Below are 119,096 nucleotides of genomic sequence, written 5' to 3' on the forward strand. Positions count from 1 at the left end.
ATTTTTCTCAAATATAAAATAACAGGTGTAATTTGGGTTGCATATGTGAATTGCAACGAAATATAAGAGAAGATGCAATACATGTGAAGGCAATAAGAGAAGTAAGAAAGTAAGTAAGTGGAGAAACAGAGAAATAGAAGAAGGAGTATCAGAGAAGAGAAGAGTAGAAGACAGAAGGAAGAGAACAGAGTAGAGAAGAGAGGAGATGGAAGAAAGAGAGCAGGAGAGGATCAGATTTTTAAATTTTTTGGCACGTGTCGTTATAAGACAGTCACAGGTCGATCTCCCAGAGCGCCTTCGGCGCTCTGGTCGATCGCCCACTGCTTCGATGCGTCCATTGCTCCCGGCCCAACCTACAGCTACGAAGTCTCTGCGCTTCATCCCCGAAATTATCAGGCATATCAACAATTTTTATGGTGGGGGATCACCCCCAGAGAGAGGGAACTCCTTATAAGGACAATCCTTATAAGGTCTTGTAAAAATATTTCTAAGTTTTAAGTCGCCTCAAGAGAGGTGACACTTAAAAATATTCTTACAAGTTCTGACCTGTAGCTGAAATGAAAGAAGGAGTACACAAATCATACAGGTTACCTTAACAATTTTTATAGAGGGGATCATCCCCTGAGAGAGGGAACTCTCTTAGAGACCTGTTCCTGAAATGATAGAAGAGGTTCACAAATCAATATATCTTACTATTCTTTATTAACAATAGAATACAAGTTTATATTTTACAAGTCAACAGAATACATGTCTCCATATTGAAATAGGAGTTATGACCTGCATAGCCGCGCTCATGCCAGCAAGTACTACTTCATAAAGTAGTACGGAATAATGAAATTAGTAAATAGCCAATTTTCTATCCGCACTAATACAAAAATTTCACGGTAAATGGTGACAAAATCACCTTTAAATGCATATTTTCGCGGGTTGCAGGTCGAATTCCTGCAACAAACAAATACCACCCGACGGAGAATTTAATTCCGCATCTTTTGACGTCGCGCTGAAGTTAATGAGCCGTCTAGATTGCGTGCAAACCCGAAATAATACAAAAATTTCACTGTAAATGGTGACAAAATCACCTTTGAATGCATATTTTCGCAGGTTGCAGGTCGAATTCCTGCAACAAACAAATACCACCCGACGGAGAATTTAATTCCGCATCTTTTGACGTCGCGCTGAAGTTAATGAGCCGCCTAGATTGCGTGCAAACCCGAAAAATACAAAAATTTCACGGTAAATGGTGACAAAATCACCTTTAAATGCATATTTTCGCGGGTTACAAGTCGAATTCCTCCTATAAACAAAGACCACCCGACGGAGAATTTAATTCCGCATCTTTTGACGTCGCGCTGAAGTTAAGGAGCAGCATAAGTCGCGTGCAAACCCGAAATAATACAAACATTTCACGGTTAAAGGTGACACACTTTTGAATGCAAATTTTCGCAAGTTGCAGGTTGAAGTCCTGCCACAAACAAAAAGCACCCAACGGAGAATTTAATTCCGCATCTTTCGACGCCGCGATGAAGTTAATGAGCAGCAAAGATCGCGTGCAAACCCGAAATAATACAAACATTTCACGGTTAAAGGTGACACACTTTTGAATGCAAATTTTCGCAAGTTGCAGGTTGAAGTCTTGCAACAAACAAATACCACCCGACGGAGTGCACACCCGAAATAATACAAACATTTCACGGTTAAAGGTGACAAAATCACCTTTGAATTCAAATTTTCGCGAGTTGCAGGTTGAAGTCCTGCAACAAACAATCAGTAACCAACGGAGAATTTAATTCTGCATCTTTTGATGCTGCGCTGAAGTTCATGAGCTAACAAGGTCGCGTGCTAACCCGACAAAAGGTGAAAAAATCACCCTTTTCTGCAAGTTTTTGCGGGTTCATACGGTGCCCTGAATCGCGTCACCTCTACCGCTAGCCTCGTAAGGTGCCCCGAATCGAGTCACTTCTACCACTTGCCTCGTAAGGTGCCCCGAATCGAGACACTTCAACCGCTAGCCTCGTAAGGTGTCTCGAATCGAGTCTCCTCTACCGCTAGCCTCGTAAGGTGCCCTGAATCGAGTCACTTCTACCGCTAGTCTTGTAAGGTACCCTGAATCGAGTCACTTCTACCGCTAACAAATACAACCCGACGAAGAATTTAATTATGCATATTTTAATGCAGCGCTAAAGTTACCGGGCCGCCAAGATCGCGTGCAAATCTGAAAAAGTACAAACATTTCACGGAAAATGCTGAAATACCGATAAATCGCCCATTAATGCTAAATTTCGCGGGTTGCAGGTCGAATTCCTGCAACAAAAAATACAACCCGACGGAGAATTCAATTCTACATCTCTAGATATCACGCGCAAAATGATTAAGAAAATGTATGTATTACAAACACGAGTGTATAAAAAAAGCAAGTAAAGATACCATACCAGTATTTTATGCGTTGCAACACTTCGGCAAGGGCTGACGATGATAATAATCTGCGAAATAAATTACATTGTTAAGGGGAAGTGCGGGAAGGGGTGTTAACATTTATTTAATTTTAAATCGGAGGTCGATCGACGAAGCGAATCAAATTCGCATTCTAATTTAGCTCGTGATTCGGTATTGGAACGCGAAGGCGATTGCTAAAACAGAGAGGAGAACGATAATTAGAACATTGCGTATAAGTCGAGATAAAATAATACAGAGACTAAACATACAATAAAACTGCGAAGTATAAAATATGATATAAATGCGACTGGAAAACTTGTTTATACACAAACAAATACTAATACTAAAAGAGATAGAGAGAAACGGGCGTATTGCAAGGATCAGTGAAACGCAAGTCGGCGTGAGATGCAGCGCGATATATACGAATCATCAAAGCCGACGGAACAGTTTTCGACCGCAAGCAAGCATGTATCACACCGACCGTACAAGGTCGAAACACGGGATGAGATATCGACACAGTGAAGATACAAACAATTCCAATATTCTAAATATTAATTAAATCGCAAAATACTAAAAATGTGCGAAATATTGCCGAAATATTGCTTTGGGGTTTTTTTTTTGAGTACATAGCTTATTGTAGTATTTTTTATGTACATCCTCAAAGACTCACTTAATACAAACACTTTTGTAAAGATTATTTTACACTTACGGGTGTAGGACAGTTAATTTAGTTAGTTAATTTAATTATTAATAAGTAATTATAATAAATAATTAATAAATAATTACTTATTAATAATTAAATTAACTAACTAAAAACAAAAGTAAAAATGAATTACTATAAATTAATACTATATTCATACAGCGAAGAAAAACAAACAACATGTGATGTTGAGTTACTTACACCAGCAATTCACACTCGCGATCACAATAAACAATAAACACCCAAATGAAATAACATTACTACAGTCGCAGTTCAAAATAAAACAGTCGATTGATGATTAAATATAATGTTAATTAAGAAAGTAGAAGACCGAACACACGATACGCGTCGCGAGAAATACGCCTGGGCCAACCAGACACCGGCACGAAACTGGCCGCGAACTGCACACACAAGGACGCGACAGTTTATGATAAGAAAGCAAGAGGTGCGCAAAGCCGGCGCGTCGATGTAACGCGACTTTGTGTGCGAATTGCAATTGGCACGGTACCTGCGATCAAAACTAAACTACGATGCAGCACCATGCGGCGTGAGCGGACGGCAACGACTCATGGGATTGCGATAAGAAAGTGTAAATTGTGTTCAAAACAAACACAATTCTCGTTTCGGATGCTCACGTTTGCCGATAAATACAGAAATAAATAATACAAGTCTGTTTTAGGATTTTTCGTTTATGCTAGTGTCATCTATGAATGATACAGATAATAGTCCCGGAATTTAGATTAAGTACAAAAATTAATGAAAATTAAAAATCAATTTACGCCATTCTGATTTCTTATGCTGACAGATTGTCAGATTTTACATTAAATATTTATGTGATATTTAATTCGAGAATGCATCATTTCTCTTTGGCAAACTACTAAAGCAAATTTTAACAAAATAAAAAGATGAGAATGATGACTGAAACTTCTCCAAATAAAACATCAAAATTTCATTCTTAATTTTCATTTACAAAGCCGAAAATAGTTCTTAAGTTAGTTCGTAGCATGTTGAAATGAATCTGAGTTCCATCGGAACCCAGATTTTATTTAAGATTCCTGTTATTCGCAATAATTATAGGAATGACAATATTTACCTGGTAGCACATTATTCCATAATCATCTCCTGATGATAAAAATAATTTACACAAGTCAATTATTTATTTATTGGCGTTCACAAAATATCACCGGCCGTCGCCCGACGGCAACGGACTCACAAGCACGTGAATAAACTAAACACACAAAAATAAGAATTACGAAGATTACACATGCGATAAATAATTAATAGAAGCCCAAACACGTTTATTAATATTAATTATCGCCTGTGATCACGAAATATAACGCGATTTACCGAATTTACAACAAACAATAACACAAGCCGAAAGTGTGAAACGTGCTCGTCGTTATCGCACCGACTGAACAAAACAAAATTCACTCGCTGGAATATTTCGAATTGAACCAGCATCGTCGCGCCATCTGAGGACGCTTTAAGATATCTCAAGTTTATACAAAGTGCTTGAAACAATGTGACGCGCATGTGAGTCAGTGCAAAATTGTCTATGAGGTAGTGAGTGGTCACGCAGTTAGATAGCAGCGTCCGTGTGACACACGTACACCAAAGTATGCATGCACGACCCAATATAAATGAATAGCAATTTTATGCCGCAATTCAATAAGTCAAACCTAGGTAACGCGTGATATTCTATTTTAAAGCAGCATTTTACATGTTTAATTTCCTTATCTATCTTCTATCTATCTATATATATAAAATTTGCGTGTCACAGTGTTTGTTTCCATACTCCTCCGAAACGGCTTTACCGATTTTTACCAAATTTTATATGCGTATTCAGTAGGTCTGAGAATCGGCTAACATCTATTTTTCATACCCCTAAGTGATAAGGGTTGTTCACCCTTAACTTTTTTTTAAATTTTTGGACAAATTCTTTTGTTTTTATTTTTTTTATAATGTGGAATTAAAAAATACATACAACCCTAAATTTTTAGTTTTTTATCACCAACCCCTATTTCTTTATAGCCATTTTAGTAATTTAATCATTTTTCATCCCGCTCAGAGAAAATTTTTATGTGCGTATTCAGTAGGTCTGAGAATCGGTAACTTCATATCTCTAAGTGATAAGGGTTGTTCACCCTTAATTTTTTTTAAATTTTGGGCGAAATTTTTTGTTTTTATTTTTTTAATGTGGCATTAAAATATACATACAACCCTAAATTTTTGGTTTCTTATCACCAACCCCTATTTTTTATAATAAGTAAGTTACTTTTTGTCTACACTAAAATTTATCTAGAAACTAGAAATAATTTATATGGCAAAACAACGTTTGCCCGGTTAACTAGTATACAATAACATTATATTAGCGTATCTACTGCAACAAATCGAATGCAACCCGGTGCAGAATTTAATTGTGCATCTATTGATAACGTGCTGAAATTTGTATAGCGTCGAGTTTGCTTATAATAACGAAAAAGAGGCAACAAATTAAAACAAAAATGCAAAAACAAATTAAAAATAATAATATATTATATTACAGCATATTTTACATATGCTTAAAAAGAAAAACGCACTTCTGATCGAACTTGTATGACAAAATAAACATTTTCAACCCCATATATACACAAACATTGCAGTCATCACAAACAGAATTTGACAAACACAAATTGATATCAATCAAACAAAAAACTAAACAACACCACATACCATTCTATCGTCGCTTCAAAACCCTGCGAGAATGTATCATCTCCACGATAGAAATCAACTAAAAAAAAAACGTCCATAATAGTTTGTGTATATTTTATGCCCGAATACTATACACAATATTCGTTCACTGTGTGACTAGTCGATTAAATGAACTTGAGGAATATGAGATTGCCAACGCATGGGGCGTTTGAAACTATCACTTGATATGAATGAAGTCTACCCGGATTACCAAGCTCCTATGTGTATTTAATCACTAACACAATATTAAACACGATGTTAACAGTAAATCCGTCAATTACCGATCGAATACAAAGCAAGCAACCGACACAAACACCACGAGACGCGAGCAGGTACTAACTGAAATTTTAAGATAAAGCAGCTGAACCGTGCGCAAAGTGGTGCGCAGAGGAATCTAAGTCAGCTATGCGCAATAATACGCACCTAGTAAAGTTTTCTCTTCCTTGCAAAATTGTACAAAGAATGTAATCCGCTTATTTTATATCAATTTCCTATATCCTTAATTTCTTCCTTCTTAATTTTGGTGCAGAATAACGCAAGCGTACGTTTAAATCACAAAATTTAACTCTATTAGCACTATCCGTGCTAATAACTTTAATAATATTTACGCGGCATGTAAAACAACTCAACACGCAAAACATAAATTATAAACAAGATATAACCTTCGTCAAATAAACATTACAGCATGCTATTGAATTAAATAAAGTGTGAAGATCACAAACATTTGAAAATTACAATAATCAAAAAAAAAACTTCCATATTGCTACAGATTAAATAATGTTTCAATAACAAACCCAATCGCACATTACGTATTTTAAATATCATCAGCTTCAATTATCCGGCGCGATCAAGTACTGCATTCCTGCTAGCTCGCCGATAGTACAAAACATACACGTTTATGTAACGCAGAGACCCGTCGAATGCCATTATAATTACAATCCGGACGAATAGAATGAATCGCCATCGCGCAATGCCGCGTGCCGGGTATTCATCACGTACCGCACATATTTATTACAATGCGACCGGTACACAGCGAAAAAAATGTAATTGAATCTGATGGGCGTACGGCGCACACAAAAAGCTGAACGCGGAACGCGACGAACTTTTCGAAACTCTTCGATTTGATTCAGTCGCATTCGCAGATTCGTGTCGTTGCAATACATTTGGTTCCGTGAAATTATATGCATGAGCATGTTTAGTCAGTTGAGTTTTTGGAGTTTGGCTTTATTGTGTTTCACATTCACTGATAATGTCCACAGCGAATGTGAAAAGAAGACGCAGAAAAGGTACAACTTCGAGACGAAGTTTTCTGTAATTATGACAGTTTAGAACGGCCCGTCGAGGACCACAAGGAAGTCATCAATGTGACGATTCAATTATTGCTGAAAAGCACTGATTACGTGAGTTGAATTTATAAATAAACAAATTTTAAAATAATCATAGAAATATGTCAATGAAGGATGAACATTCAGCCGGGCTTACATTAAATTATTGGACAACATTGACGTGGATCGATGGCATCTTGAATTGGAAACCGGAAGAGCATGACAACATTCAAACTCTCATCGTACATAGCGATTATCTCTGGAAGCCGGATTTATCCGTCTACAATCGGTAAAACTAGAACAAAACAACAAATTAAAATGATTTACAAACATTTTATTCCATGAGTTTAGAGTAGAGCAATCCGGAAGTGCCGCCATACTTGATTCGGACCATTGCATTGTCAAATACACCGGACAAATCTCCTGCGTCTCTCCGAGTAATCATGAAATCCTGTGCCAGCCAAACTTGAAATATTTCCCATTCGATACCCAAATCTGCACGATGGTTATTGGCTCGTGGATCCACGAAGGAGAAGAAGTCAATATTCACACGCCGAAGGTCCCAGTCAGTTTGTCAGATTACAGTGAAACAGGCGAGTGGAAACTGAATACTGTAAACATCACGTACACATCCGGAAAGTACGACTGCTGTCCGAACTCGACTTTCCCCTATGTGGAGTACACTTTCTCAATTGAGAGACAGTCTGGCATTCATGTTTGCGTTGCGATTGTTCCGGCAATTTGTGAGTTACGTAATAATTTCAATAATATTTTATACATAATGATTTCCATAGCCATGTTTGTGATGTCAATCATATCATTCTTCATGGACATCAAAGGACAGGAACGGAATATGATCACAGTGGCCAATATTATAGTCCACCTGTTATTCATCCAGTTCTATGCATGGAGCCTTCCGGTTTCGGGCCCAGACCCGCCATTACTGAGTACAAACCAAATGATTGTAACATGAGTTGAGTAAATAATTGATGCTTGTTTTTGCAGTGACATACTCTAGGGACTCGTTGATAATGGCAACGTTTATGCTTATTTTGACAACAATCCTGCGAAAATTGATACTTTGTAGGATGGATAGTCCCAAGTGGATTGGCACGGCGACCGGATACGCCATGAACAGTCGTGCGGTGCAATTGGTGTTCATGTTTGATGGCAGCCTCAAGGTAAAACAATATTTTCTGATAATCAGTTGCCCAAATATCATAAAAACAAGCCAATCAAAACTGATTGATGAGTTTAACGATTTGTGAAAAGAATTAAATTAGCATTCATTACATCTAAATTGCTTGATGATGTCACTTCGTAGAAAACCGGCTTTTGTTTAGCTTCAATCGATCAATTTCCAGTGTTGACACAAAAGCGCAACAAATTAAACATTGCCCATTTTCCAGGATGTCGCTGAACGTTTGGGTGACGACGATGGCCGCAATATCATCGAAAACGTCCAATCAGCGTCGTCTTCGACCAACAACGATTGGCTCGTCCTGGCGAAATTGTTGGACCGCGTAGCGCTAATCGCATACTTCATTGTGTATTTCATCATGTGCATTGCATTCATACCTTAAAATTACCCAGTAATCGTGTGATATCCAGCAAACCGTTTCGTTTTTGCCACTCACTCGACTGTATGCAATTCCAAGCGACTATCGACGGCTAGAAATTGATTAAATACATTTGGTCTGCTTCATATTATTGGACTTTGATTACTTTTATTAAGCAATTTTACATTAAAGCTGTTTGGAGCCTGTACAATAATGTTTTATTCGTAATTTGTAGAGTTTCAATTTGTTTTATTCGTTCTTCATGTTAAGAGTGTGAGTATGTGTATCTGTGTATGCATTTTGTTCAATAAATCCATGTCATAATAATAAATATCGTTTCAGCCACTCTCTGCTCGGTTTTGTTTCTATTGCGTTCGGATTTTTATGGGGGTATATAATTTAAAATTGCACGGAACGCGTTTCGTTCTTGTACAGACTGCAATAATAAGTTTTAAGTAAAAACATCATCATCATCTCGTTATCGATTTACAACACTCTCATCATCATCATCTCCTGCTTTGTTTTAATTAAGAATAATTATACAAATATACTATCGTCAGACACGTCCCACTAAAACTGAGACAAGTTGGAACGAGTTGCGTTTTACTCCTGTTTGTATTAAAACGAATCGTGTACACGATCGCGACGCTAATGAACAACATTAACGGCGAGAGAGAAAAAAACAAAAAAAAAAAAAATAATATAGAAACGTATCGTGCTTTAAAATCCATCGGACGTAACTAATTTATATATGTATAATATATATATAGCATCTTATTAAAAAAAGAAATTAAAAATAGACATCAAACTGAACGTGTTTGTTTTTTGCGTTCGCGTTTTAAAAATACACTAATAATGTTCCGTCCGCTGTTTTGTTGCATTTTGCATTTTCTCCAAGTTTAGTTTCATATTTATTACAATATCTTCAGTCTACAATACGAATCATCATCTAAAAAGACACTCTCGTCTTTACACTATATACATTAAAAAATTATACAGCGCGTTACTGGAGAATTGGGAAGAGGGGTGGTTTGGGGGGCCCGGGGAGCATTGCAACAACCTATGAACAAATAAAATCGAGTGCCTGTTGCGTTTTTACCATCTGCGGTGTTTGTATATGCTCGCGCGTTTGTTGAACACACACACACCTTCAATCCCGTTTTTCGTCCTTGCGTTCTCATTTCACTAGCGCTGCGATTACGAACGTTAACAGTTAGATTATAACAAGATAGAGAGAGAAAGAGACAAAGAAGCGCTTTAAGTCCCATCCGTCATCAATCGCACTCGTCACTCCACTCCACTTTGTGTCAGTCTGATTACTTTTTTTCACTTTGTCCTCTCCGGTGCGCACTATTTAAACACACATACTTATTGGAATGCTTGTTACAGAGTCTTTGTCGCGTCGCTCCTGCGCTGCGTCCCGACCTCGTCCTTGCCGGCTGGACGCCGGCTGCGTTTGCTCGTTTGCTTGCGCGGGGTCGGGGGCGGAGGCGGCTTACCGCCCCCTCACTTTACGTCTCATTTCGGCGGGTAGGAGTTGATCATCGTGACGGCCGCTTGTTGGCTTGCTAAAACAGCAGCTGGAAATTAAAAAGAAAACACCGAAATTGAATGCACAACGTTCACGTTTTTGGTGGGGTCATGATTCGATTTCGCAGCGCATTCGGCACTCTACTCACCGCCATAGGGAGCAGGATACATCGGATAGCCGAGTCCGACGTGCGTGTGATGATGTGTATGCACATGTCGCTGTGGCGGCGGACTGCGACTATCTTTTCCACCGTCAGCGGGCGTTTGTTTCCCACCAGGGGTTTGATTCTGTGGACCTCCAGGCGGCATACCCGCTTGTGTCGTCAAGGGTTGCGGCACGATCTGGTTAGGTGGTGCGCTGCTTAACGGCGCCGCAGATGGACTACTGGACGCCACTGAAGTCTTCGGCGTGGGGGATTTAATGGCGCGCTCCTGCAGCTCGTGGATTTTGTGTGAGGAATAGTACTGCGCATGATGCTGCAGCATGTCCAGAGCTTTCGTTGGCGGCTGCGCTCGCGACAGGTCCTCGGGGCCATGGTACCTTGGCATTTGCGGGTTGAAATAGGGACTCCCGCTGTAGGGACCAGGTACCATTATGCCACGGTACATAGGGTGGTTGGGGTCAAAATGCAGCGCGCCATAATGTGGCGATTGCATATAACTGGGGTGGATATAGTATTGCTGCGACGTTGGAGGTGGTGGCGGACCTAAAATCAAATAAAAATTAGCTAAACCCAAACCAAAAAGTGTGTTTAAAACATACCCTGTGTCTCCATTGTAGGTTTAACACCTTCCTGTTTAACCTCCTTTTCTTTCTTCTCCTCCTTATTGCTGTCCTTCGAGGAATGTTTCAGACTTGGACTCTGTGGTGGTGGCGCCTTGTTCGGTGTGCCTGTCGTGCTGGTTTTCTCCGGCGGTGGTTCTTTCCGATGCTGGTCAAACACATAATACCGCCGCATATCCTGCTCACGCTGATTGTGATGCTGCGGGTTGGGCCGCGAATAACCATACGAAGACATCTGATTCTTCATCTCGATACTCTCCTTCAGTATTTGATGATTTTCGTTCTTTTGATGATCCGAATCAATAAACACTTGGTTATTCTGCGGCCGTAGATGGTTGGTCTGATGTGGTGACGGCGGTGGTTGCTGTTGTGCGTGGTTAGCCTTGTTCGCTTGATCGTTGTTGTTCTTGACTTTACCGGGCGTCGGAACTTGAATCGGATTCGGGATCGGCGGGTTTCCGGGCTTAGAGGACTGATCGATCGGACTCTGGTTCTCTTTAACGCGCTCCTCTTTGATCTTTTCCTCGGGCATGACAGGCACTGGACCAAACTGTGGGTCCATGTTGTACGCATAGCCCTGTTGCGGCATATAACCGTATGGCGGGTAGTAGTGTTGAGGCATCACTTTTTGCTGATATTCAGTTGGCAGGCTCTCCTTTTTAATTTCCTTCTCTGGTGGTTTCTCACCGATTTTATCCAACTCCTTGGACTTGCTTACATCTTGAGGTTGCTGCTGCGGTTGGACCGACGGCACTAAGTAAGATGGCTGTCCATAGAGATGATACATATCTAAAACAACAATAAAACCAGTAGAAACAAATCTAAACAAAATTTGTGGCGAAAAACTTACTAGCATAAGCCTGTTGCATGTGTTGCATTGGCGGTGCATTATCAGTCTTCTTATCCGACTTGCTCTTATCCTCAGCATCGAGCACAGGCGCCCCATCATCAGAAATATCCGAATAAGCAGGGCTCTGCACCTCGTCCCTTCCGGTCTGAGGTTGCTCCATGCCAAACACAGGCGTTTCATTCTGCGTAGGCGGGTCAGGACTACCAGCCGGCGACTTCCTGTTCTTCTTCTTAAACGATGCAGGTAATGAAGGCTTCACCGGTGTTTTGTTCTTGTCCTCAGGCATAAGCGCCGCGGTGGGTTTAACTTTGAACTGACCCAACGGACTCGGCTTGGGACTCTGTGATGGTGAAGGTATCGACGTTCCATTATTGGCATTCTGTGTTGGAATGAGTAACGTCGGCGGTTGTGAAAACGTCGGCTGTTGCGCCTGCAGCTGATTCGCAAACGACGACTGCGAGGTGGTTATTTGCTCCTGCGGTTTAAACAGCTGCGATGTATTCGCTGGCGGTGGTGGCGCGGGTTCCTCCGTCTTTATCGACGGAATACTCGCATTCGAGTTCTGCGTCTTCCCGGAGAACACGCCGACCGGAAACTCTTCGTTGGCAGTATATCTGAGCACGCCCGGCTTGACTACGTTTTTCGTCTCGGGGACGGGTACGACGCTGGGCGAAACCGCAGGCGCGAGGTCGGTTTGTGGTATAATCGGTGAGGGTGGCGTGTTTGGCTGGCTGGGCACGTCCAAGCCACGCAAAAGAGAAGGTAACTCAACCGTCTCTTTCTTCTGCGGTGTCAGCGGGCTATCCTGGCTCTTTTCCGGTGACTTCACAGGGGTGGCGGGGCTCGGCGCTTCGATGTTACTCTCATCATTTTCCGACATCGATGTCACATCCTTTGTATCTTCATCATCACCAGCATTATGTGCATGCGACTGATGATACTTCAACCCGTTGATGTGCTTGTACTTCTTGGAGCAATTGGGTTCGGGACATTCGAGGAGAACAGGTGATGGTGGCGGCGAAGAGCAAGCACCCGCTGGCGGCGTAGCCGGAACAGCATTCGCAGTCGCCGGATTCACCTTACTCTTCTTACCAGTGGGAATTGCAGGTGGTTCCTCTTCACCCGCACGACTTTTACGCTTGTTCGATGGCTCCGGACGCGGTGGGATAAAGGGCGTCGGCGAGGAAGGTGCCGTCGGAGGTGCTGACCCATTCGCAGCCCCTCGCCGCCCTTTCACAGTACCACCATTCCTCAGTTTACTATGCACTGAAGACCGCGTCTCGGTGAAGTTGCTCAGATCCGTGCTGGGCGTCGCGCCTGCCGCCGACCGGCCGCGCTTTCCTCGCCCTTTGGGGGTTCGTGTGTCTAAGTCACTTGTGGGTGAATCACAGAATCTGCGCAAATATTTACACGTTAGCCCGCTGGGCGTCGAGCGACAACAAAAGTAAAACAACAACAACAAAAAAGGTAAACAAACGTACCTTGGGGGAGCCCAGTCATGGCGGGTGCAGTCAAGCAGGGTGCCGACGTAGGTCTTGCCGCGCCACGTCACATTGACGACGAGCACGCCGCCTTCTGTCTCGTGCCACACGATGCCTTCGAGGGTAACACTCGTGCCGGGTTCGCACGGGCCCAGACAATCCGGCTCGGTGATGGTACCCACACTTGTTCCCACACAAACATCATTTGTGTCCTGCAAAACGGAAATTTCAATAAAATCAATTATAATATTTATTTTATTGAGTGGTCGAGGGACAAAAGTAGATTATTGGTCGCTTATTATATAGGCATTTGTTGGCGAGTTGATGGCGTTAAATTGAGTATTCATGTTATTCAAAACGTAACTAATATGTTCGCGTTGGTCTATCATTTAATTTAAAACCGGCGCGCAGCATTCCGCACGTGTTGGTGTCGTTTGTAATCCGCAATTTTCCCAGCTTCGCTTTTTCTGCGCGCTGTGCAAATCGATTTCTCGCTACACTCGCCAACAACCCTACCGTAAACAAACCCAAAACACGGAAAACAAAAAAATCAGCGCGCATGAAATATTTAGCGTTTCATTGGCGACGCATTAAAAAATAATTCGCCATCACGCAGAGCGACAGACAAAAGCGTTTTGTTGCCATTGTTTCCCGCCCACGCCATGCAAATGTAAAGAATAATTAAATAAACCCAGCGCGCACCAGTGCCGCTTTTATGCACTTTGGACTTTTATTCTTTTTATTAGAGTCTGCGGGCAAACACGGAAACACAAGTGGGTGTCGTCTTGAAGTAATTGCCGTACTTCGAAACAAAACAGAAATAAAAAAAAAACTGTAACCGCAACCCTGGCGTTTGTTTCGACAGTGTTAAATACGACAACACCGGCGGGACTATTAAGGCGCTAATACTCGATAATGATGCGACCATTCAGGTGTGTTAATTAACCCGGCGGCGCGCGGCTTGTTCCTGGCGTTTGGCGTAGAGAGCATCCGGCGTTTCCTTTTACAATTTACACATACTTGCTCGTCGTCCTGCCGCCGCCGCCACCGGCGTTCCAACCCTCCTCCTCCTCCTCTACTCCACCATCTTCTTCTATGGATAGAGATAGAGGTAGTGGGGTTGGGTCGTCGAAAACTCGAACATCTGTGGTTCTTTAATGCCGGCTTTGTACTTGAGCCGACCGCAGTATTGATCGTTGGCGCGTTCTGCCGCCTCTCTCTCTCAGAGCATATACACATGCGTGCGCAGAGCGGGGGCGGTGGCGGCAAATACCGTGGCTAGCCTCCGAGCAGATGTGTCGGAGCGGCACGCAATCTCTTTCGGCGCGCTTCCTGTTTCCACCGCGCGCGCGATCAATCAAACACCCCCGGAATGCCGCCCCGGCGGGCTCATTAATAATCAATTGCCTTACGTGTGCAGCGTCGACCTCTTTCGCAACCCCACCGACTGGCAAAATGCTGGTAAAAACTTGAAAACGACGACATAATAAAATGTTCCTTCCAGTGCGACACCCCCCCGCACGAACTATACATTACCGGAAATTACGTTTTCAGTTTTTCACCCTCACCGCTGCGGGCTGAACACTAGCTGCTTTTTCATTATATAATTATCACAATCACCCTGGGTAAATTACAGGTTTCGTGTTGGGCGAAAGTTTTAATGCACGAAAACTAAATCCGAGCGGGACCGAAATGACTGTAATTGAAAGCGAAACACACAGCACACACAAAGTGAACAACTCCGGACGTCATAATCACCACCCTGAACTTTTTCATTTTCTAATTAAAAAGTATGTTTTGCGCGCGGAGAAAATCTAAAACCGATATGCTTGGGTATCACCCGAAGGAGGAAATATGTAAGGCGGAATTTTACGCCCCGACTCTCGTTTGAATTTAATATAAATGCAAATTTCACCCATCAGTCGGCGAGATCATCCGCACAGCCGCCCCCGCGGCGTCTTAATTACACTCAGCTTTCACTATTATCTCTTCTCCTGCGTTTGTAACTGCACCAGCAAAAATTTCAAGCAAAAAATCAACAAAAAGAACAAAATATCTGAATGCCGAGGGTTGTGCTCAACTTTACCCTCATGTTTCATTTCTCCTCGTCCGCACTTGGCAGAGTAGAATCGAAAATAATGAATTTGTTGGAATGCTGCCAAATAAATGATGGCCGGGGTCACAATAAACCAGCTGTCGACGCGGAGGGAAAAATGCGCCTCGAAACTCTTCGTGCGCATCGCTTCGATGCCATAATAATGCGGCAAACGAGCGCGTAGCAATTGAAAAGCTCGCCGATATAAACGATTCGTAACGAATCGGATCGAATCGAATGGAATGGAGAATAACACCGGTTGCGATACATCGAGTTCGACCCGCCGCCGGAGCAGCAAACGAGAAACGACCTGAAATCCAATATGAGCGCGCCGAGCGAATTGCCCGTTGACACAGACCGCACATTTTATTTTTGCCCACTTTACGGCGACGTTTATGTGCTCCAGCCAACCAACGCCAATACCCTAACCAACTCACGGGCAGCAATAAGTTATTTGTCAATTTTTTTCTTCCTTTTTTCTAGTTTTTCATGGATTAAGACACGAAAAGTGGTATTTTAACCACGGGCATGACTAAAGTACTTTAGTCACGAGTTTGAGTTCGCGCATGCTCAGTTGTTTACTTGTACTACAATTGCTAAACGTTTTAAAATGTTGTTTTGATACTTAATATACTATTAAACACAAATTTCTTACTGTTAAAATTAATTGTTAACTTTACGGTTTGTTTCTTTTCATTTACGCTTGACTGGGAACATGTGTACCTGAAGAGACTACTCGTGTAAATAATGTGCGCCTTTCGCAAAACACAAACAAAGTGCCAACAGAAAGGTTTTAATTTTTTCCGCTATGTTTCAAATCATGATTAATTAAAACAAACATATAGACTTTTCCTGCTCGTTTGCATTTATTTGCCAGCATACAAACGTGAAACCAATTAAGACATCTTGTCTCTTTAGCGTGAGCGCGCGCGCCAAGATTTCTTTCTGCATCGTCTCGAAAACTCAAACAAATAAAACAAAGCGAGTGCGAATAATTCACAAGCAACGCGCGCAGCGGCACAAAGTGCAAATTCAAAAGCTTGCGCCGAGGCGAAATTAGAATTAAAATTAAAAGTACATAAAAGGCAAAAAGAAAATTAATTAAAGCATCCCGCGCGCAGCAAATTTCACCGTACAGCATTCGCTTTTTTATTTTCTGTTTTTTTTTGTGCAAAGAAAAAAACATCGGCGTTTGAAGAGAGTGTATGCATGAGCGACGGAGCAGGCAAAGCGGTTGAAAAGCATTCCGGGAAAGGAATAAAATAAAACAAACAAAAAATCTCGCACGCGTAAAGCGCGACGGGGAAAACCGTGCGATGGCAAAAAGCGAGAGGAAGCAAAAAAACACTCTGTGCGAAAAAACTTCGGTAGCTTGAAAAGCTCCCCGAACAACGTGGCATTCCTGGCTTGGCTGGTGCGCGTTTTGCACGTTATAAAAGAGCGCGCCCGGCTGTAATCTTCTCTTTGGCGCGTCGGACTGGCTGCCGTAGGGAAAAAGCAAAAGCAAATGCACACCGAGCGGGAAAAGCGCATAATGCGAACGCGTGAAACAGAGCGCGCGAATACACGACGAGTACTACATCGAGGTACAAGTATAAGCACAAAGCGCGAATGTTGCGCCAACGCCAAAGAAGAGGAGGAGAGAGAAGTGATCTTATTTTATTGCGCTGCGAGCATTATGAAAATCCCATTTGGAATTATGTTCGGCTTTTGTGCGCCGCGCCGTGCATTAATCATCGACTTGTATGGCGGCGGCGGCAGCGGCGTCGAGTCATCCCCGATCGTCCGGAAGTAATTTCCCGTATGCGATGAAATTTAATTACCTTCCAATTGGTGGTCGCGCCCAACATCTACACACATATGTAAGTGTAAGTATAATGGTGTCGTGTGTCGCGTGTGCGCACGTGGCATAACGATAGCGTCCGGATAAAGCGTTTTGGTGGATGCGCCGGTTGATTAATATTGTAAACGAAAGTTTCAGCGTTTCAGTTACTAATTATCAGCGCCACGCGGAGGGAGCGCACCCTAATAACGGTAGGGTGTAATGCGCGTGTCGTAAAATAAACATCAGCGTCTGTTCGCCGCTGACGAGGGTGAAACAACCAAAAAATCGGAGTAGGGGAGATGAAAAGCTTTACTTGACTTACCTTCGGCTCGGTTTTAAGCTTTTTGGACGGTGGCGGCGACGAGCTGCCATCATCCAGATTCGAGGCAAGCTGCTGCTGCTGCCCGGGTAGGAGAAGAGAAGCAGCAGCAGCAGCAGCGGCGGCGGCTGCAGCCGTCGCTTGTGTCCCCGCCGGCGGCGCGCCAACCGCGATACCCGGCTGTGCAGCAGCGCTATTCGCCGTCACTTTCGCCTGCTCCGGCTTGGCCGCGGCGCCTGTGGCTGCCGCCGGACTCGCAGGCGGCCCCTGTGCACCCCCGCCCCCACTCGCGGGCCCCTGAGGTGGTCCCGGCCCACCGCCGCTCGCCGGAAACACCGGCCGCTGAGTCACTGGCGCTGTCACGCGCAACACACCGTTCACCTCCTGCGCACTGCTATTGTTCACTGGCACTTTGGGGCTCGGCTTCTCGGAGGAATGCTTCTTGTCCCGGCGGTGGCCGCTCGAGCCCCGTTTACTGCTGCCGCCACTGCCACAGCCACCACCACCGCCGCCGCTCGAGCTGCCTCCGTTGGGGTTGTTACTCGACCCGCCGCCACTACCGCTCGAAGATGATGATGACGACGATGACGACGACGACGATGAGGATGAGTTCCCACTGCTGGCGTTCGTCGAAGACGCGTTGGCATTAGCCGCACCGCCACCGGTTGACGGATGTTTACTAGATTTACCACCGCCGCCGCCGTCACCCGGCGTCGTCGTATCGGTGCCGCCATTCTGCTCGTTGCTCTTGACGATTTCGTGCTTCGCCTCCGAGCTCTTGGTGCCCGGCTTCGTGCGCTTGATTTTCATTTTCAGTCCCTTGTCGACGGTCGCCGAATGCTCGACGGCCATTTTGGCGGCTGCGGCCGCCTTCGCCGAGGGGCTCGCATTGGAGGCCATGCCCCCCTCGTCCGTCTTTTCTATGTCCGCATCCAAGTCAATTATTAGATCGCCGATGCCGATGTCCCACTCGTTGTCATCGTACTCGAAGTTGGAGTCCGCCACCCTGGGTCGGTGGCCGGGGTCCTGCGATGAGGTGGGCCTCATTGGGGCCGCCATGGCACCGGGGGCGCTGAGTAGCCGCCGAGACTCTGCCCCGCGGCCACACACCCCTCTCTCCCTACGCACATCTTACACCTCTGTAACAAAAAAAAAAAATGAATCAATCACTAAACATTCATCGACATAATTTAATTTATTTTTTTTTTTCAAATCGTTTTTCCACTTCTCCGCCGGCGTTCGCACGTCAAAAAACAAACGCAATCAATACACCAAAGCGGGAACGATTTTTTAATTGCCTTTTCCGCTTTATTCGCGTTGTGTTGCGCCATTCACAACCACACGCAGCAGCAACCAAGCATCATCGTAAAAGCAAACGAGCGCTACGCTTTCGCGCTTTTAATATTATTTTCATCTCCGTTTTACGAGCGTAATTCGCGATTCGTTTTCATAAATTTATTCGGGGCCGTCATTCGCCGGCGCATCGCTTTTTTCGAAACCTATACGCAGCGATGGCATTTTAATGGACTGCCATAACCAAGCTATAAACGGCGTAAATATAAAATGTGCCCACATACACACACAGAGAAACAGACACACATCGAAATTGCTCGCGCGCTGAAATATTAAATCGAGTCAGCGACGAGCGCGGGGCAAGCCGGGAGGAAAAACAATGAAAACGCGCGTGGAATATCGAGCGCGTCGCTTCAATCGAGAGCTTTTTAATTAATCGCAATATAAATAACTCGTCACGCGCGCGCACACTGCATATTAACAATTGCATCGTGGACCCTGGATGCCACCACCACCACATTTACAATTTGTGTGCATTTATGCATTTATTCAAACGCAATCAAAGCTCATCGGCGCCGCGCAACGTGCAAACAACGCAATTAAAAATAATTAACAATCATTAAAACCGCACCAAAAGCAAACAAAAAATCATACTATCACCGACTGATTCTTAAAACATGTAATGTCAAATCGGTTATCGGATTTTATTACAACCGTTATATAACTAAAACGGATGTCACGGCCAATTAATTAGCATAATAATTACATCAATACAAGTTTATTTCTTTATTCTACAAGACCAGCATTAAATTTTTTTTTAAATTTTTATTTTTAAATTTTTTAGTTAATTCTCAATGAGACAGACGTCTACATGTATAAGTATATGTGCCTATGAGGAATCGGCCTTGATTTAATGCCACATCCGTTCGTTAACACGACGCCATGCATCGCGAGACGAAGGAGGCGAGCACCAGCATTCCACGAGTGTGTTCGACAACGCCACATACGAACCGAACACAGCTCGTATATAATACACAAAGCAAGAAGAACAGAAAACCCTCTCCAGAGGAGGAGGAGAGGAAAAAATATTATCCGAAGCGAAGATGTAGAAGATGTAAAGATGGAAATCTTGTAAGCAGCCGCAGCCAGCGCATAAATATCGAAAATGTCTAAACTTCTACGAAGCCATTCGGAGTGAAAGAGATTGGATGGGAACACGACAAGCCGCAATGAAATCGAAGATATATTCATAATATAAAACGTTTTGTTTCGGCTGGTGGAACAAGCTCCTACGTAATCATATTCTGTAGTTGTGGACGATGACAGACAGCGACACGAAAGCCCCGAATGTAATTTATTACCGAATATTACACGCGATTAAATATTTAATTTATAAAACCACAAACATGAATTTAATTTTTTAAATTTTTGTATAAAACGTGCGAATTTAAACGATTTTTTTTTGGTTTAAGTTCTCTGACGACAGATGTTATTCCATTTTATTAATCGCCCGAGTTGACTTGACTGCGTGCATGAAATGTTCCAACTTGCACTGCTGGCTGCAGCAAGAAGCCAGGGCATACAAAGTCGACGCTACCGAGCGATGCGATGCGCAAGGAGCGATACCGAGCAGCAAGCTATATAAGGAGGGCACGACTCACTCCATATAGCATTGAACATGAATAAGAGATGCCTACATGCACAACATAAATATCTACATTTATATATATACGGGCGGGCCGCGGCCTCCGCCTGCTCGCGCGCATAACATAATCAGATGTATTTAATTCGAGTCCATTCTTTCGCTCCTCGCCGTCGCCATTAGCTCTAGGTGCTTGCGCGCTGTGGCGCGACGCGCAATAGCCAATAAAGATAGTCTTTTATTTGTCGCGCCGGCGGGTTGTCATCGGGCAGATAAATTCCAGTTTCAGGCAAAACTCACCAGCATACCAACATGCAACGCTAAGCGGTTAAGAATGGTCAATTAATACTCTCACAGAGGAATTAAACTTGTTTTTTAACGTTTAAAACCATCCCTATTTTGTATATAACAAATTTAGAGAAAAATAATTCAAATTGGTTGAGTGGTTTTTTAGTTATTGCGTTACAAACATACAAAAATTGATTTTATGTGGTTTTTGAAGGTAGAAAAGAGGTAAGAAGTACTTAAAACGTGATTTTTACTAAATAATTTGAGTTTTTATGCAAAATATTATGAAAAAAACACGCAAAAACACCGAAAAACAGCGTTAAACAATGAAAAATGATCATTTAATGCCCGTGGAGCAGAGTTTTGTCTGCTTTTTTAACTTTTAAACCATCCCTATTTTACTAGCAACAAATTAAAACCAAAATTATTCAAATCCCATCAGCAAAACTTTAGCTATAATGTTACAAACGCAAAAAATACATTTCCACGGTTTTGAGACACGAAAAGTGATTATTTAATCACGTATGGCTAAAGTCGTGACTAAGTACTTTAGTCACGAGGCAGAACATGCGCCTGCGCATATCCCTACTATATTTATACAATTTTAAATGTATTTAAAGCAAATATTAATGTAAAAATGACTAAATACATAATTATTGAATAATAAAATTCAATTTTTAAGCAAAATATCATCGTAACAAAGCCAATAAAGCCTAAAAACCACTTAAATAACTGTTCTCCACAATTGTACACTCCCAAGAACTAATTTCATGATGTCTCTTTATGGTCGTGCAATGATGATCACCAAAAACGGCGTGCGCGCTGAAGCAGAAACGAACAAATCGCTGCAATTGCGCGAGCAAATCGAAACCGACTAAATTGTCCCAAGAGTGCACTCACATAACTCACTCACGCGACTATTATACACATTATCATAACGCCTTAAAAAATATTATACCTTAAATCTTTATAAGCGTCTTCAGAACAGGTTTTCGCTCAGACCGCATTAATTTTTTCCTCATTCAATTAATTACCAAACGTGTTATCACGTCGATTATATTCACAGCGATCGAGGAGTTTATTGGATGCAAATTAGTTAGCTTATAAGTTAATCTAGCTAATAGTAAACTACTTAATGTGGAAATGATCGAAAAAATCGAAATAAAAAGCGCCGTCTGTGCATAATTACGTTGTTTGTATAACAGCCAGCGTGGAATAAATCACATGCTAAACGGCAGCGTGTCTAATTAATACAATTTAACATTTGTTTATTAATCACCTCTATTCACATACACGTACGCGGCGTACAGAAACAGTGAAACAGCGTTCGATTGCGACATGTACGAGTGTACAGCGCACAATGACGGCTGTCGACGATGGTAAAAACTAATGACTGCATAATTAATCGCAATGAATTGAAATACATATGGTTTTCATCGCGAGCGTCGCAATAGCTAATTATCCAGCTATAAACTTAATAATTGTTTACCATTTATCATTTCGTAATTATTTAATATTATGAATTTTTTAAATAATCACCTGTACAACACGTCAGTTATTTTTGTCATGTAATATGACAAGTAGAAATAGGTGAAACTTAATTTAACGACGTAATTTGAACAATTTATTTGGTTTATATTAATTTTTTTCTGGGTAATGACAAAACATATTTTAATTTCTCGCAATTATGAGTTAGAATATTTTTTTAAAGACATGACATCGATGGTAACATTTGAAATATTGTTGGAATTATGATCCCAACATCCCGGCAAATTGCAATGCTAACTTTTATAACTTAAGCACGATTTTCAGCTAATTTGTTGAGGTGCACAAGCAGTTACAACAAAATCATTTGAACATAACTCAAGTGAATACAACAGAGCGGCGCGGAATTCATATTTAGACTTCAGGAAATATTTACCGGCATTTTTACTAAAGTAATTGAGTTTATAATCAGCTTACAAAGATTAAACAGGTGCCAATTCACGTAAAATTTTAATATTTGGTCATATTTTTATTCCTCGATGAAAAGTCACCTTTTTAAACCTCACTATAAAGAGACTACACGGTATTTTGCAATAATTTTGCTAGTAAAACTTGTTAAAAGTTCTTTTACCTACAATAAATAATGAAAAAGTCAAATTTTCATCATTTCTTCAAAAGATGCAGCAGATTTTGTACAAAAAGTGAAATTTAGAAAAGAAAACAATATTTTTCTACGTACTTTATGCATTTTCTAGTCAAAATTCATTTGAATTGTATTTATAATTTAAAAAAATAATCACCTGTCTAATAGTTATTTTTGTCATGTAATGTGACAACTAAAAAAGTGGAACACAATGCAACTCAAACATTACTGACTCGCATTGCCTGGGCTGCTCTGTTAGTACTCGAACGTGTCACGACGTTTAACGTTTTAAGTTTTCTGCTCGGACGTTTACAACTTCAAAGTTGTAATCCAATTTGCCGCACGTTTGTGTGACTTTCTAAATCATCGACTTCGTGCGGTTTCACAAACACATTCATGCACATTACACTCACTTCACACAAAACGTAGTAAAACTCAGCAAAATAAAAGTACGTCTTACTAAACTCAGCGTAATATCGGTAGCTGCTTTGGTTGTTTCAAGCAGTAAAAATAAGAAATACTCGTACATAGTTGATTAGTTGTTACGTTATTGAACAGTTTTTTTTTTGTTTTGTGTTTGTATGTGGTGTGGCGTGTTTAGTTCTCAGCGTTTATTTCTTCATCGGTATGCAGCGCGCGTTTCAATCACGCGCGAGCATAAATTCCCCGGCGATTCCTTGAACTTATTTCCAATCGACGGCGATGATAAATTCTGCCAACAGCTGTTTGCGATTCAATTAACGCGAATGGCAAAATGGCAATCGGCGCAAAAACTTGCGCATGGACGTATTTAGAATTTGTATTTCAAGAAATAATCAAGATATAAAAACGTGGAGTTTAGGAAACACATTTAAATAGATTTTTTTCAATAACTATTCAATTAAACTGTATAAAAATGGCAAAAAATTAAATTCAACTTAAAATTTACATTTTCTTAGTTTTTTTTTTCCTTGAATTTTAGCATTTTTCGTCCAAAAACGCCTAAAAAACATAAAATTCTTAAAATTCTCTTTAAAAACGATTAAAATATCAAATTCCAGCGACATTTTTCGTCTGAATTTGCGTTGTGTTACGTGAGAAGAAGAAAACAATCCTCAAAATTCTAGTTATACGCAATTTACTTAAAATTTGCAACATGTTCTTCTCGGAAAACATTTTAATTAGTCAGCTAATTTATATTCCCAGTAACACCAAAAGTGTGGTGTTGATTAACCCGCTCAATTCCCCGAAAAATGCAAAAGTGTTACCAATGCAATCCCTTCTAATATTATAAATGCGAAAGTCCTGATGTTTGTTACACTTTCACGCAAAAACTACTTAACCGATCATCATGAAAATTTGTACACATATTCTTAGTGGTCCCCGAATGGTTATAGGCTGCTTTTTATTTAATAAAAAAAATATTTTTTTAAATAAAATAAAGAAATTGTTTAGCCAATAATACCTCTGCATCTGGCTATTTGACTACTTTAACGCCATCAAGCATTCCAGCAATGAAGCTCAAACCTAAGTACTATAGTACCATCACACTGTATTATCACACTGTATTACCGACAGCTACGTCAACATCAAATCCAATTGACTACACTCTAGAGACTGTACACTATACTTCCATAGACTATACTTTCAGCCATTTTAAACTTCCCGCCATTCTACTTCATTGTTACTTCTTCTGTGACTACAGACGCGTACAGAAGCAACTTCATTATTTTAGATATTCGCGAGCGAAGCCGCGGGTTAAAGCTAGTCCAAAATAAACTTTTTTCAAGTATCTCTACTCTCTGCCCTCAACATTAACCGGAATTAATTGAAAATATTTTCACAGCGTACTATGCAAATCAAGACACGATTATTCACCATCGTCGCTCGTGTTAATTGAAATCAATTGTAAATTTGCGCGCAGCTAATTCCTCGCATCATAAATATTCGTCAAAACCGATGAATTTATGAATAATATTCCGCCGCTTTTTTTTCGTTTTGTTGTAAGTTTATTAAGTTGTTCATTGCCTCCTCACGCAACATCAACATAAAACATAAAAATAGAAATAAACGCGCATAAATTACATACACGTACATGTATAATTCAAGCATCGGTGGAAATATTTAATACGCCGATAATTACGACGACCGTACGTGGGCATTGCTCGAATGAATACGAGCGCTTATACGGCTAAATATAAAATATACATTAACGTAGATTTCAAGTGTGTAATTATACTTGCTAATGAATTTCACACACATTCATAATGCAGGCACAGCGTCGCGCTGGAAAGCGTCCGCATTGATTTATTAATTTCGCTTGTCAAGTATCTATTACGGAGCGCCGAGCGCGCGCACTCCATAATCCTCATAATTCCCATTTTTCACGTTCGCATCGTGCGCGCGCGAGTTTTACAAATGTAATTTTAACGCTATTTTTCATGCGCGATTTATTCCAATCAAAATATGAAATATGTCAAGTGAGAATTCAATCATGAAATTACACAGCCACAACAAAATATATTAAAAAATTATATATTTATTTAATACAGCAAAAGTGATAAAGCGACACAATGGGCGTTTTGTTTTTATTGTTAAGTGGGAGGACGAAGATTATTTTAATTTAAACCGAAATGTGAAAAACGAAAACATGTAAAACACTTATTAAAAAACAGAAAAATTTAATTGTAACATCAGTGTTTTCATTGAATTTTATTTTCAGAAAATCGTTTCAAAATTGAGTTATGTTTTGTTAACTCAACAATGACGCCACAATCAATACTAAAAGACCAATTTCAAAATTAAATCAACTTAAATGTCACTTTTAACCAACAAAACTAATAATTTCTGCAAAAATACCTAATTGATTGAATCTATCTATATATAAAAATGAATTGCTGTTCGTTTGTCTCGCTAAAACTCGAGAACGGCTGAACGGATTTATCTTATCTTGGTCTTGAATTATTCGTGGAGGTCTAGGGAAGGTTTAAAAGGTGAGAAAAATTCGAATAATTGCCGGGAAAATCTTCAAAACAGCTCTTTTCTATAGAATAAAATTTGACATTGAGATTCAATCATAGTTATAGTTAAATAGTTGAATTCGAGATGGCGCGCTGAAGTGCATTATTGACAAAACTTTATATAATTAGTTTCTTTAAATTAAAATTGCTAATCTTATTGATAGAATTGACTCTTACTACGAGTATGTCTAGAACAAGAGAGTAAAAACGAATTACATTTTTATTACACTGCCGGAACGAAGTCGCGGGTAACAGCTAGTATAATATATATTTCCAAGAGAAATGCGCAGGCGCAAAGTTCACCCCGTGTCTAAAGTACTTTAGTCACGGCTTTAGCCATCCGTGATTAAATTACAACTTTTCGTGTCTCAAAACCGTGAAAAAAACAAATTATTCACAAATACTGATAAATTACGAAGACATTTAATGGTTTCTCGAGAGTAATATACCATTAAATTAATAGATAATTAATTCTTATTTAGTTAATTAATCAATTAACAAAGTTAAACACATTTTAAAGACCACTACACTACAAATCTTTAACTATATCACTTAATATTATTACTAAACTTATTTTAAAGACTTTCAACATCTTAAAAATCATTACTTTTGTCATTTCACTCAAAGCTGGCAGCCATCATCCCGAGATGTAACATTTTAATGTGTGAATAATCGTTAATCGCTACTTATTATGTCGAAACGGATAAAAAACGCATGGAATAACGCGGCAGAGGCGCGCCGAGCCAGCAAAACTTAATAAAATAAACGCTTTTCGAAGCGAAGCAAAACCGACGCGCCTGGCACCTGGTTAGACGAGTTTAAACGCGATCGTTTAAATTTATGCCAACAACCAGCCAGCTCAACATGTTAACAGGTTAACATCTCGACAATCTCGCTTGGAATTCGCCAGACTCACACAAAAAGATATTAGACTAATAATATTATACACCGGGGTCATCAATTCATCTAATAAATTATTAATTAATTTACAGAAATAGACAACTGAAGCAAAATCCCCGGCGGCAGCCGACGACATAAATTTAATTTAATAAATCACGTGCTCACAAACACTCGGCGAGTGTAGGAAGGCATCCAAGTGGCGTTATTAATGTAAATGTTATGCGCGACGTGATTATACCGCTGGTAGCGCAAAGACCGGAAGCGCCGGAAGGATTAATAAATTACACTTTTTAATGCGCCACTATATCATTACACTCGGTGTTTGAATTATGTAAAAGATGATTGAAAAACGGTTAGGTAAATGTTTGCGTGTGTGAATGTGTAGTGTCATTGTTATTAGTTTACGGTAATGATTTGGCGGTGGGCCAACGGCAGGCGCGCACGATTCACTGCACAAGTATTCAATTGATTAATATGCGAACACAACGCGACTAATTTATTACAAGACTTGGCGTGGCGCAATCGGTGATTAAACCATGCGCCTAGGAAAATAGTAAAACTTATTTTTACGTTACAGCGTTATCGTTGGAATAGTTTTGTGCATGGTTTAGGTGGTAATTAACTAAGAAACAAACAAAATGTAACGAAAATATTTAAATATTGGAAATTTTAAAAGACACTCGAGTTGTTTTTTTGATTTTTTCGTTGTATTTTCAAAATATTTCAGGTTTTTTCAAAGGAAATAGTTGTGGAATTAAATTCTCTTTAATATAGAATTTTTTTCAATGTTGTAAAGTTAATATTTTCGGAGATATTTTAGTTTTTGTAAAAATATTTATGCGTTTTATAAAAATTTCTGCAAATTTTTGCAAATTATTATTTTCCACATCCTTCAATTTACTTTTTACCAACAAAAACTAGCCTATGTTATTCTCCTAGGTCCAAACCATCTCCTCACCAAAATTTATAAAAATTCATTGAGTGGTTTTTGCTCCAAAGTGTCACAAACAAACATTTTTCTAATACCAACTCAGCTATTCATACAAAACGATTTGTTTCCAATCCGAATGAATTTGAATCCATTATTGATTCGAGTCTGTATATTAAATAACCAGCGTGTTTGTGTATTAAATTTATTACTATTACAACATCGACGAATATTATCGGCGCACTTTGTCGAGCACACGATCATAAACTCCTCATACCTTTCGAGCGCACATTTAAATCGACATCGTATTAAATATTAAACGTGTGCTCATGCTAGCATGTATAATAAGTCAATTATCGAGCGTAGCAAGTGTAACGTTTGGAAATCGCGCGCTCGCGGCCATTCACAATCGTGCGTTATTATATTATCGAACAAGATCCAATATAATATAAATAACCAACTAAATAAATACAGAAATAAATTACCATGTAACAAGTTGTAACACACACCTAAGCGTTTCATTGTATTTTTTTTAATTCAAACGTAAAAGTAACAATTTAATTCCCACTTGCATTGAATTCGCTATTCGCTGGGAAAAGCCGTAAAGCGTTTTTAAGTTTTCGCAACTTCGCGAAGCAGTTGTTCGCTCGCGTTTTATAACCCAAGCACATAATGAGTGCAAACAGCAAATACAACAACTGCGCGGCGAATGCTTGTAAAACCGAGCATCGTGAGGCGCGCGTTTCATTACGTTTTCATTCCGGCTTACTTATAAATATTGCCGACGCCGCATTAAATCGCGTGTAAATTATCAAAGATGAAAGGTTTCGGAATGGAAATGTTCGTCGCGTGCGTCTACATCTGCTCGCGCCGAGATGTTTATTTTCAACACGTCGTCGGGCACCAACATCCTACAAGTCAATAATAAAAAATAAAGAAAAAAAAAACGTAAAACAGAAAAAACTAAAATTTCAACTTCCGGTTGAGTTTTTTCTTTGTTATTGTGTTGTAAAATTGGTGCTACCCTTTAAGTGCGCTTGTGACATTGCTTAATCTCTTTATAATTCGTCACATTTCCTTTCTGTATAAATAGGTGTATGGAAGAAAATAATCTCGCATGCCTTTGTTTGTTTTACGTCTCTGCGGTGTCCCTCCGACTGTAAATTCCGAGCGCGTAACATTGTCAAACAGACGCGCATCAAACAGTAGCACCAGAGTCACAATGCCTGCGACGACACGTCGTTTATCGCGACTTTTTCATCGTGTTTCCATCTTTTACTGACAAACCGTATAAAATAAACTTGACTAAAGCAGTAAATTTTAAAATCTTATTTTTTTTAGATAAAAAATTGAATTTTTTATTGTTTTGATGTTTAACTGTTTGTAAAACTTAATAAAAATCACGTTTTCGCTAAATTTCCACGTGTTCACGCGCCTGTAATTCAGTTTCTTCGCGGTGAACACGAAGAAGGTCAATGCACGAGCACGCCAGCCGGCCGGCCTAGCTTGGTGGTCATAAAGTAAAGTACGAAGTTGTGTTGTGTGTTGGTAGAGTTGGTGTGTGTGGTGTGTTAGATGTGCGGTGAATTATTTCGCCGACGTATGCTGCGCGGCGCGTCGTTAGCTTGCATTACGCGAAGTTTGCAGCGCGCTTATCCTCGTTATTCTTCGCGAAATCCGCGCGAAACGTCGGGATGTGTGCCGCGCACATATCAATAACACAAAACGTCAATGAAACAATAGATGGGGCGACAAGGCATCAATTTTGAGCAGTAAAACAAAAATTGATTTTTAACTAAAAAATTGAAGAAATTGCTTGATTTTGATGAGAAAATTGAGATTTTCGGTAAAAAAATATGAATATCTCATTGAAAAACGACTTTAAAATATTTTTAACAATATTTTCTTAAAATATCTGTAAACATGAAAATATTCAAGAAAAAAAAAATTGAAATCGGCTCATTTTTGGCAAAGTTATCGACATTTGAAAAATAAAAACTAAGAAAAAATATGAAAAAACGTTTGCAAAAACTAATTTCGATACAAAATAAGTTAAATAAATCCCAAAATTGTTTTATACAAGTTATAAAACAATTGCAATTGAAATATTAAGACATCCCAACGTTTAATACCGTAATAACAATTTAAGATACTGCAACTATCCACCTACACCAATATTCACTTAAATTTACGACAAAATTTAAATTTATTAATCGTACTTTATTACAAGCGCTCAATACCAGCAATAAAAATAGCTAAAACTTCATCGCACGCATAAATTATTTAATCACTTATCGCACACGCGCATAACAAATTCAAACAGCGCAATAATTAATCGCTAACAAGATAGCATCTAACCGTTCGGAATGCAGAAATTATTAATGTATTATCCTCTCGCGCGCGAGCATCGCGCAAAAGTTCAACAAAGTGCATATTAATTATAAACATAAACACGAGCGCGGATTGCATTGCATAAACATCTGAAACTCTTTGCATGGACAATATGATAATTTGTTATTAATTATGTAGCTAACTGCCGGAGTGCAGCATTGTTTCTCGCCTCGCGCTGGCCTAAATTACTTTCAATGCATAATGAAACTAAGTTAATTAACTTGTGCCGTCGTAATTAATATTAATGCGGAGTTGATTGACACCAGCAGCCAGCTGTGTGGTGTCTGCATGCAATAATATTGTATTAAATATAAACGCGTTGTGCAAACATTCCACAATCACAATCTCAACTAAATTAATATTTAAAATGAAATGAGACAGATATGATGGATAAATATTGTACGTAGTAAAATTCGGTTTTGATTTACGTTTACAGATTTACACGCGAGTAATATTTATGTAAATATAAACACACATACATGATGTATACATGTGGATGTGAACAGCGTATTATTTCCGAGCGATAAGCATCGCGATATGAATAGAAATAAATGTGTATTACCTCAGAGGTAAAGTTTTAATGATATAGCGATTGCGGACGAGTTCAGTAACGTCACTCCAACGATTCGTGCAAGAAAGCCGTGTGGAACGACGAAAAATTGCTTTTACCAGTGACGGATATCACGAAACGCAGCTGCACACGCGTCATGACAAGCATCGTTGATCACTAATGGGTTAATTTCAATTTTGACCAACTGACGCATGGTGTATTATTACCGACATTAGACGCAATCATTCACATCATACATATCACGAGAATTATCCCTATAAATATTATAAATGCAAAAGTCCTGATGTTTGTTACACTTTCACGCAAAAACTACTTAACCGATCATCATGAAAATTTGTACACATATTCTTAGTGGTCCCCGAATGGTTATAGGCTACTTTTTATTTAATAAAAAAAATTATTTTTGAAATAAAATAAAGAAATAGTTTAGCCAATAATACCTCTGCATCTGGCTATTTGACTACTTTAACGCCATCTAGCATTCCAGCAATGAAGCACAAACCTAAGTACTATAGTACCATCACACTGTATTATCACACTGTATTACCGACAGCTACGTCAACATCAAATCCAATTGACTACACTATGGAGACTGTACACTGTACTTCCATAGACTATACTTTCAGCCATTTTAAACTTCCCGCCATTCTACTTCACTGTTACTTCTTCTGTGACTACAGACGCGTACGGAAGCAACTTCATTATTTTAGATATTCGCGAGTGAAGCCAAGGGTTAAAGCTAGTATTAAAATAAAAAGCAGAAAATCGATTAGTAAAATTTAAATTTTTGTGTTAGTAAAATTTATCGAGTGCTTGGAATTTCCAGCCTAAAATTCAATTTGAGTTTAAATTTGCATTTTTCTTTCACCCTCGCCCTTTTCTTCAACAAAGCACATTTTCAACCAGGGGTGAAAGACAAGTCTTTTCTTGTGCTCTTTAAAAATCGCATTTTATTCACGTCAAAGCAACACAAACCCCTCCATCTTACTTCCGGCTCGCGTTCTGCTCTCGCCTCCTCCATCAATCGTGCTAAACGTTAAAGAGGGGAATTACCAGGGTGCTAGCGCTGGTATGCAATCATAAAGACAATTCCATACGCGTAGCTAGGTGAACCGGCGAATTACAACAGTACATAAGGCGCACACGCTAATACAATAGCATCTATAATCGTTATCATCAACGTTTATGACGCTCATCAATTCGTAAGCACTTAATACGGTCGAGTATCGGCTTGAAATGAGCTTTGCTTTTTTTCTCTGACACGCAGGAAAATAAATCGAGACGAAATAGAAAACGAAACACAATCGGAATGGTTCATTATCATTAATTCTCTTCATCGTGAGATGCGTATTAAAAGAAGATAAAATTTATATAGGAAGTACTTTAGTCACGCCTTTAGCCATTCGTGACTAAAGTGTCTCAATCAGTAGAAAAGTAAAAAAATTATAAACGAATATTTTTCGAATATAAATTGTAGACAAATGCGCAGACACAAACTCCATCCCGTGACTAAAAAATTTTAATCACTCCTTTAGCCATCCATGACTAAAGTGTCACTTTTCGTGTCTCAATCAATGGAAAAGTAAAAAAAAATGATAAGAAATTATAAACGAATATTTTTTCGAATCCCGTGACTAAAATACTTTAATCACTCCTTTGACCATCTATGATTAAATTACCACTTTTCATGTCTCAAAACCGTATAAAATATAATGCTATTCACTTAACTGTAACTCAAGATATTAACTTGTCATCCAATAAACGAAATAGAGTCATTTTAATCCGGCTTATGATGATGACGATCATCATAGAATAGAATTAGGACTTAAGTTCGACCGCCGAAACGATAGCGATTTTAATTAGCATCGTAATGTGTACACCTTTGCCGCACCCGAGACTGAAATCTATTTAACATTTAACATGATTTCTTTTAACGCTTGATTATAATTTACTTGTTCGCTAATAAATCTTTGCCGAGTAGTGGAGTGGAGTGCAGCCAAAGCTGGAGGATTCCGGCGAGCATAATCTCGGCGCAGCGCCGAGGCCTGCCGCGCGCACGCTTAATTAAGGCCATAAATCTTTCGGGCAATGTAATTTCTCAATCGAATTGTGCACGGCTGTTCTCTTTTCTTCGGCGTCGTGGAAATCTTCGGAGAGAGTGTGCGCGCGCGGCGTTTACGACTTGTCGGCGAATGGAAATGAAGATGCCATCATCATATATAATCATCATAATGCGAATATGGTCAGCGCATATTAAAACGTTTAATTTGTGAAATTAAGAGACATTTTGATATATCTTCAAGAGAAAGAAGCGGTAGCAGGAAATTCGTAAAGAAAAAAAAATCATTTTGGTTTGTGATTTAAAAATTCGCGCGTTTTTCGACATCAGATTGAGTTCTGGTGGGGGAAGTGACGTCATTGTTGAGTAGTTTACTCTAATTTTGCTTTTTATGCACCAAAACTCAATTTTTTTGGTGATTTTCAGTTAAAATCATTTAGAAAATCTCTTAAATCAACAAATTATGTTGTAAAACATAGATTTTCATCAATTTTTCAGTCAAAATTAATGAAAAACCGTAAATTTGTCTTTAAAACTAAACATTTTCGAAAATAAACTAAAATATTTACCGGATACAAACAGCAATGACCTCTGGTGGAGGATGTGACGTCATTGTTGAGTAGTTTACTCTAATTTTACTTTTTGAAACCTCAAAACTTAATTTTTGGGTGATTTTTAGTTAAAATAATTTAGAAAACCTCTTAAATCAACAAAATAGGCTTTAAAAAAGTGATTTTTCGGTCAAAATGAATGAAAAAACAGCAAATTTGTCTTTAAAACTTAAAATTTTTGAAAACAAAATCAAATATTCACTAGATACAAACAGCAATGACCTCTGATAGAGGATATGACGTCATTGTTAAGTATATTTCATGATTTTCAATTAAAATAAAGCAAAAAAACCAACAAAATGTTTAAAAAAACACATTTTATCAGTTTTTCCGTCAAAATAAACGAAAAACCCATGAAAATTCAACTCTACCACTTTACATTTTCGAACATGAAAGAAAATATTCACGTAGGATGTAGATGTAGCCAAGTAATATACATTATTATGTAATTGCGAGTGGCTCGCCGATGACTTGCGTTCCTGTGTGCGCGCGCGCAAAGATCTCTCTCATCGCGGCGGGCATCCATCTATTGCCCGCCGGCGCTCACGGGCTATTAACGCCGCAACACAGGCGCCCATTCACGCACACAAATATCCTCTTCACATCCACATCATCAACATACACGATGTCTGTCTGTTGCCGGCCGCTCAGTTGCTCTGTTTGCGCGCCTCACATCCCGCATTCAATTTAATTGACTCATCACGCTCAATAACAAATTTCTTGTCGTGTTTATTTTAATACGCGCCCGGACACTGATATTAACGTGCATCAAAATCTACCAAGGCTTGGGCGCAATTAATTTAATTACATTGTCGGCTGCTCGGTTGACGAAAATCGTTATAATTAGCAACACAGTGAATTAAAAAACGCGCGCGCCGAATAAATACTACATCATTAGGAAGGCGTGCGCGATCTTTTCGTGTGTTCCACCTCTCATCTCCCACCTTGGAATCATAAAAAAATGAAGGACCCGCCGAGACAAATTAATTAATTTAATTACGGTCATTATCATCGGTTGCGGATTACACAAGCGGTGAAAACTATTGTGTTTCATTAAAAATCACACCACACACACGCACACGTTTTAAGTCACGATGCGTCGTCGATGACTTACTCGAGATATTTATCAAATATTAATTCAGCGTTATCGCGCACTTATTTATTAAGTGCCGTGTCGCTCGATTGTGATTACATACGTTCGCCGGCTCATGCTCCAACGACGCTTCATAAATCATGATTCATGACCCATACACACACACACGGGTGAATATTCTCTACTCGTTTACATCGATTACGGGCGCACGGCTTTCAATAAAATTATTTACAAATAAATATTGCGTTTGCACACATTAACAATGCGTCATAAAGCTATCAGGAGTCAAACCAAGCATTTAGTTTACTACTACTAGACAAGCTTGTCAATATTACAGCATAAACATGTAATATATATTTAACAATGCAATTGCTACAGATGTGATAAGGTTACGCGGTGGAAAAGTTATGTTGCATCGATAATAGAGTATTTCCAGCATAAGCATGGATTTTAAAATGAAATTTTGGTCACGGAGTAAATTTTATTGATTTTTTAAATTTGAAAAACATTTTTTGCTTGTAATTCCAAAACTATTATAGGTTTTTTGAAATTTCAAAGATTATTAGTTGGAGAATTAAATTCTCTTAAATATAGAGTTTTTACCAGTGTTGTAACTTTAATATTTTCGAAGATATTTTAATTTTTGTAAAATTAAAATTTTTAAATTTGAAAAATGTTTTTTGCTTGTAACTCCAAAACTATTACAGGTTTTTTGAAATATCAAAGATTATTAGTTGGAGAATTAAATTCTCTTTATTATAGAGTTTTTGCCAATGCTGTAATTTTAATATTTTCGAAGATATTTTAATTTTTGTAAAATTAAAATTTTTAAACTTGAAAAATGTTTTTTGCTTGTAATTCCAAAACTATTGCAGGTTTTTTGAAATTTCAAAGATTATTAGTTGGAGAATTAAATTCTCTTTAATATAGACGTTTTACCAGTAGTATAACTTTCATATTTTTTGAGATATTTTAGTTTTTGTAAAAAAAAAAACAGTTTTATAAAAATTTCTAGTTTAAAGTTTTATTTTAGCGATAAAAAGTAGCCTATGTTATTCTCCTAGGTCTAAACTATCTCCAAACCAAAAATTCATTGAGTGGTTTTTGCGTAGCAGCATCACAAACATACAAAACTCGAGATTGAAGTGATTATTGCATTATTCTATCACGTAAAGTATGATATTGATCACAAAAATGCGAATTACGGAATGTAATCATCCAAAATAACCACTTATCCCGCCTAATTCCAAAATTCCCAAACACAAGATAAGATTCCCCGATAATAAAAGTAATCACTCATCGTTAATTCAAATTATTTTACTCCAAAACATAAATCAACAAATAAACTCCCCAACCCGCGTCTAATACCATCAATAAATAATGAAAATACGCGTTCGTTGAAGCCTGCGCAGGATTGAATAGAAATTTAATGTCGTTATTAAAGTGCACGAACGCTCCGCTATTACCTCTCGCCGGCAAGCGGAAATATTCCTCGTCGCGCGCGCAAGTGGAAGATGATAGTTATAAAGATAATGGTTATTTTATTGGAAACGAAAAGAGCGAACGTGCAATAAAAGAGTTGATTTCGTTTATCGCGTGTATCGCGCACCGGTGTGCGTCCTGCTCGCATCACGCACACATTAGGCAGTAAACAATAAGTATAAGAATATAAGAAGGCCACGGTTTTAATGGTCATGCGACGTAGAAGCCGTGAGGGTTCGATATTGTGCCGCGACCGGTTACAATCGTGTTTTCCATTCCGTTCGCTTTATGCCTGCGATAAAAACTTAAACTCAAACACATCATCTACGTGTGTGTGTAGGCAACGCTCGAGATAGAGGATCCGCTTCTTCGGCGTAATAATAATAAAAGGGTTTCGGATCGGATTTGTTAGCTGATGACGACAAGGCGGGGGCGGCAAAGCGTAATAGCAGACAGAGAGAGGTCGAAAACAGGCAGCGACTTTGTTCCGCTCGATCAGCGCGCAAACCGAGTGGATAAGCGAGCGCGCGGGTCCTCTCCTCTCGCTGAAAACACGATAATAACTTTAGGATGCCATCAAAAAGTTTCGCGACGCGCCGACACTCCTGATTCGACTTAATGCTGAATTATATAAAGAAACTGACTGCCTGTGTGTGTGTGTGTGTATGTGAGAGACAAAGAACTAAGTAGCAAAGTAGAGGCAAGTGAGGCTCGAGAATCAAGAGAACACGCCGACGAGGTGGGAGCCGAGGGCAAGTCTATTCTATATAAAGAGGTATCGATCCGGGCGGGTGGCGCTTGAACGCCAACAGATGTGCTTCGTGCTTCGTTGCGCGCCCTGCCACCGGAGAGAGAGCCACTAAAGAGCCGCCAACCGGCAGCGCGAGTGCTGCCAACGCGCAATATGTAACTGCAGTGCAAAAGCAAAAGCAAAAAAAAAATACAAAAACGCGGCGTTTCATAGAAAAATATCCGAGACGAAGTTTCCGCCTCGCCTCGTGTTCTCTTCGGTATTCGGCTTATTCCTACAGCAAGCGCAGAATGGAAAAAGAAGATCGGCCATTAAAAATTTCATTAAAGTGCTCGGGCGCTCCGCTTCTAACTTCTTATGTTATTAGCGTTGCTGACGCGCGCATCGGAGACTTTCCAAAGAAGCATCTTCAGCCACGCCAAACTACTTAGAATACTTACGTATTCGCCTTGCTCTTGCGTGGTGTAATTACCGAAAAACGTATTGTTAACGAAGTGCCGGCCGCGTAACAAAGCCACTCCACTCCAGCAGGCATATACCTATAGTTTTAATTAATAATAAAGATACGAACGCGCCATTAAAATATTGTGTAGTATCGCATCCTGTAGGCGTGCGTATAACGTAAACAATGCCGAAGACCCAAACCCAACGACTCTTTTGTGTTTGTGTTTGTATGTTGTGTGTTTATATCGTTAACGCAAACGCGCGTGTGCGCACTATACCAGAGCCGGCAACGTTACGGCTAATTAAATCTTTTAATTGCTTTTATCCCCATGCTTACGACGCACGGGCGAATCAAAGCGCGCGCGCGTTACATAGTATTACGAAAAAAGCAACGCGAGATTAATTAAAAAACGATCGCGATTACAATTTACACAATTCTACATTTTTTTTATAGCAAATTGAAATAAAAAATATCAAAAATTGAAATTTCACGTGAATTGACTTTATATTTTTTTAATATTGAGATTGGGCACTTGTCTAATATGTTTATAACTAAAAATTCACGGTTATTTCTTGTAATTTTAACAATTATCTATGAAATTACGCATTTCTTGAAGATTTTAAATGAATTTTGACTAGAAAATTCATAAAATACGTAGAAAAACATTGTTTTCTTTTGTTAATTTCATTTTTTTTTCAAAATCTGCTGCAATTTTTGAAAAAATGAAGCAAATTTGACTTTTTCATTGATTTCTTGAAGGTAAAAAAACTTTTAACAAGTTTTACTACCAGAATTACAGCAACTACAGTGTCTAATGTGTTTATAACTAAATATTCACGGTTATTTCTTGTAATTTCACCAATTTTCTATGAAATTACTCATTTCTTGAAGATTTTAAATGAATTTTGACTAGAAAATGCATAAAATACGCAGGAAAACATTGTTTTCTTTTGTAAATTTCACTTTTTATACAAAATCTGCGGCATTTTTTGAAAAAATGAAGCAAATTTGTCTTTTTCATTGATTTCTTGAAGGTAAAAAAACTTTTAACAAGTTTTACTGCCAGAATTACTGCAAATGCAGGGTAGCTTCTTTATAATGAGGTTTAAAAAGGTGATGTTTCATCGAGGAACAAAAATATAACCAAATAATAAGATTTTACCTGAATTGGCATCTGATTAATCTTTGTACGCTGGTTATAAACTCAATTACTCTTGTAAAAACGCCAGAAAATATTTCCTGAAGTCTAAATATGAATTCCACGTCGCTCAGTTGTATTCACTTGTGTTATGTTTAAATGATTTTGTAGTAACTACTTGTGCACCCCAACAAATTAGCTGAAAATCGTGCTTAAGTTATAAAAGTTTGCATTGCAATTTGTAGGGATGTTGGGATCATAATTCCAACAATATTTCAAATGTATCCATCGATGTCATGTCTTGGAAAAAATATTCTAGCTCATAATGGCTGGAAATGAAAATATTTTTCGTTGTTACACCAAGGAAATTAATACAAACCAACAAAGTTGTACAAATTTCGCCGTTATACGAAGCTAGACTGTGTTTTGTGTTCGTGATCGCGTTGTCGTTGTCGTTAGCGACATTAAATAGACTCCGCCGGTTTTCGTCCGTTGCTAGAGTATAATCCTCCCTTAATGCGAGTTCCGGGTCTTCCGGTGTGACCTCGAGCGAGGTAGGTACTTCCAATTGGCTGCGCTTCCGATATCTTTCTCTATATGTTTTCAATGATGACATAAACCTCCATTTCAAACTGAAAACTCGTAAAATTCCACACAAAACAAAATTTTTAAACTAAAATCCAACATTTTTTCAACTTCTATGCCTGATTATTATCAAAAAAAGCAAAAAACTAAAAGAAAATATTCACCCCAAAGTCGCCAGTCAACGAATTGACTCCAAAAGTAGTTTATGTGCGTTTGCCCTCGACCGGACACAAATGTAAATGCACACGAAAGTCTCACCAAGAGAAAGGATGAAAGATCGGCTTAACGCGCGTCTAAACGCGCATCACAAGAGCGCCGAGAGGACATCGCTCGCGGAAACTCCGGCGGGAAACCTCCTCGCGCGCCGACATAAAGAAATAAAAATAAAGTGCTCTCGGCGGGTGCCGTGTAATATTCCACGACTCGCTGCGGCCGCAGGCCGTATGATTTATTAATGTAAATACGCGCAACAAAACCACACGACCGACGACCGCGACGCGACCGTCTTGCTATGCCTCGCTGATCGCAAAAAGCCAAACCATTATAAACCTACCTCTACTCCACCTAATGCTGTTTAAAATTTCAAAAACCTAAAATAATTAATTACGCTGTAATTATAAATCGCAAATCCACAGCGCATTGTGCGCTAATTCCTTTTGACGCTGCGCTCGCATAAACCCATTAAGAACAGCGGCCAGCGGCGCACACACAATGAATAATTGTGCGATATTGGTGCTAATGCAATATCGATCTGTCGATTGGCTCGTTTGTCCCCGGTCGTTCAATTTACTCTGCGACACGGAACGAGCGCCGCCCGACGTAATTTAATTTAATTTGCGCGCGCCCACCGCGCCCCCGAAGATAAAATCGATGGCTTCATTTCGCATTCCGTTTGTGGTTATTACCCTACTTATCCCTGGAAAATTAATATCCTAATAGTTTTACATTACACACCACAAAACAAAACAAAAAAATCCCGATGTGAAAATTGCGCTTGTCGTGCGGTATGTGAGCACGAATGAAGGAATTAACGCTTTATACAAACGCCCACGCCTGGCAAGTCTCAATTGCCAGCCGTAGCCGTCTCAACGTGTTAAATCGGCGGAGAATAACACAGCGCGCCGCATTGTGCAAATAATAGATCAACAATGCGCGTACAGGAAAGCAAAAAATTAACACCTCCAGTGCTCTATCCCTACTAATATTATAAATGCGAAAGTCCTGATGTTTGTTACACTTTCACGCAAAAACTACTTAACCGATCATCATGAAAATTTGTACACATATTCTTAGTGGTCCCTGAATGGTAATAGGCTACTTTTTATTTAATAAAAAAAATTATTTTTGAAATAAAATAAAGAAATAGTTTAGCCAATAATACCTCTGCATCTGGCTATTTGACTACTTTAACGCCATCTAGCATTCCAGCAATGAAGCTCAAACCTAAGTACTATAGTACCATCACACTGTATTATCACACTGTATTACCGACAGCTACGTCAACATCAAATCCAATTGACTACACTATGGAGACTGTACACTATACTTCCATAGACTATACTTTCAGCCATTTTAAACTTCCCGCCATTCTACTTCATTGTTACTTCTTCTGTGACTACAGACGCGTACAGAAGCAACTTCATTATTTTAGATATTCGCGAGCGAAGCCAAGGGTTAAAGCTAGTAGTCTATACAAACATGAACGCATGTTTTTTTTATTTACAAAACGCAACGTATTTGATTCCCTATGAAAAAAAAAATTGTGGCAAAAGTTCAAAACACTCATTCATTCCGCTTACGAAACACTCCTCGACTGGTTGGTTGGTTGGTGCTTTCCGGCGGTTTCCTCCGCGCGTGATTTTATTGATGGCGTGTCGTCGAGTGTGGCGTTTGTTAGCACAGCTGTTTAAATGCGTCGGAAAATAGCGGTGTTCGCAACCACTAGAGATACAGCGGCCGAGATTATTTGTTATTTATATACAGGGGTGCCGTACGATTCTCTTACCACCGCTACCGTTTTATATTGCGTGCCCTAGTTTTATTATACAACCCTCTTCTATTTTATTTTATTCCACCCTATTTTTGAATAGGAATATTTCTCTTTTCCTTGTTCAGCTTGTTGATGGTTGAAAGTTTACTTTTCGGGCCTTGGACAAATCCTGTCGATGTGTTTCCATTTCGATTTACTCAACTTACCTCGTCTGCCATAGAGTGGAATAGAAGCAAACAGTGAATGTTGAAATTGTTGGGTTTCTCTCCCAGCTTGGTGAGGAAAGTGGCGAAGAGAAGAGAAGAGGGGAAAGTCATAAGATGCGCGTTATGTGCGGCGTCCGGAGCCAATTTGTAAGTTATTTAATGACCCTTCGCCACATCTCTCGCATGGATATTTTCATTTCAATGGGCACCCGGCCAGCCACCGGCTTGTTTCAGTTAAGAGGGTTTTAGGGGAGTGACACAAAGAAAAAGGGGTGATAATCATAATAGTAGCTTATACCCAGGGAATAATAAATCTGTAATTTCGTCGTGGCATCATATGCATACGAAATTTATAAACCAAAAAATAATTTCTAAAACTTTCAAGAAAAAAAAGTAAAATTCACTTTTTTTTTACTTTTTCGCCTGTGCACAAATATTCACGGTTATTTCTTGTAATTCATTAATTTTCTATGAAATTACGCATTTCTAGAAGATTTTAAGTGAATTTTGACTAGAAAATTCATAAAATACAAAGAAAAATATTGTTTTCTTTACAAAATTCACTTTTTTGTACAAAATTTATTGCATCTTTTGAGGAAATGATACAAATTTTACTTTTTCGTTGATTTCTCATAGGTAAAAACACTTTTAACAAGTTTTACTACCAGAATTACACCAAATGCGGTGTAGCTTCTTTATAACAAGGTTTATAAAGGTGATGTTTCATCGAGGAACAAAAATATAACCAAATATTAAGATTTTACCTGAATTGGCATCTGCTTAATTTTTGTAAGCTGGTTATAAACTCAATTACTCTTGTAAAAATGCCGGTAAATATTTCCTGTGGTCTAAATATGAATTCCACGTTTAAATGATTTTGTTGTAACTTCTTGTGAAATTTATAAACAAAAATAATAAATTTTAAAACTTTCAAGAAAAAAAGTAAAATTCACTTATTTTTCTTACTTTTTTCGCCTGTGCACAAAGTGCATGCCAACTACAAACATTAACTAGAAACGGTTCAATTAATTCGCGCGTTGCTTCTCCCAAAGACGCTCACCTTTCCGCTCGTTTATTCCAGTTACACATGTATCCAGCAAGCAAGCGCGCAAGCGACGGCGTATCAATTTCCTCCGAGTTTTCCCCTCGCCTCTTGCAAGATTTTCCAACGCCGAGGCGCGATCGATATGAACTGCCAACATTGTGCCAACACAAACGAAAAGGACGGAGAGTGCCGGCGCGAAAAAGAAACAGACACGAAGCAAACGCAAAAGCAGCTTGGGATCCGAATACGTCTCGTTTCCAAGCAAACGCAGCTACAACTTGTGCTGTATTTCCTTCTCTTCTACACAACAGCACTGAAAGCAGCGAGAGCGATGGATGTATCGTGTTCAACACGAAAGCGACTTTGTTGGCTTGCCCCGACATATTCAACATGTTCAGCGTGTGCGTGAGGCGCAAACCCGACCGACCAAGGACTCTCCTCGCCGGAGACCCGTAATCGTTCTTGTCATCAAACTAATTGGCCTCCGCGCACACCAACTTTACAACCACTTTCGGAATTGCCGTTGTTGCCCGAGCATGAAACCGCGCGCGGACATTTCGACTACTTATTCCGATGCCATCGAAAATATTCCACCAGAGAAGATGATATATAAAAATAAAAGTCAACCCGTCATTTGTGATGTTAATGTATATAAAACCCGCCCGGAGTCCTTTTATGATACTTTACGATGCGAGGCGTCGCATTTTAATAGATTTATTAAGCGGCGCAATTAAACTGGAATCAATTACGAGTACATACCACCGGACGGTCAATATGCGACTCGAGTCCACGATTAGCCGCCTGGTTTGGTGGAGACGACGGGAAATTACTACACACTCACCTAGAACAAACAAAAAGAGCACATTATAGACCACGCGCTATTAAAATCGGCGTAATGTGAAATTACGCGATCGTTGCGCGCTGCTAATGGAATAAATCAAAGCGTTAATTACGATTTAACACGGGAGCAGAGCAACACTAGAAACAGCAGCGCCAGTACAAGCAGCGCTGGTTCTAATCCTCGGCGTACAAGCAGCGCACCAACGAATCGAATTACATTCGTGTTAAACGAGGCGTAAATAAATGTTCAGATGGAATTTTATGTGTGTACCTACGCAGTAGTCACATTATATATTTAAGTTTATTAATCTTCGAGACTCTTTAAAACGATATACTACATGAAAATAACTAGAAAAATAGCAAATATTATTATTTTACGTAAATTTGCATTTGTTCAATCATTGGAAGGTGGTTATTTGTTGCCTAATATGTTTATAAATAAATATTCACGGTTATTTCTTGGAATTTCATTAATTTTCTATAAAATTTCGCGTTTCTGGAAAGATTTAAATAAATTTTGATGAGAAATTGCAAAAAATACGAAGAAAAACATGGTTTTCTCTTCTAAATTTCACTTTTTGTAGAAAATCTACTGAATCTTTTGAAGAAATGATGCAAATTTTACTTTTTCATTGATTTCTGGTAGGTAAAACCACATTCAACAAGTTTTACTACCAAAATTACTGCAAAATACAGTGTAGTCTCATTATAGCGAGGTGAGGTGTATTTAAATAGGTGAGTTTTCATCAAGGAAAAAAATATAACCAAATATTAAGATTTTACGCAGATTGGCATCTGTTTAATCTTTGTAAGCTGGTTATAAACTCAATTACTCTTGTAAAAATGCCGGAAAATATTTCCTGAAGTCTAAATATGAATTCCGCGTCGCTCAGTTGTATTCACTTGTGTTATGTTTAAATAATTTTGTAGTAACTGCTTGTGCACCCCAACAAATTAGCTGAAAAATCGTGCTTAAGTTATAAAAGTTTGCATTGCAATTTGTAGGGATGTTGGGATCATAATTACAATAATATTTCAAATGTTATCATCGATGTCATGTCTTTAAAAAAATATTCTAGCTCATAATTGCTTGAAATAAAATTATTTTTGGTCGTTACCCAGAAAAAATTAATATAAATCAACTTAATTTTACAAATTTCGACTGTTATATCGAGTTTTAAAATATTGCTATAATAAAATCCCTACAAGACTAATTCCTGATTTTTTGCATTGAAAAAGTATCAAAAATGCTATTAATTGATTGCCGCGCTTTTGTTTAGGAATTTATGTGAAATTTTGTATGTTTTTTTTTTTGGGGAAAATTTCAACTTCAACCCCGTTTGCACTTTGCCTTCTCTCATCGATGGCGGTGGCGCGCCAATGCGCACACGCATCCCGCCTCCATCCCACTCCCAGAGCGGCGGCGGCGGCGGCGGCCTTTTCCGCCAGCACTGCGGAAGCTGTTCGTCTCGCACTCTATCTCTCGCACGCGATACGCCCCGCTAGTAATCGATTATGTTCTCACTGTCATTCGAATGCACAATATCATTTCGCATTATGTGCTCTTGTATATTGCCTGCCTGCCAGCTGAATACAACGTGAATGCGAGAATGTGAATATTCGCCAGCCGGCAATACCGCGCTATATCTATCTGTTTGTTGGTACGTGCCCGCTCTATCAATATCAAACGGAGATAAACACGCCGGCACGCAATGTCATCGCACACACACACCACACATAAACAAAATCACTTTTGATCTCGACGTGTGTTTAGTTTTTATATTGCTGCGAAATTATCGGAAATTTTTGGAATGCGAATAATGCGAGATGAGAGTACACAGGCAATTTGCGACGCTCGAGAAAAAATTATTTTTACAGCTTCACGGCTCACAATAAAATTATCCATTCAGCTCGCACGGCGTTCGAGCAGCGAGCCATGAATATAATAAATTTGTTTTTATACGCTTGTAAATCTGATTAGTGTCAGTTTATGGCGGAATACGAGAATAAAAACCTAGAGCTTCATTTTTTAAAAATCGCTCTGCACAGCGCATCATCTTTTATTTATTTAAATTCAAAATTTAAAAAAAAAATAACAAGTATTGTTATTTTTATCCTGGACTAGCTGTTGCCCGCGACTTCGTTCCGGCAGTGTTTAATAAAAATGTAATTCGTTTTTACTCTCTTGTTCTAGACATACTCGTAGTAAGAATCGATTCTATCAATAAGATTTGCAATTTTAATTTAAAGAAATTATGCATATAAAGTTTTGTCAATAATGCACTTCAGCGCGCCTCTCGAATTCAACTATTTAACTATAACTATGATTGAATCTCAATGTCAAATTTTATTCTATAGAAAAGAGCTGTTTTGAGGATTTTCCCGGCAATTATTCGAATTTTTCTCACCTTTTAAACCTTCCCTAGACCTCCACGAATAATTCAAGACCAAGATAAGATAAATCCATTCAGCCGTTCTCGAGTTTTAGCGAGACTAACGAACAGCAATTCATTTTTATATATATATATAATATAATTATTTCGCAGACAACATTTCGACGCGCGCATTTGTCACATACATTTCAACCATGATCGTTGAGTTTAAAAATGCATCGGTCGACGTTCGCGTAAGTATAATTCAGGCAGCTGTTTACCGAAAAACCAGACGGGTGCACACGCGTCATACAAATGCGTTTTTGCATTGCTAAAAACCAAAAACACACGAGATTCTAGATTTATCTCCACTCCACCCAAACATACTGTATACAAATGCATGTGTAAAAGTAAAAAATGAAAAGCTAAGCAAACGCAGCACAAGCATAAACATCGCGCAGCGCGTAATGGGTCGAAATGGTCGGCACGAAATGAGCTAAGTTTATTTGCGGCGCGCTCGTGTGCGCATTGTACCCACACCATGCCTGTCGGCGGGCGTCGTTCGTCGTCGCGTTACGTTTTCTCAACGGGCACCGCGCGGCCGCGCCGAATCCGTTTATCTTTTTACGACGGTAATGAAAATAAATTATTAGCGGACGTAATCGCAGCCAATAAATATTAATGAGGAAACAATTTCAAAATTTCTGCACAGAGAGCTTCTGAGATGTGTAGGTATGGAAAATAAATTGATTTTCCAATGTCCAGCAAGGCGTTAAACAATACTTCGCGTGCGCCGCATGTGACACGTTAATTAATAACGTTCGTTGGCTTTGTTCTATTTTCTATCAAAAAATCACTAAATTTCTGTGTAAAAATTTATTTTTTCTGGCTTGAGTTGAATGCTGGTAACCCAAGACGCCAACGTCAGCATTAGACAGCCGAGAAGAACTTGGGATCGCTCGTTTCGGCGAACCAACGCAACCCAAACACATTCCCTCTGCGCGACCACAAAACGACTAGAAAATGCTAGGTATATGAGTGCGACAAAGATGAAATATACAGCATATAAATGTATAAGACAAGGATACACTCTTCGATACCTGCAGTTGAAGCAAAATTTAAACAATCTGCGCACATTGACACATCGATAATGCAGTTACCTCTAAAGCGTAAGATGTATGGCTGTTCTCCTGCCGAAGAGCACCGATTAACTCCTTCCGTTGTGCACAATATACCCACACACAAACACAACCTGAAAAAATACCTCAGATGCAAACATTGATAACGTGAGATAATCAATGGATGAATTTTTTTTGTTAGTGAGTTGGTGGTTTACTTACAATGTACTCCGAATGTGTATCGTCGTCCTGCAGCAGTAACTCCCTTACGTAAATGGCATATATCTCCACAAAGCGGCAAACACACTCTCACAGACACACACAGAGGGCACTGAGGTATACACTACACCTACACATACACAACTCTAGACGCAGCACTGTAACGACACCAGCGGCGACATCATAAGCGCCGCGCGAAAAACACGCCGATCCACAACAACGCGCGCGTTCGTTGTGCGTGTTTTCACGCCGCACCGAAGAACAGCATCGCGCACACACTGCGCGGCCGAAAATGTCGAGCGAATATACAATATACACTGACTTACTCACACTCACGCCGCACTGCAAGTCGCTGGCGAGTCCGTCGATCGACACCACATCAAAATCGTTAATCCCACAGGCGTCGGCCCGTTGTTGTTCGCTGTGTGTGCGGAAAGCGCTGTGCTGGGAAATGTTTGGCGATGAGGTCGAACACGGCACTCGGACGCAAACGCACACTGTACGGTGGTGACTGGCGGGCGAAGCCACTCGACTAATGTGGCAGCCATGACAATATTCCGCAGCGCGAGCGGCAGCGATCCACGGCGAGCGGGCACGACGCCGGCGAACGCCCTCTCTCACTCTAACTCATAGAAATTTATATTGTGTTCACACTCACACTACAGCTTGTGGTGATTGCGCGTTGTACAGACGAAAAAGGCGCACGAAGCACGAAGAGAGAAGCGAGGTGCCGGTGAATGCCGCGCCAGCGCGCGGAGTATATACGTGTGTGTTTTGCCTCCATGCATTATTCGTTCAGCTCGTTTGGGCTTGTTGGTCGTCGCCGGTCGTTCGGGGCGCTCGGAAAACACGGCGCAACATAACAAAACACGCGAACTGCAAATCTGCGCGCGAGAGCCGCAGGAGAAGCTTCTTTTGTTCCGCGCGCGCCCGTTTATACATCAATTCATGCGCGTGGAAGAATCTCGCCGAAACAATGCGCACACACAAAATATCAACCATTTTTATTTCAATACTTTGAAATATATCAAGTGACAATATATTAACGCACACACCAGCCGAGTAGGTGTAAAATTTGTAAAAAAAAAATTGTTTTCATGCTGAATGTCAACATGGCTGCCGCGCTGAATGTATGCAACCCAAATTACACATGTGTACGTGTGGTGGCCAGGGCGTGGGTCGCATAATTAGCGATTCCGATCGATTTCGATCAAAATTAATTCGTAATAGAGATTATGCGCGGACTTGCGATATATCCCGTGTCGCGTAATCCAATCTAAGCACGCCGGCGTGCGTCTCTCATTGAGGTAGATTGACACTCGTTAAGGGGACCACGGGGCAGGAGGGATTTTTAGTGCACTGTTTATATGTGTGTGTGTGAGAGAGCGCGCGCGGTAGTCGTTCCTTTTGCGGGTCCCCGTGGCCATAGCGGTATTAGAAAGACTCCGCTTTTCCTCGACGTGTGTTGGTGTGCGTGCGGCGGTTGTAAATGCGCCGATGGAGTTTTACGGGGTGCGGAGGGGCGCGCATCGCATCGCACAGACGAGGGCCCTCCGCGTCGGGCATTGCGCGCGTCCCCGCCCGACGCTGCCGTGCGGAGAACGACCGCGTCGGGTTCTCGAACCGGCGGAACAAGCGACGCGCCGATGCTTGTTCCATCGGACAAAAACTTCAATCCGACCGGCGAGCACGAAACGAGCACGAAACCTCTCCGCGACGCGCGCGTTCCTTTTCCCACCCGTGCGTTTCTTTGCTTCTCGCTCTCGCGCACAGGCGTGTGTTATTTGGTCGAATAAAATATGTAACTTTGTCCGTGTAAAACTGCCTCTCTGCGCCGATGATATTTCACATTTACAGATTATGACGTCACCGCTTATTTTACCAACTTACCAACCCTCACGCTAGTGTTATGCATGTGTGTGTTGTGTGTGATGTTTGACTGAAAAAGGGAAGCGCGCCGATAACAACGATGCTTCTTCGACACACAAGCAAACAACAATCGGGCGACACAACCGACGATAATGATTTGCATACCGTACAGCTGGAGTGTACATCATATTGTTTGACAGTTGCGAATTGAATGCGAATACAGAAATAAAGCGTAGAACACAAAACGGCCGAGTTCCATTATGTAATTGCACACAATCGGATAAAATTTTCACTTTCAACGCCTTTTTTTATTAATTTATCATCATTATCATTAAGTGTAACACTTGTATGGGATTTGGCACGGAAGGTAGAAAGATCTAATGGGGATCGCCATGTGCCATGCTTCGGTACATATTTTGATACCTAGGAGAAAAAGTAGTAGGGATTTGATGCCTTTTTTTGCATATCGACTGTTGAGTATGTCTTTGATGCTATCCAAAATGGCTGCGCCTGTGCCATTTTCTTCTCCGTCACCGTCAGCACCTTCAGCGCCTTCAGCGTTAGCTGCTTCTTCGTCTGTGGGTTCTCCTTCGCGTTTGTCTCTTCCGGCAGGCCCTCCTTGTGATGTGCCTGCTGCGTCTGTATCAGGTTTTGCTTTGATGCCTCCTGGAGTAGGTCTTGGTGGCCCATTTGGGGTTTTGAAGCTTTTTCTGGTTTTGTGTCGGCTTCTGGGCCGGTTCCATCAGTTCCCAGTGGTCTACCTTGATCATCAGTTGTTGGTTTACCATCGGTACCTACAGGTCTTCCTTGGGAATCAGTTGCGGGTTTACCATCCGCACCTAAGATGCTTTTACGTTGAGCATCTGATGGTTTGCCATCAGATCCTATGGGTCTACCTTGAGCATCAGTTGCGGGTTTACCATCAGCATCTATGCTTTTACGTTGAGCATCTGATGGTTTGCCGTCTGATTTTATGGGTTGTCCTGAGGCATCAGTAGTAGGTTTGCCATCAGATCCTAATGGTTTACCTTGAGCATCAGTTGTGGGTTTACCATCGGCCCCTGCAGGTCTACCTTGGCTATCTGTTGTAGGCTTACCATCACCGCTTATTGCACTACCTTGAGCATCAGTTGGTTTCCCATCACCATCTAACGGTTTACCTTGCGCATCAGTTGCAAGTTTACCATCGGTGCCCAAAGGTCTTCCTTGATCATCAGTTGCAGGCTTACCATCAGACCCTAACGATCTACCTTGTGCATCAGTTGCAGGCTTACCATCAGATCCTAAAGGTTTTCCTTGAGTATCAGTAGCAGGTTTGCTATCAGATCCTAATGGTTTACCTTGAGCATCAGTTGTAAGGTTTACCATCGGCGCCTAAAGGTCTACCTTGCGCATCAGTTACAGGTTTACCATCAGACCCTGCAGGTCTGCCTTGGGTATCTGTTGCAGGCTTACCATCACCGGTTTTTGCACTACCTTGAGCATCAGTTGGTTTCCCATCGCCACCTAACGGTCTTCCTTGTGCATCAGTTGCAGGTTTCCCATCAGACCCTAACGGTCTACCTTGAGAATCAGTTATAGGCTTACCATCAGATCCTATTGATCTTCCTTGAGCGTCAGTAACAGGTTTTCCATCGGCTCCCAAGGGTCTACCTTGAGCATCAGTGGAAGGTTTACCATCAGACCCTAACGGTCTACCTTGAGAATCAGTTGTTGGCTTACCATCAGATCCTATTGATCTTCCTTGAGCGTCAGTTACAGGTTTTCCATCGGCCCCCACAGGTCTACCTTGTGAATCAGTTAACGGTTCACCATCATCAATTAGGCTTTTACGTTGAGGACCCGTTGATTTACCATCAGACTCTATTGGTCGACCAGAGGCATCAGTTAATGGTTTACCATCAGCTGCTAAACCTTTGCCTTGTGCATCAGTTAAAGGTTTTTCATCGCCTCCTAAGGATCGCGTTGGAGCATCAGTAGCAGGCTTACCATCAGATCCTAAAGGTTTACCTTGACTATCAGTAACAGGTTTACCATCAGACCCTAAAGATTTGCTTTGTGCATCAGTTGCAGGTTTACCATCACCACCAAGGCTTTTTGTGCCTTGGGCATCCATTGGTTTACTATCAGCATCTACTGGTCTGCCTTGTGCATCCGTTGTAGGTTTACCATCAGACCCTAAAGGTCTACCTTGCGCATCAGTTACAGGTTTACCATCAGCTCCCATGGGTCTACCTTGTGCATCAGAGGAAGGTTTACCATCAGACCCAATCGGTCTACCTTGAGCATCTGTGACAGGTTTGCTATCACCAGCAAGACTTTTTGTGCCTTGGGCATCTGTTGATTTACTATCATCCCCTATTGGTTTACCTTGTGTATCCGCTAGAGGTTTACCATCGCCTCCTAAAGAGCGCCCTTGAGCATCAGTTTGAGGTTTACCATCTGACCCCAATGGCCTACTTTGTGCATCAGTTGCAGGTTTTCCATCAGCTCCCAAGGGTCTACCTTGAGCATCAGAGGAAGGTTTACCATCAGACCCAATCGGTCTACCTTGAGCATCTGTGACAGGTTTGCTATCACCAGCAAGACTTTTTGTGCCTTGGGCATCCATTGGTTTACCATCATATCCTAACGGTCTACCTTGTGCATCGGTCGGAGGTTTACCATCAGTTCCTATTGCTCTGCCCTGTGCATCAATTGTTGGTTTACCATCAGACCCTAAAGGCCTACCTTGGGCATCAATTGCAGGTTTACCATCACCACCAATGCTTTTTCTATCTTCGGCATCCTTCGGTTTACCAGCATCCACTATTGGTTTACCTGGTGTATCCGCTGGAGGTTTACCTTTGGCTCCTAAGGAACCCCCTTGGGCATCAGCGGGTTTACCATCATCACCTATGCTTCTACCTTGGGCATCCATCGGTTTACTATCAGTCTCTATTGCTCTACCGGGAGTATCAGATATTGGTTTACCATCGGCACCTAATGGTCGTCCCTGAGCATCTGTTAATGGTTTCCCATCCGACCCTAAGGGTCTTCCCTGAGCACCGGTTATTGGTTTTCCATCAGCTCCCAACAACCTCCCTTTAGAATCTACTTTCAGGGGTTTTCCATCTGCTCCTATAGGTCTTCCCTGCTCATCGGTTAGGGGTTTACTATCGGCCCCTATGGATCTTCCCTGGGCATCTGTTAATGGTTTCCCATCAGCCCCTAATGGTCTTCCTTGGGCATCCATTAAGGTTTTACCATCATCCCCTAAGGGTCTTCCCTGAGCATCTGTTAATGGTTTCCCATCAGCTCCCAGCAACTTCCCTTTAGAATCAACCTTCAAGGGTTTTCCATCTGCTCCAATAGGTCTGCCCTTCTCATCTGTTAGATGCTTTCCGTCAGCCCCTATCGGCCTGCCCTGTGCATCTGTTATAGGTTTACCATCGGCCCCTAACGGTCTTCCCTGTGCATCTGTCAATGGTTTCCCATCAGCCCCTAATGGCCTTCCTTGTGCATCTGTTAATGGTTTCCCATCAGCTCCCAGCATCTTTCCTTTAGAATCTACCCTCAACGGCTTTCCATCTGCTCCGATGGGCCTGCCCTGCTCATCTGTTAGAGGTTTTCCGTCAGCCCCTAACGGCCTACCCTGTGCATCAGTTATGGGTTTACCATCGGCCCCTAAGGGTCTTCCCTGAGCATCTGTTGATGGTTTCCCATCAGCTCCCAGCAACCTCCCTTTCGAATCAACCTTCAAAGGTTTTCCATCGGCTCCTATAGGTCTGCCCTGTTCATCTGTTGAAGTTTTTCCGTCATCCCCTAACGGCCTGCCTTGTGCATCTGTTATGGGTTTACCATCAGCCCCTAACTGCCTGCCTTGTGCATCTGTTATTGGTTTACCGTCAGCCTTTAAGGGTTTTCCCTGAGCATCTGTTAATGGTTTCCCATCAGCTCCTAGCATCCTCTCTTTAGAATCTACCTTCAAAGATTTTCCATCTGCTTCTATTGGTCTCCCCTTCTCATCTATTAAAAGTTTTCCGTCAGCCCCTAACGGCCTGCCCTGTGCATCTGTTATGGGTTTACCATCGGCCCCTAAGGTTTTTCCCTGGGCATCTGTTATTGGTTTTCCATCAGCCCCTAGGGGCCTTCCCTGTGCATCCGTTATGGGTTTACCATCGGCTCCTAAAGGTCTTCCATGGGCATCTGTTAAAGGTTTTCCATCAACCCCTAAAGATTGTCCTTGTGCATCAGTTAATGGTTTCCCATCAGCTCCTAACAACCTCCCTTTAGAATCCACTTTCAAAGGTTTTCCATCAGTTCCTATAGGTCGGCCATGCTCATCTGTTAGGGGTTTATCGTCAGCCCCTACCGGCCTGCCCTGTGCATCAGTTATTTGTTTCCCATCAGGTCCTAATAACTTCCCTTTAGAATCTACCTGCAAAGGTTTTCCATCTGCTCCTAAAGGTCTTCCTTGTGCATCTGTTAATGGTTTCCCATCAGCTTCTAACAACCTTCCTTTAGAATCTGCCTTCAAAGGTTTTCCATCTGCTCCTATAGGTCTGCCATGCTCATCTATTAGAGGTTTACCGTCAGCCCCTACCGGCCTACCCTGTGCATCTGTTATTGGTTTCCCAGCAGCCCCTAAGGGTTTGCCCTGCTCATCTGTTAAAGGTTTACCGTCAGCCTCCAACGACCTACCCTGAGTATCTGTCATGGGTTTCCCATCAGCCCCTAATGGCCTTCCTTGTGCATCTGTTAATGGTTTCCCATCAGCTCCCAGCATCTTTCCTTTAGAATCTACCCTCAACGGCTTTCCATCTGCTCCGATGGGCCTGCCCTGCTCATCTGTTAGAGGTTTACCGTCAGCCCCTAACGGCCTACCCTGATCATCTGTTAGGGGTTTTCTATCAGCCTCTAAAGGTCTTCCCTGTGCATCTGTTAAAGGTTTCCCATCAGCTCCCAGCAACCTTCCTTTAGAATCTGCTTTCAAAGGCTTTCCATCTGCTCCTATGGGCCTGCCCTGTTCATCTGTTAAAGGTTTACCATCAGCGCCTAAAGGTCTCTCGTGTGCATCAGTTAATGGTTTCCCATCGGCCCCTAATGGTCTTCCCTGTGCATCAGTTATTGGTTTCCCATCAGCACCTAACAACCTTCCTTTAGAATCAACTTTCAAGGGTTTTCCATCTGCTCCTATTGGTCTACCCTGTTCATCTGTTAAAGGTTTTCCGTCAGCCCCTAAATGTCTTCCCTGTGCATCAGTTAATGGTTTCCCATCAGCCCCCAGTAACCTTCCTTTAGAATCAACCTTCAAGGGTTTTCCATCTGCTCCTATGGGTCTGCCCTGTTCATCTGTTAAAGGTTTACCATCAGCCCCCAAAGGTCTTCCCTGTGCATCAGTTAATGGTTTCCCATCAGCACCTAACAACCTCCCTTTAGAATCAACCTTCAAAGGTTTTCCATCAGTTCCTATGGGCCTGCCCTGTGCATCAGTTAAAGGTTTTCCATCTGCTCCTAAAGGTCTGCCCTGTGAATCAGTTAATGGTTTCCCATCAGCACCTAACAACCTTCCTTTAGAATCAACCTTCAAGGGTTTTCCATCTGCTCCAATTGCTCTACCCTGTTCATCTGTTAAAGGTTTTCCGTCAGCCCCTAAAGGTCTTCCCTGTGCATCAGTTAATGGTTTCCCATCAGCACCTAACAACCTTCCTTTAGAATCAACCTTTAAGGGTTTTCCATCTGCTCCTATGGGTCTGCCCTGTTCTTCTGTTAAAGGTTTACCATCAGCCCCAAAGGTCTTCCCTGTGCATCAGTTAATGGTTTCCCATCAGCACCTAACAACCTCCCTTTAGAATCAACCTTTAAAGGTTTTCCATCTGCTCCTATTGGTCTACCCTGTTCATCTGTTAAAGGTTTTCCGTCAGCCCCTAAATGTCTTCCCTGTGCATCAGTTAATGGTTTCCCATCAGCCCCCAGCAACCTTCCTTTAGAATCAACCTTCAAGGGTTTTCCATCTGCTCCTATGGGTCTGCCCTGTTCATCTGTTAAAGGTTTACCATCAGCCCCTAAAGGTCTTCCCTGTGCATCAGTTAATGGTTTCCCATCAGCACCTATCATCCTACCTTTAGAATCTACCTTTAAAGGTTTTCCGTCAGCCCCCAAAGGTCTTCCTTGTGCATCAGTTAATGGTTTCCCATCAGCACCTAACAACCTCCCTTTAGAATCAACCTTTAAAGGTTTTCCATCTGCTCCTATGGGCCTGCCCTGTTCATCTGTTAAAGGTTTACCATCAGCCCCTAAAGGTCTGCCCAGTGCATCAGTTAATGGTTTCCCATCAGCTCCTAATAACCTCCCTTTAGAATCTACTTTCACAGGTTTACCGTCAGCCCCTAACGGCCTGCCTTGTGCATCAGTTATGGGTTTCCCATCGGCCCCTAATGGTCTTCCCTGTGCATCAGTTATTGGTTTCCCATCAGCCCTCAGCAACCTCCCTTTAGAATCAACCTTCAAGGGTTTTCCATCTGCTCCTATTGGTCTACCCTGTTCATCTGTTAAAGGTTTACCATCATCTCCTAAAGGTCTGCCCTGTGCATCAGTTATTGGTTTCCCATCAGCCCCCAGCAACCTCCCTTTAGAATCAACCTTCAAGGGTTTTCCATCTGCTCCTATGGGTCTGCCCTGTTCATCTGTTAAAGGTTTACCATCAGCTCCTAAAGGTCTGCCCTGTGCATCAGTTATTGGTTTCCCATCAGCCCCAGCAACCTCCTTTAGAATCAACCTTCAAGGGTTTTCCATCTGCTCCTATGGGTCTGCCCTGTTCATCTGTTAAAGGTTTACCATCAGCTCCTAAAGGTCTGCCCTGTGCATCAGTTATTGGTTTCCCATCAGCCCCCAGCAACCTCCCTTTAGAATCAACCTTCAAGGGTTTTCCATCTGCTCCTATGGGTCTGCCCTGTTCATCTGTTAAAGGTTTACCATCAGCTCCTAAAGGTCTTCCCTGTGCATCAGTTAATGGTTTCCCATCAGCCCCCAGCAACCTCCCTTTAGAATCAACCTTCAAGGGTTTTCCATCTGCTCCTATGGGTCTGCCCTGTTCATCTGTTAAAGGTTTACCATCAGCTCCTAAAGGTCTGCCCTGTGCATCAGTTAATGGTTTCCATCAGCCCCAGCAACCTCCCTTTAGAATCAACCTTCAAGGGTTTTCCATCTGCTCCTATGGGTCTGCCCTGTTCATCTGTTAAAGGTTTACCATCAGCTCCTAAAGGTCTGCCCTGTGCATCAGTTATTGGTTTCCCATCAGCCCCCAGCAACCTCCCTTTAGAATCAACCTTCAAGGGTTTACCATCAGCTCCTAAAGGTCTGCCCTGTGCATCAGTTAATGGTTTCCCATCAACACCTATCAACCTCCCTTTAGAATCTACCTTTAAAGGTTTTCCGTCAGCCCCTATAGGTCTGCCTTGATCATCTGTCAATGGTTTTCCATCTGCTCCCAACAACCTACCTTTGGAATCAACTTTTAATGGCTTTCCGTCCGTACCAATAGGTCTACCCTGTTCATCTGCTAAAGGTTTACCATCAGCCCCCAAAGGTCTTCCTTGTGTATCTGTTATAGGTTTCCCATCAGCACCCAATAACCTTCCTTTAGAATCTACTTGCAATGGTTTACCATCAACCCCTAGAGGTCTTCCTTGGTCATCTGTTAAAGGTTTACCATCAGCCCCCAAAGGTCTTCCTTGTGCATCTGTCAATGGTTTTCCATCCGCCCCTAACAACCTCCCTTTAGAATCTACCTTCAAGGGTTTTCCATCTGCTCCAATGGGTCTACCTTGATCATCTGTCAATGGTTTTCCATCTGCTCCTAAAGGTCTGCCCTGCGCATCAGTTAATGGTTTCCCATCATCACCTATCATTCTCCCTTTAGAATCTACCTTCAAAGGTTTTCCATCTGCTCCAATGGGTCTACCTTGATCATCTGTCAATGGTTTTCCATCTGCTCCTAAAGGTCTGCCCTGTACATCTGTCAATGGTTTTCCATCTGCTCCTAACAACCTACCTTTGGAATCAACTTTTAATGGCTTTCCGTCCGTACCAATAGGTCTACCCTGTTCATCTGTTAAAGGTTTTCCGTCAGCACCCAAAGGTCTTCCTTGTGCATCTGTTATTGGCTTTCCATCATCACCCAACAACCTCCCTTTAGAATCTACCTTCAATGGTTTACCATCAACCCCTAGAGGTCTTCCTTGGTCATCTGTTAAAGGTTTACCATCAGCCCCCAAAGGTCTTCCTTGTGCATCTGTCAATGGTTTTCCATCCGCCCCCAACAACCTTCCTTTAGAATCTACCTTCAAGGGTTTTCCATCTGCTCCTATGGGTCTGCCTTGATCATCAGTCAATGGTTTTCCATCTGCTCCTAACAACCTTCCTTTCAAATCAACTTTTAATGGTTTGCCGTCCATCCCTATGGGTCTACCCTGTTCATCTGTTAAAGGTTTCCCGTCAGCTCCCAAAGGTCTTCCTTGTGCGTCTGTTATTGGCTTTCCATCATCTCCCAACAACCTTCCTTTGGAATCAACTTTTAATGGTTTTCCGTCCATCCCTATGGGTCTACCTTGTTCATCTGTTAAAGGTTTACCATCAGCCCCCAAAGGTCTTCCTTGTGCATCTGTCAATGGTTTCCCATCTGCTCCTAACAACCTTCCTTTCGAATCAACTTTTAATGGTTTTCCGTCCATCCCTATGGGTCTACCCTGTTCATCTGTTAAAGGTTTACCATCAGCCCCCAAAGGTCTTCCTTGTGCATCTGTCAATGGTTTCCCATCAGCTCCTAATAACCTCCCTTTAGAATCTACCTTCAAGGGTTTTCCATCTGCTCCTATTGGTCTACCCTGTTCATCTGTTAGTGGTTTCCCGTCAGCTCCTAAAGGTCTTCCTTGTGCATCTGTTATAGGTTTTCCATCAGCCCCCAATAACCTCCCTTTAGAGTCTACTTGTAATGGTTTACCATCTGCCCCTAAAGGCCTTCCTTGGTCATCTGTTAATGGTTTTCCATCAGCTCCTAGTAATCTTCCTTGATCATCTGCTATCGGTTTACCATCAGCCCCCAGTAGCCTTCCCTTGGAATCTACCTTTAATGGCTTTCCATCAGCTCCTAAAGGTCTTCCTTGATCATCTGCCAATGGTTTTCCATCCGCTCCCAACAACCTTCCTTTGGAATCAACTTTTAATGGTTTTCCGTCAATGCCTATGGGTCTACCTTGTTCATCTGTTAAAGGTTTACCATCAGCCCCTAAAGGTCTTCCTTGTGCATCTGTTATTGGCTTTCCATCAGCTCCCAACAATCTCCCTTTAGAATCTACTTTTAATGGTTTTCCATCTGCTCCTATGGGTCTACCCTGCTCATCTGTTAAAGGTTTACCATCAGCTCCCAAAGGTCTTCCCTGTGCATCTGTTATTGGCTGTCCATCAGCTCCCAATAACCTACCTTTAGAATCTACTTTCAATGGTTTACCATCAGCGCCAAGGGGTCTTCCCTGGTCATCTGTTATTGGTTTTCCATCAGCTCCTAGTAATCTTCCTTGATCATCTGTTAATGGTTTACCATCAGCCCCAGTAACCTTCCTTTAGAATCTACTTTTAACGGCTTTCCATCTGCCCCTAAAGGTCTTCCTTGATCATCCGTCAATGGTTTTCCATCAGCTCCTAACAACCTCCCTTTAGAATCAAGTTTTAATGGTTTGCCAGCAGCATCTACTAATCTCCCTCTAGAATCCATTAATAAAGGTTTTCCATCTGCTCCCAGACTCTTTGACCTTCGAATTGTTCTACTATCAGAGGCTATAGGTATTTCCTCGTCGCAGCAAAGATCACACACGTCAGGTTGATCAACTTTTTTAGTCTCTGTCTTAATAGTGGTTGGTATCTTCTGTGTTGTTGTTTGCTTTCCTCCTGGTGTAATTTCAGGTGCTGTGGTATCAGGTCCACAGCAAACATCACAAATGTCAGGTGGAGGTTCACTTGCAACAGGTTTAAGTTTTAGAGATGTTCTAGGTTCAATCGGAACAGACTTTTTCATAAACTGACCCGCTTTTCTTTCTCTTTCAAAATCTGATTCTTTTTTATTAAGGTTGAATTCCACGGATGATCGAACTTTACGTTTGGTTCCTGTAGAGGATAACTCACGATCAGTTATAGACCCGCGAGATTCCTGAGGCTTTGATTGTTGCTGGCTGGGTTGAGCAGTTTCATAAATTCCAAGTGGAGCTCTATATTGAGGTTGCTCAGGTGGTGAAGCAAATTCAGCAGGTTGTTCTTGTACTGGCTGACGAATAGGACTAACTTGTGCAGGTAAATTTGGTCTTTCTTCAATGTCATCCTTCATTTCTATTTTATCAGGATCAAAGTGTGGCCTTTCAGAATCCACTGGCAAATCTCCATCTTCAGCTGGTACTGAAACACCCACAGCACCTAATAATGATTCTCTATCTGATTCTAAACTGTGCTTTGAAGAAACAGGTTGTAAACTTTCTTCATCTGGTTCTATTTTAATTTCTTCTAAATCCACTCGTGTGGCATCCACGTCCTCGTCTGGTGCTAAAATTGTTAACGATGCCCTTTCAACTTCATGGACGCTTGGTGTTTTACTCGTATCTGAACTAGCCGTGGATCCTTCTGGATCTTTAACAAGTTTCACTGGCAAACTTTCCAGTTCTCGTTTTTCCTTTTCCATTTCACGAGATAATTTCGAAGGTGAGGCACTACAACAAGCATCACACATTTCGGCATCATCCTCAGGACCTTTTTTATCACTAGGTGGCAATACAAAATCATCGGATGTCACACTGCAACATGCATCACATTGTTCTGTACGATCTGGGGAACGTGTTTTCTTCTTGGTCCTGGTCCTAGTAGTTTTAACAATTCTTTAGATAGTGTTTTGCAGCATACACCGCATGGTTCTGAATGATCCGGGGAACGTGATGGTTTTTCCTTAACTATGGGCTTTGAAGATTTAGTCAATTTAGCACTTTGATCAGATTTCGATGGAGACATAGAAGACGGTGACGGTGATTTTTCCTTAATCTTAGATTGCGAAGATTTATCAGATTTTCCATCCAATTCGGAAGGTGCTTTAGATTCTCCAACTGTACTTGCATCTACACTTTGTTCATCAGGTAATGCTTTACTATCTGGTTCCGTAATTTCTTCACTATCATCAGATTCCGATGATTTTGTATGATCAGATATTTTAGAATCTATCGATAACTGCTTTTCAGTATCGCCTGAGGATTGTCCTTTACTGCTTTGTGTACTACGACCAGAGCTCAACGACTTTTTCTCTAACAATTCATTTGACAACACCTGGCAGCATGCATCGCATGCTTTGGGTTGTCTGCAAACCGTGATGATTTCTTCTTAATCGTAGGTTTAGGCACTTTTAATGTCTCTTTGGATAGTGTCTGGCAACATGCCTCACATGGTTCTGGACGATCGGAAGAAGGTGATGGTTTTCTCTTAACCATGGACTGTGAAGAACCAATCGATTTTTTGTCCACACCAACAGATATTTTAGATTCTCTAGCAGTACCTTCACCTTCAGTTTGATCAGATCGCAATGATTTTGTCTGTGCTGATATTTTAGAATCTTTCGGAGACTGCATCTCCTTTTCGCTAATAGATTGACCATCACCTTTTCGTGAATCACGATCAGCTCCTGAAGACTTACCTGTTTCTAACGATTCTTTAGATAACGCATCGCAACAGACATCGCATTGATCCGGACCGTTTGAAGTTCGTGACACTTTTAGTTTAACCAGAGACTCAGATGACTTTAGCGATTTCCTGTCCAAACCAATTGATGTTTTAGACGTGACTAGTACAGATTTAGTATCTTTACTTTCTTTGGGACTGATCAATGAACGTGATCTTGGTGTTTTAAGCTTTGATTGAGAAGATTTGGCGGATTCCTTATCTGTACCAGCAGATACTTGAGACTCTGCTTTAGATACTGCTGCAGTTTCTACTTTCGAACTCTTAGAATCTTTTGATACAGATTTTTGGTCATCACTTATCCCATCGACTTTATTTTTACTTGTACCTGCAGACAACGCCCCTAGTGTGGATGTTTTAACAGATTCTGATAACATTGATGCAGATTGCGACAATCTTGGTGATTTTCCTTCCACAGGAGTTGATTTCCTTTCAGAACTTATAACTTTACCACTCGAATCATAAATAACTGGTTCTCCATCCGGCGTCATCTGAATTGGAGATCCATCTGGACCCAGCATTCTCCCTTCTGCATCAGTTGCTAGTGGTTGGCCATCAGGTCGTAGTAAACTACCACCTGGACCAAATACTACTAAAGACCCAGCTGAGGTAAATCCACAACAAATTCGACATTCCTTGGTTAACTTTTTAATATTTGCTTGATCACTTGGTGGACTTGCACGAATATTTCCACATGATATCTCCTTTTTATCACTCGGTGGACTTGCACGAATACTTCCACATGATATCATCTTTTTATCACCCTGGTCTGGTCTACGATATTGTGGCAATTTTGAAGGTTTAGCTGCACACCCTGCTTGAACACATATAGAAGCTGGTGTCGATTGAACTGGTCCACCATCTTGTATATTTGAGATTCTTTGAGTTGGACTGCTTTCTCTAAGGAATCTTCTGTTTAAGTCACAGGAAGTAGTACCGGTAGGGGTAATATATTGTCCTGCTCTATCAGAACTGCAAATACGCCCCATCGCAAGTTGCTCAGCACAACTTAATGGTTTGGAAGTTATGACTTTTCTTTAGTTTTTGGAGTGGGTGGCTCTTGTTTCACAGAGAAATCAACACCACAACATTGATCACACTGTTCAACATTACGTGGTTTGTGTACCTTTTAATTTCCGGAAAAACTTTGTTACGACAAACAAAATCAACGTTTTTGTTGCTTTTTCTGGACAAACGCATACATCTTTTGATTTACTTTTACAAATTTTGACCTCAGCTGGTAATTTCGGTGAAGGCAATTTGGTACTTCTATCTGGAGATTTTTTGTCTTCCTGTGATTGAAGTTTTTCTTCAGGCGGTTTTAAGCATTTTGTACAACTACATTTTTCATTCTTCTTATCTTCTTTATTGCTTTTATCATCAGACTCCTTTGGGTTTTACTTGGTTTCCAATCTTTTACCAACCCATCTAAGAACTTCCTACACTTAGAACACCTACACAATTTCTTCAAAGGTTCCGGATCATCTTGTTTCTTCTCTTTTCGTTGCCTCTCATTTCCTTCTTCAATCGGATCCAATCTACGAACTGTTTTCAACTTGACCTGCACAGCTTGAGTATTATCAATTGACGCGATTCTTCTTACATGACGTTTGGAATTTGATGCCTTTTCAGTAGGTTTAAAGCTTTGAAGTGCTGTCGCACCAAACTCTTCTTTAGCCAACAATTCTTCATAACGAGGTATTTTCACCTCGGAATTAATATCTTCAGGTGGTACTTTTAGACCACTAGTAAGAATTACTGAAGAATCAGATTCCAGAGTATCTCCGGATAAGTTAGACCTCAAACTGGGAGAATCCAAATTGGAATTGTTCGAATCCAAATCATGCACTGAATCACCATGGCAAGAATGAAAAGAGCTACTTGTCGAGTCAGTAACATGCGGACAGCAAATTAATCTACTATTGGTACCCACGACTGTCCCCAAATTATTTGAAACAAGAGAAGTGATACCACTGGGTTGTACTTGAGGACTTATAGTACGTTCCAAAAAGTCTTTCTTGATTATAGCTCGTTTGACGCATTGATGATCAAACCGCACTGCTTTTGAAGCAGGTTGTGTTTTGCTGCAGCTTGGTTGAGTGCCAAACTCTTCAGACACCGCAGCACGTATATCCAAACATTGATTATAGATAACATACTTATTGGGGTTGATATTGACCTGAGGAACTTGACTTGCCAAACCTTTACAATTTAAAGAAGCTAATCTGCTCAGGGAACTACTTGTATGCGATGGTAGAGACGTTGAACTTCCATTGGAGTTTGTAGCTGATACGGATGGTGTGATATTGGTAATCTGAGTTGGTTTATCAGACATTTCGAGGTTTAATGAAGAACTGCATAATTTTAATCTAAATTAGCAGTAATATTGTGATTTTTGTGATTTTTAAAATTTTGAATGAAAAAATAAATAATTTTTAAGTAAAAAGAACTTGAATTTGACTTTGATTCGTGTATTATGACATTTTCAAATAAATAGTAGCTATATCAACCAAATTATGAAATTGTTTACATGTTTTACGTAAAATACACTGCGGAGATATTAAATACTAGCTTTAACCCTTGGCTTCGCTCGCGAATATCTAAAATAATGAAGTTGCTTCCGTACGCGTCTGTAGTCACAGAAGAAGTAACAATGAAGTAGAATGGCGGGAAGTTTAAAATGGCTGAAAGTATAGTCTATGGAAGTATAGTGTACAGTCTCCATAGTGTAGTCAATTGGATTTGATGTTGACGTAGCTGTCGGTAATACAGTGTGATAATACAGTGTGATGGTACTATAGTACTTAGGTTTGAGCTTCATTGCTGGAATGCTAGATGGCGTTAAAGTAGTCAAATAGCCAGATGCAGAGGTATTATTGGCTAAATAATTTCTTTATTTTATTTAAAAAATATTTTTTTTATTAAATAAAAAGTAGCCTATAACCATTCGGGGACCACTAAGAATATGTGTATAAATTTTCATGATGATCGGTTAAGTAGTTTTTGCGTGAAAGTGTAACAAACATCAGGACTTTCGCATTTATAGTATTAGTAGGGATCTATATTATCTACATGAAAGCAGCCTGACACGAAGCAAAACTGACTTTTTTCGAAATAAAACCACCATGAATGGAGAACATGAATATGATCGTTACCTTGAAATGACTGCTCTGTGCGAAACGATGTCACAAAACATTAATGCGCTGCCACAAACTACTCCCCGCGTTTTTGCGCAGGCTTTTTTAACAGCCCGGCGTCATTTTCTGCGATCGCTCTACTCCATCATTCTTGCAGCAAAATGGCAAAAAAACAGATTTAACTAGGTGCGCACAGTTCGGACATTCGCTTTTATTTATCTTCTTGTCCACGGACCGCACCGTCATTTATCTAACCGCAAGAAGACAGAATTAACAAACAGAGAATTCTGCCAAAAACAAATTCAAAAGGAAATAATAAATACGTTATAAACGTAAACAAGAACGGAAACGCGGCTGGGACGAGGAATCTACCGAATCAAAGCCGAGCATTCCTCGGACTTTTGTTAATTGTTAAATTAGCGACACATCGCAGCGCAGCAAAACCGGGGCACTCCAACAGGCGTCGAAATTCTGCGAAACGAGTTATATCGAACGCCGCCTCAGCAATACGAGCGTATTATTACGAGGCGCGCTGTTGTTAGCTGGGCACGAAGCGAGCGAAGCACTCAATAAAAAGCGAGCCAGGCATTCCGAGGAGCATAAATTCGAGTCGCACTGAATACAAGCGGGCAAGGCAGCGGCTTCACGAACAACGAAAAGAAAGAGCGTCGAGGCTCGTCGTCGTCATCGTCTACCTCTTGCTTCTTTCCAGTACCCATTTCACGCCTTATAATGAACGCATCGGCTGACTAATTATAGTCTACTCACGAGGCAATGCTAAATACACTTTTATTTGCTCCAAACGCCCGTGTGTACTTAGAAACTTTTCCTTTTCCTTCAACAAGCGGCGCGGCGCCGAGCATCACTCGAACGGCACAAAGCGCAAAGCACAAAATGAACACAATGCGCGTGCAAATAATGAAAAGAAGCGCGAACCAAGCGAAAAGAGAAGTAAACCAAAGCAAGTACACGTCGAGTATCATTCAGATTAATTAATTATCAAATAAAAGACGAAGAATGTAATGTAATGTCAAACGTCGACAACAAAGTATGCAAAACACGTTTTATAGCTAGTGTTGATATTAATGCTCGTTTGTAGCAAAATAAGGTGTTAAAATGCACGCCCGAGTTTAGATCGTATTCATGGCTTGGCATGGTCGATTGATTGTGAACGAAAGTTAATTCGTACGTGACTCCAACGGACTTGATCCGGTGAGTGGCGCGCTCGACATTACCTTTCAACCGTTCACTAATTGTGCTCGGGAACAAGTGAAACGTGTGTGCGAAAGAGATTAGCTCTCGTGACCGTAATTGCGCATAATATTCATTACGGAATGAAAAATTGCCGTGATTAACTAATGTTGGATGTGAAGCACGCCCACGAGTGTCAGTGTCGGAGAAATACGTTTTTAATGTGAAATCTGTGCGTCCAAGCGCGAATGATAATATCACGCCTAGTAAAATATGAAACGGAACTGAATGTTAACTCGATAATTTATTTGCATTGTGTAAATGTGCAAATATAAACATCGCTACTAATATTATAAATGCGAATGTCCTGATGTTTGTTACACTTTCACGCAAAAACTACTTAACCGATCATCATGAAAATTTGTACACATATTCTTAGTGGTCCCCGAATGGTTATAGGCTACTTTTTATTTAATAAAAAAAATTATTTTTAAATAAAATAAAGAAATTGTTTAGCCAATAATACCTCTGCATCTGGCTATTTGACTACTTTAACGCCATCTAGCATTCCAGCAATGAAGCTCAAACCTAAGTACTATAGTACCATCACACTGTATTATCACACTGTATTACCGACAGCTACGTCAACATCAAATCCAATTGACTACACTATGGAGACTGTACACTGTACTTCCATAGACTATACTTTCAGCCATTTTAAACTTCCCGCCATTCTACTTCATTGTTACTTCTTCTGTGACTACAGACGCGTACGGAAGCAACTTCATTATTTTAGATATTCGCGAGCGAAGCCGCGGGTTAAAGCTAGTATATAATAAAAATGAAAAAATCTCTCTCCAGCCGGTGGATTTTAATTTATGCGTGGCTGTCGAGGCTGAGGCTGCGTTCGTGCGGTATGTCAGCGTAATCAATTAGCCGCCGATGTGAATAATTAATTAAATGCGCAGCCGGAGGCCTTTCGACGCGCACATCTGCGTTTTTGCGCAGCGCACGCACTCGCTCTTCATTAAATTCATACATCATCTAATTTACATATGGAGCTGCTTCGAATTGTACGCTTCGCATTTAATTAAACGCAAAATCGTCACGCAGATCGATTCAAAGTAATAAACACGCGAGTGTCATCGTCGCTGAGTATTCAAACACAAAACCGGATCCTAGAATTTACTCACATGGATTGAATTAATAAATACGAACACAAGCATGTGTTGTGCGAGCTGATTGAACGCAACAAATCGAGATCGATTCGAAACATGTAATTGAGATGAAACTAGGCGTGTAATCGTTCTGTTTAAATCCGCACCACGTCAAAACATTTTAATTCCGCAAGGTACCGCAATTAAATTTTAATTTATGTCCAGCGAATGGCGATTTATTGAAATTGGCGCATTGTGGATTAGTATTAGATATTAATACTTATTGCGACACTGAGTTAATTGATTTTGACATAATATTTCAACCGATTTAATAAAATATAAGTTTTTTAATGTTTTATTGCTTAAAATGCATCGTCAATATTCACCCCGAAATAAAATATGAACGTGCTGCAAGCAATAAACATCGTCTGCGGTATACCAAACCCGTACGACCATCCGGCTTCCGGTCTAGGTACAATGACAGCCCACTGCAGCATGAACATCAAAACAGCCGCGAAAACCATAGAAAACGACAAAAGAAACCCGACGAAGAGAAAGAAGCGCAAGCACCAAATTGCAGTGCGCGTCATATACGCGGCATTCAGGTGCATTGACGGTAACTTCGCAATTACGTTGACAATAATAAACGCAGTTGTTGCACCGACACCCGGAAGAATAAACCATGCGTGATTGGAAAACTGCGTCGGGTACACGCAGAGAGCGTCCAAGAAGCACCACCATCCAATGGCAAATAAGGCACCTGAAACATACACCTCGATGGTTAATTTATAGCGGCTTTAAACAAAACAACACGAGAAAAAACACTAATCAAGTGCGGCAGGCAATTACAACTGCAACCGCGGGTTCACTTTGCAATTAACGATTGCTGCGCGCCGCGCGAAAGCAAAGAAACCAATTTGCACAGCTTTATGTGCGCAAGTTCTAAGTTCTAATTAGTCACAGTTAGCGTAAGAGTTGTACGATTACCGCTAATGCTGGCGTAGATGGCATTTAGTTTCTTTGGCGTGAGCTTGTCGGCGCACTCACAGCGGCAGCAATTATGATTGCGCATCCACATGATTTCTTCTGCCTTCCTTGAGAGGAGCTGTGAGTGCGTATATTGATTAATATTTGTGATGGTTGCACGTTAAAATGCAATTGTTGAGTGAATATTAAAAAATACGTTCATTTCAACATCGTGATGACATCTATCTGTCAAGTTGACATGAATAATATTTCGAATTCGAATTTTTATTCAAGAATAAGGTTTTATGATATGCAACCCGTAGAACATGATACAGATTGCCTTATGGAAAAAGTGCATGTGTGTACAAAACACGAGTTTACTTTACCGATCGAGAGGTTAAAAGTTCTCAATGCTAGTTTTAAGAAATATTTCTTTGCGTTCCTTTCCAACCTTAAATAAATTTATTTCTAATAGTAAGTACTACATAAAACAAGCTACAATTAAAAACTATATCTTAATGTTTTACTGCAGATTTGTTTCTGTCAAATTGTTCTCAAACAATGAGCCAACAAGCAGAAATCCAAGTTGAAGAGCCTATAAAAAAGCCAAAATATGATGGTAGAACAAAAAAACGTAAATGGGAAGAACGACGATCTGAAAACACTCAAGATTCTGATGTGAAACGTGAAAAACCTACAGAAGCTGTGGAAAGAATCAGAAGAAGAAAGTTTGCTCTTTTAATGGGATATTCTGGGTCTAATTACTATGGCATGCAAAGGTGAAGACACAATTAATCATCTATAAACTACAATACTTATGTTTTGTGTTCTAGAAATCCACAAACAGCTACAATAGAAGAAGAATTATTCACAGCTTTGTTAAAATCTGAACACATCAATGAAGAAAACTTCAATCAGGTCCAAACAATGCAGTTTCAAAGGGCTGCAAGAACTGACAAAGGTGTTTCAGCTGTCAGGCAAGTTTGTTCAATGAAATTACGTAAGTAAAACACAAAAAAACGATATAAATACTCAATTAATATAATTTTCAGGTGAAACTTTAGATATAGCTAAAATTAATGAACATCTACCTGAGACAATACGAATCTTTGGTGCTCGGCGTGTAACTAAAGGCTTCAACAGTAAATCACAATGTGATGCAAGGACCTACATGTATATGCTACCAACTGCAGCGTTTGCCGATCATGACGAGACTGTTTCGCAGGAAACTTATCGTTTAAATGACGAAAAACTAGCCAAAATAAACGAAATCCTAGCGTTGTTTGTCGGAACTAAAAACTACCATAACTACACGTGTAGAAAACGTTTCAATGACCCAAGCGCCGCGAGATTTATCATGTCTTTTGAATGTGATAAACCTTTTATTACACAGGGAATAGAATTTGCTGTTATGAGAGTAAAAGGCCAGAGTTTCATGATGCATCACATCAGAAAAATGGTCGGGATAACACTATCGTTAGTACGTGGTCACACTGACATGGAAACTTTTAAGAAATCCTTCACAAATGAGAAGGTGAATCTGCCAAAAGCGCCAGGTTTGGGTTTGGTGTTGGATTTTGTGCATTATACACGATATGATCAGCGATATGGTGCTGATCATGATAAACTATTGTGGGAGGAGGAGAATGCTGAGGTTGAGGCGTTCAGAGAGAAATATATTTATCCAACTATTGTTGATACAGAAGTAAAAGAGCTGTCAATGCTCACTTGGGTAAAAGTGTTGGATATTCACGGGTATGATTTGGACGAGGAGGAAAATAACGACGAGAAGGATGGGAATATTTCTGATTGATTTGTATTTATTAGGTGCGACGAGCAATAAACTTTGATACAAACTTTTGATTTGCATTAGAATTTTAAATCAACAAACTAATCACAAATATAGGCAACCAATTGAGCATTTTAGATCAAACATGAATAACTTTCCTATGAACATAATTATTATCAGGATCCTAATTAAGATTACAATTTATAATTATTATAAAACCAGATAAAAGATACATTACCAATCTGTACTATTAAACTCTTATCCCTGCTTGATGATGTAATCAATCAACTTGTCATCCTTCCACTTTCTGTTTGTTGTGATCTGCCGACGTTGATGGAAGCGTCAGCAAATAAAACAAAATATAATCAGTGAAATTCAATTTTCTACAATATTGTACAACATTTTCTATATTCTAGAAATTATTACATAAACAAGGTACATCTATTTTAAACTTTTAGATAGATATTTTTCTATTTATAACCTTCAATATTGCACAATATTTGAAACAGTTTTAAACTTTGTTTAATTTGTATCTTACCATATTCCAGATGGCAAATTTGGATATTCCATGCACAAAATTCTGCAATCGTAAGGAACACGGCGATTTCATCGTGGCTGCCTTAACCAAACGAGCTGTAAATGATATAGAATTATCAGCATTCCTCAACTACACTTGTGTACTCTGTGGTTCTTCAAAAGATGTTTATGGCAGGACATCTCTGCATATGGCTGCATCCTGTGGCAGGACAGATGTTTGCAAATGGTTGGTGTGTCAGAAACAGGCTAAAATAGATGAAAAAGATACTGAATCTGGATATACTGCACTACATAGAAGCATATTTTATGGAAAAATAGACACTGTAGTTGCACTAATCCAATTAGGTACATTATAAACTATTTTTATTAATAGTTATTAATAGATTTGTTATAATTTTGAATATTCCAGGTGGTAATCTCAAATTATTAGATTCTAATGACCTCACACCATTGGACCATGCAATGTTGGACAACCTATCACCTCTGGGAGATGTCTACTCTCCATTTATTTATGTCTGGGGTTCAAACACTAATTATACTTTAGGTCCAAATCAATCCAGGCATCATCCTGAAGCTTTTGACAGTTTTCATAAAACCTACCCACTTGTGGAACCAAAAGAAGTTTACCTTGAGAAGTTCCACACTTTGATTCTAAGTAAAAGTGGTGAAGTTTACTCTTTCGGACATGGACAAGGAGGAAGATTAGGCGTAGCAAGTGAAAAAACAATCCTGGAACCTACAGAAATTAAATTTACTACAAATAATAACGCCATATTGAAAATAATCTCTTGCGCTATAGGAAGAGATCACAGTTTATTCTTAACCGACTCAAATGAGGTGTGGTCATGTGGATCAAACACTCATCATGTATTAGGGATTCATCCACCTCCAGCGCAGTTATTAACACCTCGTCACATCACAAAACTCAAGACGAAGATTGAAGGTATAGCTTGTGGGAGGTATCACTCTGTCGCATGGAACCAGACCAGTATTTTTACATGGGGTTATAACGGTGGGCAACTTGGTCATGATTTGAACACCGAAACAAGTCAAATTGTTCCGAAAAGCGTCAACATTCACTCATCTCAAAACAGTAAGATAATCTCAGTGGCGGCGAGTGTTGGCGCGACAGCAATCGCCACAAATCGCGGAGATGTTTATATTCTACACGAATATCAATGCAGGATGATTGCGTCAAAAATCTTAGATATAATATCAGTTAGTATCTACGGTGGAAAAATAGCTGGACTTGAAGAGAAGCGAGAAGATTTACGAGTTTTAGCACTGACAAAAACCGGGAATATTTTGGTATGGCAGGAAACTGATCCGCAATTATGCAGATGTACGTTTTCTTTGAATAGATTATTAAAAGTGCGACAAGTATGCTTGAACGCATATGGTTTAGTTTTCATAACTGACGAGAGGGAAGTTTTTAATGGAAAATTCAAAGCACGTAAAAAGAAAACAATACAGACTGGAAAGAAACATTTTAATCACTTTTTGGAGCGTACTGCATGTGTAACAGTGCAGATTGAGAAGGTTCCTAGAATTTACGGTGCCAATAGTGTTGTATGCGATGCAGAAGGACATAATTTCGCTGCGATACACCTGAATACTTCCACTATGATAACTGTGATTCCAGAAATATGTCCGTCGACTATGTTTGAAGATTTCGCTAAAATGATTAATAACACAGGTGATGTTGAATCAGATGTGACTTTTAAAGTGGGAAGTCGAATATTTCCTGCACATAGATACATCCTGCGTGCTTCCAGTGATAAATTAAGCAAAATGGAGGCTGGTGGTGACCACGTGGTGATTACAAACGTCGAACCGGAAATCTTCCATGAAATTATACAATATGCTTATACAGGCACATGTAGTATGCTCAAAGAAGGACCAATACCACAAGAATTGGCAAAGTTTAATAAAACGAAGAAGAAAATCAACATAAAAAGCAATGAAAATAATTCTACACAAAAAAATAAAAGTGCTTATGAAGTTTATTCACAAGAAAAGAAGCAAACTAATGTAACAAAAACACAAAATGAAATAAACGACCCGTTGAGATTGTTACAGGAAGCAGCAAAGAAACTAGGCATCAATTCGCTGTACAAAGATCTAAATCTGTTTGAAATATCCGCGGGCAGCATAAAATTGAAAAACGACAAGTTTTGTAGACCCAGAATGTTGAAATACAATCGCGCAGATTTTCCTGAGTTGCATGACGTGCGTATCAAGGCAACCTGCGGAAGTTACGTCGAAGCACACAAGTGTATCCTAGCAGCGCGCAGTGAATTCTTCTCCAATATGTTTTCAATGCGTTGGTTGCAATCCTCCAATCAAAAAACAACGGAAATTGAACTGCCGTCTAACATCGATTGCATTCGACACTTAATAGATTATCTCTACACAGACCAAGTTGACTTAGAACAAGATGAAGCAGATCAAATCTTAAGTCTATTGATTTTAGCGGATCATATTTTACTGGATCGACTAGTTGAAGTTTGTGAATTCGCCGTGAGTAAACTAATAACAATCAAAAATGTTTTACGCTTGATGACAATTGCGGATATGTATAACTCCACGCAGTTGAAAGAAACCTGCATGGAGTACGCATGTTTGAATCTAGCGCTGTTGTTGGAAACGAGACATTTGGAGCAATTAGACGATGAACTGTTGAAGGATCTGACCAAGTTCTATGAGAACTGGAACGCGAAGATGCACCACCGCGTCATCACGCCGTACAGTGACGCAGTGTGCGATAAGATGATCGCGGCGGTGAGTGCAAAGTATCCGGTCAAAATGGACTTCAATGAAATTATCAGCGTGCAAAAGCAGAAGGCGCATCGCCGGCGGAATCGTACACATCGCACGAGCAGCACGAGTGTCAGCGTCAGCGATAGCTCAAATCTTCCATTGGAAGTATCACAGAATGATGAGGTGGACTTTGAACTGAGTAAAAGATTGCAGGAGCAGATGGAGATCGAAAGGAGTGTGCCTGTGAGAATCAAAGCGATATCACGGGCGCATGAGAGGATTAATGATGTGTTTGATGAGGATGATTTTGTTAATTTATCACTGGCGTCGGCGAAAGAGTTTCCTGATTTGAGTTCGTCCATTGGTAGTCCTCCAGTGGATAGGGGGAGTTATCAAAGGACTCCGAAACAAAAGGGGAAGATGACTAGATTGTCACAGAAAGAAAGAAAAAGGTTAACGTCGGAATCATCGCCTGTTATACAAGAAATTGAAGCAGGTAATTAGTTTTTAAAAGAATTTATGAATGTTTTATTGAATATTTTTAATATTTTGTGCGTTAGAGAGTCCAAAAAATCCCTGGAACATGAATTTTGAAACTTCTAGTCCTGTTAGTTCCCACATTGGAAGTATCATCACCGAAGAGAAGAAACAAAGAGAAAATCTTAGTAGAATTAAGAGTAAACTTTTAATTTACACACAGGTATATATTTTATTATTAAATATGAATTCTAATGCGATTTTTATTTAAAAATTTTAATTTAGATCGAAGATAAAGCTCTGGATGATTTGAAGAAATTCTACAACGTTGACAATGTATTCGACGAAGTCATAGAAATCTCCCGGGTGGATTGCGGGCAAATAGCGGCGCCCTTATGGATCCAGAAATAAATTACAAATATAAATTACCTCAATCAAGCTCAAACACAAATAGTTATACAACTAGTACTCCGAAATGTCGTTGACATGTCTCAAGTACACACCACACGCAACGGTCATTAGTTCATGTCGTGCTTGCCGAATTTGTGTCTATTATTTAGTAAGCACACTGAATAAATAAACAGCGCGAGCGGAAACCGAGCGATTTGCGTGCGGGCGCGCAGAAAACATATTTTGATGCCAGTCGGGCGAAAACAAACACCAAGGGAGGATTTGTGTTTGACTGATGATTAGTAGCGGTAAATGTTTGTGCATATTTGCATTGTATGCATGCAGTAAACAATTATGCGTTTGTTTTTGAGTTGGAAGTGAAGTGAGGGTGTTTGTGTGTTGATTTGGAGATGAAAATGGATTGTACAAATTTATTGTGATATATTTATTTGTATCTTGACATAATATAAATAATACAGAGAAAGAAAATGGTATGGGAGAGATTTTTAGATTTTTTTGGGAAGAATTCTTTGTTTAAAAGACAAAAAAGTATCAAAAAGTAACATGAAACATGAAAATCTTTAAAATATTTAGTTTTTACTGAGGTTATGTCATAATTTTCACGCTTTTGTATGTTTGTGTCACTGTTACATGAAAACCACTCAAGCAATTTTGATAAATTTTGGTTTGGAGATATTTTGGACCTTGGAGAATAACATAGGCTACTTTTTGTTGCTAAAATCTAACTTGAAGGGTGTGAAAAATAGTTTTGAAGTTTGTGCAACAAAAAAGATAAATGACGTCGACGCATGCGCAAAAATGTGATGAAAATGCCTATTAAAGATGGCCGCCGGTATTTATTATAATTTTAGCTTTAAAAAACGTTCAATTCTTTCAAAAAACAACTAAAAAACGAAAAATAAAAGCCCAACTCTTAAAAAATTAAAAGTTGCACAAACTTTTTCTAAGTTTAACACATTTTCTATTACTACTAAATCATATCATATGAAAAACTGCAGATCCCAAAGTTTTGAGCTAGTCTAAAACCCGCACTACTATAACTCTCTTATCGCTGATATAATGCTACCACAGTCGTCACGTCACTCTCACTCTCTTGTCGCCCCATCCCATCACACACACGATGTGCCTACTCTGCCTATCCAACACTCGTCACTCGCTTACGTCGCGTATCATCACCCAGCTCGCATCGCAAGAGAAAAAATGACCAAATCGGTATCAGTCCGCGACGCGCCGTGCCGAAAGTAGGTTATTCACGCGCTGCGCAGCGCTAAGCCCGTCCAGCCCGAAACGAGCGAAGATTCCGACTGGCCTCCGGCCGGTATAAGTAGACGCCGCCGCCGAGTTATCGCACTTCCGAAGCGATCTTATGCAACTCCGTCGTGGCTTGCGTTAGATGCCTGCCCAGCTCGCAACCTCATCGTGCCGTTTTGTTAAACTCAACGTGTTGGCCTAGTGGCAATGAATTGTATATATCGTGGGAGGAGCACGACTGAATTCTACTTGGCGTCGGTGTTGTACGATTCCATCGAGGATCTCAACCGAAGGTGAGTGAAGCAAATTTTCAAACTTACAACGACCGTTACAACCGTCAGCGTTGGCATCAGGTGTGCGTGTTGTTTACAAACATAACCTCCGCGTAACTTGACACAACGCCGAAACAAATGAATAACTTTTTATGTTTTCGCTGTAAAACGTTGTAAAACGTTGTAAAACATGATAAAATTAACTAAAATTTAATTATTTATTACATTTTCCATGACTTGTCAGTGGCATTGACTGTTTGTAGAGTCAATAATCGCATTCAAGGAAAATTAATTTAATAAAACGGAAGTGAAACATTTTAATTAGTCAAAATGTCATAAAACCCCAATGCCAACTTTCGCAATTAGTTAAATTCGCAAAAAACAAATCGTCTAATTTGAGGTCAAACGCAAATAAAATGCCACGCGCGATGCGCTTCAGAGAAAAAATATCATTTTATTTATTTTTACTCTAACTCCACGATTAATGTTTATAAATATTTATAAAGTCATTTCAGTTTGACAAATTACATGTCACGCTGTATCGGACGCACGTCGCTTTCTATGTCAAGTTTATTACACACATATTATTAATTTATTAAGTGCTTTTTATTGCGATTAACTTCATTTGCAGACCGAATAATAATAAAAAAAAAGAAAAACATAAAACTTCAATCAATAAATAATTTGTCGAAGATTAATTTAAATGAAATTAAATTCAATATTAACTTAAGATTGTTTGTTCTTCCATTAACAGTTTTTATTAACAATTACTTAGATATATATTTACTGCGCACTTGGGTTTTATTTTATAAGTTTATATTGCTCGTGTTATTATTAACTTTACGAGCCTCGATTGCACGACACATTTTTTCCCGTGCGAGTCATGTCAATACAATAATACGCATGCGAAGAGAAGAGTGATGGTTGTCTCTCGAGACTTCAGTAAACTGATTGTTTACTATTTTGAAGCAAATGTTGTGACTGACTAAACAGCAAACAAATAAGCATTAACATCAATAAATTAACAGCGAGTGATGAATGAACCGCTTGAGATTGAGTTATAGTGTGTTATAAATTATTATCGACAAAGTTAAGTTGATTTTTTTGCGCGTAAATTCAGTTCAATTAGTGAGGTTTCTGAAATTACTACTGAAATTGAAATAATATGCGTAATAATAGTTGTTGTCAGTATTTGTAGTGTTGTGTAAATAACGTTGTTGAATGCGTGTCTTGAATCGATCCTGTTATATCCGGATCGGGAATAAAATCTCTTTTGAAAGCAGTGAGAAGAATATTGTTTTACTATTGGAGCATACGGATCATGAGTTGCAATGTTCTATATTTATCTAAATCGTGTTTTATGCGGCGTATCTTCATTGGTTTCGGCTTGAATATTGTAAATTCATTCAGTTATTTATATTCATTACTAGCTGTTGCCCGCGACTTCGTTCCGGCAGTGTTTAATAAAAATGTAATTCGTTTTTACTCTCTTGTTCTAGACATACTCGTAGTAAGAGTCAATTCTATCAATAAGATTAGCAATTTTAATTTAAAGAAATTATGCATATAAAGTTTTGTCAATAATGCACTTCAGCGCGCCATCTCGAATTCAACTATTTAACTATAACTATGATTGAATCTCAATGTCAAATTTTATTCTATAGAAAAGAGCTGTTTTGAGGATTTTCCCGACAATTATTCGAATTTTTCTCACCTTTTAAACCTTCCCTAGACCTCCACGAATAATTCAAGACCAAGATAAGATAAATCCGTTCAGCCGTTCTCGAGTTTTAGCGAGACTAACGAACAGCAATTCATTTTTATATATATAGATTATATTCAATTCAATAGTTACTATATTAATAGTGAGTTGGTTTTGTAGCGAGATTATTGAGAAATATTAGAAAAATTAAAGATTAAAAATTCATTTCATTATGGATTATGGATTTGATTGAGAAATTAATAAAATTATCCAAAAAATAACTGAGAAATTGCGTTTGTAAGAAGTATCGTTATCATTACTAAAAAGGAACTGTTCCAGTACAGAATGACGAAGAAAAAACTAAAAAAATCCTTTTAGTTTGCGAGATATTGCTTAATTTCATTAAAAAAATACAAAAATTACTGAAAATTAAAGTCTGAATGTGTTTTTCATGTCAAAATTAACCACCTTCATCATTTCTAACGTTGACAAGCAGAATACACTCAAAAACAAATAGAATTTTTAAAAAACTGCGCGAAAATATTGCAAAAAACATAAAATTTCCGTCAAAAATCCCAAAATTTCTCTATTTCAACCTTAACAATGAAAATAAAGGCAATGAAACTCATTTAAACAAGAAAATTTGCTTACAAAATACAAATTTTTACATCTATGATCAATTCTAAGTTAAAATAACTCAAGCAACTTTTTAAAATATAAATTTTTATAAACAAATCAATAAATTGACAATTTCCAATGGTATTTTTGACCCGATAAAAGAATCCAGCATAAAATTACATAACACTTATATAAATGTGGTGCGCTGACGTACGTTGCGCTTTGTTTTGCTCACTGCACGCTAATTAAAAAATAAGCGCGTAATTAAAGCGCGTTTGCGCGCGCAACAAACAATGCAATAAATTAGATACGCGGCGATGTCTGTGCAAAGTGATCGCACCTAAAAAAAGTTCCACGACTTCCACACTTCACTCACAGTACGAGTATTACAATATTATATGTATTGCACTTTCATTGAACAATCGGTCGGTTTTACAATCGGTCATCTTCCGCTATGTAACGTTTATTTATAGTCGGCATGATCCGCAAAGGCAATAAATGAATTATTAACCTTTTTACCAATCAATAAATAATCTCATTCTTTTCTAGAGAAAATAATTTGTAGTTTAAGTTAAAGTATTTCTTAGAATTCATTCATCTAATAAATTTAATGAACCCCTATGATATCAACTCCGAAGTAACGAATAGACGAATTTTATTACATCATATCATCTATAAAAGCCACATTCATTCATGATTCTCTTGAATTACTTCAATGACAGCTCCCAGACGACATTTTATTAACATTTTATTACTCGTCTTATTTTTTATTGAAGCCTCTCTCAAGGTTTCATCCTGTTTTACGAGCGACCTTCCAGCTTCTATATACAATAATCCAAATCATCAATCAATGCATAATCTCTGTTGTTGTTTTCATCGCGTTTACGCTCAATTTCACGCAAATTAATTACAGTTGCCAATGGTGAAGTTTTTCGCCGAAACGTGTGACGCTTTCGGATATTATTCGGTCGCGACGCCGGAGAGGCGCCGAACGCAAATCGCACCAGTTCGAACCAACTCCAAAGCATGATTTCGGATTGGGATTCGTGTGTTGCATTCGACGTTTGTGAAATACGCATTGGAGCACTGGTTCATGGCTATTTTATTTCGACTTCGTTTTTTTCTCTCGCGCGAGCATAATAAAATGCTAAATTTAGCTCGAAATAAATAATATAATATGGCGATTGTAGTGAATATAATACATTGTAGTTAATTACTACAGTTTACTTGTTTATTGTCTTTTAATCAGCGCTGCACAGGATGCGCATTGATCACGCAACACTCCCGACACATTTTATTTAATAAAATGTCATAAAAGTGTTATTTATCAATAATTCGCTAATTATATTTTATTTAAAATCCTCATGCTCATAGCAACGAGTGTTTGTTATTTTCGCACGCAGACATTTTTTTATCAGCGGTGTAATTAGCGCTAGATTTAGAACTTAATGATCATCGATTACGATTTTTCACTCGCAACAAATTGGTCTGGCATTATATGTCAAGATACGAGTGTGACTCGGCGTTACTCACACGCCTCCCCGGCGATTACGACGTAGCGTAGATCGTAGTAAAAAGTGAACTTCAACCTTTCGAAATTACACAGTATTGGCTCAGGTTCTGCTCTGAATTCCGGCATTGTGTACGCGCCGATAACGATTGGCGCCTGCCAGACACCACACTAATCGCGAATGTGCACAAATAATATTAGATAATGAATAAATCGAGAATAAATAATATGAAATTTTCGAGCGATTGGGGCGAATGGGGAACGTGACTTCCGGTCAGTGCGCGCCTCGCAGCTGATGCGATGCAATCAAAAATTTAAACTTTTTGATTTGATTGACTACGCATTGGTCAAAGTCCTCTCTTTGCTTTGCTGATATCGAGGCGTCAATAAACGCCGATAAACGACCGAAATGTGCATTGATATTCTGTACAGATTTATCGAATTTTTAATTAGAAACGTAATTAGTTTAAATTTCTGGGAAACAGGCGCAGAAATTAAGAAAACACGTTGAATTTTATTTATAAACATCGAATAAAAGGTGAAGTCTTTAGAATTTTAGGTTTTTTTTGAAGAAAATCATTGATTTTTATGAGAAAATTCGCATTTTTAAGCGAAAAACTATAAAAGAATGATTGATTTTTAAGAATTAGAGCAATTTACTTAAATATTATACCAGATACTTGCAGTTATTTCGAAGAAAGCTGGAAAAACCTTTAGAATTTAACGTTTTTTGAAGCAAAATAACGATTTTTATGCTCAAATCTGCGTTTTTAGGCCAAAAACAACACAAAAATGCACAATTTTTAATAATTAACGTAATATACTTAAATATTTTTAAGATATCCTCAGTAGTAGACTGAAAACAACCTGAATTGAATAGATAAACATCGAAAAAAGAACTAAAACCATTAGAATTTTACGTTTTTTGTAGCAAAATACCGATTTTTATAAGTTTTTAAGCGAAAAACCTCAGAAAAATACACAATTTTTAATAATTGGCGCAATTTTCTTTAATATTTTACAAAACACTTGCAGTAATTTCGAAAATAACCTGAGGAATCCTTAAAATTTCCCGTTTTTTGAACCAAAACTTCAATTTTTATGCAAAAATTTTAATTTTAACGCAATTATCCTTAATTCCCCGCATAACTAAACAAAAATTCTTCTCTCTTCCAGCGGGGTTTCATCCCTAATCAAAGAAAAACACGCCGATGCCAACATTGTCCTGCCCTTCCGGGGCATCGCGCCCTTCCACCAGGTCGTCGCCAGCGAAGACCGACACTTCGCCATGGAGACGACGCTTCTCATACTGCAGAATGGTGGGGACCCCAACGTCCGATCTGACGAGGGGCTGACCCCGCTGCACATCGCCGCTGCCTGGGGCCGGCGCGACCTGGTACAACTCTTACTCCACTGTGGCGCCGACCCCGACCTGCAGGACAACAGCTACATGACACCCATCCACTACGCTCGCGAGCACGAGCACCACGACATTGTCGAGATGATTCGCACGTTCATCGACGGCGGGATCTCCGCCTACTTTGAACAGGGCAGAGGGAAAGATGCATGCGTTGTAACATTGGATAGAATCTTAATATCCAATGGGCAAGCGGTTGGAGAATATGAAGTGATCAAAACCGAACAAAAAGATGTGGTTAAACATAATCATCATCAAGAACCCATTGATTTGAAGGTGTTACCACAAACGAATCCTAATGAATATGTCAGGGATTGGTGTAATACTCTCGTTGACCAGTTGGAGAATCTATCTCTATCACCCTCGGATAATTCGGAGAATTCTATCATGGAGAGGACTTTTGCTAATGTGACCATGGTTCGACCAGTGAATCGACCAGTGTCATCGTTTTATTCATCCAGCGATAATAGTCACCATGACAACAATATTAACTTGACCACAAACACAGAATTATTAGATTCGTACAAGTCCAGAGAAAGTGGAGTGCATACACTGCCCAATTCTATGTTGGATGATTATGAGCAACCTGTGTCACATCAGTCTAAACCTCCACCTCAAAGGAAATCATCCAAAGACACTTCGAGTGATTATTTTACTTGTACTGATGTTTCGGAGATTCTGGATGATGTCCATAACAATGGTTTTGTTTTTGGTGATTCTGACATAAGTTTTGTTAGTGTTTCCGAAGTCTATAAGTATGTGGACGCTGAAGAAGGTGTTTGCTTGTATGAAAAACGAGTTTTACCTGTTGTTATGCCGTAAGTTGATAAAATTTTCTTATAATTCCATAGTTTTAATGTTTATGTATCGAATAGGAACTTGAACGAGACGGAAAACTTTACTGTGAGTTCAAAATCATCAAAAGTATCCAGTTTACCAGTCAGTTTTGATTATGACACTGATACACTTAGGAAAGAACTGACAAGGGTTGGTTTTGAGCCGGGGCCGATCACCAAAACAACAAAACGTGTTTATCTAAAGAAATTACATCATTTACAGAAGTTTCCACAGGATGTTGTTGTTTCTACAGTGCAAGACATCAAAAAAGGTAAAAATTTTAAAGAATTTTAATTTTTTTTTACTAATTTTTTTTGTTTTTTACTGATAGTTTACTCGAATGAGATCCAGAAGACTTTGAAACACCCCGAATGGTCATCAGATTTAACCCCCTACCGACTCCTAGAAGAACAAGTAGTGAGGCAATTCTCAAACCCAGATCCAACGCGGAAATGGCGCGAAGGAGTGAGCAAAGCTTCCTTTACTTATCTCCTGCTGGATCCGCGTATTACACAAAATTTACCTGGACGAGCGGATGGGTTATCACAGGGTGAACTTTGGGAGGTTTTTCTTTCTTCTATCTTCTACGTTGGTAAAGGAAAACGCTCCAGACCTTATCAACACCTCTACGATGCAATAAACTTACATAAAGACGGAGTTAAACAAACGACTAACAAGAAATTACAACGTATTCTTGATATTTGGAAAGATAACCAAGGTGTGATTTGCTTACACATTTTTCAAAATGTCATCCCTGTTGAGGCGTACACTCGTGAGGCAGCCATGATTTCCGCGTTGAAACTCACAAACGTTGAGAATTTACGCACTGGAGACTTTTATGGAATCTCAGCGACGTGGAGCAGCAATCAGAAGGCAATGTTTGGTGTTTATTTGCTGTTCAAAGCGATGAAGATTTTATTAAACGAAGGCGAACGACAGTTGAGCCCGAATGATATTGATTAGTTGATTAGATTTTTAAGATTTGACGATGATGTGTGTTTTGATTGAATTATTTATTTCACGCGTGAATTGCAAGTGGTATGACTCAGAATTGTGATATGATCGTGCGCGTAGATGTTTAATTACAACAAGTATTTGATGACACTCGATGAGATTTTGATCGTTTGTTCCGAGAACGTTAACAATAAGTGCAATTACACTTTTATCAGATTTTTGTATTACAGACACAAATATTATTCAAATATTTTATATTTTCTAAGACTTATATAATTGAAATTATAGTGTTTAGGACGATTTTCGACGAATTTTATTTTTAAAATGATGTTTTTAATGAAATATGTGGAAATATATATTATGTGTTCAAATAAAACTGTTTTTACTTTAATTTATTTCCAGAAAATGAATTTTATCACCATTATCCTAAAAATTAAAAGAAAAAACAATTAATTTCAATTTTTAAGTTTTAATTACTTGACCTATGCATGAATATGGCACGTGGTTTTGTTTATAAGTAAATTAGCGAAGTGAAAAAAGACTAATGTCCATTTAGTCAATGTGATTATTGTTTGCTGACCCAAATTGATAATTGTTTGGATCCGCCATTGATTCAATTTGCGCATTGCGAAATCAATTTCTTGATCATTGTGCGGGCGCATGTTGTGGCGGCCATTCACAATTAAATTAATTAGTGAAAAGCTAATCAAGTTGGAAAAAATATGCAAATGAGGGCAATGGCTTCGGTTTAAAGCGCAGATTTTATCGTTTATTGTGTAATTTATTATAATAAGCTCGTAAATCACTTCATTTTGGCTATAAATGGACAGTAAAAAATTTTTTGATAGCGTTTGTTTGTTATTCGTATCAGTGGCTCCTCACTAATGATTGTAAATAGTTGTTTGTAAACAAGGCTTTAGTAAAAATGGACTTATGTTGTTATTAACTAGTTTATACTCGCGGATTTGCTCGTGTTGATAATTTTTTTGGCTGTATTTAAAAATTTTATATTCAAATTAATCCAAATTTTGAAAAACACAGGCAAAAGACATTTATATTTTTCGTTGCACAAATTTGCAAACTATTTTACACACCTTTCAAGTTATATTTTAGCAACAAAAAGTAGCCCATTATACTTTCCTGGGTCCCAAATATCTCCAAACCAAAATTTATTGAAATTGATTGAGTAGTTTTTGCGTAACAGCGTGACAAACAAACATACAAATAAAATAAAATTAAATTCACCAAATTTGCTAGTTATTTCGTGTTTTGCTAGTTAATAAATTAGATTTAAACTTAAAAAAAAAAGCAAAAAATGTGAATATATTTTTCATGATTCTGAATTCATGCAAAAATAGCAATAAATTGAGTTTAACATTGATAGCATGACTAATTTGAACTGTGATTGGTAGATTAGTTATTAATGATGATATTATTCAAACCAATTGCCGCGTTATCATCACAAATACAAATGAACCCGATCTATCCACATATCAAACTTGTTACCATTCTGCAACTTTTCACTACTACTTCTCTTTTCAATTTATACAACTCGTTCAAAACCGTAATAATTACGGCAATAACCTGACTACTTTTTATAATTTAAACATCAACCATTAATAATTTAATCATTAATTAATCGATTTAACAGTTTCTTCAGGTTTTACTGAATTAATAAACCGTAAATTAAACTTAACTCAACTTAACTTAAGTCAAGTGAACCTGAACTTTATTTTTTATTCCTACGTTTAACTTGCAACTAAAATAAAACTAAATGTTAAGCCGTCGCAGAGTCAACCAGCACGCAGGGGATTTGATTTGATAATCCCAACGAGTATAAAGTTGATTTGTATTCATGCGGCAATTCAGTCAGGCAGAGTCTATCGGCATCGGCGTGCATACTGCACATCTGCGTTTCGTGTTATTGGTGATAGACGAGTATAATACGTGTGATACCGATACGTAAATGAACAAATAAGTATAGTGTATAATTGTACAGTGTAATTGTCCATGAACAACACGCTTTGATAATACATATCATACATGGTAAGAGTTCAAAGTTTCACATACAGAAAATTGAATAAAATAAAACAATAAACATAAAACTGTATTGTTTGTTTAGAAAATGTTGTTTTTAACAATATGCTTAACGTTCCTGCTCTTCGGCGTGTCGAATACGTTGGATAATGGACTTGCGGATGCTCCGCCAATGGGATGGATGCATTGGCAACGGTTTCGATGCGTGATTGATTGTGAAACATACCCAGATGAATGTGTCAGGTATTTATTTATTTATTTATTTGATTACTAGCTGTTGCCCGCGACTTCGTTCCGGCAGTGTTTAATAAAAATGTAATTTGTTTTATACTCTCTTGTTCTAGACACATACTCGTAGTAAGAGTCAATTCTATCAATAAGATTAGCAATTTTAATTTAAACAAATTATGCATATAAAGTTTTGTCAATAATGCACTTCAGCGCGCCATCTCGAATTCAACTATTTAACTATAACTATGATTGAATCTCAATGTCAAATTTTATTCTATAGAAAAGAGCTGTTTTGAGGATTTTCCCGGCAATTATTCGAATTTTTCTCACCTTTTAAACCTTCCCTAGACCTCCACGAATAATTCAAGACCAAGATAAGATAAATCCGTTCAGCCGTTCTCGAGTTTTAGCGAGACTAACATTGAGTATTACTCAATTTGTATTTATTTTTTTGTTACTTATTCCAGTGAGCAATTGTTTCGCAACATGGCGGACCTGATGGTATCCGAAGGATACCTCGAAGCTGGCTATGAATACATCATTGTTGATGATTGCTGGGCATCGAAGAAACGCGCTTTGAATGGCAGTTTAGTTGCTGATCCAGTGAGATTTCCAAATGGCATCAAAGCGTTAGCTGATTACGTAAATTAACATTTAACTATTTACATGTTGTGTACTTGTACTCGTATTGATATATTATTAATTTATGTGTTTTGATTTAGGTGCATTCAAAAGGACTTAAATTTGGTTTGTATGGCGATTATGGTAATTTAACTTGCGCGGGATATCCAGGCAGTATTGATCATATGGAACTGGATGTAAACACGTTTGCTGCATGGGGTGTAGATTATATTAAATTGGATGGATGTTATGCTGATCAGGAAACTATGGAGCAAGGTAAGTAATAAATGAAATTTTGTGACAACAAACGCAAAAAACGAAGGAAGAAGAATATAGAAAGTTGTTACTGAACTGCTGGACGACTTAGGCTATACGCGTAGCGCGTTGCCTATTAAACTTCCACTAAACCCGCAAAAAGTGGTGGGGGAAGCAGCAACTGCATGTATTCTCCTACTCATCGCCACTTGTGTCACCACGGGTCCTAATACATAATATAATTTTCCTAAAACCTTAATTTGAACTAAAATTGCTTAAATATATGAGTAATTAATTTAAATATTAAAGGTTACGCTGAATACGGACGTTACATGAATGAAACAGGACGACCAATGGTATACTCCTGCAGTTGGCCAGCATACCAAGAACCCTTCAACATTAAAGTAACTATTTTACTACATTTAAAAAAATACTACAAATTTTCCTCCGTAGCCCAATTATCATGCCCTAAGAAAAACCTGTAACCTTTGGCGTAATTGGGACGACATTGACGACTCCTGGGAGAGCGTATCATCAATCGTCACTTGGTTTGTCAAGAACCAAGATAGAATCGCACCATTCTCCGGACCAGGACATTGGAATGATCCAGACATGGTAAATAACCTAACCTCACATAACCTAAACGTAAAAAACATTTTTAGTTAATCATTGGTAATTATGGCTTGACTGTACCACAAGCAAAAGCACAAATGACAATCTGGTCCATAATGAGTGCCCCTCTTATTATGTCGAATGATTTACGTGCCATCGACGAAGAATACAAGAAAATCTTACTTAATCGTGATGCGATAGCCATCAATCAAGATTACCTTGGAAAAATAGGCAAACAAGTTTTAGTTGTAAGTATATAACATGTGTATATTTGGTTGCCTACCTCAAACTACCAATGCAACAATTTAATATTTTTATTTGTGAATATTTTATAGAAAAAAAAAGTTGCTGTGTGGACAAAAGTGATAATGCCTAACATCAGTGGGCATCCATCATACGCCGTTGGAATTGTAAGCAATCGCACTGATGGATTCGCCTACAAAGTCGATTTTCCACTGAAAGATCTAAATTTAGACGCTCCACATGGCTACTTTGTTCAGGTAAGCCCCGCATTATCCATATCTATATTTATTTGCACTTGAACTTTGCTTCCGACTCGGTGTTTTGTCCCAATTGAAAGTTGACGAATTGAAAATGAAAATGACTGCACGTTTAGCCATTTAAATAGTTAGTGCGCTGTTTGTGTTGAATAATAACTACGAATGTGAATAGAATAAGCGGCATAAATATTCGAATTGTCTGGCTGCTTGCTATTAACTATGATTTTATGATTGGTGACTTCTGCATTAACATTTCAAGTGTTTGTGGAGGCAAAGTGTTGGCAAACTTTGGCGCTTTCTTTTCCGATCGGCAAACACACCGAGGAACTTTCTAACTAATTGCTAAACACAATGTTTAAATTCAATGCCTACACAATTATGTCGATAGGTATTTTTATTATTACGATTATTATGGATGCGGAGAGTATAAATGATTAACTTCAATCATTCAATCGTCGATTGAATTTTTATGTTAAGTTTTTACTGGGTGGATAGACGAGTATAATGTGGTGAGACGTGGAGCTTCCAACAAGAATGACGAGAAGCGAAGAATTCGAATAAATAATCGGTGAAAGTTTTAAAGTTTAAGATTATACTCAGTTGATATTACGAGAGGTTGTCTTCGGAATATTTTGATAGTTATAAAACAAGTGGATTTTTAAATTTTCCTATATTATATCACAAAATATCACAGAAAAAATTACCAATTGGTTTTTATTAATTTTCTCTGTGTAACAACGAAAAATATTTTTATTTCTTGCAATTATGAGTTAGAATTTTTTTTCAAAGACATGACATCGATGGTAACATTTGAAATATTGTTGTAATTATGATCCCAACATCCCTACAAATTGCAATGCAAATTTTATAACTTAAGCACGATTTTTCAGCTAATTTGTTGAGGTGCACAAGCAGTTACTACAAAATTATTTAAACATAACACAAGTGAATACAACTGAGCGACGCGGAATTCATATTTAGACTTCAGGAAATATTTACTGGCATTTTTACAAGAGTAATTGAGTTTATAACCAGCTTACAAAAGATTAAACAGATGCCTATCCACGTAAAATCTCAATATTTTGCTATTTTTTGTTCTTTACAATTAAATTTATTTTTTTGTTTGCAGAATGTTTTTGAAGACCAAGCAGACTTTGACATTCCATCAAACGGATCAATTTCCATGCGAATTATACCCACAGGTAAGTTTTTCTTGATTAATTATAATTTTCTTCATAATTTTTAACCAAAAATTCAATTTTCTCATTTTATATTCGACCTTAATTGAAACCTCAATACAATCAATACAATTTTTCACTCCCTGATAAGAACTACTGCGTCTCGCAGTATAAGAATGATTCATACTATTTTTACACTCTATTAATAAACCAATCTTAATTAACAACTTGTTTATTCAATAATAACAATGGTAAACAAAGAAAACAAACAATTACATCAAAAAAATCGGATGATACAAACCATTAAACTTTTTATTAAATTAATTTAGTATTTATCTTTTGCTTGGGTGAAAATTTCCATATTTATATATTTATCTTCGCACATTTTCACATTCCGTCCATGCGCAGTACGTGATAAACGTCGCACGTAATTGTTTACTGGCATTGCGTCAGTCGCGGGCCCGCCGCGTAAAAAAGAAGACGAAACCGACGAAAAAGTGAAATTGATTATTACCAGCCGCGCCGAAGATGCGAACCGTGAACTTGCGTTAGAACAACTTTCGTGCGTACTTTCCAATTTCACTTTCTACTATGAATCGCTGGATCGACAGCGGTGGCGCACAACGATCAACACAATAATAAAACAATGTTTTAAACCGTAAATATTACATTTTTTACTTAAAAAACACAAAATTTTATTCTTTTACTTCTATTTTAATTAATAATTTAATTATTGGTATCTATTCATGCTAATTAAATGCAATTATCGTTGATACACGTAATTAATACGCTGCTGACTCAAGAATCTAAGATTAATTGCAAACAAATTGGAATTTTACTGCGGTATATGAAAGAACCTTGATTATGTTGCAATTTTGCTATTAAGGTGCGTTGACATTAGACTAATCAACGGTAATTAATAAATTAATAGTGAGAAATCACTTTTTTATCATTTTTTTTATTTCTAGGTGGAGTATTATTAAAATTGACACCCAGGTATGTTTAATATTTAAATATTTTTATACTTTAATGTTTAATGTTTAAAAATTCATATTTTTACACTTTCAACGCATCTCTGTGCTTACAAAGTATTTTTTAATAAGTGTTAATTATATTTACATAATCGTGCTTGAACTTTTCATTAACGCATAATGTAATTATTATAATTACTGTAGTAATTCATATTTATTATGTGGCTGCCAATCATGACCATTCTCAATGTTCACAAGCTCACAACACACTCGTAACTTATTGTTTCAATGTTCAATCGATGATAATAATAATAATATTATTAATAGATATTTATTCATTTGTAACTAATTTTTATTTTATTTGTAATCAAATAAACATTTTTCTATCGGTTTTTAAGTTTACTTGAATTTTATAAGTTAAATATTTATTTTCAGGATGAAATATTCCGAGATTCAAATTATTCAAAGTGAAATAACTGTGGATAAGATTTAAGATGTTGTAAGTATGTGTGGCGTTGAAAGTTGATAATAGTGTGTCTGTCAATAAATGTAAATGCAAGTTACAAAATTGAATTCTTCACTCACTGTACACTTTACAACCTGTTTCTCGAGACGTACGCGCTTAACGAAAAAGAAACTAAGTCTAAACTTTGGTATTTGTGTCAAGTACATCTTTATACAGTGAGTTTTATAATTTTTAATACAAATTATAATTATACGTTCAGATTTTTCAAAGAATTTAAATTCAAATTCATGCAAAATATCGTTAAATACAGTTATAAATTTAATTCTTAATCGAAATCGTTTTTTGTTAAATAAATAATTAAATTTCGCTATAGCAAGATGTATTTATATTGAGGAATAGAAAAGTAAACAAATATCGGGATTTTGTATTGTAAGGTGACCCATGGCTGTAATATCACCACTATCACAACCTGATTTGTCAACTGCAACAGTTAAAAACACTATGAGAATATACCTGCGTTCAGTGCAATAAAGTAATTCGCTGTGCGAGTTTGCATTTTGATTGTGTATTAAATTAATTGTTTTCCACTGCTGTTACAATGTAATGTAAGTATTATTTTCTTTATTTGATTCTCTTTGTTCATTAGAAGGTGAAGTACTGTATTACTTTTATGTTTACTTTCGTAACGTTACATTGAAGAACAAAAAAAAAAGTAAATATTGTGATTTTACGTGGATTGGCATCTGTTTAATATATTGTAACCTGGTTATAAACTCAATTACTCTTGTAAAAATGCCGGTAAATATTTCCTGAAGTCTAAATATGAATTCCGCGTCGCTCAGTTGTATTCACTTGTGTTATGTTTAAATAATTTTGTTGTAACTGCTTGTGCACCCCAACAAATTAGCTGAAAAATCGTGCTTAAGTTATAAAATATTGCATTGCAATTTGTTGAGATGTTGGGATCATGATTACAACAATATTTCAAACTAGCTTTAACCCTTGGCTTCGCTCGCGAATATGTAAAATAATGAAGTTGCTTCCGTACGCGTCTGTAGTCACAGAAGAAGTAACAATGAAGTAGAATGGCGGGAAGTTTAAAGTGGCTGAAAGTATAGTCTATGGAAGTATAGTGTACAGTCTCCATAGTGTAGTCAATTGGATTTGATGTTGACGTAGCTATCGGTAATACAGTGTGATAATACAGTGTGATGGTACTATAGTACTTAGGTTTGAGCTTCATTGCTGGAATGCTAGATGGCGTTAAAGTAGTCAATTAGCCTGATGCAGAGGTATTATTGGCTAAACTATTTCTTTATTTTATTTTAAAAATAATTTTTTTTTATTAAATAAAAAGTAGCCTATAACCATTCGGGGACCACTAAGAATATGTGTACAAATTTTCATGATGATCGGTTAAGTAGTTTTTGCGTGAAAGTGTAACAAACATCAGGACTTACGCATTTATAATATTAGTAGGGATGTTACCATCGATGTCTTGTCTTTGAAAAAATATTCTATCTCATAATTGCTAGAAATTAAAATATCTCTCATAAAATTGCACTTTGTATGCATAATGACTTGACAAATGGACTTGAGTCCAACTTAAACATATACCACTAGGATTTACAATACATATATAAATATAAACCCGGATTGTGTCATAATGATCACAATGTCCACAAAGAGGATATGACCCTCTTAATTGCCATCGATGTTTATGCGATGAGTGCATAAACATTCAACTCGGCTTGACCCGTCTTATGACTAAACGTTTTCCGTTCGTTCATATTTAATATTGATTACTATGAATCTATAACTACTTGCTGCATAGTTAATTTGTCGATATCGACCGACACAGCTAATATGCAAACTTAATACGACTCATGTCTCAACTGCGATGTCTGATGATGAGTATTGACCAGACTAGCCGGACAGACACAGCATTTGCACTTTGAGACCATTCTATGTCGAGATTAATTAAATCTTGCGTCAGATATGTTATAATTTATAATGGGTTGTAAATGGGAAGCAAAAATATTCAAATGTTTATAATATTTACTTTCTTTTTTAGTATTATTGCTAGTTATTAATTAATTATTTAATATTTACTCAAAATATATAATTAAATTAAATTTCACATTCAAATATTACGTTTTGTTGATTGCTAAAATGTTAGGTTAGTAATCACTGGTTTTAAGGTTAGAAAAGTAGACATTTAGTAAGTTTATGTCGTTTTTACACATAACAAACAAATTTCACAGCAGTTTTATCTCTCTGTGAATATTTATTATAACACATTACAAAACAGTTTCACATCCGCATTCCAAATCCAATATTTAAAGCTAACATAACCTCACAATGACTCAAACAAATTTATAGTCTACTAAAAGTTGAAATAAACACTTACCGAGTCAATATTTCATCACATCGGGCAGCAAATCACTCACACTGAAGCAACACTAAACAAATTTCCACAAGAAGCTTATAAATCTATTCAATTTTCAATTTTTAACGGCTCGATTGTTCTGGAAAATCTCAACCGCCACAACGCTGTCAAAATAAACAGCGCAAACTGTCAAACACTTTTCTATGTAACAACATAACCTAAACATTAGGTACCAACTGCAAAAAAATAAAATAACCTTGAAATAACCTCAAAACTCCAAAACTTAAACATTTTCTTAGAAATCTACAAATAAACACATCCTAAAACCGGAATTTCCAAATACTCATCAATCGGAAAAGCTTCTGACGCAAATTCCTATATAAACACTCCACAGAAACAAAAATAACGCACAAATCACTTAGAAAACTAAGATTACAGTCATTTGGTACTAAAAAACGTGGTTGCTGGGAAAATAGTGCGGGATTGTTGAAAATTGGTATTCATATAGATTTCGAGGTGCTCTTTACGAATTTCAACTTTGCCACCTCGTATCTTGTTCGCTCGCGCCACCATCTTGGAAAAATGGTGTCAAAAACAGTCTTTTGACCATATCTCGTTTCCGACTTATTTTACGATAAACATATCTATATAATAAATTAAACTAGAGAAAATTTCCTATAATTTATGTAAGTACCTTTTTCTTGTAAGATTAATAGTTTTAGCGTACGGGCGCCACAAAGTCTACTTCAACATTCGTTTTTGTCAAAAACTCATTTCCAGGTCATCATGACTGCTATTTTTGCTTGCTATGATTTGAGGGTGCTCCTGCTCCCCCTCGCTTGTTTGAAAGTTTTGCCGGCCGAGTTTACTTTTGTTTTATTATTTCTTCATTGAGTCATTATTTGATATTTATTGTTCTGAATAGTCGTGTTGTTTGCAGTTTTGAAGCCATGGTTGATAACGTAAATTGTTTTATTTGTAAAACTCCATTGCAAGATAGTGAATTGATTGAAGTGAAAGAAAAAGGATAGGAGACCTTTTGTAAGTCAAGCATTAAAAGAAAGGATAATAAGGGTAAACTTTTAGAGGGATTGAGATCGGTAGTTGTTCACGAGATATGTCGGAAACGATATAATAATGAGAAACTAATCATTGCGTTTAAAAAAGGAAGTGTTGTCACGACTTTTCAACCACAACTGCGATCCACGTGCCCAACATTCTCATTTAAAGATCATTGTTTTTTGTACGCTGCTGAAATAACAGCAGAATTTATAGCGAAATAAAAACAGACGCATTTGAGTGATCGAAATATTGTGTATAGCGTACATAAATTATCGATGTAAAACACTATTTCTGAACGTCCTAGAGCACGTAATGATGATTGGGGTAGAGCGATTGTTGAATGCCTCGAGCGTGTTCATGATTTGGTCGAAGCCAATGCACAGTATCACAATTCGTGCATGTTATCGGTGAAGATGTAGATCTTCTTATACTTTTAACGGCGCTATCAATTTTGCAACAAATCTATTCAACCAAAAGCATCATCGATCAAACAGCGGCAGATCACATATTATTCTTACACGCTTTTAGTGGCTGTGATACAACATCTGCACTCTTTCATCAAGGAAAATTAAAGTGTATTAATGTACTCCCCAAAAATCCAGATTTACGAGTAAACGAAGTTATCCAGGTATTCAAAACCCAAAGGCTGATACAGAGATCATTGCTACAGCTGGCGAATTCTTCCTTCTTAAATTATACAGTTACAGTAATGTGAAAACTATGCAAAATATGTCTTCAAACATCTATAGATATGCCAGCTTCACAAAATCAGCATACAAAAATAAATTTAATATTGCATCGCTACCACAAATTGAAGCCGCAGTCCGACAACATTCGTTCAGAACTTATCACCAAATAAGTAGTTGTATAGGAATGAACTAAATGCAGAACAATGGGAATGGAAAAGAAACAAGAATGGGCTAATTCCTGTCACCACACTTGAGCCCCCAGCTCCCGAAACATTGTTAAAACTAATCTTGCAAATGCAAAAGGGGATGTCAGAAAGCCTGCGGCCGCAGAAAGACTGGAATGAAGTGCTTCGTTATCTGAACAAATTGCAGTGGTACCTGTGATAATTTGCAAGTCCCATCACAAGATAGCGTTGAAGAGGAAGAAACGATTACCGTTTTTGAGCACACGTACGATGAACTCGAGAACCAAGATAGCATTGAAAACGATAATCCCATCACGGATAGTATGGAAGAAATTTTTACCTGTGATATTTCGATCGGTCCTGAAGACAATTAACGCAGAACACTTGGTCTATCGCGAAGAGAGTATCGAAAGACAATCCATTAAATTTTGGAATAGTGCGTGTGGATTAGGCCTACTGAGGATACCACGATAAAAAACAAACGCGTCACGTACTTTACCTCACGGTGGTGTGGAAATGAGTTTTTGGCAAAAATTATTGTTGAAGTAGATTTTGCGGCGCCCGTACGCTAAAACTATTAATTTTACAAGAAAAAGGTACTTGCATAAATTATAGGAAATTTTCTGTAGTTTAATTTATTATATAGATATATTTATCGTAAAATGAGTCGGAAAGGAGATATGGTCAAAAAACTGTTTTTTGACACCATTTTTCCAAGATGGTGGCTCGAGCGAACAAGATACGAGGTGGCAAAGTTGAAATTCGTAAAGAGCACCTCGAAATCTATATGAATACCAATTTTCAACAATCCCGCACTATTTTCCAAGCAAAACTACCAAATGACTGGGCTATATTAACATAACCTAAACATTAGGTACCAACTGCAAAAAAATAAAATAACCTTGAAATAACCTCAAAACTCCAAAACTTAAACATTTTCTTAGAAATCTACAAATAAACACATCCTAAAACCGGAATTTCCAAATACTCATCAATCGGAAAAGCTTCTGACGCAAATTCCTATATAAACACTCCACAGAAACAAAAATAACGCACAAATCACTTAGAAAACTTAAGATAAATTAACAAGAAATAAAAATCCATAGAAATTTATGTATAACAATTTAATAAATTTCTTTATTCATGTTCAATTGTTGTTTTCTTATAGATAAGACAATAAAACGACTACCACATAATGTAATCGTAATCGTAACCCGCAATAAACAATAAACATAACGAATATGTTTGTGCAATCAAATATTCCAACTTGATATACCTCGTTAATATTACCATGTGTAATAAAACATCAAACACAATATTCGACCACCTAACTTAAGAATATTTCACTAATCAACACATTTCTAATACTTGTAAGAAAGTCACAAAAAAATAAACTATGTACTCAACGCAAAGTCGCAATAATAAAACCATAAAAACTATGCAACAATAAATATGAGTATAATTATAGGTAGTCTGCTATTGGCCTAAACTAATCATTAAAGTTCGTGTGTAATGCAAGATCAATTTTAGAGAGATACTTCGCATGCGCAATTATGTTTAATCGTATAAGATAATTATTTGTCATTTGCTTGAATACATCCATCATTATTTATCTATTCGGCTAGCAAGCTAGTAAGGTTAGGTTGTACGAGCGCTTCTAGTCAATCAAGTTTAATACGCCGGGTATTTAAGTACAATTCGTAGAAATTAATTGACGTTTCAAACACACGCGCTGAATTTGAGGTTATGTTATATTATGCTAGGTTAAACATGGTTTTAGAGTGAAAATATTCATCACTTAGACGCTAGTAGTACAAAAGATATTGAGCTCTTTCGCCTCGTAAGTTCATAAGTATAATTCGTTGTAGTGATCGACTACAATTTGATTGATTTGATTTGTTTGGTTTTGAACATAACTAATGACTATAATCAAACGTTAATTAAAATTAATTTACCCTATCGAAATGTTAAGCGGATCCATTTAAAGCTGCTGGAATCCGGCCGTAGTACCTCCGATGCATCTCGTCGACTTTTGTCAGATAATACGTACCGGGGAAAAGGTGGTCAATGTCACCTTCAGGCTCAAACGGTGCTTTATGTCCGTTCTTCTCGCGCAGACTCAACATGGCGGTGAACTTCTCGGGACTCACACACTTTCTCGCCGCTAACATCGGTTTAATGTGGCTTAACTTACTGACTAGTTTATTCAGCGGGGAGTTTTCACCGGCGTCGGGTGAGACTGTGATCGAAAACATCGTCGAGGCTAATCCAGAACCATATGAGAAGAGAGCGATTTTATTCCCAGCGAGCGCAGCGACATCTTTACTGATCAACAGGCTAACTAATCCGCCATATAAAGATGCCGTGTACATGTTACCAACTTGATTGGCTGCCAATAGTGATGGTTTTGTTTTATTCTCGAATACTTCTTGACTGTTGACCATGAAAGCCTTCTCCACATCACGATCGAAGTATGTTTCTTCTAACTTACTGTCTTTGAACTTTTCCAGCCCAAGATAATCATCAGGTGATCGTTTGAAGTCGTTGAAAGCCAGGCGTCCGACTGATTTCTGCACGAGTTTACAATAAGGCGAGTGGAAGACGATTGCGTCGAACGATGATAAATTAACAGCGTTTTTACCCAGGGATTCAGCTTTCTTGCAGTAGGATTGGTAACAGTTATCCAAAGCACTTAAATAACATTGAATTGATAGTTTACCATCTACGAGGGGATATTCTGATGCCAAATCAGGTTTGTAGAAGTCATATGCATGCTTCATGTATGTGCCTCGCACATGTCTGTCAAAAACTAAAGGAGCATTTGGTGCAATTAGCATTGCGACAGCTCCAGCTCCACCTGTAGGTCTGGCTGAGCCTTGCGCATAGACAGCAATGTCAGCTGCAATCACCAGAGCATATCTGCCATTCCATGCGGAGCTTTCCACCCAGGATATGGCATTGAATAAAGCTGCAGTGCCGCCATAGCATGCATTTGTTGTATCTATGCCTTCTATGTCTGTCACTCCATGCGGTTCGAAGAGTTGCATAAGTACAGATTTAACTGATTTCGATTTATCGACGATTGTCTCCGTGCCGACTTCCAAACGCCCGATTTCGGTGTATTTTATATTGTTGCGTTCCATAAGTCTCTGAACAACTGTCAAACACAAAGAATTGATGTCTTCGCGGTCCGAGCAGAAACCCATTCGGTCCTGGCCCAAACCAATCGTGTATTTACCGGCGGATACTCCATCGTAACTTTCCAACTCCGTTTGATCGACGTACATCGACGGGAAGATTAGTTCCACGGCGACGATGCCCACGTTGTCCGGCCAGGAACCCATTTTGTTTGTGTGGTTGAGATGCGGATTATGTAAGGCTGGGAACCGCACGCGTGGTGGACGATCGGCAGTCCAAGTATGACTAGAAAGTCGGACGAGTTGCTCGCACTGCCAAACCCAACGGATACTCACTGAATGAAACTCGCAGCGTGTAATAATTTCTCTTTTTAGTGTGCCCCGGTCGTGGGGCTTGACGTTACTCCTACTGCGCGCTCCTTCCCACGTCGCACGGTTTTTTATTTACTTTGATTTCGTCTACGTTGGATAGGAGCGTAACCTCATTACGCCCCGTGAGCTTTACTCAACGACTCCGGCGACTTTTATGACTTGTCATCTGAACAAGGGGGGCGCGGACTTGTGGTCGCGAACAACAAGAACAGCAGGATGGTAGGACCAGGCCGTGAACTTAACCTAATTATGTCATTCATTGGCAAATTTGAATTTTCGAGTGCTTTCTATTCATAAAACGCGCAATTTTTAAAGAATTTCGTACCGAACAGGAAATACATCATTTAAAAGTCATGAGTGATTATTGTCTGACAGGTCATTCAAGGTTAACAATTTTACTAGTTTTAAACATAAAAAACTCATTCAAAATAGATAATAACTTATTGAATAGGCTGGTGAATAAATAACGCTTTCATTTTTTACCTAGTGACACCATTTAATGTTGTCTTTTTATCATTATTAGGGTTTAAAATGATATAATTTTTAGTAAACATTGATTTGATATAGGCAACTATTTTTACATGGTGTCGTTCGTTAAAAAAACTTGATTGTTATGACAACAACAAAACAAGCGTTTTATTGATTATTAATTTATAAATAAATTTATCTTTAGCATAATAACTTAATAGTTTAAAGTACATAAGTAGTTATACGTAATAATTCAATTCAATTTGTTTAACTTTACATTAATTCCAAGATAAGTTGTTTGAATATAGGCAACTTTCATTACATCGGGTGTGAAGTAGGTAACAGAGTGTAACGTCAAGCGTAAAGTGCACAAGGTTAGCTTTTTATTCATTTCCATTTTTATTTAAATCTTGATTTACTCCGCCATAAACTACAATAAACAATGCAGAACATAGTAATAGTGCTATTTTAATTTGAAATGCACTTAGTTTCATGCAAAAAACAACTTTTATAACCCTGCAACAGGTAAATGTAAACAAATTCTCAAAAACTAAGTATTTTAGTTGTTATTTTCCTATATTCAAGGCCTATAACGTAAAATATTATCATGGAAGTAAAAACAGAACCAATGGATGAAGTAATAATTAAATATGAACCCTATGAAGAGACAAATCCTGAGTTTGTTGACGTTTCTGAAGACCTTTTATCAGCAAGCATAAAATGTGAAAATGAAGCAGAAGAAGAACAACCTATTCAAGATCCTATTCAAGATAAAGTAAGACCTGTTCATGTGATACCTGTATGTATATAATTTTTACTTTATTTTGATTAATTTTATGTTTTTGAGTGTTTTGATGTTAAAACGCAGTAAATTAATGAACAAGTCATTTATTTCAGTTTATAACTACAAATCAACATCATACCAGCACAATATCTCCAAGTTTTAATCAAAATCCGTCTGATCTCAGCATTTTCTGGGAGCCATTTCAAGAAGACCACCCAAGAAATCAAATTCCAGAGGAACCAGTAACAAATGTCACTCAACACATGAATTTCTATGTAGGTAAACTCCTTCTGCATTCAATATGTGGTGGACACACATCACTCAAACTCCCTGCAGGTTTTAAAATGTATTTTATCAAAGACCTCGCGGAATTTAATCTGTTAATCGCACAAATGACTGTTGAGGATGGTTTACCGGTGATGAAACGTCAAATTCTCATCAATAGCGCATTACAAGTCTCCCTGTTTTTCGGCACGCGTAAAATAACGAATATTTCTTTATGTAAATGGCCAATTAACGGTGTGAAATGTATTCGGTTACTTGTGGAGCGTTTTGCTAAGTTTAAGTGGTGTAGAGGTTTATCTGCAGGCGTACGGATAGAACGCTGGTCTTCACTGATGATGCTGGATAGTTTGCATGATACGCATAAGTTTCGACACTTGCATTGCAAGTCGGTGCATCGTAATGTAGGCGATCAGTGTAGACATTGCAAGTATTTAGAAACAAGAGATAAGAAGATTGCGCTGGTGAAGCGGCAGTGTTATGTGACTTGTTCAATGTTGACCAATTATAAATACTGGCGGGGTATGCAGCAAGGCGTGCGCAGGTTGAAGATGAGGATTAAGAGACTGCAAATGGATAAAAATCGGTTGAAACGGGAATTGCAGCGTGTTCAAAGTAATCGGGTGCTGATTAATGAGGAGAATAATGTACAAAATGATGAAATTAAACTTGAGATTCACTATGATGGAGTTAGGATTTAAATTTATGATTTTTTTCATTATGAAAATGTGTTTTTTCATGACACAAGATAAAATGACTTGTTTGATGATAACTTATTGAATTCAAAACATTTTACTATGAATTGAGAGGCATTTGAGTGTTAAATTGAGCACATGGGTAATGTGGGACGTTGAAACGAGTGCGTTTGTTGTAAAATAACAACAATAAGTGAGAAATATTTAATTGTAAAGTTTAAAAATTGAAATTGATTAATTTTGTTGAGGAAATGTGTTGATTTGGTTGGATGTTTAAGCAATAAAAGGCATAATTAACGAAATAATAAGTAATTAGACCAAAAAATTACTAAATATGCACTAAAACATCTTAATTTGTTATATTTTCAATCAAAAACAATATATTTTGGAGTTGTAGTTGTTGAGGCGTAATCTTGGTTGCATACATTAAATATCCAACATAACTTTTTAATATTTTAAAATCTTAAAGTTTTATTAAAATTAAATTGAACAAAATATATATTATTACAAGTTAAGTATTTAAAAGTTAGTTTATATAAATATCACGTACATTTCCACAACATTTTCTTTGTATTTCTCTCGAAAAATAACAAGTATTGTGGTTTGCCTAACATGAATCATTTATTTAACTTCACTCACGAATAATAGTTGAGTTTATTTAGTAAACTTTGAAGTAAATTTAAATATATACGTGGTGCCGCCTCCGTGAGGTTTTCCTCTGCACACACATCGTCCGCATTGCCCAAACGTGAGTCTCGATTCATAATAATAATTAATATTTTCTTTGTATTGTTGCGACACAATATAACATTCAATAACACGTGCTGGTTCGACGGGCTCAAAATATAACAACCAATAACAATGCGAGTGGACAACTTAAAACAATACCGCATATTCGCTGCTTTCTTTGAATGAATTAATCATTGTTTGTGATTTGTGCAGTTAACACTCCAACATCATCAAGTCTTAAGTCTTATAACCTAAGAATTACACTGCACATAACCTAATCTAACCTCACTTTATTTTTAACGTGGAAAGCAGAAGCAGGAAATCGTAAGTCTATTTATAAAAAGTATTAAAATTGATTTTTATTGGTCTGAATATTCGCCGGCGAAATTCGTCCGCATTGGATTTCGATAAGAATCCGACCGAAATATGCATTAACAATCGCGCATTGTGCGGCGGCGGGCGAAAATCGAAATTTTCCTCTCGGCGTTTTACGATCCATTGTGAGTTATTTGCGAGCATCGAATTGCGCCGACGTTGTGCCTTACTCTCACGTCCGTATTAATCCGACGACAAATTACAAATCGTTTCGCGATCGCCGAGGCGCAATTGCGATTTGGCTCGGTATCGGCGAAACGCAACTTTTGCGGGGCAGAAATATTGTTTGTAATGAACGCGAGTGGAAAACGCATTGTGGTGTGAATTAGTGCGATTCGGTCGGGTATTAATTATGAGTGAAACTTTATTGTTTGCGAATTCTGTCGAGTAATTTAATTTATGGATGCAAATAACGTGAGTTTAATTAAATATTTATTATTGTTTTTTTTTTATAAAATATTACACTGTAAATGTGTAATTGTTGTGTTGTTTTGTAAATAATGTTAGGAGATGTTTAGACGCATCCATCACAACATGAACATTCATCTTTCGGGGCGAATGCCAATCCTTTATCGAAACACACTTTTGAGGGCACGTCGTAGCATTTAATTGTTGCACAATCGGTGGGTTTGCATTTCTTGTCGATGCTTGCAGGCGTTTCAACTAAAAAATGGAAAAATACAAAATTAATTCATTTTATACGCAGTTTAACGATAAAATTTGATAAAATTAGGCAAATTTGTGTGTAATTAATGGCTACTTGTGTAAATTTGGTTGCATACTATCTAAATACTCGGAGATAAAATATTAGTATGATTTCTAAGGAGTTTTAACTAAAAAATATAAAAATCTCTGATTAATTCATTTTTATTTTGGTTTTAATGAAAAAATAGGCAAATTCTTGTACTTCTAATGGCTATTAGTGTAAATTGAGTTGCATACTAGTTATTAATACCTTTTGGAATACATCTATCGCAACAATAGCAATCGCCATCACGAGGCATGAAAACCTCAGTGGATTCATTGCAGTCTTCTTGTTTCTGCTGAGCGCATCGTACTCGCGAGCAAAAATCGCCGCAGTCGGTTTTCTTGACAATTGGCTTGTCTACGAGTACTTCACTGGTTGTAATAACTATATTAACACATAATATAATTACTACGGTAAATATTACTGATGTAACAACAATTTTTGTCATGTTTTTTTTACTCGAGAAAAATCAAAAGTCAAATAAGTGTTTATATGCCGATGTTCTGTATTCAACTGAATGAATAAATGCGGAATATCACGTTATTCACACGGGGATAGAAGGTTAACAACCATAACGGAAGTTTTAATGTGTTACATTAATGATTCATTTATAAATGTGGGATTTTACGTTGTTTTTATGTATTTTGATGGTAAAACACGATTTTTAAAGTTACGAATATAAATCATGGTTAATTGAAAAGAGCAGAGATGGCGCGACGATGTACTTATTCACATTTAATTTTTTGAGACTCACAACATTTATTTACGCATAAACTCAGCAAAAACTAAATTTATTTCTTGTTTTTATTGTGCAGTTGTTTGTTGATGCCCGTAACTCTACGAATAGCAAGTAGATGACGCTAGGATGCAGTTATTTGCATTAAATTCTCACCGGACATTTCACAACACAAGATTTGTGTTTACTTCTAGTCGAGGTGCGCGTATCTTGAGATAACCGAAGATTCGTGCTGTGATTCGTCTTCGTGCGATGTCACGCGATTTCGTGAAACAGATTATATTCGCGTCTTTGTTGCTTTGTTTTGATAGAATCGCGCAGTATTAAAATAAAATGTGCTGCATTCTTAAATTTTATTCTATTATGCACATAGAAATAAATTATAATATTGATATTTAATAGACAAAACACTGAATTAAAATTTATTAAATTTGTCATTTTTTCTCTGACAACAAAATTGTTTGATATTAATTATTATAAATAAAAAAAAAAACGATAAAAGTTCTGAAAGTATCTAAACTTAAAAAAACATTAAAATTAAGAGTAAAATAAGTTGTTTGCATTAAATTTTAAGAGAAGCTTGTTTGTGTCAATGACTTAAGTTAAGTCAAATTAAATATGGCACTCTCGTGTCAGTGGGAGTTCTTAATGCAACGTACAGTGAACGTATTTTATGTTGTGTGAGTTACTGAGTGCATCAGTAAATATAACTCCATATTATGACGCTAGATGTCGTTACGATGCACTTATTTACAACAAAATATGAATCGGACAACTTACTGCACTAGATAGATTTATGTTAACTCGAGTGTTGATTAGTAGCAGCAAGTGCAGATGAAGGTAATTTGACACTCGTGCATAATTTATACATGCAATTCTAATTTATCCTCACTAGTATTTTATTATAAATTTAAATTTTCATATTATTTCCTCTATTTCTATTTTTGATTAACTTCGCACCTGTGACTCGCTTCTTAATTAATGTACTCATATGTATATACCTTTGGGAATACACACGTCGCAACAATAACAATCCCCATCCTCGGCACGAAAACCTGCGTTTTCGAATCGCATTCCTCCCGTTTCTTGGCGACGCAAAACGCACGCGAGCAGATATCCCCGCAATCCGTTTGTTTTATAAATGGCGCCGGTGACGCCTCGGGCGCAACGCCGCCATTAACGACCGTAACGACCGCGAAAACTGCGCAACACATCACCAACACGCGCATACTAGTTGCTTTACTCATTTTCCTCGAGTGTAACGAAAGTACTTTGAAGTAATTAACAAATTAGCACGGTGAACACACAGAACTAGACAATACGACTACGCGCAAAATGATTTCGATTGTGCTTTGTTTGCTGCGGATGTCTGCACCGAACAATGTGATTATTCATACTGAGCATCATGAGCATGCTGATGATGAACGAACCAAACAAAGTTGAATCATTATGACGTCAGTGTGGATTATTACGTAATTTATGAAGAAATAATGTTGAGATTTTTAATTGGGTGGGTGATTAATATTGCATTAGGTAGTAAAAATGGTCGAAGATGTTAATGAGCGGTAAATAACGAGGTGGTTCATTGTTTCAATGTTATAAATTGCCATTGGCATTGTGCGATATGCAAATTCAAGGTAACATGTAACACGAATACGGAACACACGAGAATAGAAGAAGAACATTAAAGAATAATCTGATTCATCGTATTAAATTACTAGTTTTATAAATAACTAGCTTTAACCAGCGGTTTCGCTCGCGAATATCTAAAATAATGAAGTTGCTTCCGTAAGCGTCTGTAGTCACAGAAGAAATAACAATGAAGTAGAATGGCGGGAAGTTTAAAATGGCTGAAAGTATAGTCTCTGGAAGTATAGTGTACAGTCTCCATAGTGTAGTCAATTGGATTTGATGTTGACGTAGCTGTCGGTAATACAGTGTGATAATACAGTGTGATGGTACTCTAGTACTTAGGTTTGAGCTTCATTGTTGGAATGCTAGATGGCGTTAAAGTAGTCAAATAGCCAGATGCAGAGGTATTATTGGCTAAACAATTTCTTTATTTTATTTAAAAAATAATTTTTTTTATTAAATAAAAAGTAGCCTATAACCATTCGAGGACCACTAAGAATATGTGTACAAATTTTCATGATGATCGGTTAAGTAGTTTTTGCGTGAAAGTGTAACAAACATCAAGACTTTCGCATTTATAATGTTGGTAGGGATTCTTTGATTTTTATGTTTATTTAAGTTGTTTAACGGAAGAACAAAAAATAACCAAATATTAGTATTTTACGTGGATTGGCATGTGTTTAATTATTTGTAAACTCGTTATAAACTCAATAATTTTGGTAAAAATTCCGGTAAATATTTCCTGAAGTCTAAATATGAATTCCGCGTCGCTCAGTTGTATTCACTTGTGTTATGTTTAAATGATTTTTTAGTAACTGCTTGTGCACCTCTTCAAATTAGCTGAAAAATCGTGCTTAAGTTATAAAAGTTTGCATTGCAATTTTCCGGGATGTTGAGATCATAACTACAACAATATTTCAAATGTTATCATCGATATTCTAGCTCATTCTATATTCGATATTCTAGCTCATAATTTCTTGAAATGAAAATATTTTTTGTCGTTAAACAAAAAAATTAATATTAACCAACTAATTTTAAAAGTTTAATGTCTGTGATGTGTATTTGTTGTTATTTTTACTTTATTCCGTAAATAAAATTTTATATCCGCTGTGTACGAATAAGCAGCAGGCAGTATTATAAATCAAGTTCAAGTGCTCTGCTGCTGTGGATCACGGCCATTACTTTGGATTTTCCGCTTTTCAAAAAGCGAGTTAAACGCGAACCGTAGATATTCACCGCTTCAAGCCCTTTTAAGCTCTTCTAGCATTCCGACGAGGGTCAAGTTCTGCGTCAGGAGCAAACCTTTATTTTATTCACACATTTCTTTTATATATTTGCAAATTTCAGCAACTATACACTAAATATTTAGGTATATTTAATGATTTTACAATATTATTGGTGTCACACATGTGTCACAACACATACAGATGCCATCTTTGGGAACAAACGCCTTCTTCCGTTTCAAACAATATTTCGGAGTTATTTTTGAATTACATTTTGATGAGGCGCAGCTACAATCACCCAGCTCATTAACTAAAAAAATAAAATTTAAAAAATTAAAGAAAAAATTAAAGAAAAAAATGTTTAAACAAATTACCTTTGCGATAATCAATACAAGTATCACAACAGTAACAATCTCCGTCTGCTCCAATTAATGCTTCGTTAAAACCACACTCATCAATTGTTTTAGAATAACATTTCGTCTTTTTACATAAATCCTTACAATTTGTATTTTTATACACTCTTCCAACAGCTTGCATATTGACAAATTGTATTTCCCCGATGCAAATTACACAAATTGCTACCAATAATAACAAATATGCTCTCATAATTAATAATATAAACTTTTATTTTAAAACAACACAACAAAATGCAAAATAAATTCATGTTGTGATGATTATTTATAGATGCAATGCGGTTGTGGATATTGGGAAACAGGAACAATTAATAACTGGTTTGTGATAAAACCAATAACAATGGAGAATAAAAAAAATATCAAATCGCATTCATTATTGTTGTATTTTATGAACGATGGTTAGCTTCTAGGCTTTGTGCATTTTTTAACAGGAGTAATACACATATCGCAGCATTTACAGATTCTGTCTTTTTTGGCGAATGCTTTTCCGATGTCCAAGCAGTATCTTGGAGTTATTTTTGGGTTGCAATCGACTAGGTTGCAGTCATCGGGATTGCACTCAACATCAGATTTTTCTAAACAAAAAAAATTAAAATTTAGTAAAATCAAGTAAAAGAATACAAAATATGGTTGAAAGAGGGAAAATAAAGGGAGCTGCGACTGGAGTGTTGGACGACTCAGGCTCGACTGAGCGTGGAGCGCACTACCCGCAGAAAGTGGAGGGGGTAACGCATCGCTTATATTCGATTTGTAGCTAAGCGCGCGAAAAAATCGCCGATATAATAAAATAATAGCATACTTAGGACTGAAAACAATATTAATAAATATTAAATACTAGCTGGTGCCCGCGACTTCGTTCCGGCAGTGTTTAATAAAAATGTAATTTGTTTTTACTCTCTTGTTCTAGACATACTCGTAGTAAGAGTCAATTCTATCAATAAGATTAGCAATTTTAATTTAAAGAAATTAATTATATAAAGTTTTGTCAATAATGCACTTCAGCGCGCCATCTCGAATTCAACTATTTAACTATAACTATGATTGAATCTCAATGTCAAATTTTATTCTATAGAAAAGAGCTGTTTTGAGGATTTTCCCGGCAATTATTCGAATTTTTCTCACCTTTTAAACCTTCCCTAGACCTCCACGAATAATTCAAGACCAAGATAAGATAAATCCGTTCAGCCGTTCTCGAGTTTTAGCGAGACCAACAAACAGCAATACATTTTTATGTATATAGATTACGTGCAATTAATTTTTACCTGAATCTATGCACCGATCACAACAATAACAATCGTGATCAGCCCCGATGAGGACTTGATTAGGCTTACAGTCGCCAATAGTCTGCGGGGCACATTTCACAGTATGACAATATGTCCCACATCCTATTTGTTTGATCACCACTGGAATATTTTGAGATTGAACAAATTCCAAACTTAATAACACCAAACCAAAGGTTAATAACATCAACTTATACATGGTATTCATATTTAAAAAATAAAAATGAAATTAAGTAAACTTTAACTAAACTGTTAGTACCGGTTGATGATTTGGAGACTACTAACTGTAAATCCCAACTCAATGCTAATTTGTAATGCTAAAAATGGTTAAAACGTGTTACAAAGCTAAAAATTACATAGATAGTGGGAGTATGTTGTGGTTTGGAAGCAGGTATTCACATGAACATAATATTCAAGGTTATTTAATAGTAAAACAACATTTAAAATACTAATTATGATAAAATTATATTTATTACACCAAAAAGTGACTTGTAAGTCAATATCAAATCAATATTTCTTGGCCGTGTAATAAATAAAGTCAATATTTGCATGTTTGCACGTAAATGGCCGCTTTGTTGCGCAAATCTCCAAAGCGTGGCTCGCGTATGCGGTCGTTGGGACGTGTGATTTATACCGAAATTCAATGCGATGCGACATTTGGCGCAAATGTGCAAGCGACAATTTGCATTCGCAGCCTGCAACACATTTATGCATTCCAACTTTATGGCATGATATTATACCAATAGCTGTAGTGCGCTTTCATCATTCTAACTGCATGCCACAACTTCTAATTACCGCCACACAAGAAGTAAAATTCGATTTTAATGAGCTTACAGAAATAAATTGGGTAATGGATGCGTTAAATTGGAAGCAGCAAATACCTGACACAAAAATTGATGAAATTTGTGATTTAATATTCATTCATTTATGTGTTGTGTTGTGTTGTGTGGAAATGTGCGCGGGGATATGATTGAAATGCGTGATTTTTCACTGCCTTTAGACGCCATTGACGACGGCGTCCTTTTTGTGCATGCTCGCATGATTTATTCGCTTTCATGCGAACACACATCATATATTAATACGACTTATTTATTGATATGGATGTAAACCACGTTTGCATGCGACTAGTTTCCTTTTATATTACCCGGAATAAAAACTCTTTTGCTGGAAATAATTTTTCTGCATTTTTGATTTAGTATTATACGTAGAATACTTAAAAATGTGAAATTAGTTAATTAAATCCCTACTAATATTATAAAGGCATGCAATTAAACGAACTTTATTTTTTCGATTTTTAACTTGTCAATTCATTAAATGCACTTATAATTAATGTTTGCACTTAAAAATACAGAAATGAACTTAAAAATAAATATTTGCACTTTGAAAAATGAATTCCACTTGAATAAAATGCACTTATAAAACTTGCAGTATTAAGTTCGTGCCGTACTCTTAGCCGGCCCCTTCTATCAAGCCCCTCAAATAATACCAAACAAGGTAGCCTACCTAACCACCACCCCCCAACCCCCAACCGACAACCACCACCTCCCCCCAACCCCCAACCACCCCACAAATAATACCAAACAAGGGAGCCAACCTAACCACCACCCCCGACCACCGCAACCCCCCCACAAATAATACCAAACAAGGTAGCCTACCTAACCACCACCCGCAACCCCCCGACTGCCCCACAAATAATACCAAGCAAGGTAGCTTAGCTTACCTTACCACCACCCCCCAACTCCCCACCACCCCTCACCACTACCCCCGACCGCCCCACAAATAATACCAAACAAGGTAGCCTACCTAACCACCACCCCAACCCCCGACCACCCCAACCCCCGACCCCCGACCGCCCCACAAATAATACCAAACAAGGTACCCTACCTAACCACCACAAATTATAAAGTTTCAATTTAAAAAGTTGATTCAAAGCAAATTTAAGCTTAAACCTGAATATATATGTGCATTGTATTAAAATATAAGTTATACAATCTATAGTGCATAATATGAATTTCTTAGTGCAAAGTATGAAAACTTAAGTGCGGCTGTTCAAGTTTGTTAACACATATTCTTAGTGGTCACGCAAAAACTACTTAACGGATCATCATGAAAATTTGTACACCTTAGTGGTCCCCGAATGGTTATAGGCTACTTTTTATTTAATAAAAAAATTATTTTTTAAATAAAATAAAGAAATTGTTTAGCCAATAATACCTCTGCATCTGGCTATTTGACTACTTTAACGCCATCTAGCATTCCAGCAATGAAGCTCAAACCTAAGTACTATAGTACCATCACACTGTATTATCACACTGTATTACCGACAGCTACGTCAACATCAAATCCAATTGACTACACTATGGAGACTGTACACTATACTTCCATAGACTATACTTTCAGCCATTTTAAACTTCCCGCCATTCTACTTCATTGTTACTTCTTCTGTGACTACAGACGCGTACGGAAACAACTTCATTATTTTAGATATTCACGAGCGAAGCCGCGGGTTAAACTATTTTTCACACCCTTCAAGTTATATTTTAGCAACAAAAAATAGTCTATGTTAATCTCTTGGGTCTAAAATATCCCAAAACCAAAATTTATCAAAATTGCTTGAGTGGTTTTTGAGTTACAGCGACACAAACAAACATAAAACAAGTAAAATTTGAATAAATCTAAATTCTACTTGAGTAATTCGCGGTGTTTTGTTTTATTTTGCGGTTGTTTGCATTGTCCATCATCATTTTTATCACGCCCACTGAGCAATGAGCAATTTATTATATCATGTGATATTAATTCGGTCGAGAGGGGAAATATTTATGATGCTGAACATTGCATTGTTATCAAAATATGCAAATTTCTGAAAATTATTGCATTAACAGTCAGATATCGGAACAAAAAAAATATTTTTATGGTATCAATGTTATCAGTATTATGGATTTTTTATTTTTAGAAACAAACTAGAAAATATGAAATCAAACCGAATAAAAAAAATCGCAAAACCAAAATTTTTGACTAAAATAATAAATATTTCAGTTTATATCTCAATTTCTGTAACCACTTTAAATTTTCTAATCAAAAACAAACATTTCTCAAGTACACCTCTTGAAATTAGCATTAAAAAACGTTTAATGTATCATTTCAGATTTGCCTTGCCTCGCACTTCAAAATAATCACCAGGAAATGTCATCGTAATTAAATTCGTCATGGCCGCGCCGATCGGAATGCCACTAATTGGATTCCTCCTAAAAATCGTATTCCTTATCACTTTATTCGGCAGCACACACAGCGTCCCCACCGTCTCAACTGGCTCTCATTCTCTCACGTCCAACCATCACAATCACAATTCCAATCCCGCTACCGCCGCTTTGCAGTCACAATCCGTTCCATTGCTTCCTGACAGCACTTCCAATACATTAGTCATCGCTACCGCATCCACTCACTCAACTCCAACTCCAACTCCATCTCCAACCATCGAACACGATACTATTTCACAAACTCTAAACGCCAACACTCCACCACCCTCCAAACGCATCACGCCCAACCATCTCGACGAGGAAACTTCAACAAAAAGGGTATCAACTACCACTACGCCCAACGCCACTAGAAATAATATTAATACTTCCAAGTGTGATGATCTGGATGATCTAGACGCTGCTTTATTCGGAAAACCGTATGAAGAACAAGTAAAAATTTATTATTGTAAGATTTACGAACATATAGCGCCGAGGATATGGACATGGGTGCTGATCGCTTGTCACGTGGTGGTTTTTGTTGTGGGGTTGTTAGGCAACACACTGGTCTGCGTGGCGGTTTACCGTAACTGCGCCATGCGTACGGTGACGAATTATTTCATTGTTAACTTGGCTGTTGCTGATTTTCTAGTCATTTTGTTTTGTTTGCCGCCTACACTGGTTTGGGATGTGACATCCACGTGGTTTTTCGGGGATGTTATGTGTAAAGTCGTTCTATATCTACAGGTAAGCAATGAAAAAATGTTTTAGTAATTTATTCATAGATGGCGCTACTTGAAAGTGTTTTTATTTAAAGTTCAAGTTGACTTTATTTATTTTTAGTTTTCATTGTCACACAGCCAATATTTTGTGGTTTAAAGATAAAAATATACCGTGATGTGCTTTTTCTTTGCATGTGAATTTATTTTCTGACTCAGTATGTTGTCTTGCACAACATTTCGTGCACAGTGTAAATCACACGGTATTTTTTATAATGTGCTTCTTTATATTCACTTTTTTTGTGTGTTTTTATGCATTAAATAAGTGGGGACGCGCCCATCACGAACGAATTTCAACTCAGTCGAGTTCACACTGCCTTGAAATCAACACAGTGATAAGATAACAATTACAATCGTCGGTTTCTTTTGATAAATTGAATAATATTGTGTTCAGTTGTAATTTAGCCTCAAAATAAACTCAAATTAAACCAAAACTTCTTAAAAACTAATAAAAAGTGCTAAGAACAAGAAAAAAACATGGCGTCTTCACAGCTACTCTTCGAAGATACAACCATCATCACAGATCGAATGAAAGACTTCTGTTTTTATTTCATACGCCGTTTGGAAGCACGTTTTAATTTTTATCTTCTTATCCTGGAAGAAGACTCCAACGGTGCTGATAAAACCTCGACGGCCATGACAGTTTTAGCCAACGGTGCATCCGCAATACCAACTATCGGTAAACCGATCAGCGCGGCAATAACGCAAGGCGAAAAGTATTTCGCGAATAAATCGGACAAAGCCGACGCGTATCGATTGTGTGAGCTGGTTTATCATCATGCGAAGAACCCGGAAGCTTCCAGGAAGATTTATCTCTCAACTGCGTATGAGTTATTCGTTTGTTATGAAAAACAGTTTATTCAAGTGACGTGCAAGGGTGGTGTTACACGCGCAATCGAAAAATTGGCATACGATGCAGCGGAGCGACTTATTTCAGCCATTTTAGGTGCTGATTACAACATAACCTCAATTTTAGACCAGAAAACAATGATTGAGGCTATCGTTGAGAATAGTGGTGGTTTACTACATGATTTAGGATTGATGAAAATTGGTAGGACAGTAAAAATGTCTACAAAATCAAAATCAAAACATAAAACATGGAATAGCAGCGACATCTATACGAAAGTCGGTGTATACCTACCGGATAAAAATTTATTCTACATCAATACCCAGTCCAAAGTTGATTTATACGGTTTTCGACACCGTTTCACCTTTGAAACAGAAGAATATCTTCGAAAAAATTACGATGTGTGTGATTATCATGAACATAACCTTGATTTAACACCTTATACGTTTTCCCCGTATGAATTTCAAAAGCATTATGATGAGATAAATCAGTATTGCGTTGAAAGGCTCAATCCAATAAAAGCTGACCTTCAAGACAAACACGAAGAGTTGGTTAAAGTAATAGAAACTGTTGAAGATCGCGCTCAGGTTGATAGAGATGTCAAACACGAGGAAGCTATGACAAGTAGGATAGAACTGCACAAGGATCTGAAGGCGGATCACGGTGAGCAGAAACAAATGGAAGTGGCTATTCTGCAAAAGTTGGATGATGTCAGTAAGAAACAGGAGGAATACGCGAAGAAAGTTTGCGAGATTCAGGACGAGAAAGTTGTCATTAATAAGAAAAGTGTCGATGAATTCTTTAAGAAGATTGATCCAACGAGGAATCATGAGTTTGTTAAGTTGAAGAAAAAAATTAGGAAGATTAAATTATAGTGGACATAAATATAAACTTTTAGTTGATAGATGGCGTTAGTTGTAAAAGTTTTAAAAGATAAAAACATAATTCGTTTATTTCTTATGTTTTCTTATGAAAATTCATGAATTTATCCAGTTGAAGATAAAAAAAATGGAAAGATTAAATTGTAATGTACTTTTGTACACTTTTTATTAATAGGTGGCGTTAGTAGTAAAACATTTCCAAACACGAAAACAAAACTTCCTTTATTTTTTTACCTTTCATCGAATTTCACGCGTTTAAAAGTGGATTTAATATTATTGCACTGCTGTTATTTGCAGACGGTATCGGTGACCGTCTCGGTGCTCACGCTAACCTTCATTTCGATCGATCGCTGGTACGCGATCTGCTACCCGCTGCGCTTCAAGTCGACGACGCGCCGCGCGCAAACTGCAATTTGCGTCATCTGGCTGGTGTCCTTATGCCTGGGTGAGTCTTTTTTGTGTTCAGTGCTTATTTCTTGCATTTGCCCCTTGTTAGTACCCAGCAGCAAGCAGCAACAGTAGTAGGAGGAAAATAAAAGAAGGTGTAAAGCGCATAAAACTATTTTGCCACATCTGGTATTCAAATTTTACGCGACAAGAAGGTGTGCGGCGGAGGTGGACTGTTTGCACTTTTACGCGCAGGACTACGGCATTGAATTATTCATTTGAATGCACGGGAATGCTCGTAAATTGTGGAAAAGTGGACGGTGCTAATCTTACTGTGTCTTGGAATATTTTCAGAGCAAAAAATAAAGAGAAAAGGAGAAAATGGTTTTTTGACTTTTCTTGGTAGAAAATTAAAAGTTTTTGAAAGTTTTTATGTTTAGGAGATAGAGAATTAATTTTACAATACATGGAATTTGTTTTATTGTGAAATATTTTATAGTTTTGGAGACATTTCAGTTTTAGGAATTTTTTTTTCAAAAAATTTAGTTTTTTAGAAAAATCTTTTAAGAACGACTTTTATATTAAAAAAAATATTTCCTCTGCTATTTCTTATATTTTTTTAGAAAAAAATTAGTTGTAATTAAACAATTTTTGCCATTTCTCAATTTTTTTTTGCAAAAAATTGAATTTTTGTTGTATTTAAGCGAAAAAAACGATTTTAACTTGTATTAATATATTTCCAATTCTATTTATAGACATACCTGAATTGATAGTCAATGAAACGCGAAGTTTCAATCACAAGTTGAACATTGACACCGTATACTTCACCCAATGCGTGGCCACGTGGAGCAGCCAAGTGGAGCGCAACGTGCAGATATCACGCATGCTGCTGCTGTACTTTCTGCCTTTGATGTTAATGAGCATCTTTTATGTGCAAATCATACGTGTGCTCTGGCAATCCGGCACGGTCACGCACAACGGTGAGTCAAACATTGCGAAAGCAATTAACTTTTACAACCGGAACACAATTTCTTTCTCTTGTTTGTTTTGTTTGGCGTGTGTGATTTGTTTCGGTTCGTTTCGTGCAATTTAATCAATTTTAAGTAAAACGACACACAAAAACTAGCGTGAATTGCGTTGAAGAATTGTCGAAAGGCGGAAATCACTTCGAGAAAGCGCAATTGTTTAATCCGGCCAGAGGGAAATCTAGTGAGTAGTGAGTTGTCACGCGCGTGCATTGTCTCGATTTTCCCTAGAGTTGTGAGCTATTGTCAGCTAAAGTGTGCTTTTAGTTTAATTCAGGATCAACAAAATGTCAACAGAATAAAAATAGAGGAATAGGGTTTTATATTTTAATATATTTAGGTTTTTTGCATTGAAATGATTCTTAAAATAGAATTTCTAAGCTAAAATATGCTGTGGAGCAGAGTAAAAGCAAAATTAACATTTTTATTATAAAATTTATTTTTAGGTTAAAAGGAAAGTTAGGTTAAAGAAGCATTTTGTAATTTCTAATTTGCGAATTAATTGAATGATTTAATTGTTTTTATTCTCAATTTTAAATCTTAAACAGGTATTGCTGGACGTCACTTTAATTTCTCAATGGTATCGAATGCAAGCACTAAAGGTCAGCTGCGTTCACGCAAGAAGGCAGCGAAGATGCTTGTTAGCGTCGTTGGTATGTTTGCAATTTGTTATTTCCCCGTTCATCTTTTATCACTAATGAGGTAAATTGATAAAAAGAATCAATAAATTACAGAGGAATTTATGAAATAAATCGTTTATTTATTTTTATAGGTTAATGGTGCGTCTTCACAGTAGTGATTTTAACAATGCTATTGCCATGATTTCACATTGGTTGTGCTATGCCAATAGTGCCCTCAATCCTTTAATTTATAATTTTATGAGCGGTAAGTATAAAAATTCAAAAATATTTAATTTTTAAGTTCCGCACCGTGACTAAAGTACTTTAGTCACGGCTTTGGTCGTCTGTAATTAAATTGCCACTTTTTGTATCTCGAAACATTGCAAAAGTGGCAGTGTAAAGGTGGAAGTAAACAAATAATTATATTATACTGAATGATTTCCTAATAAAAATATAATATTATTTTATGTTTAGAAAAATTCCGAAAAGAATTCAAGCGTACTATTCACTGCACAACAAGCACGAAAGACTCTCGTGTGGAGCTGAACGCAATTTGGAAAACACAATTGCGTAAAGCACTTAGTTCCTCTCTGGGCAGGAGTGATACGAATCGCACCACAGTGACATCAACTACTTAACCCTAACCTAAAAAAACCTAAAAAAAATTACTAACCATTAAAAAATTTAGTATTTAATATAGAATTTATATAAACTGTGCCAGTTAATGTATTAATAGGGTTAAATGTTTATTTTACGAGAAATTACTGTTTGGTTGTTAAACTAATCAAATGTAAAACATAACATAACATAACATATAAATATAAAACGCAGTTTCCGTTTGATTCCCCACGTCACACCTAACTTCACGCTGCATTACACACGTGCGAGTACGATTCGATTCGCCACTATTCGTTTCCGTGTCACATCAAACCAGTATTTGCAGATTATCAAACGCAATCAGAACGCGCGATGAAACCACAGCTATCAATCTGTTTTCAGTTTCATCCAAACGTGTGTGCAAACAAGTAATCCAATATAAATTTAAAATTGACTATTTGAGTGGAAATATTGCGAAATCGATTGTGTAGTGACATTGATTCAAATATCATTAGGGTGAGATTTTTAATTAAAATTTATTTTTATTAAACATTTATTAAAAACAATAAAAAATACTAATAAGTCACACGGGTATTGAATTTTGTAACTATAAATATGACTGAATCAATTAAAAATCTTTCATTACTTAATTTTCACGTTTTCGGTTTAATTTTTTGCAACAAAAAGTATTTTATCTTCTATTTTATTAAATAATCTATAATACTACAAAGTTTTATAAAAATTGGTTCAGCCATTTTTGCGTGAAAGAGTAACAAACATACAAACAAACAAAATATTATTTTTCATTCGAAAGAAGTAGTTTTATAAGATTTGCTTAGTCATATTCTTACCTATATGTAATGCAATTGTTGCATGTCATATTAAATCAGTACATTTCCATTTCCTAGTTATTCCATAATCAAATTTAATCCCGTGAGTATGATATTACTCGTACAATGCGACATTTTTTAAAACTACTATTCCAATATTAAATATAATGTTGGTGAGTGTAAGTGCATAGTTATTTTTTATGCATACTTACATACTGAGATTAATATAGTTATTTACTGCGCGTTTGCGGTGCGAAGCAAACAATTACCAAGAGTGGAATGTTTGTGCGGGCGTCAGACCGCTGAAAAACGCATCGTTAAAAGCATAATTTGACCGTTTTCACGCCGCTTAAATACCGGCCACGCACATTTGATAAAACCGTACCTTCTATAAATTACACGATTTAAGCCCGGTACTAAAAACTTAACTAAACATAACCTCAACTATTAATACCACTACTACTACGTAAATAATGTAGACTACCCAACTTACATATTTGGGTTTTAGAATATACATGTAGCTTAGTATTGTTATCTTGGGTGATTTTAGTTTTCGTTTTTATTTTCGGTAATGCTTTGTGTTTTGATTGTATTACTGCGATGGAAACAGTGAGTTTAACTTGTTTTCTACCACATTAACACAACCTCATATACGCTTTTATTTTATTTCTTCGTGAAATGTAAAAACCGAAAAGCTCTCGCGTTTGGCAAAGGCTGCCGACCGACCGCAGCCCGAGCTGGAAAAACTTTACTGGGTTTTCGCGTCGGTTTGATTTGGTTGAATCCAGGCTAAGGTTTAGATATTTCCCGGAATTGCGGTTTCAGCTGCTTTACTCGCACAAAAGTAAAGCAGATAGGAAATGACTGCACGGTTTAATGCCAAACGACAACTCGTAAGTAAAATGCGCAATAATGTTTAAAAATACTCGAATTTTTAACACAAAATATTGCAAAACCATAAAAATCGTTTTATTTATATAGAACAACAAAACATATCAAAGTATTGAAATTATACGTGGATTGGCATCTGTTTAAACTTTTGTAAGCTGGTTATAAACTCAATTACTCTTGTAAAAATGCCGGTAAACATTTCCTGAAGTCTAAATATGAATTCCGCGTCGCTCAGTTGTATTCCCCTGTGTTATGTTTAAATGATTTTCTAGTAACTGCTTGTGCACCCCAACAAATTAGCTGAAAAATCGTGCTTGAGTTATAAAATTTGAATTGAAATTTTCCGGGATGTTGGGATCATAATTACAACAATATTTCAAATGTTACCATCAATTTCATGTCTTTGAAATAATATTCAATCTCATAATTGCTAAAAATTAAAATATGTTTTGTTTTTACACAGTATATTTTGATTTATAATAACTTTAGATATACAAGCACTTAATTAATGATTATAACCTTGACTTTTCCATACTTGTAAAGCGCGTGTTAATTTTCCTTCTTGCCTAGACGATAATGATGAATATATCGATAATTTATCATCGCGCACAAAAGAAGTTGTGATTGATGAGCGCATTTATGAAAATTCAATTTATTAACTTACGAGTATGAGTACAATTCCCGTTTGAAAGTTTTATTTTTGTAAAATGCAGTATGAGAATGAGCGCAGGTAATGTAATGTCCTTTTCATGCCACTCATAAATGTTTCAGCTTGTTTACCAGGTACGTGACATCGTGGAAAACAGTTTTATGTGTTTTAATAAAATACTTTAATACTCCCATAACTGGTTGTTATTTAAGCTGAACAACGGGTGTGAATGCCTTAGGTATTTAATTCCATGCCGTAAATTTGTATTATGAGATCAAGCTTGGATCCAATAAAGATAAATGAGTGAATTACCTAATGAAGTTCAATTAATAAATAAATTTAGTTACAGTTATAAATTATAAGCAAATATTAGTATTTTATTAATAGAATTTTGGAATTAGTACGTATTTACTTTAATATCATTTAATATCGATATATTCGCAATTGAAACACATCGTCAAAAATTAAAAAATTGCAATTTTGAGCACATTCAGCTGCGTTTTTAGACTTTTTTCCTCAGTGCATTGATTATTTCAATCAGATCATCAGATCGAGAATTTTCCAATCTTTCATAATCAGTAATTCGTTGGTTGCTATCTCTTTTAGTTTAAGAGATATTAATTTTCAAAAATCGTCGATAAAAAGTATCAAGCACCCCCCCTTGGCAATTTTTTCTAAAGAATTAAAATTTTGTCTCTCATATTTCCCTTTTAACTATCCTATTTGATAGAAAGTAGACCGTAGATTAAGACGCTGCGATCAGATCTTATTTATCTCTTTTAGTTTACGAGATATTCGCGATTGAATAAAATGGGCAAAAATTGATAAATGTCACTTTTTAGCACTTTTAGTCGCGTTTTTCGACCTTTTACTGTGCGAAATATAATTATTTTATAATTTTATCTGATAGATAATTTTCCAATCTTTCATAATCAGCAATTCGTGGGTTGCTATCTCTTTTAGTTTAAGAGATATTAATTATCAAAAATCGTCGAAAAAAAGTATCAAGCACCCACCCCCCCCTTGGCAATTGTTTCTTAAGAATTAAAATTTCATCTCTCATATTTCTGTTTTAACTATCCTATTTTATAGAGAATAGTCTATAGATTAAGACGCTGCGATCGGAGCTTAATTATCTCTTTTAGTTTAAGAGATTCACTATCAAAAATCCGACAAAAAATTTCCACATGTTAAAAATTAAACCAAACACTATTTATAATAAAATACATAAAACTGATTGCATTTTCATTCCTTGGATGTTTTGCACCAAACGAGCTTATTTGCGATGTCAATTTGCCGCACGGTTGATTACGATGCGCCGCCATTTCGCGTTCGGTCAAGTAAATAAATGCGAAGCAAGAAATTTTCAACTCGACTCGTTGGCTTCAACTTCTCCAGCGCTCAACGCCCAGCGCTCACTGCATTACTCTGAAAAGATAAACGCGCGCAAAAAACTCCATACTCTGATACGCGCATAAATAATATGTCAGCATGCAGACGCTAAGAAGTATTTTCTGCTTGAGTTCCGGATGAATTCACAAACAAACGAAAAAATAAAAAATAAACAGAAGAAAAAAAAACTTTAAAAATACAAAAATCAAGTCTTAAACTAATAATATTATCAATTTAAAGTTATTATAAAAGTAGAATATAGATAACATGAAAATCTGCAATAAATGCAAATGGAAAGTGTATCAAAACAGCGCAATCACCGTAAGATGCGTGGAAAGTGGAAAACTTTGTTATTCCAGGATTATTGGAATCATTCACGTAGTGCGCACTTATCGACAACAAAATTGCAACTTTTACTTGAAAGAAACAGTTTCCAAGCGTTTCATTTCGATGAACACTGTAAGTACATATGCATTTACTACCTTCAGGTACGTTGGAAAACTGTTATAGTCAACAGGTGTTATGGAAAAACACTGAAATAAAATTTGCTACAATTTAACTAAAACTTTCGCAATAAAAAATTACGAATTGAAGCAACCAATGATAAATTCACTTACAAATTTTTGCTGGCATTCTACGTCTCCATTATTTACTTAAACGAGCCAATTTTTACTACTCAACTTTGACTACGGTCGATTCAAAGCGGTTTCGCTTTTCTTCTAATGCCTCCGCACGCCCCCAGCTGCCTTTCTGCCCTCGACCTTGACGATTCCAATTTTTCACTCTCGCACCACGCCTTCGAATTATCTTGTAAGCCGCAATGTTCGCCGTTGGAATGTGCCCACTTCGTCTTGCTAAGCAAATGAAACCAAAATGAACTCTCACACCACATACACATTGAATGTTTCTATTGCGAAAAAATCTCGAAAAATGTTCAGCTGACGAATAAAAAACGTTAAAAAGAGCGGCATTTAGAGGAGCATTATTCAAATGGTGGCGGAGGTCGGGCAGCGCTAATGTGATGCAGGACTGAGTAGAGAAAAGAAATGGTGGCACTTTGAAGCAAATTCGATTCCATGTCATTATCTTATTCCGTCGGTATTCGTCAATTTTGCACTGGAATGAAATAGAAAAAGGCAGCGAGTATTTTTAGCGACCAGATGTGACTGCAAATGAAGTATCTACTTTGATTTTGAATTATAAAAGAGAAAAATACTTTTTTGGAGCAATATTTTTTCATTCATGAATTTATGAATAAAAAAAGAGCATAAATAGCTTTCATTCATGTATAACAAACTTTTTCACGAGATAATTTTTTTATTGCTTGATTAGAATTACTAGTATTTAAAAATTCAATATTTAAATTTGTGTAAAATTTGAAAAACATTTTTAATATTAGTTAGGGATTGTTAGGCACCTGAAATATTACATAATATAATAATTTAATACGTTTTTTTTACAAAAAGAAGAGACAACCATTTTATTTCATTATCACCATCTATGTAGATTACATTAATTTCTGTTTTTCTTATTTTCTTATTTTATCACTAATTCCAATTTAAATATG

At 38.0% G+C, this 119,096-nt stretch overlaps 11 protein-coding genes and 5 long non-coding RNA genes across 22 annotated transcripts; 8 read left to right on the top strand and 8 right to left on the bottom strand.

Moving 5' to 3' along the window:
• Nucleotides 1–7,054: 7,054 nt before the first annotated feature.
• On the top strand, nucleotides 7,055–8,893 carry LOC135797965 (neuronal acetylcholine receptor subunit alpha-9-like). Its single transcript, XM_065310604.1, has 7 exons — nucleotides 7,055–7,061; nucleotides 7,136–7,263; nucleotides 7,323–7,477; nucleotides 7,540–7,931; nucleotides 7,983–8,135; nucleotides 8,194–8,369; nucleotides 8,598–8,893. The coding sequence occupies exons 1-7, from the start codon at nucleotides 7,055–7,057 to the stop codon at nucleotides 8,769–8,771; spliced, it is 1,185 nt and encodes a 394-aa protein (XP_065166676.1). The 3' UTR covers nucleotides 8,772–8,893.
• A 2-nt stretch (nucleotides 8,894–8,895) lies between these two features.
• Nucleotides 8,896–47,319, bottom strand: sbb (scribbler). Of its 3 annotated transcripts, none has more exons than XM_065311177.1 (8): nucleotides 46,729–47,319; nucleotides 46,549–46,640; nucleotides 17,635–18,770; nucleotides 13,393–13,604; nucleotides 11,912–13,305; nucleotides 11,041–11,850; nucleotides 10,427–10,984; nucleotides 8,896–10,315 (listed from the first exon to the last, which is right to left on the bottom strand). In XM_065311177.1, exons 3-8 carry the CDS (start codon nucleotides 18,688–18,690, stop codon nucleotides 10,266–10,268), a joined length of 4,080 nt encoding a protein of 1,359 aa, XP_065167249.1. In that variant the 5' UTR covers nucleotides 18,691–18,770; nucleotides 46,549–46,640; nucleotides 46,729–47,319; the 3' UTR covers nucleotides 8,896–10,265. The 3 variants fall into 3 exon arrangements, with proteins under 3 accessions (XP_065167249.1, XP_065167248.1, XP_065167247.1); XM_065311176.1 differs by lacking the exon at nucleotides 46,549–46,640 and adding an exon at nucleotides 42,936–43,017 and having other exon boundaries at nucleotides 8,896–10,327; nucleotides 46,729–47,318; XM_065311175.1 differs by having other exon boundaries at nucleotides 8,896–10,327; nucleotides 46,729–47,317.
• Nucleotides 47,320–49,017: 1,698 nt separating this feature from the next.
• LOC135797966 (mesocentin-like) lies at nucleotides 49,018–49,943 on the bottom strand. Its single transcript, XM_065310605.1, has 2 exons — nucleotides 49,935–49,943; nucleotides 49,018–49,863 (listed from the first exon to the last, which is right to left on the bottom strand). The coding sequence occupies exons 1-2, from the start codon at nucleotides 49,941–49,943 to the stop codon at nucleotides 49,018–49,020; spliced, it is 855 nt and encodes a 284-aa protein (XP_065166677.1).
• LOC135798721 (mesocentin-like) lies at nucleotides 49,802–54,384 on the bottom strand. Its single transcript, XM_065311636.1, has 2 exons — nucleotides 50,112–54,384; nucleotides 49,802–50,069 (listed from the first exon to the last, which is right to left on the bottom strand). Exons 1-2 carry the CDS (start codon nucleotides 53,360–53,362, stop codon nucleotides 49,943–49,945), a joined length of 3,378 nt encoding a protein of 1,125 aa, XP_065167708.1. The 5' UTR covers nucleotides 53,363–54,384; the 3' UTR covers nucleotides 49,802–49,942.
• Nucleotides 54,385–66,168: 11,784 nt separating this feature from the next.
• Nucleotides 66,169–67,134, bottom strand: LOC135798188 (uncharacterized). Its single transcript, XR_010549669.1, has 2 exons — nucleotides 66,815–67,134; nucleotides 66,169–66,587 (listed from the first exon to the last, which is right to left on the bottom strand). It is a non-coding gene; the product is annotated as an uncharacterized lncRNA (long non-coding RNA).
• Nucleotides 67,135–68,653, top strand: Pus1 (Pseudouridine synthase 1). The gene is made up of 4 exons (XM_065310943.1): nucleotides 67,135–67,267; nucleotides 67,326–67,572; nucleotides 67,627–67,793; nucleotides 67,846–68,653. Exons 1-4 carry the CDS (start codon nucleotides 67,204–67,206, stop codon nucleotides 68,604–68,606), a joined length of 1,239 nt encoding a protein of 412 aa, XP_065167015.1. The 5' UTR covers nucleotides 67,135–67,203; the 3' UTR covers nucleotides 68,607–68,653.
• A 193-nt stretch (nucleotides 68,654–68,846) lies between these two features.
• Nucleotides 68,847–73,236, top strand: LOC135798185 (inhibitor of Bruton tyrosine kinase). The gene is made up of 5 exons (XM_065310941.1): nucleotides 68,847–69,017; nucleotides 69,131–69,464; nucleotides 69,529–72,375; nucleotides 72,440–72,579; nucleotides 72,642–73,236. The coding sequence occupies exons 2-5, from the start codon at nucleotides 69,131–69,133 to the stop codon at nucleotides 72,765–72,767; spliced, it is 3,447 nt and encodes a 1,148-aa protein (XP_065167013.1). The 5' UTR covers nucleotides 68,847–69,017; the 3' UTR covers nucleotides 72,768–73,236.
• Nucleotides 73,237–73,256: 20 nt separating this feature from the next.
• LOC135798186 (ankyrin repeat and LEM domain-containing protein 1-like) lies at nucleotides 73,257–81,704 on the top strand. Its single transcript, XM_065310942.1, is given in 3 exon segments — nucleotides 73,257–74,311; nucleotides 79,297–80,645; nucleotides 80,706–81,704. Coding segments are annotated over 3 exon segments (2,067 nt in total). The 5' UTR covers nucleotides 73,257–74,225; the 3' UTR covers nucleotides 81,338–81,704.
• LOC135798189 (uncharacterized) lies at nucleotides 77,600–77,973 on the top strand. The gene is made up of 2 exons (XR_010549670.1): nucleotides 77,600–77,799; nucleotides 77,860–77,973. It is a non-coding gene; the product is annotated as an uncharacterized lncRNA (long non-coding RNA).
• Nucleotides 81,705–83,172: 1,468 nt separating the features above from the next.
• On the top strand, nucleotides 83,173–88,301 carry LOC135798867 (alpha-N-acetylgalactosaminidase-like). The gene is made up of 11 exons (XM_065311836.1): nucleotides 83,173–83,374; nucleotides 83,451–83,608; nucleotides 84,064–84,238; nucleotides 84,319–84,493; nucleotides 84,782–84,876; nucleotides 84,926–85,087; nucleotides 85,135–85,332; nucleotides 85,420–85,584; nucleotides 86,714–86,786; nucleotides 87,731–87,758; nucleotides 88,169–88,301. Exons 1-11 carry the CDS (start codon nucleotides 83,372–83,374, stop codon nucleotides 88,224–88,226), a joined length of 1,290 nt encoding a protein of 429 aa, XP_065167908.1. The 5' UTR covers nucleotides 83,173–83,371; the 3' UTR covers nucleotides 88,227–88,301.
• A 5,332-nt stretch (nucleotides 88,302–93,633) lies between these two features.
• Hmgs (hydroxymethylglutaryl-CoA synthase) lies at nucleotides 93,634–96,154 on the bottom strand. The gene has a single exon (XM_065311184.1). The coding sequence runs from the start codon at nucleotides 95,866–95,868 to the stop codon at nucleotides 94,492–94,494; it is 1,377 nt and encodes a 458-aa protein (XP_065167256.1). The 5' UTR covers nucleotides 95,869–96,154; the 3' UTR covers nucleotides 93,634–94,491.
• A 222-nt stretch (nucleotides 96,155–96,376) lies between these two features.
• LOC135798353 (orexin/Hypocretin receptor type 1-like) lies at nucleotides 96,377–114,000 on the top strand. 5 transcript variants are annotated; one of them, XM_065311181.1, is made up of 9 exons: nucleotides 96,377–97,032; nucleotides 97,087–97,276; nucleotides 97,399–99,315; nucleotides 108,544–109,378; nucleotides 111,436–111,583; nucleotides 112,281–112,505; nucleotides 113,099–113,252; nucleotides 113,323–113,435; nucleotides 113,645–114,000. In XM_065311181.1, the coding sequence occupies exons 4-9, from the start codon at nucleotides 108,605–108,607 to the stop codon at nucleotides 113,806–113,808; spliced, it is 1,578 nt and encodes a 525-aa protein (XP_065167253.1). In that variant the 5' UTR covers nucleotides 96,377–97,032; nucleotides 97,087–97,276; nucleotides 97,399–99,315; nucleotides 108,544–108,604; the 3' UTR covers nucleotides 113,809–114,000. The 5 variants fall into 5 exon arrangements, with proteins under 5 accessions (XP_065167253.1, XP_065167252.1, XP_065167250.1 ...); XM_065311180.1 differs by having other exon boundaries at nucleotides 96,377–97,026; nucleotides 97,087–97,300; XM_065311178.1 differs by having other exon boundaries at nucleotides 96,377–97,026.
• On the bottom strand, nucleotides 99,806–102,270 carry LOC135798360 (uncharacterized). Its single transcript, XR_010549695.1, has 2 exons — nucleotides 101,852–102,270; nucleotides 99,806–100,029 (listed from the first exon to the last, which is right to left on the bottom strand). It is a non-coding gene; the product is annotated as an uncharacterized lncRNA (long non-coding RNA).
• Nucleotides 103,773–104,357, bottom strand: LOC135798361 (uncharacterized). The gene is made up of 2 exons (XR_010549696.1): nucleotides 104,080–104,357; nucleotides 103,773–104,015 (listed from the first exon to the last, which is right to left on the bottom strand). It is a non-coding gene; the product is annotated as an uncharacterized lncRNA (long non-coding RNA).
• Nucleotides 104,483–105,702, bottom strand: LOC135798380 (uncharacterized). Its single transcript, XR_010549699.1, has 2 exons — nucleotides 105,381–105,702; nucleotides 104,483–104,693 (listed from the first exon to the last, which is right to left on the bottom strand). It is a non-coding gene; the product is annotated as an uncharacterized lncRNA (long non-coding RNA).
• LOC135798357 (uncharacterized) lies at nucleotides 109,393–111,337 on the top strand. The gene has a single exon (XM_065311185.1). The coding sequence runs from the start codon at nucleotides 109,888–109,890 to the stop codon at nucleotides 111,130–111,132; it is 1,245 nt and encodes a 414-aa protein (XP_065167257.1). The 5' UTR covers nucleotides 109,393–109,887; the 3' UTR covers nucleotides 111,133–111,337.
• Nucleotides 114,001–119,096: the final 5,096 nt, after the last annotated feature.

Source organism: Atheta coriaria, unplaced genomic scaffold (assembly GCF_025399875.1).
Source record: "Atheta coriaria isolate IRGN ID8LTWV9N9 unplaced genomic scaffold, Caltech_Dcor_3.1 hic_scaffold_9_pilon, whole genome shotgun sequence".
Taxonomy (NCBI): Eukaryota; Metazoa; Arthropoda; class Insecta; order Coleoptera; family Staphylinidae; genus Dalotia; species Dalotia coriaria.

Coding starts and splice junctions, on each gene's coding strand:
- LOC135798357 (XM_065311185.1), top strand. CDS start 109,888: ATGGCGTCTTCACAGCTACTCTTCGAAGATACAACCATCATCACAGAT.
- Hmgs (XM_065311184.1), bottom strand. CDS start 95,868: ATGGGTTCCTGGCCGGACAACGTGGGCATCGTCGCCGTGGAACTAATC.
- LOC135798721 (XM_065311636.1), bottom strand. CDS start 53,362: ATGCTGGGAGCTGATGGGAAACCATTAACAGATGCACAAGGAAGGCCA. Junction 50,070..50,111: donor CCTGCAACTGATGCACAAGG/AAGACCGTTAGG, acceptor TGATGCTCAAGG/TAGTGCAAAAACCGGTGATG.
- Pus1 (XM_065310943.1), top strand. CDS start 67,204: ATGCTAGTTTTAAGAAATATTTCTTTGCGTTCCTTTCCAACCTTAAAT. Junction 67,268..67,325: donor AAATAAATTTATTTCTAATA/GTAAGTACTACA, acceptor GTTTTACTGCAG/ATTTGTTTCTGTCAAATTGT. Junction 67,573..67,626: donor AATTACTATGGCATGCAAAG/GTGAAGACACAA, acceptor TTTGTGTTCTAG/AAATCCACAAACAGCTACAA.
- LOC135798185 (XM_065310941.1), top strand. CDS start 69,131: ATGGCAAATTTGGATATTCCATGCACAAAATTCTGCAATCGTAAGGAA. Junction 69,465..69,528: donor AGTTGCACTAATCCAATTAG/GTACATTATAAA, acceptor TGAATATTCCAG/GTGGTAATCTCAAATTATTA. Junction 72,376..72,439: donor TATACAAGAAATTGAAGCAG/GTAATTAGTTTT, acceptor TTTGTGCGTTAG/AGAGTCCAAAAAATCCCTGG.
- LOC135797965 (XM_065310604.1), top strand. Junction 7,932..7,982: donor TGCGATTGTTCCGGCAATTT/GTGAGTTACGTA, acceptor TGATTTCCATAG/CCATGTTTGTGATGTCAATC. Junction 8,370..8,597: donor TGTTTGATGGCAGCCTCAAG/GTAAAACAATAT, acceptor CCCATTTTCCAG/GATGTCGCTGAACGTTTGGG.
- LOC135798353 (XM_065311181.1), top strand. CDS start 108,605: ATGGCCGCGCCGATCGGAATGCCACTAATTGGATTCCTCCTAAAAATC. Junction 112,506..113,098: donor CGGCACGGTCACGCACAACG/GTGAGTCAAACA, acceptor AATCTTAAACAG/GTATTGCTGGACGTCACTTT. Junction 113,253..113,322: donor CATCTTTTATCACTAATGAG/GTAAATTGATAA, acceptor TTATTTTTATAG/GTTAATGGTGCGTCTTCACA.
- sbb (XM_065311176.1), bottom strand. CDS start 18,690: ATGGCGGCCCCAATGAGGCCCACCTCATCGCAGGACCCCGGCCACCGA. Junction 13,306..13,392: donor CATGACTGGGCTCCCCCAAG/GTACGTTTGTTT, acceptor ATATTTGCGCAG/ATTCTGTGATTCACCCACAA. Junction 10,985..11,040: donor ACCTACAATGGAGACACAGG/GTATGTTTTAAA, acceptor ATTTGATTTTAG/GTCCGCCACCACCTCCAACG.
- LOC135798867 (XM_065311836.1), top strand. Junction 84,494..84,781: donor TCAGGAAACTATGGAGCAAG/GTAAGTAATAAA, acceptor TAAATATTAAAG/GTTACGCTGAATACGGACGT. Junction 86,787..87,730: donor CATGCGAATTATACCCACAG/GTAAGTTTTTCT, acceptor TTTTATTTCTAG/GTGGAGTATTATTAAAATTG.